Genomic DNA, 144,179 nt, shown 5'->3' with positions numbered 1-144,179 from the left:
TCAAATAATTTTCAGGCACTTAGCATTTACTATTATTAACTGGAGTGGCAAATTGTTTGACGATCCTTCCCATAGAACTGATTTTAGACTAACTAACTATTACATCATTGTCTCAGATTAATTTTAACAGCTAACCAGTTAACCATTTTAATTTTATATTTTTATATTTTTATATTTTTATATTTTTATATTTTTATATTTTTATATTTTTATATTTTTATATTTTTATATTTTTATATTTTTATATTTTTATATTTTTATATTTTTATATTTTTATATTTTTATATTTTTATATTTTTATATTTTTATATTTTTATATTTTTATATTTTTATATTTTTATATTTTTATATTTTTATATTTTTATATTTTTATATTTTTATATTTTTATATTTTTATATTTTTATATTTTTATATTTTTATATTTTTATATTTTTATATTTTTATATTTTTATATTTTTATATTTTTATATTTTTATATTTTTATATTTTTATATTTTTATATTTTTATATTTTTATATTTTTATATTTTTATATTTTTATATTTTTATATTTTTATATTTTTATATTTTTATATTTTTATATTTTTATATTTTTATATTTTTATATTTTTATATTTTTATATTTTTATATTTTTATATTTTTATATTTTTATATTTTTATATTTTTATATTTTTATATTTTTATATTTTTATATTTTTATATTTTTATATTTTTATATTTTTATATTTTTATATTTTTATATTTTTATATTTTTATATTTTTATATTTTTATATTTTTATATTTTTATATTTTTATATTTTTATATTTTTATATTTTTATATTTTTATATTTTTATATTTTTATATTTTTATATTTTTATATTTTTATATTTTTATATTTTTATATTTTTATATTTTTATATTTTTATATTTTTATATTTTTATATTTTTATATTTTTATATTTTTATATTTTTATATTTTTATATTTTTATATTTTTATATTTTTATATTTTTATATTTTTATATTTTTATATTTTTATATTTTTATATTTTTATATTTTTATATTTTTATATTTTTATATTTTTATATTTTTATATTTTTATATTTTCATATTTTTATATTTTTATATTTTTATATTATTTTTATATTTTTATATTATTTTTATATTTTTATATTTTTATATTTTTATATTTTTATATTTTTATATTATTTTTATATTTTTATATTATTTTTATATTTTTATATTATTTTTATATTTTTATATTTTTATATTTTTATATTTTTATATTTTTATATTTTTATATTTTTATATTTTTATATTTTTATATTTTTATATATTTTTATATTTTTATATTTTTATATTATTTTTATATTTTTATATTTTTTTTATATTTTTATATTTTTATATTATTTTTATATTTTTATATTTTTATATTTTTATATTTTTATATTTTTATATTTTTATATTTTTATATTTTTATATTTTTATATTATTTTTATATTTTTATATTATTTTTATATTTTTATATTATTTTTATATTTTTATATTTTTATATTTTTATATTTTTATATTTTTATATTTTTATATTTTTATATTTTTATATTTTTATATTTTTATATTTTTATATTTTTATATTTTTATATTTTTATATTTTTATATTTTTATATTTTTATATTTTTATATTTTTATATTTTTATATTTTTATATATTTTTATATTTTTATATTTTTATATTATTTTTATATTTTTATATTATTTTTATATTTTTATATTATTTTTATATTTTTATATTATTTTTATATTTTTATATTTTTATATTTTTATATTTTTATATTTTTATATTTTTATATTTTTATATTTTTATATTTTTATATTTTTATATTTTTATATTTTTATATTTTTATATTTTTATATTTTTATATTTTTATATTTTTATATTTTTATATTTTTATATTTTTATATTTTTATATTTTTATATTTTTATATTTTTATATTATTTTTATATTTTTATATTATTTTTATATTATTTTTATGTTTTTATGTTTTTATGTTTTTATGTTTTTATGTTTTTATGTTTTTATGTTTTTATGTTTTTATGTTTTTATGTTTTTATGTTTTTATGTTTTTATGTTTTTATGTTTTTATGTTTTTATGTTTTTATGTTTTTATGTTTTTATGTTTTTATGTTTTTATGTTTTTATGTTTTTATGTTTTTATGTTTTTATGTTTTTATGTTTTTATGTTTTTATGTTTTTATGTTTTTATGTTTTTATGTTTTTATGTTTTTATGTTTTTATGTTTTTATGTTTTTATGTTATTTTTATATTTTTATATTTTTATATTTTTATATTTTTATATTTTTATATTTTTATATTTTTATATTTTTATATTTTTATATTTTTATATTTTTATATTTTTATATTTTTATATTTTTATATATCTTATATTTTTAATTAATTCATTGGGGGGTAATTTTAGGGATGGATGTTTGGGATTGCATGGAAGGAATGTATGAACTGAATGGGAATGATACGCATGAATTTTTTGGTCCACCTGATGCTGGAGAGGCAGGAGGGGAGGGGGCACCCATCTCTGGGGTGGCAGAGGGTCAGAACATCCCGGTCCTGCTGGGGAGAGGCTGTTGGGGCCTGGATGGGTGTCAATAGACTCAAATTCAACCCGGATAAGACGGAGTGGCTGTGGATTTTGCCTCCCAAGGACAATCCCATCTGTCCGTCCATCACCATGGGGGCGGCCCTATCTGGACCGGGACTCACTGCTCACAGTCACTCATGCCCTCATCACCTCGAGGTTCAACTACTGTAATGCTCTCTACATGGGGCTACCTTTGAAAAGTGTTCGGAAACTTCAGATTGTGCAGAATGCAGCTGCGAGAGCAGTCATGGGCTTACCTAGGTATGCCCATGTTTCACCATCACTCCGCAGTCTGCATTGGTTGCCGATCAATTTCCGGTCACAATTCAAAGTATTGGTTATGACCTTTAAAGCCCTTCATGGCACTGGACCAGAATATCTCCGAGACCGCCTTCTGCCGCACAAATCCCAGCGACCGATTAGGTCCCACAGAGTGGGCCTTCTCCAGGTCCTGTCAACTAAACAATGTCGGTTGGCGGGCCCCAGGGGAAGAGCCTTCTCTGTGGCTGCCCCGACTCTCTGGAACCAACTCCCCCCAGAGATTAGAACTGCCCCTACTATCCTTGCCTTTCGTAAGCTCCTTAAAACCCACCTTTGTCGTCAGACATGGGGGAACTGAGACATCTCCCCCGGGCATATACAATATATGCATGGCATGTTTGTGTGTATGTTTGCTTAGTAAATGGGGTTTTTTAAAATATTTTAAACTATAATTTAGATTTGTCATGAATTGTTGTATTCTGTTGTGAGTCGCCCCGAGTCTGCGGAAAGGGGCGGCATACAAATCTAAATAATAAATAAATAATAAATAAATATGATGGGAGCCACGGAACTAGCCATTCCAGGGGAAGGAAGATCCCTTGTTCTGGTTCCGTGAGCTCAACCCAGGGTACTGGTGATGAGTGTAATTCTGGCCCTGGGCTCAGGTTGCTGCTACTCAATGCCAGGTCGGTGGTAAATAAAGCTCTCCTCATCCGGGATTTGATCCTGGATGAGGAGGCCGACCTGGCATGTGTGACAGAGACCTGGCTGGGCCCAGAGGGAGGAGTTCCTCTCTCTGAAATTTGTCCAGCTGGGTTTCAGGTATGGCATCAACCACAATTCTAGGGAAGGGAGGGAGGAGTGGCTATTATAGCCAGGGAGAGCGTGTGCCTGCGTAGATTTTTTTCTTGTTTGTAATTTTCATATTGAGATGGGGAGGTTATTTTTTTTTGTTTATGGTACATGTTAGAGGTACATAAAGTCTGATAATAATTTTCATTTCGAGTAGGAATGTGTTGTAGAGGTCATCAGTAGTGTAGCATTCAGAGAATAGAGTTTTCTAGTTTAATGTTGAGAGGTGGTCTTCAATGAGTTCGTAGTTTGCTTTTTTGAAATTGAATTTTGGTGTTGTATTATTTTGATGGATCATAGTGTGGCTTAGGTTGAGACTGAAGTTTGTCATGCTGCAGTCCCTGTTGGAAAATGGTTCTGTTATTTGTAAACCATATATTGCACTTTTGTTTTTGCAGAAGATGAGATCCAGACAGTTATCAAGTCTGGTATTGTTAGTGATTAGTTAGTCGAGTCCCAGATAGGTGATGGTATTATATATAGTAGAATGGATAGGTTCCGTGCTGCATTCATTTAAGGACCAGTTAATGTGTGATAGGTTGAGGTCTCTGAGGAAGATAATGGGGTATGGGCAGTTGGTTGCCCACGTTAATAATGTGGATAATTTTTTATTATTATTATTATTATTATTATTATTATTATTATTATTATTATTATTTATTATTATTATTATTATTATTATTATTATTATTATTATTATTATTATTATTTGGATTTGTATGCATTTTCGATGTCATAGTCCGGGGCTCTGTAGCAGAGTAAGAAGCGAATTGTGGTATTTAGGGATAAATCACAGACAATAGTTTCAGGTACCGATAAATCCTGTGCAACTTTGAGGATTTTTAGGTTCGGCGATTTTTTGTAGAATATTGCTACTCCGATTCCACAGCGGGATTCACAGTCTGAGCGGAAAACATGGTAGTTTTTTGATGTGATAATGGATTATAATAATCTTTTCAATTACTGTTTTAAAACCACTTTCAGACTCCATACAGTATGAGTTTCTATAATAATCAAAACCATCTGTAGGAAGACCAACAAGGTCAAGAGGACAGCCACAATAAGATGTTTTAATTCCCACCTGATTTTTACTTGTATCACACATGATAAAAAGAGGCAAGGCACTGATCATGGAGTCACAACTGTTATTTTGCTGTTTGATCCTCTTCCTTCCTATGGAAGCCCTAATAATTGCATTACTATAGTGATTGTTTTGTTTTCATGTTCATTCAGAAGGTTTTCAAGAAGATGTCTTCCCATCTCCTCCTCTTCCTAACTGACTCCTTTTAACTTGCTGTGAGACCTAAAAGATGTTTTGGTCATCTTTTAACAGCAGCATATAAATTTTATAAATAAATAAAATAAACTTCATCCAGCTGCTGCACATTTAATATTCATTCATTCATTCATTCATTCATTCATTCATTCACTTACTTACCTACTTACTTACTTACTTACTTACTTACTAATTTAATTATTTGATTGATATGCCACCCCTCTCCATGTCAAATGACACTAAGATCCCTTTTCTACATTAGTTACTGCCATCTTCAGATCCCATTAATTAATATCAGAAAGAGACCCAAACATGCAGAATTACTTGCTCACATCATTAAAAGAAGATAATTATATAAAATTACATCGCAACACAATAGAAGACCTAGAAAAATGGGGTAAAATACAATTATCACTCCTTGGCATAATTGCAGTTATAAAAACAAATATTCTTCCCTGATGGCTTTATCTATTCCAAACGGCTCCAATAAATTAGAAAAAAAATTCTTCAAAGAAATTAATAGAGTTATATCAAAGTTCATGTGGGCAGGGAGAAAGCCAAGAATTAAATATAAAAATCTGGTGGACAAACGAGAGGCGGTGGGCTTCAGCCTACCTGATTTTGAAACTTACTACTATTCAGCCAGCCTATTATGGATTAAGGATTGGATCACACTAAATAATCAAAGAATTCTCAAACTAGAAGGTTATAATCTACAAGAAGGATGGCATGCCCACCTTGGGGAAAAAAGAATATTAAACACACACAATTTTAACAATACACAATAAGAGGTACCTTACTATTCATTTAGAGGAAAATTAAAAATAAACACTTTATAGAAATACCAAGGTGGTTATCCACCATGGAAACCTTGATATACCCAAATGTCCTAGGAAATACTAAAGAGAGAACATATGATGAACTATTAGGTAAGGGCGGTAAGCTTAAATCTAGACAAACTTTAGAATCTGAAGGGAAATATATAGATTGGTTTCCACATGTACAACTTCAAAACAGATATAAAATTGATTCTGAAGAATATGGAATAAGCCCTAAATTAAATATAATAGACAAAATTTTATTAGGCCCACCCACAAAATTTATAACGAAAATGTATAATTATTTTAATAAAATTTGATAACTTAGAAGAAACAGTAAAAGACAGTATGTTGGCATGGATGAAGAATTTTGGGTAGAATGGACAAAACTGTGGAAAGAAAACTATAAATTAACATTATCGGTACCGTATAAGGAAAACCTCTATAAGATGTTTTACCGATGGCATTATGCTCCCGCCAGGTTGGCTAAGATCTATCCTAATATAGATCCCATATGCTGGAAATGTAAAAAAGATTTTGGAACTTACTACCATTTGTGGTGGCTGTGCCCCCAGGCACATAATTATTGGCTGAAAATCAAAGGATGAATAAAAGATATACTGCAATTTGATTTAGAATTGAAATCAGAGACCTAGCCTGATCTTCAGCTGTTGATCCCGCTCAGCCCTGTCAGTTCCTCCATTGCTCCACCACCGTGCTTCCTCCAGTCCAGTCCTCACCGGTCTGCTTCCCCACTGCTCCAACTCCTGCTTGGCTTTGCTTCGTTGGGCTGCTAGGCCGCCAGGCCTTTCAGAGGGGAGTTTTTCTGAGCGAGAAGCCATAAGAGATTGCAAAGAAACAATAAGGAATTGCAAAGATCCTAAGGGGAGAATTCCTAAGCAAAAAGCCACAAGGCTTGGAAAGCAGCGGAGCCCCAAATACCTGCAGTCATCAGACCTGGTGAGTTTTCTAGCATGCTACAAATATAGTAACGTGTACCCTTTTCCACTCACCTTCTTCCATCTGCTCCATAACAAAACAAAGAATCTCAGCAGCCCTTAACTCCAGAAAATCTCTTTCCCTCTTCCGAAGCTTAAACTCAAACCATAAACTCAGAGGCTTAAAACTAACCTCGAGCAAGCAAGAATATTTTAAGTATTTTAATATTTTTGATATTTCTTAATAATTTACTTATTATGAATTGTATATTTTTATATCTTATATATTTGTGACATATTTTATTAGCGTATTAATTATTGCTAATTTAATCAATTTTTAACTAATTGGGGGGGCTTTTTAACTAATGGATAACTGGGGTGGGTGTAATAATGTGTATTGGATGAATGATTGGTATGAGTGGGATGGTTGGGATGAGTGGGGTTATGGCATGGATGAGATGAATGGAAATAGTATGAATGATATATTTGGCCCGCCTGACGCTGGAGAGGCAGGGGGAGGGGGCACCGATCTCTGGGGTGGCAGAGGGTCGGAATATTCTAGTGTTGCTGGGGAGAGGCAGATATGGCGGGAGCCACGGAGTTAACCATTTCAGGGAAATGAGGGATTGCTGCTTAATAACGATCCCTTGTTCTGGCTCCATGAGCTCAACCCTGGGCACTGGTGATGAGTGTAATTCTGGCCCTGGGCTCAGGTTGCTGCTACTCAATGCCAGACTGGTGGTAAATAAAGCTCTCCTCATCCGGGATTTGATCCTGGAGGAGAAGGTCGACCTGGCATGTGTAACTGAAGCCTGGCTGGGCCCGGAGGGAGGAGTTCATCTCTCTGAAATTTGCCCAGCCAGGTTTCAGATATGGCATCAACCTCGACCCCAGGGAAGGGGGGGGGAGTGGCTATTATAGCCAGGGAGAGCCTTTGCCAATGTGGACTCATTGCTCCAGAGATTACGGGTTGCGAGTCCCTCTTGGTGAAGTCAGACTTAGGGGTTCAGGTGGGCTTTTTTCTCATGTATCTGCCTCCCAGCTGCGTGTCAAAAGCCCTGCCTGTGCTACTTGAGGAGGTAGCCGGGTTGGTGGTTCCACCCCAAATGCCTGATGGACCCAGAGGGCATTCAGAAGGCACTTGGGGTTATTCCAGATGCACTCATCCACAGTTCAGGCCTAGAACAAGGCTGCATCAGAGACTCTTGACTGGATTGCGCCATTGCGACTTCTCCACCGCACTAGACCCCGTAGAGCTCCATGGTTCAATGAGGAGCTCTGGGAGTTGAAACGTCAGAAGAGACATCTAGAGAAGTGATGGAGGAAGAGTAAGTCTGAATCCGATCAAACACTTGTAAGAGCTTGTATTAAAACTTACAAAGTGGCACTCAAGGCGGCAAGATGCGTGTATCATGCTGCCTTGATTGCATCAGCGGAATCCCGCCTGGCCGCTCTGTTTAGGGTGACTCGCTCCCTTCTTAACCAGGGGGGAGTTGGGGAGCCTTTACAGAGTAGTGCCGAGGATTTTAACATGTTTTTTGCTGATAAAATCACCCGGATCCGGGCAGACCTCAACTCCAATTGGATAACAGAGTCGACTGACAATGAGTCAGTTGAGGTGACTGGGGCCCGTACTTTTCTACTCAGTTCTGTTTTAATATTAAGATATTATTTTTGAATATATATAAAACATAATTTTACTGGCAATGACATTTCTTGCTCTCTCATTTGTTCATCATTTCTTGTCCTCAATATATTACAGAACAGCATTCATAGATTTAATTGTCTATACATTTGAGATTTTTGAGGTTTCTGAAATAATAGTTGGGAATGGTGCATAGCAAATCTCATTCTCCAATTCCTCCAGACAATTATAAATTTCTTTTGGCACATTTCTTTTCCTAGGATTATATGTTACCCAGAGATTTGATGCATGCTATTATTTATCATATACCTTTATCATAGACCTTTGCCCATAGTTCCAAATTTTGCTATCATAATCCCACAGATTCAAAATACACTCATTCATTTCTTACCTGGCAAAACCAACATCAGCACGAAGAAGAATCCTACAAGATGGCATATGATCTTCATGTTTGAAAATTGTCTGAAAACTGTTAATTGAGATAATTAATTCATGCTGCCCACTCATTAAAATCAGTTGAAAAAGAAATATCTGTTAAAGCTTCTAGCATTTAAATATTTAGTTAACTGGATGTGGATCAAGGCTACTGGTGAAATTTCTGTGGATGGTTCACAGAATGTTGCCTTGATAAAATGATATCTACATCTTTGCAGAAGAACAGAAATCAAATGACATGTCTTTTTTCTTCTAAAAATGCTTGATTTTATATTATGGAATGATTTAATGAAATAAAATGTACAAAAAAGGATTATTCTGTTAAAACCGAAGAAGCTTCTTGGATGAGAAGCAAAATGTCTTTAAGGAAATTACAAAATCCAGTTGCATTTTGAAAAAGCATCTCTGGCATATTATTCTGTTAGAAATCATAAATTGCTGATTAAATTTACAACACTTACCAAAGAGACTGAATATTTATGCTACTTCAATTTAGATACACTCACTCAGTATTTTAAACTAATGGTTAAATCTAAATTTGACTCATTATATCACACTGATCTGAGTTATTCTGTACTCTAGCAAGATAACTCCTTTATATGAGAGGAAGAGAACATGATGCTGACCTGTGATACTTCAGGTTCCTTAATTAGTAATATTGCTTTGAAAAGATTAAAGTTATCTAAAATGGTTTGTTGAAATGGTTTGTTGATTCCACAGATTTGAAAGACTAGTCAGCATTTAATCCCAGTCTCCAAATTCTTTTCTAGAACATTTTCTAGTAGGTGGGGGTTAGAGAGCTCTGTTTTAAATGAATAGAAAATTTAAAAATGAGCACATATTCATTTTTTTTACCTTTACTTATTGTTTCCTTTTTCATCTAGAATTATACATTGAGTATAAAAACTAAGCGTACAGGACAAATCTAATATATTTTAAAAAAGTACAATTAAAAACCCTATATAATATTCAGTCAAACAATCCAACCACACCATGCATCACATTTATTGGTCAAAGGGGCAAGGTCTAATTGCCCCAGGCCTGGCGGCACAGGTCAGTCTTAAGACTCTTGTGGAAGGCAAGGGAGGTGGGGGCAGTACAGATCTGGGGAACTGATTCCAGAGGGCCAGGGCCCCACAGAGAAGGCTCTTCCCCTAGATCCCACCAAATGACATTGTTTGGTTGATGGGACCTGGAGAAGGCCAACTCTGTGGGACCTAACCAGCTGCTGGCATTTATGCGGCAGAAGGTGGTACCGTAAGTAATCTGGTCTGATGCCATGTAGGGTTTTGTGGGTTATTACCAACACTTTGAATTGTGTCCGGAAACCAATCAGCAACCAGTGCAGCCCATGGAGTGTTGGAGAGACAGGGGTATATCCATGACCACTCACGTGGCTGGATTCTGCACGATTTGAAGTTTCTGAACACTCTTCAAAGGTTGCCCCATGTAGAGAGCATTGCAGTAGTAAAACCTCGAGGTGATAAGAGCATGAATGACCGTGAACAAGGACTCCCTGTCCAGTTAGGGCCGCAACTGGTGCACCAGGCGAACCTGGGCAATCTCCCCCTCGCCACAGCCAAAAGGTGATGTTCTAAAGTCAGCTGTGGATCAAAGAGGATGCCCAAGTTGTGGACATTCTCTGAGGGGGGGGGTCAGTGATCCCCCTCCAGGGTAATGGATAGACAGATAAAATTGTCCTTGGGAGGTAAAACCCACAGCTACTCGACTTGTCAGGGTTGAGTTTGAGCCTGTTGGCACCCATCCAGACCCTAACAGCCTGCAGGCACTGGCACATCACTTCCATTGCTTCGCCGAGTGAACACAGGGTGGAGATGTACAACTGGATGTCATCAGCATACTGATGACAACTCACCCCGTGTCCTTGGATGATCTCACCCAATGGTTTCATGTAGATATTAAATAGCAGGGGGAGAGGACCAACCCCCTGAGGAACTCCACAGGGGAGGAAACTATGGGTCAACCTCTGACCCTCCACTAACAGTGACTGCGACCGACCGGAGAGGTAGGAGGAGAACTACCGTAGAACAGTGCCTCCCACTCCCAGCCCCTCTATGTTCTGTGTGTTTCATGAGATTTAATTATACAAGGTCCTGAATGACTATGGAGAATTTCAGTCATCCAGAGCATGGTTGTACCAAAGGTGCTGTTTCAAGAGGCAACTGGATTTTCTGGTTTTCTTTTGAAAATGTTTTGCTTCTCATTCAAGAAGTTTTTTCAGCTCTTTATTGCTCTTCAATAAACCTTGTTTGCTTACTTCATCAGCCTCTGCTTCAACAGAAGATGTGTGCCTCAGTGGGTTGTTTGAAGTTTGTTTGTTTGTGTCAGAAGCATCACAATTAAAGTAAGGCACACTGTCTGACATAATAATAATAATAATAATAATAATAATAATAATAATAATTTATTAGATTTGTATGCCGCCCCTCTCCGAAGACTCGGGGCAGCTCACAACAATAACAAAAACAATATAATAGTAATACAAATCTAATATTTTTTTAAAAAGTATATATAAAACCCCAACAATTAAAACCATGCAACACATGCATACCAAACATAAAATATAAAAGCCTGGGGGAGGTGTCTCAGTTCCCCCATGCCTGCCGATATAGGTGGGTCTTTAAAATATAAAATGCAAGATTAAAATGTGTACAGTTTAAACATATCTTGCCAAGAAACTAGCAGCATTAATTGCAGGTATACATATTTGTTGTTATTGCATTCATAAAGGGAATAAGCTCCTGAACAAGTCTCATGTTCAGAGTGTCTCTGGATCTTGTTGTGCCCTTACACAGCCTATTCAGTTATTTTCATACTTCCCAGCTTTCGCTAGACCCAGATGCCAGCTCCTCCACAGATTCCATTCAGTGTTGGTTCTTTGTAGTTTTCCCCAGCCCAACTCTGTTTTCAAATTCTTTGAAGTCTTCTATCGACCAAAGGATGCTTTTCTTGGATTTTAATCTCTGATGAACTGATTGTAGGCCATAGGTACTTGGAATAAAAGTAAGTAAAGGAGTGAATAAATGAAATAAATGAGAGAATATAGATATAGACAGACAGTTAGGGGAGAGACAGAAAGAGAGAGAGGGGGGAGGGAGGGAGGGGAGGGGGAGAGATGAAAGATCAGTAGATTATAGATGATAGATAAATATAATTTTTATATCACAAGATTTGTCTGTTTTAGAGAAATAACATATACAGGGCATCTTCAACATTTCCCAAGATTTTTCCTTACGGTTTTGAATACTGTAGTGTACAAATTCTAAGACATTATTGTCAAAAGAAGATCAGGAGAAAGAAGTGGATGTGGCCAAAACAAAAATTTATTCTTAAATGCATTGTAACAATTAATCATTAAGTCCCAAAATTAAACAGAACATCAATGTTCAAAATGGTTCTGGACAGAGGTGGATTCCTCCCAATTCAGACTGGTTCGTCCAAGCTGGTGACATCATGATGACATCACAGAACCAGTTCTCTGGGTGCCAGTCCATGGATGCTGTAATCTTTTCTTCAAATTTTTTAGTTTTCTTTTTTGAGTTCTTTTATTTTTATAAATTTATTTTTCTTTTGAGTGTCTGACACTGCGCATGCATTGCAATCTTGTTTTTGGGGTTTTTTGGCTTAAAAATTGGCACTGTAACTATGCCTGATGGCAGAGGTGGGTTTTAAGGAGTTTACGAAAGGCAAGGAGGGTGGGGGCAATCCTAATATCCAGGGGGAGTTTGTTCCAGAGGGTCAGGGCCACCACAGAGAAGGATCTTCCCCTGGGTCCCACCAGATGACATTGTTTCGTCGATGGGACCAGGAGAAAGCCAACTCTGTGGGACCTAACTGGTTGCTGGATTCGTGCAGCAGAAGGCGGTCCCAGAGATATTCTGGTCTGATGCCATGAAGGGCTTTATAGGTCATAACCAACACTTTGAATTGTGACCTGAAACTGATCGGCAACTAATGCAGACTTTGGAGTGTTGGTGTGACATGAGCATACCTGGGGAAGCCCATGATTGCTCTTGCAGCTGCATTTTGCACGATATTAGGAGATAGTAGATGATTAATTGCATAACAATGATAACAATTCCTGCTCTGATAAGCTGATGGTATCTAATATTGCATGCTCCGGCATTTTAGCTGGAATATAGTGATACTTAATTTAATTACCCATCAAATTATTCTTTTTTTAAAATATAATTTATTAGTTTTATAAAAGGGGAATGGGGAGAAGGGAGTACAAAATCAAAAAGGGGGGGAGGGGAAGGAAGAGTAATAAGTTTAAGGTAAATTTACAGAGAGTTACAAAGGTCACTTATATTCCTTAGTATATATATTGTTACAATATTTCTATTCATATTTCAATCTTAGTTTATATTTCATTGACCGTATTTATTATCTTTACCATATATAACTTAATAAATGTAAAGAGGAGGTGGGGTAGGAAAAGAAATTGTCTGCTTCAATAGCAGACCTTGAAGTTAGTGACTTGTCGTTCTTATTATTCTAATAGAAGATTATTCAAGCACAAAATCACTAAAATCATGTAGGAGAGATATTCAATTATTGACATTTAGTTCTAATACACTTGTGCCTAATCCTAGAAATCATGTTAGCAGAGTAATCCTTTTTGACAGGAAGGAGAGAGATGAATACCTATAAATATGAAGATCCATGAGAATATTCACAGGCAATCTTGATGCAAATAGCTTTCATATGTTCATTCAGAATATATAATTTCAAACAGATCCATATTTTTATAGCCACTGGGAGCCCCTGACTAGATAATGTTCCTGGTATTGTCTTGGTTGTGAGTGCATGATCCCCATGTGGTGTGGTCCAAGAACTCCTTGTCGTTCGCAAGCTTGCAGTGTGTGGACCACCACCATCATGTCTGTGCTGCTCAGGGCCCTGGGTCCCCCGAGGTCTCCTTGCCAAGAAGGTCATCGGCATTCTCGAGCAGTATCTGTGGTGCTTTGTGTCGGACCGGCAGTCGGAATGGTCATGGTACCTCTCAGTGGCCGAGTTCGCATTTAATAATTCCCAGCACATGTCAATGCAGACCACCCCTTTTCATGGCAATTATGGATCTCATCCCCATTTCTTCCCGCTGACACTCTTGGATTCCCCAGTCCCGGCTGTGGAGGAGCTCCTGTCTGAGCTACATTCGGTGCACAAGATGGTCAAGAGATATCCCAACAAAACCAAGGAGGACTATGAGAGGTACGCCAACTGCTCCCATTGTGATGTCCCCCTGTTGGCTGTCGGATCCACATCTCATCTGAGTTGCCACGTCTGAAGTTGGATCAATGGTTCATGGGTCCTTTCCCCATCGAGCACATCATCAAACCTGTGGCCTACTATTTGACCCTGCCTGCCTACCTCAGGATTCACCCAGTGTTCCATTGTTCCCAGATAATTGTACTTGGATGGCAGCCCCCTTGGTGGATGCTCCTGAGCTCATTCATGTTTTCCATCTAACAAGACCTGTCCTCTGCACACTGGTCCCTGTCACCAGTTAGGGCACGCCAGCTAAGATAAGGCTTTGAAATGAAACAACCCTTTCCCCCTACTCCCACCCCCTCTCAACTCCTGAATCTATACATTCTTCTTATGGTGGGGCAAGGCACCCTTCTTGCTTTCCACAAGAGTTTTAAGATTCATGTATGCCGGAGGCCATTAGATCCTTGCCCCATGGCAAATGAATGTGTGTGAGAAAGTTTATCGAATGGGAATGATTGGGGTTTTAAAAAAGTTTTTTATTCAAAAATATAAAAACAATGAACAACTATTACAAATATATAAGAGAAAGAAAAGAAAGGACAGAGGAAAAACAGGGGAAAACATGGCAAAAGAAAAGAAAGAAAAATGAGAAAGAGGGACAGAGAGACAAAAAGAAAGAAAAAAATAGAAGAAAAAGAAAAAAATAAAATAGAGGAAGAAAGGAAAATGGTTACATAGTACGTCATTGTCATTTTGTTTGCATTCCTGGTGAATCTAGAAGCAAGCTCTATATATCTCCTTATTGCTTTATCTTCCTGGCCCCCTGGCAGATGAATATGTGTGAAAAAGTTGATTGAATGGGAATGATTGTTTTTATGGTTTGGGATTTTTTTAGATGTTTTAGATTCATATTTAATTAATTGGATTTAGATTTAATTGGATTTAGGATGTTATGCTTCTTTTTTTAAAATTTGTTGTGAGCCGCCCTGAGTCCTTGGAGAAGGGTGGCATAAAAGTCCAATTAATAATAAATAAATAAATAAATAAATAAATAAATAAATAAATAAATAAATAAATAAATAAATGGGAGAACAGAAAATTGAGTAAATTTGTGTATATTTACATGTGTATATAGTTGTAAGAAACATATAGGGCCTACACATCAGAACACTTTACTAGCTAATAAACTTATGAACCTTGGTTTCTGAGACAGCAGGCCTTGCCTGGAATGGATTGCAAAACAGTACAAGAGGAGAAAAACATGTTGATGTTTGGATATAAATTCTTAGGAAATGTGTTCATATTAAGTTAAGGCCAAAGTGACCCCAAACTCCAAGCCAGGAAACAATCACAGGAAAGGGGGGAAACAACATGATAAATGATTTAGAAAGTTCCTAAAAAAGATGGTGAAATAACAGAAAAACAAGTCCATATTTGGGGAAGTGGACAAAGGAGGCTGATATCATATCAAAAATTATATATACAGTGGTACCTCGGTATTCGACCATAATCCGTTCCAAAAGTGTGGTCGAGAACCGATTTGGTCGAGTACCGAATTAATTTATCCCATAGGAAATAATGGAAGTGGGTTTAATTGGTTTCCAGCCCCTATTTCCTTTATTTCCTATGGGATAAAGATCTGAGGAAGGGTGGGGGCAGCTGCAATACCGGCAGTTTCGGGGGCTCCTTATTCCCTTTAAGCAGCTACACCAACTTCCTCCTTCTCGGCGAGGGTGGCTTTCCTTCGAGCAGCAGCAGCGCCGGGAATGTCAGCAGCTTCCCTTTCTCGTGTGATGTTCCCGGTGCTGCTGCTGCTTGAAGGAAAGCCGCCCTCGCTGAGAAGGAGAAAGTTGGTGTAGTTGCTTAAAGGGGAGAAGGAGCCCCCGAAACTGCCGATATTGCAGCTGCCCCCACCCTTCCTACACCTTTCCGCTCCAAGCTGTAGGCAGTTTCGGGGGCTCCTTCTTCCCTTTAAGCAACTACACCAACTTTCTCCTTCTCAACGAGGGCGGCTTTCCTTCAAGCAGCAGCAGCGCCAGGAACGTCACATGAGAAAGGGAAGCTGATGACGTTCCCGGCGCTGCTGCTGCTCGAAGGAAAGCCACCCTCGCCGAGAAGGAGAAAGTTGTTGTAGCTGCTTAAAGGGAAGAAGGAGCCCCCGAAACTGCCTACAGCTTGGAGCGGAAAGGTGTAGGAAGGGTGGAGGCAGCTGCAATACCGGCAGTTTCGTGGGCTCCTTCTTCCCTTTAAGCAGATACACCAACTTTCTCCTTCTCAGCGAGGGCGGCTTTCCTTCAAGCAGCAGCAGCGCCGGGAACGTCACATGAGAAAGGGAAGCTGATGACGTTCCCGGCGCTGCTGAGTGCCCTCCACAAAAGGCTGGGAAACACAACTTTTTAGGAGTCGCGCATTCTGGGTCCCCCCACGAGGGAGGGGGGAGCGAGGGACGGACGTTTTGTTTCTTTCTGACTGACCAGCTACGAAGGAAAACATTCTACTCCCTCCCTCCCAAAACCCGCCGGCCCAACTGGGACCAAGTTATCTTGCCAAGCGGGCGGCAAGGGAACCCCGTCGTGTTGGGGATCCTGGAAGTGGACTTGGCGGAGGCTCCCCACGCCGGGGACGGCGCCCCAGAGACGGTTGGCGGTGCCCCTCAGCAGGCGGCCGCTCTTGCCCGTGAAGGTGGTGAGGTACTCCATGAGGAGCTGCCGGGATTACATTTCGGATAATGAACAAAATTTTCTCTGGCTGTTCGGTATCTGAAGTTTTGTTCAGATACCGAAGCAAATTTTTGCCGAAAATTTTGTTCGATATCCAAAATGTACGAGAAAGGAAGCGTTCGAGTACCGAGGTACCACTGTATATGCAGATCATTTGTAGTTCAGGTATCACAGTAATAGCTAGCCTGTTCCGTGATCCCTTTTATGCATAATCGGTTATATATATTGTCTGTATTGTGTACTACAAATACTTGACAATAAAGGATTTTTATTGTACAGAGCTCTGGGAATTTTTCTCACAATTTTTGGCGAGCCAGCCAGGAGACTAAGGACTTTTCCCTTGCAGACAGAGGGGAGGGGAAGGAGGGGGTTTTCCCCCATCGGCAGTGGCCGGGTTTTTTTCTCCCTTTTTTCTTTTTTCCCCCTGTTCCTCTGTCTGGGAAAGGCTCTGCGAATCTAGGCAATCTAGGTGATCCCGGGACGAAGCACAGGCAGCTGCTGGCACACATCGGGAGGTGGTGAGTATAAGCCATCTGGATATTTTTGTAATGAGATGATGTGTGTGTGGCTGAGGCATTACATTTAGGGATGCACGTTCTCTTTTTTCTGTGTTTTTTCCTTGTGTCTGTGTCTGTATGTTACTTTGATGCATCAAAGTATTATTTTACTGTTACATATGTTGTACAAATACCATATGTTATAAGATATAATATGGGTTCAAAGCTTACAACTATGTGTTAGAGGTTTGGGGAAATGGGGGAGGTTCCCACTATTTCATCAATATCTTCTTTGGGTGAATTGTTGGCACAGTGGGATGACACATGGTTGTCTCCCTATACTAAAAATCTGGATAAAGTTATGATAACATATTGTACCAGAGTGTGGCTCAAACATATATTGATTAAGCCAAATTATAGATGGAATAAATATGGAGATTCTGATCCATATTGGATTGCAGCTTTAAAAGGGGGGCTTGAAGCGAAGGAGTTAGTAGATCAAATTCCTTACGTGATCCCGTGGAATTATGTGAGCTGGGAGGCACCCCTTGTGGTGAGAGGGAGAAGTGCTTCTGTTTTATATGAAAAGGAGGAGGATAAAAAAAGCTGGGAGCCTTTGAGATATCCTCTTTGCCCATCCTCTCCCCTTGATTATGGTCAGGCTGCTGGTATAGATATGCAGGCTAGAACTGCTGGGTCTCCTGAGCAGGCAGATGTAAAACCTCGCATTAAGTTACCCTCTCCCTCAGATTGGGTCACTAGATCAAGGACCAGGATCTTACCTCTGAGAGAATTACCTAGTGTTCTGAACATGGCAGGAAATGCTATCATGACCTTTGTCAATGTTCCTTTGACCTCCTCTGATTTACATAATTACAAATTGGTAATGCCTAATTTGAATAGTGATCCTATTGGGACAGCAGACTCTTTAAATTTGTTCCTAGGGCCCAGTGTTTTTATTTATTTTTATTTATTTACTTATATTGTCCAATACACAATAATAGACAATGAATGTTATAGATGATATAGTAGAGAAGAAATACGAGATATAGGAGAGACTATAGGACAGTGTGCTTATTGTGTATACATTTGCAGAATTGCAGTACATTTTAAGTTATTTATTTACTGCAGAGGAAAGGACTCAAATCTGTACTGCTGCCATGCATTATTGAACTAAGTCACAGACTGGAATAGTGAATCCAGTAGCTACAGATGTAAAATATCCATTAGTGGATCCTGAGTGGGATGTAAACATGCAGGATGGCAGAAAACAATTAGAGGATTTGAAAAAGATTATAATAGAGGGGGTGAGAACTGCGGTGCCACAAGGAACTAATTTGAAAAGGGCTTTTGAGGTGGGACAGCATAAGGATGATATTTAATGTCCTTCTGTCTCATTTCTATTTTGAATCCATTTGTCCATATCTTGTTGTTTTTGTTGTCTTTTGTTTCCTTAATATCACTCATCATCTCATCCATCTCCATGCATCTATAAATTTTATTGATAATTTGGCTTTCTAGTGGGATATTTTGGTTTTTACATGTTTGGGCATAGGTTATTGTAGCTGCCATAATTATATGCATCACTAGGTGTAGTATTTGGTTAGGATATTTTTTTGTTCCAAATTCCAAGTAGGAAACCTTCAGGAGTAAATTCTATCTCCTCCTGCGTAATTTCTGACAACCATCTGTGTATAGTATTCCATAAGTTTTGACTTTAGGGTAGGTCCACCACATGTGGTAAAAGGTACCAATCTCTTTATTACACTTCCAACAGGTTGCTTTAATTTTTGGATATATTTTGGCAATTCTTGTGGGGGAGAGGTATCATCGGTAGAATAATTTATAAAGGTTTTCTTTATAGGCTATAGATAGTGTTATTTTACTAATTATATTCCATGATTTTTCCCAATCAGCTAGGTCAGACATGGGCAAGCCCGCTGTTTGTGACCAGTCCATGGAGGTTGGGTTACGCTCCAGTGTGAGGATGAAAGAGCTCACCACGTCTTCTGGGACTTCTCTGGTTCCTGTTTTTCTGATGAATCACACCTCCAACTCTGTGCTAAAACGGGTGGGTGTGGAGGTGTGGCATGATCTATACTGCTGCAAGCAGTCCAGTGACTGTGGTGCACCGTGTTGCCATAAAGCAAAAAATTAGGGGTCTGTAGAGTGGGTCTGGATGTTTAGGTCAGGCCAGGGTCTGGGTCTTTAGAGTGGTTAGCACCGAAAAAAATCCCGTAACTGTGACCAGTACAGGAGTGGTACACAGACATCATGTGCTTCCTCCCCTGTCCCCTGCAGAAGTCAGTCTTTAAAAAACTAACATGATTTTCAGTTAACAGTTTTCTAAAGTGAACAATCACAAGCTGGTTGCAGTTCATCATCTCATCATTAAATAATGATGTAATTAGGTCCTCCATATTTTCATTGTATTGTAAATCTTTGCATTATTTAACATACTGTTTGTTTATGTACAGTATTCTATATACAGTATTGGGTAGAATGGAGTTAATTATATGAGTCCGGCCCTCTAAAACCATCACAATTTCGCATGCGGCCCCATGACAAAATTAATTGCCCACCCCTGAGCTAGGTGGATGCTATGACCTAGATTTTTAGCCCATGCTACCATAGGGCCTTTTATTACTTCCTCTATTTTCTCATTTCCTAAAAGATAATTATATATCTTTGTTATATTTTTATCATCAGGTCCTGTAAGAATATTGTCTAGTGGGTTGATTGTAGTGTCTATACCTGCCCCTTCTATATCTTTTTTATATCTGGATCTAATTTGTGTATAGGTCCGTCAGTCCATCTTATGATTGTGGAGTTCTAAATCTTCCTTAGTTTTCAAGTGTCCGTTTGGGTGCAAAATATCTTTATAGCTCAGGGATTTTGGGTAAATAATGGTCTCCTTAGGTGATAGCCACCTAGGGGTTTTGATGTAATATTTCTTTTTAATTTTGTGCCCAGTTCTTAATAAGGATTTTCTAAACAGATGTTTATTAAATGTATTTGGTTTTTTAAATTCATGTCCTTCTAATGTCAGAATTCTTTTATTTGATAGATTAATTCATTCTTTAATCCAGGTTAGGGATGCAGCGTTTTAATAGAGTTTTAGATCAGGAAGACCTAGGCCTCCTCTCCGCTTACTATCTTGAACATGTGATAATTTAATTCTTGGTTTCCTTTTTAGATTAATAAATTTTGTAATATTTTTATTTAGTTCCCTAAAATATTTTTGGTCTATATAAATAGGGGCTATTTGAAATAAGTACAGATATTTTGGGAGGATACCCATTTTTGTTACAGCGATTCTTACTGAAAAAAGACAATTGTAAGTTCTCCCATTTTTCTAAATTTATTTTTGTTTCTTGAGCCAGTTTATCATAGTTATATTTTTTAATTGATGTCAATTTATTTGTTTAATCTCAAATATTTAATCTTTTTAGTTGTTTGCAAATTCAGTATTTTTTCTAGTTCTTCTTTGTTTTTGGGGCGTCATATTTTTCATCATTCTTCCCATGGTGGGGCAAATGGGAGGCTGCCATTTACATAGTCCTTGCAATGCCAGAGATGCTTTGAGGTTGGGGCATCAGCGACTTGAAACTGTTGCACAGCCATGTCTCTCCCTTCTCCTCCTCCCTTTTGCCTCTTCTTTCTGCCTTTTCGCCCAAGAGCTACCCGGGAGCTGCTGGGAGCCTTACCCTTGTGACTTTCCTCATTTGTGGTGGTATTATTTAACACAGAATGTTTTTAGTGCAAGCTACCAGTAAAAGGAGAAGAACAAGAAGGGATAGGAAGGTAGGGTGGGAGTGGGTTATACACCCCGTGGAGTGGCACTGCTCTGATAAGGAGAAGAGGGATCCGGTGTGGAGTTGCTGCTAAGAAAAGTGATGGTTTGCCAGGTGTGTGCTTACAAATGCAGCCTCCCTGAGTAATTGCAGCCTTGGAGCAACTCTCCAAAAACTTCACGCCAGTGCAAGAACTTAATTGCCTCAGATTCAAGAGTTTTTCTTTAGTTTGTAAGGACCAGAAGTTGCTCCAGGGCTCCAGTCACCCAAGGAGAGGGGGGGGGGGCACTGCCTGATTTCTCCCTTGATTTGATTCCTTCTGGAAAATTTATGCCTTTTCCACCCACTAAATCCTCAGGTGATCTATTTTTGGGAGTTTTTCCCCTCTCCATCCCCCTTCCTCTATCATAGTTTCAAAAATTTTCCCCACCATTGAAAATGGAGGGTCATGTGACTGAGTGTACGTAACTGAAGTCATGTTGGCAATGCCCACTCAGTCACATGCCCATTCAGTCACATGACCATCAAGCCATTCCTAACCAATCACATGATCAGCAAGCCACACCCACAAAATAACCCATACACACAGTGTGGTTTTAAACATTTTTGCAGTCCTTCACTGGTTACAATACATCATTTGTGTTATCAAATAATTTTTGTAAATACAAATATATTTATAAATGCTTGTTTTATTTACTCTAATATTGAACAAATAGGTGATGTATGTTTCTCAACCAATATATGGACTGCAAAAAGATTGGGAGTCTATCAGCTGTGCCGCAGAAAATGGCGGCCGCTGTTTAAGACTTGCTGACTCATTGACCCATGCTGCTTTAAGATTGATTGAGCAGATCGGCAGATCAAACGAATAAGAGGCCCCAGGTTTGGTGGATTGGACAGAGGCGACATCACCTATGGTATTCCAGCCCCCCCCGGGTAGACCTAGATGATGGAGCGCTGGCTGGTGGGGGCGCTTGATGCCAGAAAGTCTGCCGGATGATGAGCCTGTGAGAGAGACTGGGCCTGACCATGGTGGTGGAAGAGATGGCCACGAGAGAGGAGAGAAAGCCGAGGGCAATGTCAAGGCTGCACTGAGGCCACATGGGAGCATCCAGAAGCATTTGGAGGCATTTTGAGGGTGTTTGGAGGGGGGGGGTTGGAGGTGTTGGGAGCATCTGGAGGCTGTGCAACGCTGCTGGGTGAGTGGGAGCTGGAGATGTCACCCGAAAGCAGTGGTGTTACTAGGATCCAACTGGAGGCCTACCAGTGAAGAAAGGAGGTGCTACGAGAACCAGGACAGAAAGAAAGACCTGGGAGTGCTGACCGGTGGCAATGGCCGGCACCAAAGAGCCTGGAGGACAGGGTAATTAACAACTGGCATACCCAGGACTCAGACATCTCCCCTCCCCCCTCCGGACATCTCCTTACATGGTTCTTTTTGCCACACAATGTCTTTTCATCTCAGCTGCAAGTGGAATGAGCGCTTTGCAAAGGGAAAAAGACTGCAGCCCAGACCGCTTTGGCATGGTGCGGCTCGGCTCAGCTCTCCTTTTTTCCCTTTTCTGCTGCTGCTGCACACTCCTCACTTTTTTCCTCTTTTCTCCTTTCTAGCCTTGGGAGGTGGCTGTGTAAGGCTGGAGGGGAGCCGGGCAGGAAAAAGGGAAGCTCATCTGAGGCCAGGAATGAGGAAAGAGGAAAGCAACGTAAGAAAATATTATTTTACTGAAAGAGTAGTAGATGCTTGGAACAAACTTCCAGCAGAAGTGATTGGGAAATCCACAGTACCTGAATTTAAACATGGCTGAGATAAACATATATCCATCTTAAAATAAAATACAGGAAATAGTATAAGGGCAGACTAGATGGACCATGAGGTCTTTTTCTGTTGTCAGTCTTCTATGTTTCTATGTTTCTATATATCAGGCTGCTTGACTTCAATTCCTGCAGCATGTGAGAAAAAGATTACAACTTCCAATCGGGACATGGTGGGGCCGCCGGCAGTTGAATCTTAATCGGCACACTCCTCCAGCTTTAAAACATTGCCCTTTACTCCTAATTATTGTAGATACTCCTGTAAAAAAGAAAGGAAAATGAATTTGTGATCAAAGAGGAAAATAAAATAAAACTTGAGACTAGAACAGGCACATATGATTTATTTTTAATTTTATCACATTTCCAGGTCCTTCTTTCCATGGACAAAGTTTTTCATCATTCCTCATTGTATTTTCTCATAAGGGGAAGAGATTGTGTGTTTTCCTTGGAAAAATATCTGAGACTATGCTGAAAATATTAAAGAATTATTGTACTTCCTCTTGATTCTGTCTGAAAAGCTGTTTAAGGCTTTACTCATTTTGGATCAAGAATTCAATAGTTCAATTTTTGGATATAAAGAAAATAACAACCAACAATAAAATAATACTTAATATCTATTATAGGTCTAATTTTAACTTTATTTCAAAATTCTAAAGTCTAACACCTTAATATAGATTATTTACAGCTATTCTTTTTCCTGTTATCAACCCAGATGTAGAAGTCCTCCCAAGTGTCATAATAACAAATTGGTCAATGTTTTTAAGTTCTTATGTTAATTTGTCAGATTCTGCACAATCAAGTATTTTTCTAATCATATCCCTCTCCGTTGGTGTGTCTTCTTTCTTCCACTTCTGTGCGATACATATTCTAGTTGCTGTGACAAGGAATGAATTGTCTTGAGCTACAGTTTGGGAGGGGAGAGCTTTTGTACTACAAGACATAAATGCATTTAAAGATGCAATCATATGATAAAATTTTCAATGTTTTGTTTTAATATGTATATATACTCAATAAACTCTATTTTTTTAAAGAAAGAATTCAATAGTTCATTGCCTTCCGAGTAATTACTGAAAGAATGAGTACTTGGAAGTCCTCATTCTCTTGATTCTAAAGAAAAATAATTTTATTGAATAAAAAGAATGGTGAAAAAATGTACCCTGAAAATTAAGTGGTAGAGGCTTATAATTTCAAAGTGCCAGATGTATAGTAAAATAATAGAAGAATTTTTTTTAAAAAAACATCTGGCATAAGTGTTTCTTTCAGTTATTTTATATAATAAATTTCTGTTTACTTCATAAAAAAACAGAATATGTCTCTAGATTTCTTGCATATTAATAGAGTTGACTTGAAGATTCCAGTGACATAAAGCAGTGGTCTCCAATCTTTGTAGCTTGGCAGACTGGCGGAGGTGGTGGCACGGTAGGGGATGGGGAGAATAGACAGTTACAGAAAAGCAGATTCACACACATACACACAAAAATACACAAAGAGAAACACACACATTCCCACCACTTCTGCGACCCGGTTCTGAATGGGCCAGCAGTAGGCCCCCGCCTGGAGGTTGGGTACCCCCGGGGGTGGTCTACTGCCCGGATGGGGGGGGGAACGTAGTGGGGTAGTGAAATTGGAGCTCCACCCCAGAACACCCAATTTGCACTGAAAGATGTTGAAACAAAATGCATAAGCCACGCCCACAGTGTGGTAGTAAAAACTTTTGTAGCCCATCACTGGGTACCCCCCCCCCAACATAAAGCAGAGGATGCCTGTGAAACACAACATCCTTGTAATTTCAAAGAGTCTGATGCACTGTACAATTGTCCTGTAATAAAGAGGAAATTTAACATTCTGTATGTAGTCCAATATTCTGTATCATTAACAAAATTAGCATCAAGGAATTCCCAGACATGGATAGAATGGTGATAGGCTTCTTCTACAGCTCTAGAAACTAACATGTAAGGCATGCTGCTTATGATTCTGGTAGACATTAAGACTAATGGCCACTAATGGACTATTTTCTAATTTATTTTGTGTGTTTGTTAATCAAATGTATATAGTTCTCTATCTGGGTGGTGTACAACATTAATTTATTTACTTACTGATCCTGACCTTTATAATATTCAGTACAAAAACTCTGAGTTTTTTATAGCAACCAATAATAAAGATTGAGCCTAGAGGTGGAGTTCTCACCTCACAATCAGGAGAGTGTGAGTTTGATCCTAGGAAGCTGCAGATATTTCTCTCTCTGTGGACAATGAATTCTGCATTGACAACAGGAAGGGCAACCGACCAGTAAACAGTCAGCTTCATTCAGTTGCCCTGAATCCCAACCTAAGGGTTTATGGGGTCAAAGTAAAAAAAAAAAATAAAGATTAAAAATCATAAACAACAACAGAGCAGTAGGAACTGCAACCCATAATACTCAGTTACTGTTTCATGCTCTGGTGCCTTCCTAAAAAACCCCACATTATAACAGGTCTCAAAAAGTTTAGTGATAATAGGGATAATGACAATGGAGGGTCATCTCAAGAAGCCTGATTAATTCATGAATATTAATCTTCCCAAACCATTTTAAAATAAAAAATAACATAATTATCCCTATACTGAAGGTAGCAAATGTTTTTGTTTAGGTATGGGTTGTATAAAGGAGGGCAAAATTTCCTACTCTTGGTCCTAAATCTCTTTGAATTTAGTTGTAATATTGTACCCAAAATTCTAATATTGTGTGTGAGAGAAAAGTTATATGCATATCTTTCATTCTATGCATAATTTTACATACTCCATATCTTGCCTATTTGTTACTCCACTGTCCTCTCTCTTCATAGAAAAATTGCAGTAACTGGAATGGGACAACTCACCTCAGCCAACTCATCATGGTCAACTTGCCATGGCCAAGTCCATTATTTCTTCAATATTGGTGTACAGTGGTCCCCCGATTATCGCGAGGGTTCTGTTCCAGGACCCCTCGCGATGATCGGTTTTTCGCGAAGTAGCGGTGCGGAAGTAAAAACACCATCTGCGCATGTGCAGATGGTGTTTTTACTTCCGCCGCAGCAGCGAGGAGCCGAAGATTGGGGTTTCCCTGCCGCCCACGCAAACTCCTCGCTGCTGCCGCGCCCGCCGCTTGTCCACCCGCCGCTTGTCCGCCGCCTGCCTGCCCACGTGCCCGCTCTTCGCCCGCCCACGCCATTCACTCACGCCGCTTCCCAGCTGAGTCCTGAAGCGAACTTCCGCGTTTGGCTTCAGGACTCAGCTGGGAAGCGGCGCTGGGGTTTCCCCGCTGCCCACGCAAACTCCTCGCTGATGCCCGCCGCTCGCCCTCCCGCCAGCAAGAGGGGGAAGACCCAGGGAAGCCGCCCAGAAGCTGATCTGCTCGGCGCCATCTACCGCATGCGTGGCCATAGAAAAAAGGGCACGCATGCGCAGATGGTGTTTTTACTTCCAGGTTGAAAAATCGCAATATAGCGTTTCACAATGATCGAGATCGCGAAACTCGGGGGACCACTGTAATCATTGTCCCACAGCAAGTTGTCCTGTAGTGAGTTGACCATGGTGAATTGTTCTGTGGAAAGTTGGCCATAGCAAGTTGGCCACAGAGCGTTGTCATAGATCTTAATCTTTTCAATTACTGTTTGAAAACCCTTTTCAGCCTACATACAGTATAAGTTTCAATAATAATCAAAAACATCTGTAGGAAGATCAACAAGGTCAAGAGGACAGCCACAATAAGATGGTTAAAGTCCCACCTGATTTTTACTTGTATCACACGTGATAAAAATGAGCAAGGCACTGATCAGGGGTCACAACTGTTATTTTGGTGTTTGATCCTCTTCCTTCCTATGGAAGCCCTAATAATGGCATTACTATAGTGATTTTTTTTGCTCTCATGTTCATGCAGAAAGTTTTCAAAAAGATATCTTCCCATTTCTCCTCCTCTCCTTAACTGACTCGTTTTAACTTGCTTTGATACCTAAAATATGTTTTGGGCATCTTTTAAGGGCAGCATATAAATTTTATAAATAAATAAAATAAACTTCTTCCAATCGCTGCACATTTAATATTTACTTACTTACTTACTTACTTACTTACTTACTTACTTACTTACTTACTTACTTACTTCCATCAATTGCTTCTTGTTTAGGTGCTTTGGAGAATAGGTTGACTCCTTCTGTGTGGCAACCCCTGAGATACTAGAAGACTGCTATCATGTCTCCCCTGGTCCTTCTTTGCATTAAACTAGCCATGCCCAGTTCCTGCAACCATTCTTCATATGTTTTAGCCTCCAGTCCCCTAATCATCTTTGTTGCTCATCTCTGCACTTTTTCTAGAGTCTCAATATCTTTTTTGAATCATGTGACCAAAATTGAATGCAGAAAAATTCCTGGCGTGTCCAATCACACTTGGCCAATAAAGAATTCTATTCTATTCTACTCTATTCTGTTCTGTTGTGTTCTGTTCTGTTCTGTTCTACTCTACTCTACTCTACTCTACTCTACTCTATTCCATTCCATATATTTAATCTATAGACTATAGATAAAATTCAAGAATTACAAGTAGTTTCCATTTTAAACTTTTATTCAACATAAAGGAATTAGGAATGATTGCATGAGATCAGATAGAATGATAAAGTCTAGGTCCATGGCTTCCATTAATTGAGCTAACTCCTTTAAAAAAAAAAAAAACAATCAAGCTCGTATCCAGTGCTATATCTTATGGGGTGTATTCATTTTTTTAAAATTCATTTTATTGTGTGATAATAATGCTGGATGGAAAACAAACCAGCAAAGTCACAGAATGTTTAAAACGTCTTTAGAACTGTAGTAGAGATAGAAAATTTTCTAATTTTCAAATGAAAAAGGAAGGAAGGAGAAGGGAGGGGGAGAGGGAAAGTCACCAAATTCATGTGTGATGCTAACTACGTATGATAGTAATAATCTAGAGATGAATGTAGTTCTCCATAAGAATCAGCAGTGGGCTACGAGCCGGAACGTTAAGTTGCGCATGCCGCGGTGGCTAATAAGTGCTTGTGGGACCAGCATGGTTTTGCTTCTGCACGTGTGGAGGCAGCAAAATCGCGCCGGGAGCCACAGGTGCACCCGTGTTTCAGCATGTGTGAAGCAAAAATAACTCACCAAAACACGGGCGCACCTGCGGGTCTATGCACAATTTGCTATCTCCACAGGTGCAGAAGCAAAATCACACTGGCCCCGCAAGCACTTACAAGCGCTGCGAATAGCACAATTTAGCGTTTTGGCTTGTAGCCCACCGCTAATAAAAATACATAATATGTAGGTCATCGTGAAGGAGAAAAGGAAAAAAAGTAACTACATGACTGAGATCCTCTTGCATTTTAATGATGTATCAAGTCTGGTTTTTGGCTAGAATGATAGACAGTTTTGCAAATTGAAGAATAATGCCTACATACAGTATTTCTTAACTACAAACCTGAACAGCAATTTTAAAATGAATGGTTGTAGAGGTTCATTATTTATTCTGTTGTAGCTGCTGGCATAAAGATTACCAAGTCTTTGCATAGCCCCAGAAATGCTTTATTGTAAAAGTTAGCCTCACCAAACCATTAAGCTAGTACTAGTCCTGTACTAAATACTACTATTATAGAATGATTATTGCACAGTAGCAGAAGATGCTTCATTTCACAAGTGGGGTTCCTATCTCAATTCTCTTCTCACAATAACTGACCATTGCAAAATGCCATTCTTATATCCATTCCTTCTTTTCCCCAGAAAACTTTTAATTTCTCCATTAAGATACCGTTAACATTTTTTGCCACATTAAGAAAGTGGAGGATATATTTACATTTCAGTTGGAATTTATTTTGAGGGTAAAATTCAATGATATATAAAATTGATTCTGTTCCAGCCATGCAGCACATGCTGTCATAATTCAACTTGATACTTTTATGTGATATAATTTTATTCACACTTTTATTTTGTTTTGAAGTGCATCTGGATGCTCCAAATGTTTTGAATGTTAAATTTGTAGAATATTTTGGAATTTTGATGTACATCACAATCCAGAAGAGCTTAAAAGATTCTACTCAGTTCTGTTTTAATATTAAGATATTATTTTTGAATATATATAACATAATTTTACTGGCAACATGACTTCTTGCTCTTTCATTTATTTATCTTTTCTTGCCCTCAGCATATTACAAAACAGCATACATAGATTTAATTGTATATACATTTGAGGCACATTTCTTTTGCTAGGATTATAAATTACCCAGAGGTTTAATGCATGCTATTTATCCTTTATCATAGACCTTTGCCCATAGTTCCAAATTTTACTCTCATAAACCCACAGATTCCAAATACACTCATTCATTTCTTACCTGGCAAAAACAACATCAGCACAAAGAAGAATCTTAAAAGATGGCGCATGATCTTCATGTTTGAAAATTGTCTGAAAACTGTTAATTAAGATAATTAATTCATGCTGCCCACTCACTAAAATCAATTTAAAAAAAGAAATATCTGTTGAAGCTTCTAGCATTTAAGTGTTTCATTAACTGGATAGGGATCAAGGCTACTGGCGAACAATTGAAATATCAGTGGATGGTTCACAGAATATTTCCTTGATAAAATGATATCTACATCTTTGCAGAAGAACAGAAATCAAATGTCATCTTTTTTTCTTCTAAAATGCTTGATTTTATGTTATGGAATGATTTGATGAAATAAAATATACATAAAAAGATTATTCTGTTAAAACTGAAGAAGCTTTTTGGATGAAAAGCGAAATGTCTTCAAGGAAATTACAAAATCCAGTTGCCTTTTGAAAAAGCATCTCTGGGATATTATTCTGTTAGAAATCATAAATTGCTGATTAAATTTACAACACTTACCAAAGAGATTGAATATTTATGCTACTTCAATTTAGCTTTTCTTAAACACTCATTCAGTGTTTTAAACTAATGGTTAAATCAAAATTTGACTCATTATATCACACTAATCTGAGTTATTCTGTACTCTAGCAAGATAACTCCTTTATATGAGAGGAAGAGAACATGATGCTGACCTGAGATACTTCAGGTTCCTTAATTAGAAAAATTGCTTTGAAAAGATTAAAGTTATCTTAAATGGGTTTTTTGATTCCACAGATTTAAAAGACTTGTCAGCATTTAATCCCAGTCTCCAAATTCCTTTCTAGAACATTTTCTAGCAGCTGGGGGGTTAGAGAGTTCTGTTATAAATGAATAGAAAATTTAAAAATGAGCACATATTCATTTTTTGACCTTTACTTATTGTTTCCTTTTTCATCTAGAATTATACATTGAGTATCTATTATTTCAATAGAAATTTTAAGAAAATTGTGTAGCTAGTTTAATTACTGAATTTATTTTCAAGATTCAGGCTTTCAAGACATTAAGCCTTTATGAGCATAAATTTTTACTTCACAATTTGATGAGAATGGTATCATATACACAATGGTAAAAGCAATAATATATTGCCCTTATTCAGTTAACTAAACTCAACATGTTATGACTGACCTAATAATAAATATAATGGTCAATGAATGGACAGATGAGATGATATACTGTATGATGGAATGCAACTGGTAAAAAACCAAAAGCAAACCTGTTAAGTCTGTAAAAAGAAATTCTGTAAAAATACTGTCTCTGTCGATTTAAAATGTGAATAAACCAAGGTCGCGTCTGATTGGTTAAGACGCGCGGCCGTTTCTTTTAGGCGTGAGCCTTTAAAGTATAAATAGGGCTGTTTTTGACACTGACAGCCAGACGCGTTCCTTGCTGAAGTCACTTGCAAGAGAGCTGAATAAACGGAACCGTCTTTGAGAATTCCTGTGTGGTCTGCTTCATTTCACTGGCGACGAGAGAACGACGAATCCACGTGTCAAGCATGAATAACCTCCAGATCGGCCGGGCTCCCGACTACTTCGACCCCGAAAAGTCATCATGGGACGCCTACATGGCAAAATTCGAGATTTTCCTCGAAGCTGCAGGAATGGGAGAAGCCGAAGCCGACAGGAAGAGGGCGATTTTTCTCAATTATTGCGGTACAGAAATCTTCGACCTCGTCCAAACGCTGACCGACCCGCTCCCGGCTAAAGCTGTTCCGTGGGACGACCTTCAAGAAAGACTCGCCAATCACTTTAAGCCAACAAAACCTGCCGTGGTCTACAGACACCAATTTTCAAGAATGACACAACGTGAGTCGGAATCCATAAACCAATTCGCCACGCGACTTCGTACGGTGCTGTCAAAGTGCAAATTTGACAGCCCGGAAGCTCGCCTCACCGACGCTCTGATTTTTGGAATGAAAAACGCCGCAGTCCGCAATAAAATCCTAACTGAAGACGAGCCAACGCTTCAATCTGTTATTAAGCTGGCTCAAACTGCCGAAGTAGCTGACGCGGCCGCAAAAGAACTCAAAGAACACGAGAAAAAAGAAACCGTTTCTAAAATCTCCGTTGCTGTCTCCCACGCCGAGGCACCAGATGACCTCAGCCCAGCTGCTCCGGACGACGACACCTGTCTCCTGCTGCCATCTGACCAACCCAGACAGCCCAGATACCAACGACCATCCAACCCTTGCCCCGGATGCCGAGGGAACCACTCACGACAACGTTGCCCGTTCCGAGACGCCATTTGCCGCCGTTGCAACCGGCGCGGGCACATCGCCGAGGCATGCAGAGCGCCCCTTCCCGAGGAGTCCTTCTCTGCACCCCGCCAACAAAGATTTAACAACCAGGCACAACAACCGCGAGACAACAAATTTTCCAGAGGCTTCAACCGAAGAAACTACTCCACCGCTAACCGTGACTACTCACGAGGTAACGCACAAACTTACATAAATTGCGCAAATACAAAAAAAGGGAGCAAAATTGTCATTTCGTTACTTTTAAATGGCAAACCTTGTAATTTCGAATTGGACACAGGGTCAAAGTATTCTATTATGCCTTGGGACAAATTTAAAATGTATATGCCTAATTTTTTGAAAACTGATTTGCTGCAGACAACTCTGGTCATAAGGGATTTTCAGGGAAATGTTATACCTGTATTAGGGAAAGTGGATGTGCCTGTCCAATTTAAGCAATGTAAATGTTCTCTTCCATTGGTTGTGGTTGAGGGAGCTAAACACTCCCTCCTTGGGTTAACATGGATGTCTCCTCTGGGCATTGAAATATTGGGCATTTGTAAAATTAATGCTGATAATGATATTCCTGATTTTGTGCATGAGTTCCCTGAGGTTTTCAGCCCTACATTGGGCACGTATAATGGGGCCCCTATTTCTTTTTCTCTAGACCCCAAGGTTCCCCCTGTCACACTCAAGCCTCGCAGGGTTCCTTTACCGCTCCTCCCTAAATTGGACATCCAACTGGATAAACTAATAGCTCAGGGCATCTTAGTCCCGGTGGAGCAAGGGCCATGGGAAACCCCTATAGTAACACCGCTTAAACCTGATGGTTCGTTAAGGGTCTGTGCAGACTACAAAGCAACCATTAACAAAGCCCTCCAACACCACCCTTATCCAATTCCAGTAGTCCAACAGCTCCTGCATTCATTAGGGGAAGGAAGGGTCTTCTCTAAAATCGACCTTGCGCAAGCATACCAACAGCTTCCGGTCGATGAGGCCACATCTCTGGCACAGACCATAGTAACTCACAGGGGTGCTTTCAGATGCACCTGCTTACAATTTGGGGTTAGCATAGCCCCAGGCATTTTCCAAAGCCTCATGGAGCGCTTACTAGCAGGCATCAAAGGAACCACCCCATATTTTGATGATATCCTTATCTCAGGGGAAAACCAATCGCAATTAAATGAAAGAATTAGGGAAGTATTGTCCAGGCTACAATCTAGGGGTTTAAGAGTAAAAGCAGACAAATGTGTATGGGGGGCCAACAGCATCGAATTCCTGGGTTACAGAATAGACGGTGAGGGAATCCACCCCACAACAGAAAAATTAAAAGCCATAACAGAAGCACCCCGAGCCAAATAATAAGACAGAACTCCAAGCATTTCTGGGCCTTCTTAATTTTTATTCTGTTTTTCTAAAACAGAAGGCAACGGCAGCAGAACCTCTACACCGACTGCTGCAGAAGGGAATTCCCTGGACCTGGGGCACACCTGAGCGCGAAGCTTTTCGCAAAATAAAACAACTGTTAACATCTAAAAGCGTAGTGGTTCAATACAGCTCAATATTGCCCATAAGGCTTACATGTGACGCTTCGGCTTATGGGTAGGCGGAGTATTGGCCCATATAATGCCTAACAAAACAGAAGCCCCAATCGCTTTTTTTTCCAGGACATTGTCCATGGCCGAAAGGAATTATAGCCAACTGGACAAAGAGGCACTGGCCCTAGTATCTAGCGTGAAGAAATTTCATAACTACCTGTGTGGGAGGAAATTTGAACTAGTCACAGATCACAAACCCCTTTTAGGTCTTCTAGCGTCTAACAAGCCAACTCCTCCTTTCATGTCCCCCAGATTAATTAGGTGGGCACTATTTTTATCAGGTTATCAATACGAATTAACCCACAAAGGTGGAAAAGCAATAAACCATGCAGATGGTTTAAGCAGATGCCCCATGGCAGACTTAGTTAAAGACCCAACCCCGTCAGAGGACATATTACTTCTAGACTTCGAGGAAAACCCTTTAACCACAGCCAAAGAGGTAGCTGAATACACCAGGAAGGACCCAACATTACTACAAGTAATCAATTGTATTCAAAGGGGTTGGTTGGGAGGCCCTGAGGAAGCAGGACTAACAGATTTTAAATCAAAAAGGTTGGAATTGTCCTACATGAAGGGTTGTGTGTTATGGGGTGACAGGGTGGTCATTCCCAACAGTCTAAAACAGAAAGTGTTATGTATGCTGCATGAGGGCCACCCAGGCATTGTCAGAATGAAGGGTTTGGCCAGGGGACACTTGTGGTGGCCAGGCCTAGACACTGACATCGAGCAGTGGGTAGCAAACTGTGACCCATGCCAGGAGTCACGTCCAAATCCCCCTAAGACAACACCGGTTGAATGGGAGAAACCCACTGGGCCATGGTCACGCATACACATCGATTTTGCGGGCCCTATTGGATCTCAGAATTTTTTGATTGTAGTGGATGCTTTCTCTAGATGGGTAGAAATAATAGCCATGCAAAACATCACTACTTGCGCCACTATAAAGGCTCTGTACCATTTGTTTGCCACGCATGGGTGCCCAGACATCCTGGTTTCTGATAACAGGCCACAATTGACTGCCAGACAATTTGAATGCTTTTTAAGTAATTTGGGGGTCAGACACGCCCTCACATCTCCGTATTCCCCATGGGTTAATGGTCTGGCAGAACGTTATGTTCGGGTAGCCAAGGAAGCATTGCGCAGGGCAGGCCCAGGAGAAATACAACACAATTTAGATAAATTCTTATTAATGCAGCACATAACCCCAAATTCCATCACGAACAAAAGTCCTGCAGAAATTTTATTGGGTCGAAAAATAAGGTCCCCTCTGGACAGGTTGCACCCCCGTTATTGTACAAAAAATTATAATGATATAATCTGTGTAAATCCTGAAAGAAGTTTGTTCCTAGGGCAAAATGTATTTGCAAAAAATTTTGATGGGGGTTTAAATTGGCTCAAAGGAAAAATAATCCAGCAAACAGCTCCTAAAACATATATCATTCTACTAGAGGATGGCCGCACATGGAAGCGGCACATTGATAACTTGCGGGGGCGTTTAACTCCTAACAACGAACAGGCCGCTAACAACAATTCTTCCCCCCAAGCAGACTCTCACACGCAGCCTGAACTTTTTGATTATCAAATGGACTCACCACGGCCAGAAGTATCCTCAAACGACTCCGAGCCAACCTCCTAATCTGAAATCGGTGCAACGCCAACATATCCGCGATCGCAGGCCGGAGCCCCAACTCGGGCCCAGCCGCAAGCGAGAGAACACAACGAGCCATCCTCCTCTGTGGAAATCCCAGACGCGAATGATCTGCGCAGGTCTGATCGGACTTCACGCAGGCCAAGCAGACTGGAGGATTACATCACATGGCTCACTGATTGACAGTTGTTCTCAACCAATGAGGGAGGGGTGTTAAGTCTGTAAAAAGAAATTCTGTAAAAATACTGTCTCTGTCGATTTAAAATGTGAATAAACCAAGGTCGCGTCTGATTGGTTAAGACGCGCGGCCGTTTCTTTTAGGCGCGAGCCTTTAAAGTATAAATAGGGCTGTTTTTGACACTGACAGCCAGACGCGTTCCTTGCTGAAGTCACTTGCAAGAGAGCTGAATAAACGGAACCGTCTTTGAGAATTCCTGTGTGGTCTGCTTCATTTCAAAACCTATATAGGATCTTGTTGGCCATCAACACCCACTGGGCATACCTCTCTTTTCATATTACCATACATCAGTAGGAAAAGGAACAACTTTGTAATTCAGGCTAATAAGAAAGGAAAGCTATCAAAATCCTATTCCCATATGTATCCCATCCCATCCCATTCCATCTCATCTTCTTCCTCTTCCCATTCATAATCTCCTATTTTCATTCCATTCTATTCACATTATGGTGGTCTTAATCCACTTTTGGAATCTCGCTGGTTGTCTGGGAGTTCCTCTGCCTGTGTTGAATGTGTGCAACTTGAGCAGGGGCTTCACGCATCTGGCAGACAGGATCGAACTAGGCAGGCATCACTCAGAATGGTTTTTCTGAGGAAGCCCCAAGGCAGGGGCTCAGTGACCACTGAGATGTGAGCGAGCTGGGGAGATGGCACTGCAACAGCTGCCCCACCTTCTTCCCCCCACCACTGCTGCTTGGATGCCCTTCCTGCCTCCCTCTCCGGGGCAGAGACAGCTTCCTCCTTCATGGGCAGGCAACCTCACCAGCCACTACCCTGGAGCTCTGAGTGCCAAATGAGAGAAGGATGGGCAAGCAAGCAGCAGTGGCAGGGGGAAGAAGGCAACAGGGCAGCTTTTGCAGCACCCACTCTCTAGTTTGCTCATGTCTCCCCAACTCTGCTTCTCCATGGGCCATCCAGCTCTCCTCATGAGTGAAGGGCTGTGCCTTTTGCTGACCAAAGAAAGTGTTCAAAGATTTCCCACCATTACTTTTCTGGGGAGGAGGGGTGAGAGCCAAAGGGTCACTACTGGAGAGGCTTTACCTGCTGTGTAATTAAGCATTGCTTCCCAGAGTTGTGCTTAGTGCAAATGTGGCGCTCTCCACTGAAGTCCACCTGCTCACTTTCCCCTGATCTTGGACCCTGCATCCAGCCCATGACTGGGGGATCCACTGCTTATGACTAGTATAGCCAGCATAGCATAATGCTGTGTCCAAGCAAAAGCAGAAAGAATTAGGAGACGCATGCTCACAGGCCTCCCACTCTTCTCTATCTCTGCTCTGCTTTGCCCAGGATTAATGGAAAGTGCACAGGTACCGGGCATTAAGGGAAACTCTTGGAAATGATGCATAATTACACTGCAGGTGCAACCTCTCCCATTGGGACTCTTTGGTTCCCACCCACCCACCCAATGCAGCAATGGGGGACTGAAGTCCCTTGCAAACCTTTGTGTTCTTTCTTCAGCTGGCAAAAGCACAGCCAATTTTTGGCTTCCCCCACCCTTCAGAAGCACTTGTTCAGGCAAAACAGGGCATCTGGACACTTCCCGGGGCTTCTGCCCATCCCATAAGCAGTCTGCCAGCCAAAATCATTGTGCTTACCTTCCAGGTCCAGCTCGTGGGGCTTGCAAAGGTGAATCCTGCACTTTGCCAAATTGTGGGGCCAGCGGGTAGGTGGATGATGTGGGTGGGGCATCATTGTGGCCCTGTGTGCATGACTGCATTCCCACTCATGCTAGTAATACTATTATTAAATTTGCAGATGATACAACAGTGGCGGGACTCATATTTGTGGGGGGATGAGGCTGTGAATAGAGATGAGTGGATCAGTTGCTTTAATGATGTGGAGACAATAACCTGGCCCTTGACACCAATAAAACCAAGGTTCTTACAGTGGACTATAGAAGGAATAGATCTTACATCCAGACCTTGTTTATCAATGGGGCCCAGCAGAAATTATACTACCTGAGATTTCTCAGGAAAAAAAACAACTGAATGAAAAACTGCTAGTGCTGTATCATAGATATTTTTTTGACTTACTGCAACTGCCTATGGTTTTCCAATTGCACAGTGTCAGACAGGACAGCACTCCACAAAATTAATGTAATTGTCCAGAGGATCATTGGTTTACCTCTCTCCTCTTTGGAAGAGCTTTATAGCTTCCACTGATTAAGAAAGTTCAAAACATTGTTAAGGATCCATTTCATAGTGGGCACCCTCCTTTTGAACCTGGCAGATGGTACAGGATAATAAAAACAAGGACAAATAGGCTGAAAAACAGCTTCTAGTCCAGGGCAGTAATGATAACTAATATCTGGTTTTCAATTGAATTATACAGAATCTGTTTGTGTTTTATTTTTATAGTTTAATCTGCACCGAAGATGGCATTTAATTTCATTATATTAGGTACAATGACAATAAAGCAAATTAAACATGGTATATATTTTTTTATTGTATCGTGAGTCACCAACCACCAAACAAATAAAATAAATACTGGAGTGTATGTAGAATGCTTTAGTTATTGTTAGCCATAATGATTTTTGTATTTATTAAGCTTACAACAATTATTTTTGTACAATAGGAAAAATTCTTTGTGCTCTGTGTGTCTCATGAGATTTAATTAATTAATTTATTTATTATTTAGATTTGTATGCCGCCCCTCTAATGGGACTTATTGACAATCAGATGTTCCTCATCACTGTTGATGCCTTTTCTAAATCGTTAGAGATAAGCCTCCTACCATAATTGGCATCTTCCACTGTTATAATCTGCGTTGAAGCTTTATTCACCACATAAGGACATCCCAACCTTATTATATGTAATAATGGTCCTCACTTTTGATTGTTTTTTGACAGAGTTGGGAATCCGCCATGACCTAATTGCACCTTGTCATCCAGCCAGCAATGGCATGGTAGAGCGGATGGTCTGCACAACCAAGAAATCATTAAGTAGGCACGTGGAAACAAAGAGTGTCAGAATTGTTGTTAGCTCAACATCCGGCACCCAGCACAGCGACTCACAAAATGCCAGCTGAGTTACTAATGGGGTATAAATTATGAACAACACTTGATCACTTGCACCCGTTGTATGCCGTGTCTTCAGCACTTCCAGAAAACCCCATTCGTGTGTTCCAAGTGGGTGATCCAGTGTTTGCCTGCTATTATTCGGAGAAGACTTAGTTGTTAGGAAAAATTTCTAGCTTGAAGGGACCTCGATCTTACATGGTAACTCTTGAGGATGATCGTGAGTTGCATCATCACATTGATCAATGGCATCAAAGTGTCCTTCTGATTATAACAAAAGATAACCACCCAGTCGCTAGTCCAAACTTGGAGTTATATGACAAAGAAACTGATGATGTTTCTTTACCTGATCCCAATAGATGATTACCAATCAGTTGGGAATGAAGAATCATCCCTTTGATCACCGCTAGCAATGGTGGATCCGGCGGTGGTTGACCTGCCTCCTGCATGATGTTCTGAGCAAATTCAAAAGTGGCCAGCATATTTAGAAGATTTTTGTACGCACCAGTTAAAGGGGGAAGAGGTGTGATGTATTATGGCCATTTCAGGGTCATTTGTGGGTGGCGTGAAAATAGTGGATTGCCCAATTGGATCATTATTTTTAACTTGATACTATATACAGTATATGTGCCATTGTGGGACACCCTTAGATCTTAGTTTAGATGTGTATTGCTAATCAATAAACCTTGTTTTGCCTACTTCATCGGCCTCTGATTCAACAGACGATATGTGCTTCAGTGGGTTGCTTGAATTTTGTTTATTTATGTCAGAAGCATCACAATTAAGTTAAGACACACTGTATGACATACAATTTAAAATATAAAATATAAGATTAAAATGTGTACAAGTTAAACATATCTTGCCCAGAAACTAGCAACATTAATTGAAGGTATACATATTTGTTGTTTTTGCATGTTACCACATTCATAAAGGGCAGAAGATCCTGGATAGTCTCATTTTCAGAGTGATTCTGGATCATTTTGTGCACTTGCACAGCCTATTCAATTATTTCCATACTTCCCAGCTTTCACTAGACCCAGATGCCAGCTCCTCCACCAACTGCATTCAGTGTTGGTTCTTTATAGCTTTCCCCAGGCCAACTCTGTTTTTAAATTCTTCGAAGTCTTCCATCCACCAAAGGAAACTTTTCCTGGATTTTAATCTCTGATGAACTGTTTGTAGGATATATATACTTAAAGTAAAAGTGAATAAAAGAGTGAATAAAAGAGATAGAATATAGATAGATATAGAGAGATAGCTGGGGGTGGGGAGAGAGAGTGAGAGTGAGAGAGATTAAAGATAGGTAGATTATAGATAGAATTTTATATCACAAGATTTGCATGTTTTAGAGAAATACAAGGCATCTTCAACATTTCCCAAGACATTTCCTTCTGGTTTTTGAATAGTGTGCAAATTTAAAGGCATTGTCAAAAGAAGATCAGGACAAAGTTTCTGGTATTGCATATGTGTCACACCACTTTGTTTTCGAGGTGTTTTTTTTTTTTAATTGGCACTGTAAATGTGCCCGCGCGCCCAGGCAGTGTGTGAGGAAACAACCCAGCAATGAGGTCAGTTAGAACCCATCCCTGGTTGTGGATAACTACAATGAAATTATGATATCAATTAATGGTAGCTCACTACTGAGTATCTGGTACTGAGACTTGCCACTTTTCTATCAGATATTTAGGAGATAGTAGATGATTAATTGCTACAACAATGATAATTCCTGTTCTGATATGCTTGATGGTATCCCATATTGCATGCCACTGAATTATTACTCCAGCATTTTGGCTGGAATATAGTGATACTTAATTTTATTACCCATCAAATTATTCTAGTAGGAGGTTATTCAAGCATAAAACCACCCTCATATAGGAGAGATATTCAGTTATTGACATTTAGTTCTAATGCACTTGTGTCTAATCCTAGAAATCATGTTAGCAGAGTAATTTTTTACAGGAAGGAGAGGGATGAATACTATAAATATGAATATCCATGAGAAAATTCACAATCTTGATGCAAATAGCTTTCATATTCACCCAGAATACATAATTTCAAATAGATCCATATTTTTATAGCCACTAGGAGTCCTGACTAGATAATGCAGTATCAAAACATACAACAATTTGAAAATACACTGCCACATTTTCCAACAAGACTTTGAAAAGGCCAAAAGCATATGGCATAGCATTCCCCACCAGCCTTAATACATGCATCAACAGTCTGAATAGGATCAGAGAAACCTGTAAAAAAGATGTTAAATTCCATTAAGATTTAAAACAACCATCTCATCAATTCAGGGTTATTTAAAAACTATACTTGTCCAGTATATTTCCTCCACCATGTCTATGTAGAATATCCAAGAGATTTATTATAATATTAATAAATAATGTAATATTATTTCTTTACCACAAATGATATTGTCTCTGCATGCAACAGCTGTCTTTCTAGTCTTTGCTTAATGTAAATATCCATTCACTAATTCCATTTTTAATCTGCTCTAGGTGTCCCTTTATTGTAATACTTGCAAATTAAATTATATAATCTTTCAATACTTCTAACCACAAAATATCACATGAACATCTTACTTGGATCAAGCAGAAAAATCACCAACAAAAGGAGAACTAAGTGATGTCTGATGGTCTTCATAGGTGAAAATCAGGTGCAAATTCTGTAATAGCTAACGGTATGCAGTTGATTTAAATTATGTTCCAGGGATGGCACCTTTTTAATTAATACAATTTTTTAAAGAAACCCCCCCCCCCCGAAACAAGTCAATTAAACTAGATGGTAGCCTTAACTTCTTTATAGTTAATATAGTTTAGGATATAATCTTGGATATATTCCAGAAGATAAATGATATTAAATTTAAATTAACTAATGCTTAAATCTAAGTTAGTTAGTTAATTAGTTAGTTAGTCAGTCAGTCTATCTATCTATCTATCTATCTATCTATCTATCTATCTATCTATCTATCTATCTATCATCTATCTATCTATCTATCTATCTATCTATCTATCTATCTATCTATCTATCTATCTATTAGAGTTGAAAGGGACCTTACAGGTCATCAAGTCCAACCCCTACTAAAAGCGGGAAACTCTACACCTCCCCAGTTATGTTGGATTAGAATTTAAATAATCTATAGATATAAGAAGGATCTGGATGAAATTTATTAACATCACATTATCCAAATCAGTATACAAATCAAAAAGTGATCTAATTATTTAATCAAAAAATAATTGTTATGTTAGGTAAACGTATACATTTATTTTATATTGCTTGAATGATACCATTTTTCACCTGATATTAACAAAATTTGCAGGAAAATGAATTCATCGCGTTAATGAAGTATACCACATCCATGAAAAAAAATGCAGATATATTGTGATACATTTATTTGAAATATAATCTTTTTAAAAAGAAAAATGTTTTCCTTTTCTAATTTGCATGGAATGGGATTTAAATCTTATTAGTCTTTTTTGCATAAAACACCAGTTAATGTTAATATAACTAACACAACGGTCAGAAATCGTACATCAACTACTCAAGATGAGGTCCTGTCAACAATATAGTAGAATAATGGTTTCACTTTTTTTTTGCACTTTTATTTCCCTTGGGAAATAAACTAGAATTGGATTTATATCAGAGCCTTCTATGAAAAAATCAATCCTCTTACTCCGCCACAGGTAAATGACAAACTAACCTGAATTATCTTACTTTTCCTCAGTCTTTCACTTTCACCAAATATGATCTTCCCTATATACAAAAGTGGCTGTTATCTAAGTTATTTATAGAAAATATGGGAAGCCTCAATTGCTTCAATGTAATTTCCATCTTCTGCTTTTCAGCTTTATAAACAGCTGTTATTCTACGTTCCTCTTTCATGGAACTATTTATAGAGTTAATCATTCATTTTGATAGCCTGTCTGGATAGCTACATCATGTGATGTTCAGTTGAGTTTTCTCACATTTCTTAAATTATTATTTTAAATCTTTTTAGTATGTCAGATTTGAATACCAAGTCCCAGAATTCTTATCCTCCTATCTTAAAAGTAAAACAATGTGCCTTCTTTTTATAATTTACTTTTAGTTGGGATTAAATTTTAATATGTTTCCTTTTGAAGTCTCAGCATCTGTTATGTTTCCCCATCATGATTGCTGCCAATACTGGTTATCTGTTACCATCATACATTTCCAGAATACACTATCGCCTACATTAAAATATTGAACTCTAATTAAACTTTGAACATCCACCAAATGGGAAGGAATATAGAGCAGAAGTTTAATTATACAGAAAGAAGATGAAGAAATAAGTCTTCAGTTTTGTACAATGTACCTATGTGGCTAAAATCCAGTTTTGGAAGAATACACTTTTAGCCAGCAAAACAGATAGATTTTCTTCATTCCATTACCTACGTGTATATTTTTTACTGGTTTTTAGGTAACTAAGTAGCAGTAGTAAACAAAAAATATATAAAATAAGAGAAATAGAAATAAGAAAAGGAAAATGTAAAAAGCCAAGTAGGTTAATAAAGAAACAAGATAATATACAGAACTTTCCACCTTATTTTCAATAACTATAAACAAACTTATTATCCTCTTTTTCAGTTATCAGAATCATAAATCAACATTTTACTTTTTTCCATTTTCAACAAAAAGTCCATAAAAGGTTTCTAGAATTACCCGATGAAACAAGTCAACACAGTAAAAAAATATTTTTTAAATGCAAAATAACAAAATGAGCCAAATTCTGGTTTTAGCTGTTGCATTTTTTATGACAAGACAGGGAATATTAAATAGCATTGTTTATTGAGTTAATAGTAATTAAAATATATACATATAAAATATATAAGTGACCTGTTAATTTTAGGACTGTCAAATTATTTTGTAAAACGAAAGAGCTTTGAAAATTAATAGTTTATCCTACAATGAACCCGATATCTCATTGCTTGCAAAGCCTAGTGCTGAAACAAAAAACTTGTTGAATAAAGGGATGGTAAAACCTGTTTACAATACCAAAGTTCTATAAATTTCTGATATTTTTGTGCATTAAAATCTAATCAGAGAGGAAAGGTCAAACCTGTTTGAAGATAATAAGAAAAACCCAATTCATTCATTTTTCCTATTACAGCAATGGTTGTATCAATATCAATATGCCTGATGACTGATTCAATATAAATATGATTTGAACATCTAATTTATAAGCAGAAGAATTTGGTCTTTTTGAAAACGTTTTTCACTGGGAAACTAGTTTGAACATTTCTGAACATAATGATATGAAAATTGAACTGAAACAAAATTGATGCTTATATTTTTATTTTGATCAAATAGCCCCCCACTCCATTGTTTGAGCATTTCATGTTAGTTTATATTTTTTTAGGCTACAAATCTCTAAGGAATTTCCCCCCAAAGTTTTGATATACTACATTGAACATTCCTGATCATAAGAAAAATAGAAATGAACTGAAAAAAATGATGCTTATTTATTTATTTTGGTCACAAAAGAGCCACCCCCCTCGGCCTTGCTGTGTGCCATTAATTTCACTTTTTATATAGATTTGGGAATATCCTTTTGAAAAGCAAGCACATGATAGCCAGACAACTAATTTTATGAAAGAAATCAATTTTACTAAAAACAAGTATGTAATTTTGAAATTAACAGCATGATTTGTATATAAATTGAAATAATTGTACACATCGGGGGGGGGGCTTTTATGTGCAAAATAAACAAATAAGCATCAATGTTTTCTGTTCAATTTTCATTTTTATGTTCAGAAATGTTCAAACTGGTAATTCAATGCCAAAGTTATTGAAAATATTTGGAATTAGGGGCCTAGAAAAATGTATAAAGTGAAATGCTTGAAAAAAATGGGGCATGGCCCTTTTATGAGCAAAATAAACAAATAAGCATCTTTTTTTCAGTTCAATTTTCATATCATTATGTTCAGAAATGTTCAAACTAGTAATTCCACACCAAATTTAATAAAATTGTACGTTGTTTGAAGGCAAAACTATCTATAAATTGGAAAAAAAAATACAAAAATGGGGGGGGCAGGATTTTATGAGCAAAATAAACCAATAAGCATTATTTTAATTTCAATTTTCATTTCATTGTGTGCTGAAATGTTCAACCTAGTTTCCAAGGGAAATAAGTTTTCAAATTGACCAAGTATAAGCACTTAAAATAAAAAAATTTCGGTGCGAGTCACACAGACTCGTAAACAGTACAAGTGTATAGTGGTTTTGAACAGAGCAGCAGGATTTTAAGAAGAGACTAGATGGTCACTTGTCTGAAATAGAAACATAGAAACATAGAAGACTGACAGCAGAAAAAGACCTCATGATCCATCTAGTCTGCCCTTATACTATTTCCTATATTTTATCTTAGGATGGACATATGTTTATCCCATGCATGTTTAAATTCAGTTACTGTGGATTTACCAACCACGTGTGCTGAAAGTTTGTTCCAAGGATCTACCACTCTTCCAGTAAAATAATATTTTCTCATGTTGTTTTTGATCTTTCCCCCAACTAACTTCAGATTGTGTCCCCTTGTTCTTGTGTTCACTTTCATATTAAAAACACTTCCCTCCTGAACCTTATTTAACCCTTTAACATATTTAAATGTTTCGATCATGTCCCCGCTTTTCCTTCTGTCCTCCAGACTATACAGATTGAGTTCATTAAGTCTTTCCTGATACGTTTTATGCTTAAGACCTGGTCTCCTGCTTGAACAGGGGCTGGATTCGAATCATTCTGATTCTGGAGAAGTTTTTTTTTTCATTCAGCACTATCACAACTTTGAATGTTCACTAAACAAATGATTGTAAGTCAAGGAGCTGCAATTAATACTAGAAACATAGAAACACAGAAACACAGAGGCACAGAAGCACAGAAGCACAGAAGCACAGAAGCACAGAAGCACAGAAGCACAGAAGCACAGAAGCACAGAAGCACAGAAGCACAGAAGCACAGAAGCACAGAAGCACAGAAGCACAGAAGCACAGAAGCACAGAAGCACAGAAGCACAGAAGCACAGAAGCACAGAAGCACAGAAGCACAGAAGCACAGAAGCACAGAAGCACAGAAGCACAGAAGCACAGAAGCACAGAAGCACAGAAACATAGAAGATTGACGGCAGAAAAAGACCTCATGGTCCATCTAGTCTGCCCTTAAACTATTTCCGGTATTTTATCTTAGGATGGATATGTGTTTATCCCAGGATGTTTAAATTCAGTTACTGTGGATTTACAAACCACATCTGCTGGAAGTTTGTTCCAAGGATCTACTACTCTTTCAGTAAAATATCGCCGGCTGACTTACCGGCCCCACGGCGCTGTTGCTGAAGGGCCGGGCAGACTCGGACCCTTCTGATGGCGGCCGCCATCTTGTTTTCGGCCGAAATCTCGCGAGGCGAGATTTCGGCCGAGAATGCCCAGCCCACGTGGCTGGGCATGACGTCGGGTCCGGGCGGGGCCTGCTGGCCCTATTTAAGGGACAGCAGGCCGGGAAGAAAGCCTTTTCGCCCGGACCTGTGCAGAAGAGCAGACACCCACCCGCCCTTCCCTATTTTGCAGTGTGCCTAGTGGGTCGCCTTCGGGGGCCGAATGGGAATTTTTTGCAGCCTCGCCCATTAGGCCAGGCTGTTTTTTCGCCCATTCCACACTGGGGAGATGGATGTGCGGTTAGGGGGTGCTTGCATTTAAGTAGGTTAATTGGCTTACCTCTGGTCATTGGGTAGGCAGGTTAGGGGCGGAAATCTGGGTGGTGGTTCAGCAACTGCGCGTTCTCCCTTGGGCATCTTTGGGGATGATTGACAGGTTCTCTCCAAGCCCATGGTGGGTGCTACCTGCGCACTTGGGGGGAACCTGTCTTTGGGTCCCGCTATTGAAGTCCCAGGGTAGGGGTGAGCCGGCGGGACCCCCCTCATGCGAGTGCATGGCAGGGTCTCAGGTGAGGAAGAGGTCCCTCACCTGGACCAGCATCGACTACGCCCTTAGTTGCCCAGGAATGTTGACCTTTTACGTCATTTCCGCCCCGGAAGTGTTTGTTTGACCCTGCAGGTCCACTGTTTCCGGGTCATAGTTGAGTATGTTGATTTATGCAAATTTATGCTAATTCATGCTAATTTGATTAATACATTATGCAAATTTATTATAATAAAAATGACCCAATTTTAAATCCAGCTCTGGTGTCCGAGTCGTTACTCCGTCTCTTCTGCAATAATATTTTCTCATGTTGCTTCTGATCTTTCCACCAACTAACCTCAGATTGTGCCTCCTTGTTCTTGCGTTCATTTTCCTATTAAAAACACTTCCCTCCTGAACTTTATTTAACCCTTTAACATATTTAAATGTTTCAATCATGTCCCCCCTTTTCCTTCTGTCCTCCAGACTATACAGATTGAGTTCATTAAGTCTTTCCTGATAAGTTTTATGCTTAAGACCGTCCACCATTCTTGTAGCCTGTCTTTGGACTCATTCAATTTTGTCAATATCTTCCTGTAGGTGAGGTCCCCAGAACTGAACATAGTATTCTAAATGTGGTCTTACCAGCATTCTATATAGTGGGATCACAATCTCCGTCTTCCTGCTTGTTATACCTCTAGCTATGCAGCTAAGCATTCTACTTGCTTTTCCTACCACCTGACTGCACTGTTCACCCATTTTGAGACTGTCAGAAATCACTACCCTAAATCCTTCTCTTCTGAAGTTTTTGCTAACACAGAACTGCCAATATAATACTCAGATTGAGGATTCCTTTCCCCCAAGTGCATTATTTTACATTTGGAAACATTAAACTGCAGTTTTCATTGCTTTGACCATTTATCTAGTAAAGCTAAATCATTTGCCATATTACAGATGCCTCTAGGAATATCAACCCTATTGCACACTTTAGAGTCATCAGCAAATAGGCAAAGCTTCCCTGCCAAACCTTCCCCTATGTCACTCACAAATATATTAAAAATAATAGGACCCAGAAGAGACCTTTGTGGCACACCGCTTGTAACCAGTCTCTGCTCAGAATACTCACCATTAACAACAACCCTCTGATGTCTACGCTTCAGCCAGCTGCAATACTGTCTCCTTCCTTTTCTACTATGATTGCAATTTTGTTTATTGTTTTGCTTTTGGCTTTTCATTATGTATAATTTCAGTATTTTCTTTACTGGATCTTTCTTTTTCTAAACTATTACAAAAGTTATTTCCAAATTAAAAAATGAGTATTGATGTTGTGAGTGGTCGATGTCTGGTTCAACAGGTCACGGATTTCAAGGACCAGGAGACGAAGGAGTACTGGCATTGCAGGCCAGTGTTCTTGCCATCTGAGTCTGAGAGGGAGAGTGAAGGGGAATTGGAGACTGAGGAACCACTAGAAACCAGTTATGGGACTTAATGAGTCAGAGGATGGTGGGGAATTGAATCAGAAGTGCAAGCCCCCCCCCCCTGTTAGATGCAAGAGTCAGGAGAATGTGGACTAGGCAGTAATATCTGAAAAGACGGAGTTCTTAGTGTTAATTGATCTATGGGACTTGGCCATGTCTTGCCAGTATATAAGGAGAAGGAGGCATGGCGAATAACAATCCTCATCATGGTTGCTGGAGAATCTAAACTGAGAGGACTTTCTGGGTTTAAATCCTTTTCCTTCATGCCTGTGTTATGCTTTGCACAGTTTTGCTCGAACAGTAAGTTTTGTCCAAGCTGCCAGAAACACTCCAAGGACTAGATTTATATCTCTCTGTCTCACAGCCCGGGCTTTTCTTATCTTCAGCTCATTAGAAAGAAATGGAATACGTTGGCGTTAACCAGTGGATTGCATGATTTTTTTTTACCAATAGATTATGCTTATAATCAAAGTTTGAATCAGCATGTGTAACTCTTTATTTCTGATCTGTGCTGGGTCCAGACAGAACAACTGGTAAATGTTTTAATGTTCCAACCAGGGGTGAGTAGCAATGTTCCCTGCAAGCTGCACGGCCACGTGGCCATTCAAGCAACAGGAAATCTTAGTGCAGGAGAGTAGGAGGAGTGGGGTGGACATCTTGCCCTTCTTGCCGCCTCAGCCAGCACTCTGCCAGCACCTCCTGCAGTGCCTCCATGGCCCACCAGCCCCGGGACAGAAGGGGCCCGAAGGTCCATCCCCTGGGAGAGTCTAGACAGAGGCACTTCCAGCCCACTTTGCTTGACCGCCTGTCCACCCGCTGAAGTTTAGCTGAGTTTTCGCCCCACATTTTGGGGTCCACGAGGCACAGACACACAAGCGGGGACCCTCCGGGGCTTCCTGCCCCATCCCCTGCTCACCTGACTCTTTGCTTGCAGAACCTCAGGGTCTCATTGGCTGCCTAGCAGGTCCAGGGCCGCCCTCACATTTCAATGACCCCACATTGAAGACGAGGCTCCACAGAGCATCTGCTAAACTTTCTTCTCCCAAACCCCTTTTCCCACTTTTAAAAAGGATGCTGGACCGCAAAAGGGCTTTTGTGGGGTTCGTTTATTGGCTGTTAAAATTGACACATTTTCTACTCCAGATTGTTCAGTGGTAGGGGAGAGAGAAGGGTTGGAAGAAAGAGAGAGAGGGAGGGAAGGAGGGAGAGAGATATATAAAGAAGGAGGAAGGGAGGGGAGGGAGAGGGAGACAAATAGAGAAAAAGAGAGTGGAAGGAAGGAAAGAGAGAAAGAAGGAGAAAGAGAAAAAAGAGGGTGGGAGAGAGAGCAAGACAGAGAGAGAGAAAACAAGAGAGCATGAGAGAGAGAGAGAGAAAGAGAGAGAGAGAAGGAAAGGAAGGAAGGAGGGAGGGAGGGAAGGAAGGATATCAATCATCAAAAAAGTTGGAAAAGTTTTTCTTCTAATGTTGTCATCCAGGTACATACTTTTCTTTTAATTAAATTCTCTCCTTAATGTTCCTTCAAAAAATACAACACCAATTATATTTCTAACTTATTAACCATTATGCCAAAATGCTTCCTTCTTTCTTTATACACCCTATGTTTATACACCATGTGTTATAGAGGTCATCAGTAGTGTAGCATTCAGAGAATAGAGTTTTCCATTTTAATGTTGAGAGGTGGGCTTCAATGAGTTCGTAGTTCGCTTTTTTGAAATTGAATTTTGGTGTTGTATTATTTTGGTGGTTCATAGTGTGGCTTAAGTTGAGACTGAAGTTTATCATGCTGGGGTGCCTGATTTCAATCTCACGAAGCAACCTTGGAAGTTCAATGCTTCAATTCATTCTGGAAAATTTATGTTTTTTTCACACCCTAAATCCGCAGGTGATATATTTTGGGGAGTTTTTCCCCTCTCTTCCCCACCCCCTTCCTCCATCAGAGTTAAAAAAATTTACACCATTTTTGAAAATGGGGAGTCATGTGACTGAGTATATGTAACTGATGTCAAGTCACATGGCCATGAAGCCAATCCTACCCGGTCACATGACAAGCAAGCCACACCCACAAAATAAGCCACACCCACTGTGTGATAATAATTTTTTTTGCAGCCCTTCGCTGGTTACAACACATCATATGTGTTATCAAATGATTTTTATACATACAAATATATTTATAAACACTTTTTATTTACTCTAATATTGAACAAATAGGTGATGTATATTTTTAAACCTCTATAAACCAATATTCTAAACCTATAGGCAACTTACAATATAATCCTATGGATGGATATAGCATTGCTTCCACCTGTAGCAATTTAGCTCCACTTATATCAGATGCCGATGTCTTAGAAGAACATGACTGATTAAAGATAAATAAGGCAATGGAACCAGAAGGCATCCACCCCAGAGGTCTTAAAGAACTCAGATCTGTGATTGCTACCACCTGACTGATTTGTTGAACCAATACCTTTTAAGAGGAGAGATTCCTGATAATTGGAGAATGTCCAATGTTGTGCCTATCCACAAGAAGGGCGGTAGAGAAGAAGCTGGTAACTGCAGGCCAGTTAGCTTGACATCAGTTATAGCTAAAATGATGGAGACTCTACTCAAAAAGAGGATAAATCAGCAACTAAAAATAATTTATTGGACCCAAACCAGCATGGCCTTACTGAGGGCAAATCATATCAGATTAATCTCATTGATTTCTTTCAATATGTCAGAAAGGTTTGGGATGAAGGTAGTGCCGTGAATATAGCCTATCTGGACTTCAGCAAAGCCTTTGATATGGTTCAACATAAAGAGCTGATAGATAAATTAGTGAAGATTGGATTTAATCCCTGGATAGTTCAGTGGATTTGCAGCTGGCTGAAGCGTAGATAACCGAGGGTGGTTGTTAATGGTGAGTATTCTGAGCAGAGACAGGTTACAAGTGGTGTGCCACAAGGGTCTGTTCTGGGTCCTATTCTTTTTAACATGTTTGTGAGTGACAGAGGGGAAGGTTTGGTAGGGAAGGTTTGCATATTTGCTAATGACTCTAAAATGTGCAATAGGGTTGACATTCCTGGAGGCATCTGTAATATGGCAAATTACTTAGCTATACTTGATAAGTAGTCAAAGCAATGGAAACTGCAGTTTAATATTTCCAAATGTAAAATAATGCAAGGAATCCTCAATCTGAGTATTGTATTGGCAGTTCTGTACTAGCAAAAACCTCAGAAGCATTTAGGAGTAGTGATTTCTGACAGTCTCAAAATGGGTGAACAGTGTAGTCAGGTGGTAGGGAAAGTGAGTAGAATGCTTGGCTGCATAGCTAGAGGTATAACAAGCAGGAAGAGGGAGATTGTGATCCTGCTCTATACTGTGTTCAGTTCTGGAAACCTCACCTATAAAAATATTATTGATAAAATTGAATGGGTCCAAAGATGGGCTACAAAAATGGGGGAGGGCCTCAAGCATAAAACATATCGGGAAAGACTTAATGAACTGTATAGTCTGGTGGAGAGAAGGAAAAGGGGGGACGTGATGGAAACATTTAAATATGTTAAAGGGTTAAAAAAGGTTCAGGAGGGAAGTGTTTTTAATAGGAAAGTAAACAAAGAACAAGGGGGCACAATCTGAGGTTAGTTGGGGGAAAGATCAGAAGCAACGTGAGAAAATATTATTTTACTGAAAAAGTAGTAGATGCTTGGAACAAACTTCCAGCAGGCCTGATTGGCAAATCCACACTACCTGAATTTAAACATGCCTGGGGTAAACATATATCCATCCTAAGATAAAATACAGGAAATAGTATAAGGGCAGAGTAGATGAACTATGAGGTCTTTTTCTGTCATCAATCTTCTATGTTTCTATGTATCAGTTATCCTTGCAGCATACGAGAAAATAAGAACAGATTCCAATCTTGAAACGACGAGGCCGCCAGCAGTTGAATCTTAATCGGCACGTTCCCATTTCTTCTTGACATTGCTTTCTATTCCTAACTAATGTGGATACTCCTGTAAAAAGAAAGGAAAATGAATTTGTGATAAAAGAGGAAAATAAAATAAAACTTGAGACTGGAACAGGCACATATGATTTATTTTTAATTTTACCACATTTCCAGGTCCTTCTTTCCATGGACAAAGTTTTTCATCATTCCTCATTGTATTTTCTCATGAGGGGAAGAGATTGTGTGTTTTCCTTGGAAAAATATCTGAGACTATGCTGAAAATATTAAAGAATTATTGTACTTCCTCTTGTCCTTGTTCTTGATTCTGTCTGAAAAGCCATTTAAGGCTTTACTCGTTTTGGGATCAAGAATTGAATAGTTCATTGCCTTCTGAGTAATTACTGAAAGAATGAGTACTTGGAAGTCCTCATTCTCTTGATTCTAAAGAAAAATAATTTTATTGAATAAAAAGAATGGTGAAAAAATGTACCCTGAAAATTAAGTGGTGGAGGCTTCTAATTTCAAAGTGCCAGATGTATAGTAAAATAATAAAAGAATTTTTTTAAAAAAATCTGGCATAAGTGTTTCTTTCAGTTATTTTATATAATAAACTTCTGTTTACTTCATAAGAAAACAGAATATGTCTCTAGATTTCTTGCATATTAGTAGAGTTGACTTGAAGATTCCAGTGACATAAAGCAGTGCTCTCTAATCTTTGTAGCTTGGCAGACTGGCGGAGGTGGTGGCAGGGTAGGGGATGGGGAGAATGGACAGTTACAGAAAAGCAGATTCACACACATACACACAAAAATACACAAAGAGAAACACACACATTCCCACCACTTCTGCCACCCGGTTCTGAATGGGCCAGCAGTAGGCCCCCGCCTGGAGGTTGGGTACCCCCAGGGGTGGTTTACTGCCCAGATGGGGGGGAACGTAGTGGGTTAGCGAAATTGGAGCTCCACCCCAGAACACCCAATTTGCACTGAAAGATGTTGAAACAAAATGCATAAGCCACGCCCACAGTGTGGTAGTAAAAACTTTTGTAGCCCATCACTGGGTACCCCCCCCCAACATAAAGCAGAGGATGCCTGTGAAACACAACATCCTTGTAGTTTCAAAGAGTCTGATGCACTGTACAATTGTCCTGTAAAAAAGAAGAAATTTAACATTCTGTATGTAGTCCAATATTCTGTATCATTAACAAAATTAGCATCAAGGAATTCCCAGACATGGATAGAATGATGATAGGCTTCTTCTACAGCTCTAGAAACTTAACATGTAAGGCATGCTGCTTATGATTCTGGTAGACATTAAGACTAAGGGCCACTAATTGACTATTTTCTAATTTATTTTGTGTGTTTGTTAATCAAATGTATATAGTTGTCTATCTGGGTGGTGTACAACATTAATTTATTTACTTACTGATCCTGACCTTTATAATATTCAGTAGAAAAACTCTGAGTGGTTTACAGCAACCAGTAATAAAGATTGGAGACTGTGAGTTTGATCCTAGGAAGCTGCAGATATTTCTCTCTCTGGGCACAATGGATTCTACATTGACAACAGGAAGGGCAACCAGCCAGTAAACAGTCAGCTTCATCCAGTTGCCCTGAAACCCAATCTAAGGGCTTAAGGGGTCATTAAAAGTAAAAAAATAAAATAAAGATTAAAAATCATAAACAGCAACAGAGCAGTAGGAACAGCAACCCATAATAAGCAGTTACTCCAGTATAATATGTCTCATGCTCTGGTGCCTTCCTAAAAAAAACCCTCGTATTATAACAGGTCTGAAAAAGCTAATGACAATATGCAAATCTTTCTGTTTAAGTATGAGTTGTATAAAGGAAGGAAACTTTTCCATCTCTTGGTCCTAAATCTCTTTGAATTTAATTGTAATATTGTACCCAAAATTCTAATATTGTGTGTGAGAGAAAAATTATATGCATATCTTTCATATTTCCCATAATTTTACATACTCCATGTCTTGCGTATTTGTTACTTCAGTCTCCTCTCTCTTCATAGAAAAATTGCAGTAACTGGAATGGGACAACTCACCTGAGCCAACTTATCATGGTCAACTTGCCATGGCCAATTCCATTATTTCTTCAATATTAGTGTAACTCTTGGCCCACAGCAAATTGTCCTTTACGAGTTGACCATGGTGAATTGTTCTGTGGAAATTTGGCCATAGCAAGTTGGCCAGAGAGAGTTCTCATAGAACTTAATCTTTTCAATTACTGTTTTGGAACCCTTTTCAGCCTACATACAGTATGAGTTTCTATAATAATCAGAAACCTCTGTAAGAAGATCAACAAGATCAAGAGGACAGCCAAAATAAGATGGTTAAAGTCCCACCTGATTTTTACTTGTATCACACGTGATAAAAAATGAGCAAGGCACTGATCATGGGGTCACAACTGTTATTTTGATGTTTGATCCTCTTCCTTCCTATGGAAACCCTAACAATGGCATTACTATAGTGATTTTTTTGTCTTCATGTTCATGCAGAAAGCTTTCAAAAAAATATCTTCCCATTTCTCTTCCTCTCCTTAACTGACTCTTTTTAACTTGCTTTGAGACCTAAAAGATGTTTGGGCATCTGTTAATGACAGCATAAATTTTTTATAAATAAATAAAATATACTTCTCCCAGCTGCTGCATCGTAAGCCAGTATGGCTTACGAATGAGGTAAAGGAGGTTATTGGAAAGAAGAAAAACTCATTTAAGAAATGGAAGGCTGTTCCTACCAAGGAGAACAGGAAGGATCACAAACTTTGGCAGACCAAATGCAAGGCGATAGTCAGGAAAGCCAAGAGAGATTTTGAGGAGCATATAGCAGATAATATTAAAAATAATAAGAAAATGTTTTTAAGTACATCAGAAGCAGGAACCCAACCAGAAAAACAGTTGGGCCACTCGATGACAATGGTCAGAAGGGGATAATCAGAGAAGACAAGGAGATTGCTGAGAGACTAAATGACTTCTTTGCCTCCGTTTTCACAGAGGAGGATAGAGAGCATATGCCTGCCACTGAATTATTTTCCCCAGCGAGGGAATTAGAAGAATTAAACCCAATAGAGATAAACAAGGATGATGTTCTTGCATGCCTCTCTAAACTAAATGTCAACAAATAGCCAGGTCCAGATGGCATCCACTCTAGAGTTCTCAAGGAACTCAAGTGTGAATTTGTTGAACTTCTAGCTAAAATATATAATCTTTCTCTAACATCAGGCACTGTACCTGAGGATTAGAGGGTGGCAACTGTAACCCCTATCTTCAAGAAAGGATCCAGATCTGATCCTGGAAACTATAGACCAGTCAGTTTAACCTCAGTTGCAGGTAAAGTGATGGAAACCATTATTAAAGATAAAATTATTGGGCACATAGAAAAATAGGCATTGCTGAAAGAAAATCAGCATGGTTTCTGCAAAGGCAAATCATGTATTACTAACTTGTTAGAATTCTTTGAGGGTGTAAATAAACACATAGTTAAAGGGGATCCAGTTGATATTGTATATCTTTACTTTCAAAAAGTTTTTGACAAAGTCCCTCACCAAAGGCTCCTAAAAAAGCTCTTCAGCCACAGAATTAGAGGACAGGTCTTGTCCTGGATTGGTAACTGGCTAAATTGTAGGAAGCAAAGGGTGGCAATAAATGGAGAATTCTCTGGATTGAAAGAAGTGAGAAGTGGTGTACCCTAAGGTTTAGTTTTGGGACCTTTACTTTTTAATTTATTCATTAATGATCTGGATGTAGAAGTAAATAGTGAGGTAGCAAAGTTTGCTGATGACACTAAATTGTTCCAGGTAGTAAAAAGTGAAACTGATTGTTGGGACCTCCAGAAGGATCTCTCAAAATTGAGTGAGTGGGCAACAAAGTGGCAAATGCATTTTTACCTAAACAAGTGCAAAGTTATGCACATCGGGGCAAAGAACCCCAATTATACCTACCAACTGATGGGGACCAAACTTTCTGAGACAACCCAAGAAAGGAATCTTGGGGTTTTGGTAGACAGCTAAATGAAGATGTCAACCCAGTTCGCAGCAGCAGTTTAAAAAAAAAAAATTCCATGCTTGGCATGATTGGGAAGGGAATCGAAAATAAGTCTGTAAGTGTTGTATTGCCTCTGTACAAATCGATGGTGAGCCCACACTTGAAGTACTGTGTACAGTTCTGGTCACCGCACCTCAAGAAGGATATAATGGAATTGGAAAAGGAGCAAAAAAGGGCAACAAGAATGATCAAGGGAATGGAGGATCTCCCTTATGAAACTAGGTTGCAATGCCTTGGTCTCCTCAGCCTTGAAAGATGGCGTTTTAGGGGTGACTTGATTGAAGTGTATAAAATCATACATGGGATAGAAAAGATGGATAGAGAAAAAATCTTTTTGTGTAATAGAGAAAAAATCTTTTCTTTATCACACAATCCTAGGACAAGGGGGCACTCCCTAAAGCTCACAGGTAAGAAAGTGAGGACAAATATTTCTTCACCCAGAGGGTCGTTGGTTTATGGAATTCACTTTCAGAAGAGGTTGTGACAGCAGTCATCCTTGATAGCTTCAACGCAGGATTAGACAGATTCATGGATGCCAAGTGTATCGGTGGTTATTGAAATGGATGTCCTTGTGCTGCCTCTGTTTTAATTGAGGTAGGCAGGATTCCCTTGAGTACCATTTGTTGGGGGTCAGGGGAAAAGGAGGGTCTTGTCTTCTCTTTCTGCTTAAGATCCCCATGGACAATTGGTGGGCCATTGTGTGACACAAAATGCTGGGCTCGATGACCATGCTGATTCAGCATGGCTCTTATGTTCTTATGTTCTTATTTAATATTTATTTATAATCCAAAAACATCCCTCTGGTGAAAAAACAAAACAAAAACCACTATAAAAATATATGCCACCAAATAAAGATGGAATGCTTCAACTACTCTCCAAAAAGACCGTGACTTTGTGTCAGAATGGTCAAATATATGGCAACTCCAAATCTCAACCAACAAATGCTCTGTCCTGCGTATTGGCAAAAAGAATCAGAACACCAAATACAAGCTGAATAGACAATACCTTGTAGACAAACCCTCACTCTTTAAAAGACATTCAAATACTCATATCAAATTTATTTATTATTTATTTATTATTTGGATTTGAATGCTGCCACGCTCCGAGGACTCATGGTGGCTCACAACATCATAAGAAAACAGTATACAATATCAAAGTCTAAAATCCAATTACTATAATTAACTCCTGTAAAAACCCTGGAACATTAAAGACCATTCATTCACATTCAACAATAAGCATATATCACACTCATCGGCAAGAAGCTAGGGTCTAGTGACCCCAAGCCTGGTGGCATAGATGGGTTTTTAAGTTCTTACGGAAGGTGAGGAGGATGTGAGCAGTACAAATCTCTGGGGGGAGATGATTCCAGAGGGCTGGGCACCCCATAGAAAAGGTTCTGCCCCTAGGCCCCACCAAGCAACATTGTCAGGTTGATAGGACCTGGGGAAGGCTGACTCTGTGGGACCTGACCAGTCGCTGGGAGTCCTGTCGCTGGGAACGCTGCAAGTAAGCTATAGACTATAGATAAAATTCAAGATTTACAAGTAATTTCCATTTAAAATTTTTATTCAACATAAAAGAATTAGGAATGATTGCATGAGAAAACCATTCAAGCTCATAGTCAGTGCTACATCTTATGGGCTGTATTCATTTTTTAAAAATTATTGTGTGATAGTAATGCTGGATTGAAAACAAACAAGCCAAGTCACAGAATGTTTAAAATGTCTTTAGAACTGTAGTACAGATAGAAAATTTTCTAATTTGCAAATGAAAAGGGAAAAAAGGGGAAGGGAGGGGGAGAGGTAAAGTCACCAAATGCGTGTGTGATGCTAACTACATATGATAGTAATAATCTAGAGATGAATGCAGTTCTCCATAAGAATATATAATATGCAGGTCATTGTGAAGGAGAAAAGGAAAAAAAGTAACTACATGACTGAGATCATCTTGCATTTTAATGATGTAATAAGTCTGTCTTTTAGCTACCATGATAGACTGTTTTGCAAACTGAAGAATAATGCCTACATACAGTATTTCTTAACTACAAACCTGATCTGGTAGGTTACCTGAACAGCAATTTTAAAATGAATGGTTGTAGAGGTTCATTATTTATTCTGTTGTAGCTGCTGGCATAAAGATTACCATGTCTTTGTATAGCCCCACAAATGCTTTATTGTAAAAGTTAGCATCACCAAGCCATTAAGCTAGTACAAACTAAATCAAGTACAAATTACTACTATTACAGCATGATTATTGCATGATAGGCGAAGATGCTTCAGGTCACAAGTGGGGTTCCCATCTCAATTCTCCCAATAACTGACCATTGCAAAATGCCATTCTTATATCCATTCCTTCCTTTCCCCTGAAAACTTTTAATTTCTCCATTAAGATACTGTAAACATGATATGCCACATTAGGAAAGTGGAGGATATATTTGTATTTCAGTTGGAATTTATTTTGAGGGTAAAATTCAATGATATATAAAACAAATACAAAGAATTTTCAAAAAAAGAATTAGATATCTTTCTAGAAAAAAGCTGGAATGAAGACACAACCATACAAAACATATGGGACACAACCAAAGCATATATAAGGGGGATAACCATTGCATACACTAGTAAAAAAAATAAGGATAAAAATAGGGAGATGAGAGAAAATCAAAAAGAATTAGAACAAATAGAAGCCGAATGGATAAAAGATCCAAAAAAAATCGAACTAAAAGAAAAAAGAGATGTAATTAAACACAAGATTAACTTGATAGCACAGGAAGAAATAGCCCAAAAAATCAAAAGTGTAAAACAAAACTACTTCGAACATGCGAACAAACCGGGAAGGTGGCTTGCCTATAAAATTAAAAAACAGAAAGAGAAGAAATATATCCAACAACTGGAAGATGAAAAGGGAAAAAAACAAATTGATATAGAAGAAAAAAAAAAGATAATACAAAACTATTTTGAACAGCTATATAGGAAAGATGATATAAAAGAGGAAGAAATAGATCAATATTTGAACGAGATTGAACTACCCCAAATATCGGAGACTAACATTGATAGAATGGATAAAACCATAACTATGACAGAATTAGAGCTAGCAATTAAAAAACAAAACAATAACAAAACTCCAGGAGTAGATGGAATACCAGCCGAATATTACAAAGAAATATATGAACCAGTCAAAAAATTATTACTACAGATGTTGAATGAGGTGTTAGATAAAGGAGCAATGCCTGAATCCTGGAAGGAAGGGTTAATAACACTAATACCAAAAGATTTGGAACAAAGATATTTAATAAAACAATACAGACCAATTGCATTACTAAACTCAGATTACAAAATCTTTACAACAATATTAGCTGAAAGGTTTAAAGGGATAATTAACGAAATCATACATCCGGACCAGAACGGCTTTTTACCAAACAGAAATATAAAAAATAATTTGAGAAACATTATAAATATTTTAGAATACTATGAGGTAAACCAAGGAAAGAATTTGGCATTAATATTTTTAGATGCGGAAAAAGCATTCGATAATTTGAATTGGAACTTCTTCATTAAACAACTGACCAAAATGAAATTTAAAGAAAAAATTATAAAAGCAATCAAGACAATATACTCTACACAATCGGCAAAAGTTATAATAAACGACCAATTAACGCAAAATATAAAAATAGAAAAGGGAGTACGGCAAGGATGCCCCCTTTCCCCATTAATATTTATTTTGGCCATAGAAATCTTATTAAATCAGATAAGGTTAAATAAAAATGTTAAAGGATTAAATTTGAAAGGACAAGAATACAAAATTCAGGCATTTGCCGATGATCTAGTATTCAATATAGAAGATCCAATTGAATCAGGGGAAATTTTATTAAAGGAGATTACTGAATTCGGAAAAGTAGCAGGACTTAAAATTAATAAACAAAAAACCAAAATACTGACAAAAAATTTAACAAATACAGAGAAGAAAATATTAGAAGACAGATTAGGCCTACAAATAGTAAAAACAGTTAAGTATTTGGGAATAAAATTAACAGCAAAAGCGATCACAATAAAGGAAGATAATTACACGGTTTTAATAAAAGAAATAAAAAAGAAATTAGAAAAATGGAACAAATTGCCTATCTCGCTCATAGGTAGAATCTCAACAATAAAAATGTCCATCTTACCCAAGATTCTATATCTATTTAGGACGATTCCAATTATATTAAGAAAAGACTTTTTTCAAAAATTAAATAGAATGATTACAAAATTCGTCTGGGCCGGAAAAAAACCTAGAATTAGAATACAATATTTGCAAGATAATATCAAACAAGGAGGATTTGCACTACCAGATTTCGAATTATATTATAATGCAGCAATTATGGATTGGTTGAAAGATTGGTTTAAATTGGAAAATAAAAGACTACTAATACTGGAAGGACACGATATGAGAATAGGGTGGCATGCTATCCTGTGGGAAAATAAAGAACAAACACATAGTTATTTCAAACAACATATAATAAGAAACTCGTTATACACAACTTGGAAAAAAATCAAAAAAATGTACTATCACCAAACTCCCAAATGGTACTCGAGCTTAGAGGCGACGGTATATCCAAACTCAAGAGAACTAAACAAAATGTTAAATTATTATCAAACATTAGAAAAAAATGGGGAATTAAAAACTAGGGAACAATTAGAAGAAATTGGAATCAAAATCGACTGGTGGGCGTATAACGTAATTAAATCAAAATATCAAGAAGGGAAAAAGAAGGAAATACAAATAAAAGAGATAGAATTAGATAAGATAATTTTAGGCCAAGAAAAAAAAATGATTTCCAAAATATATAAATATATGCTACACTATAAAATGGAGGAACACATCGTTACAAATAGTATACATAGTTGGGGCAAAAATTTTGGTTATAGCATAAATTTAGATAAGTGGGAATCAATTTGGACCAAAAACTATAAATTAACAAAATCTACAGCTTATAAGGAAAACATATACAAAATGTATTATAGGTGGCGCCTTCCACCGGCAACGTTAGCCAAAATGTATAAAGGAACAAGCCCAAAATGTTGGAGGTGTAAAAAAATGGGGACATACTACCACATTTGGTGGACCTGCTCAAAAATGAAAAAATTCTGGAACAAAATGCAGAATTGGATAGAAGAGATTTTACAAATGAAGATAAATAAAAAACCTGAAGCCTTTCTCCTGGGAATTATAGATCAAAAAATTGAAAAAAACAAACACTACTTATTAATTCATATATTGACAGCAATTAGAATAACAATAGCCCAAAATTGGAAGCAACCCGAACCACCTGAAGACGATTTGATAATTAAAAAAATATTAGACTGTGCTGAATTTGACGCACTAACAATTAAATTAAAAAATAAAGAGGATTCCGAACACGATAAAACCTGGATACATCTTTATAACTGGTTTAAGAAAAGAAATAAAATTCAAAAGAAAAAATCAAATTAACAATACTTTATATCCTTTTCATTACATAGAAAAAAAATACAAAAGACATATATACAAAAAACCTTTTTATAAAAAAAGATCTGTATGACATTAAAGAAATTGAATATGAATAAAAGAAGGCGGATAAGAAAGAATTAAATGATTTAAAGAACAGTGACAACCTACAAGAGAAAATGGTATACGCTGAGGACACAACATGCTTCACCAGAAAATAATTTAAAATCAAAAATCATTCAAAACTTACCTCCTGAAGGGAATACAAGTACAAATATTATAAAATATACTAAGTGAATAGTTATTGTTATTAATGTACTTAAATAAGCAATTAGATCTTTTTTTAAGAATATTTTCTTTTTGTTTGTTTGTTTGTTTGTCATGTTTGTTTGTTCGTTTATTTGTTATGCGTTGATTTAGCATTGTATTAATATAAAACATATAAATGTAAATGTAAATGTGTATATATTTGTAATAAAATTTTATAAAATAAAAAATAAAAAAATAAAAAAAAATTGATCCTGTTCCAGCCATGCAGCACATGCTTTCATAATTCAACTTGATACTTTTATGTGATATGATTTTATTCACACATTTATTTTGGTTTTGAAGTGCATATGAATGCTCCAAATGTTTTGAATTTTACATTTATAGAATATATTTGGAATTTCCATGTACATCACAATCCAAAAGAGCTTAAAAGATTCTACTCTGTTCTGTTTTGATATTAAGATATTATTTTTGAATATATATATAACATAATTTTACTGGCAGTGTAATTTCTAGCTCTCTCATTTGTTTATCTTTTCTTGCGTTCAGTATATTACAGACCAGCATACATAGATTTAATTGTCTATACATTTGAGGCTTTTAAGCTTTCTGAAATGATAGTTGGGGAATAGTGCATAGCAGATTCCATTCCCCAATTCCTTCAGAACATTGAAAATTCCTTTTGGCACATTTATTTTGCTAGGATTATATATTACCCAGAGGTTTGATGCATGCTACTTGTCCTTTTTGATAGACCTTTGCCCATAGTTCCAAATTTTACTCTCATAAACCCACAGATTCCAAATACACTCATTCATTTCTTACCTGGCAAAACCAACATCAGCACAAAGAAGAATCCTACAAGATGGCACATGATCTTCATGTTTGAAAATTGTCTGAAAACTGTTAATTGAGATTATTAATTCATGCTGCCCACTCACTAAAATCAGTTGAAAAATAAATTTCTGTGCATGATTCACAGAATATTGTCGTGATAAAATGATATCTACATCTCTGTCATGTCTTTTTTTCTTCTAAAAATACTTGATTTTAAAAATAAATCATTTTATGGAATGATTTAATGAAATAAAATATACATAAAAAGATTATTCTGTTAAAACTGAAGAAGCTTCTTGGATGAGAAGCAAAATGTTTTTAAGGAAATTACAAAATCCATTTGCCTTTTGAAAAAGCATCTCTGGGATATTATTCTGTTAGAAATCATAAATTGCTGATTAAATTTACAACACTTACCAAAGAGATTGAATATTTATGCTACATCAATTTAAATTTCCTTAAACACTCATCCAGTGTTTTAAATTAATGGTTAAGTCTGAAATTTGACTCGTTATATCTCACTGATCTGAGTTATTCTGTACTCTAGCAAGATAACTCCTTTATATGAGAGGACGAGAACATGATGCTGACCTGAGATACTTCAGGTTCCTTAATTAGTAATATTGCTTTGAAAAGATTAAAGTTATCTAAAATGGTTTTTTGATTCCACAGATTTAAAAGACTTGTCAGCATTTAATCCCAGTCTCCAAATTCCTTTCTAGAACATTTTCTAGCTGGTGGGGGTTAGAGAGTTCTGTTATAAATGAATAGAAAATTTAAAAATGAGCACATTTTTTGACCTTTACTTATTGTTTCCTTTTTCATCTAGAATTATACATTGAGTATCTATTATTTCAATAGAAATTTTAAGAAAATTGTGTAGCTAGTTTAATTAATGAATTTATTTTCAAGATTCAGGCTTTCAAGACATTAAGCCTTTGTGAGCATAATTCTTTACTTCACAATTTGATGAGAATGGTATCATGTACACAAAGGTAAAAGCAATAATATATTGCCCTTATTCAGTTAACTAAACTCAGCATGTTATGATTGACCTAATAATAAATATAATGGTCAATGAATGGACAGATGAGATGATACACTGTATGATGGAATGCAACTGGTAAAAAACCAAAAGCAAACCTATATAGGATCTTGTTGGCCATCAACACCCACTGGGCATACCTCTCTTTTCATATTACCATACATCAGTAGGAAAAGGAACAACTTTGTAATTCAGGCTAATAAGAAAGGAAAGCTATCAAAATCCTATTCCCATATGTATCCCATCCCATCCTATTCCATCTCATCTTCTTCCTCTTCCCATTCATAATCTCCTATTTTCATTCCATTCTATTCACATTATGGTGGTCTTAATCCACCTTTGGAATCTTGCTGGTTGTCCCGGAGTTCCTCTGCCTATGTTGAATGTGTGCAACTTGAGCAAGGGCTCCACACATCTGGCAGACAGGATCGAACTAGGCAGGCATCACTCAGAATGGATTTGGTGAGGAAGCCCCAAGGCAGGGGCTCAGCGACCACTGAAATGTGAGCGAGCTGGGGAGGTGCCACTGCAACAGCTGTCCCACCTTCTTCCCCCCCACCACTGCTGCTTGGATGCCCTTCCTGCCTCCCTCCCCGGGGAAGAGACAGTTTCCTCCTTCATGGGCAGGCAACCTCACCAGCCACTACCCTGGAGGTCTGAGTGCCAAATGAGAGAAGGATGGGCAAGCAAGCAGGAGTGGCAGGGGGAAGAAGGCAACAGGGCAGCTGTTGCAGCACCCACTCTCTAGTTTGCTCATGTCTCCCCAACTCTGCTTCTCCGTGGGCCATCCATCTCTCCTCATGAGTGAAGGGCTGTGCCTTTCGCTGACCAAAGAAAGTGTTCAAAGATTTGCCACCATTACTTTGCTGGCGTCCACCTGCTCACTCTCCCCTGATCTTGGACCCTGCATCCAGCCCATGACTGGGGGATACACTGCTTATGACCAGTACAGCCAGCATAGCATAATGCTGTGTCCTAGCAAAAGCAGAAAGGATTAGGAGATGCATGCTCACAGGCCTCCCACTCTTCTCTATCTCTGCTCTGCTTTGCCCAGGATTAATGGAAAGTGCACAGGTAACGGGCATTAAGGGAAACTCTTGGAAATGATGCATAATTACACTGTAGATGCAACCTCTCCCATTGGGACTCTTTGGTTCCCCCCCACCCACCCACTCAATGCAGCAATGGGGGACTGAAATGCCTTGCAAACCTTTGAGTTTTTTCTTCAGCTGGCAAAACCACAGCCAATTTTTGGCCTCCCCCACCCTTCAGAAACACTTGTTCAGGCAAAACAGGGCATCTGGACACTTCCCGGGGCTTTCGACCATCCCATGAGCACTCTGCCAGCCAAAATCATTGTGCCTACCTTCCAGGTCTAGCTCATGAGGCTTGCAAAGGTAAATCCTGCACTTTGCCAAAGTGTGGGGCCAGCGGGTAGGTGGACGATGTGGGTGGGGCATCATTGTGGCCCCATGTAGACTGGATTAATGGCTTTGGTAGGTCCAAGAGATTGTCAATGCCTCCTTGGGGAGGGGGTCCTTTCTGGCCCTTTATAAGGAGGCACTCGTGCGCCCCCTCCTCAAGAGCCTGGATCCAGTCGTGCTTAATAACTACCGTCCAGTCTCCAACCTTCCCTTTATGGGGAAGGTTGTTGAGAAGGTGGTGGCACTTCAACTCCAGCGGTCCTTGGAAGAAGCCAATTATCTAGGTCCTCAACAGTCTGGATTCAGGCCCGGCTACAGCACGGAAACTGCTTTGGTCGTGTTGATGGATGATCTCTGGCGGGCCCGGGACAGGGGCTTGTCCTCTGTCCTGGTGCTCCTTGACTTCTCAGCGGCTTTTGATACCATCGACCATGGTATCCTTCTGCACCGGCTGGAGGGGTTGGGAGTGGGAGGCACTGTTCTCCAGTGGTTCTCCTCCTACCTCTCCAAACAGTCACAGTCGGTGTTAGTGGGGGGTCAGAGGTCCACCTCGAGGTCTCTCCCTTGTGGTGGGCCTCAGGGGTCAGTCCTCTCCCCCCTGCTATTTAATATCTACATGAAACCGCTGGGCGAGATCATCCAAGGGCATGGGGTGAGGTATCATCAATACGCCGATGATACCCAGTTATACATCTCCACCCCATGTCCAGTCAACGAAGCAGTGGAAGTGATGTGCCGGTGCATGGAGGCTGTTGGGGCCTGGATGGGTGTCAACAAACTCAAACTCAATCCAGACAAGACGGAGTGGCTGTGGGTCTTGCCTCCCAAGGACAATTCTATCTGTCCATCCATTACCCTGGGGGGGGGAATTATTGACCTCCTCAGAGAGGGTCCGCAACTTGGGCGTCCTCCTCAATCCACAGCTCACATTAGAGAAACATCTTTCAGCTGTGGTGAGGAGGGCGTTTGCCCAGGTTCTCCTGGTGCGCCAGTTGCGGCCCTATCTGGATTGGGAGTCATTGCTCACAGTCACTCATGCCCTCATCACATCGAGGTTCGACTAATGTAACGCTCTCTACATGGGGCTACCTTTGAAAAGTGTTCGGAAACTTCAGATCGTGCAGAATGCAGCTGCGAGAGCAATTATGAGCTTCTCTAAGTATGCCCATATTACTCCAACACTCTGCAGTCTGCATTGGTTGCCGATCAGTTTCCGGTCACAATTCAAAGTGTTGTTTATGACCTATAAAGCCCTTCACGGCACCGGACCAGAATACCTTCGGGACCGCCTTCTGCCGCACGAATCCCAGCGACCGCTTCAGTCCCACAGAGTTGGCCTTCTTCGGGTACCATCGACTAAACAATGTCGTCTGGCGGGATCCAGGGGAAGAGCCTTCTCTGTGGTGGCTCTGACCCTCTGGAACCAGCTCCCCGCTGAGATTAGGATTGCCCCCACCCTCCTTGCCTTTCGCAAACTCCTTAAAACCCACCTCTGCCGTCAGGCATGGGGGAACTGAAACATCTCACCCTTGCCCTTGTTGTTTTGGTGTTGGATTGATTGTGTGCTTGTTTTTTAATATTGTTGGGTTGTTTTTATGAATTTTTTAGCTTAAAATTGTAATTGGATTGGTGGGTATTGTATTTGTTACTATGTACTGTTTTGTCATTGTTGTGAGCTGCCCCGAGTCTGCAGAGAGTGACGGCATATAAATCCAATAAATCTAATCTAGATTAGATTAGATTAGATTTATTTGATTTATATGCCGCCCCTCTCCGCAAACTAATCTAATCTGTATGCATCCTGCAGACTGTAGTATGAAGGTGCCTTTGCTATACACTTTATGTGCATGACTGCATTCCCACTCATGCTAGTAATACTATTATTAAATTTGCAGATGATACAACAATTTGCAGGGACTCATATCTGTGGGGGGATGAGTCTGTGAATAGAGATGAGTAGACCGGTTGCTTTAATGATGTGGAGACAATAACCTAGCCCTTGACACCAATAAAACCAAGGTTTTTATAGTGGACTATAGAGGGAATAGATCTTACATCCAGACCTTTTTTATCAATGGGGCTCACAAGAAATTATACTACCTGAGATTTCTCAGGAAACAACAACTGAATTTAAAACTGCTGGTGACCTTCTACTGCTGTACCATAGATATTATTTTGACTTACTTAAACTGTGTATGGTTTTCCAATTGCACTGTGCAGACTGAACAGCACCCCAAAGAAGATCATTGGTTTACCTCTCTCCTCTTTGGAAGAGCTTTATAACTTCCACTGCTTAAGAAAGTTCAAAACATTGTTAAGGATCCATCTCATAGTGGGCACCCTCCTTTTGAACTTTTACCACCTGGCAGATGGTACAGGATAATAAAAACAAGGACAAATAGGCTGAAAAACAGCTTCTAGCCCAGGGCAGTAATGATAATTAATATCTGGTTTTCAATTGAATTATACAGAATGTGAAGGATATCTGTTTGTGTTTTATTTTTATAGTTTAATCTACACCGAAGATGGCATTTAATTTCATTGTATTAGGTACAATGACAATAAAACAAATTGAACATGGTATAATTTTTTTTATTGTATTGTGAGTCAACAACCACCAAACAAATAAAATAAATAGTGGAGTGTATGTGTAATGCTTTAGTTATTGTTAGTCATAATGATTTTTGTATTCATTAAGCTTACAACAATTATTTTTGTACAATAGGAAAAATTCTTTGTGCTCTGTGTGTCTCATGAGATTTAATTAATGGGACTAATTGACAATCAGATGTTCCTCATCACTGTTGATGCTTTTTCTAAATGGTTAGAGATAAGCCTCCTACCATCAACAACATCTTCCACTGTTATAACCTGCCTCAAAGCTGTATCCACCACATAAGGACACCCTAACCTTATCCTATCTGATAACGGTCCTGAATTTACCTCAGTCACTTTTGAGTCTTTTTTGGCAGAGTTGGGAATCCGCCATGGCCTAACAACACCTTGTCATCCAGCCAGCAATGGCATGGTAGAGTGGATGGTCTGCACAACCAAGAAATCATTAAGTAGGCTTACCCAGGGCACATGGATACAAAGAGTGTCAGAATTGTTGTTAGCTCAACATCCGGCACCCAGCACAGTGACTCACAAAACTCCAGCTGAGTTACTAATGGGGTGTAAATTTTGAACAACACTTGATCACTTGCACCCGTTGTATGCCTTGTCTTCAGTGCTTCCAGAAAACCCCATTTGTGTGTTCCAAGTGGGTGATCCAGTGTTTGCCTGCTATTATTTGGAGAAGACTTAGTTGTTAGGAAAAAATTCTAGCTTGAAGGGACCTCGATCTTACATGGTAACTCTTGAGGATGATCATGAGTGGCATCATCAAATTGACCGATAGCATCAACGTGTCCTTCTGATTATAACAAAAGATAACCACGCAGTTGTTAGTCCAAACTTGGAGTTATATGACGAAGAAACTAATGATGTTTCTTTACTTGTTCCCAATAGATGATTACCAATCAGTTGGGAATGAAGAGTCACCCCTTTGATCGCCGCTAACAGTGGTGGATCCGGTGGTGGTTGACCTGCCTTCTGCATCATGTTCTGAGCAAATTCAAAAGTGGCCAGCATATTTAAAAGATTTTTGTACACACCAGTTAAAGGGGGAAGAGGTGTGATGTATTATGGCCATTTCAGGGTCATGTGTGGGTGGCGTGAGAATAGTGGATTGCCTAATTGGATCATTATTTTTAACTTGATACTATATACAGTATATGTGCCATTGTGGGGCACCATTAGATCTTAGTTTAGATGTGTATTGCTAATCAATAAACCTTGTTTTGCCTACTTCATCGGCCTCTGATTCAACAGACGATATGTGCTTCAGTGGGTTGCTTGAATTTTGTTTATTTATGTCAGAAGCATCACAATTAAATTAAGGCACACTGTATGACATACAATTTAAAATATAAAATACAAGATTAAAATGTGTACAAGTTAAACATATCTTGCCCAGAAACTAGCAACATTAATTGAAGGTATACATATTTGTTGTTTCTGCATGTTACCACATTCAAAAAGGGCAGAAGATCCTGGATAGTCTCATTTTCAGGGTGTCTCTGGATCATTTTGTGCCCTTGCACAGCCTATTCAATTATTTCCATACTTCCCAACTTTCACTAGACCCAGATGCCAGCTCCTCCACCAACTGCATTCAGTGTTGGTTCTTTGTAGCTTTCCCCAGGCCAACTCTGTTTTTAAATTCTTCGAAGTCTTCCATCCACCAAAGGAAACTTTTCCTGGATTTTAATCTGTGATGAACTGTTTGTAGGCTATATATACTTGAAGTAAAAGTGAATAAATGAGATAAATGAGATAGAATATAGATAGATATAGACAGATAGCTGGGGGTGGGGAGAGAGAGTGAGAGTGAGAGAGATTAAAGATAGGTAGATGATAGATGATAGATAGAATTTTATATCACAAGATTTGCATGTTTTAGAGAAATACAAGGCATCTTCAACATTTCCCAAGACATTTCCTTCTGGTTTTTGAATAGTGTGCAAATTTAAAGGCATTGTCAAAAGAAGATGAGGACAAACTTTCTGGTATTGCATATGTGTCACACCACTTTGTTTTCCAGGTTTTTTTAAAAAAAATTGGCACTGTAAATGTGCCCGCACGCCCAGGCAGCGTGTGAGGAAACAACCCAGCAATGAGGTAAGTTAGAACCCACCCCTGATTGTGGATAACTGCAATGAAATTATGATATCTATTAATGGCAGTTCACTACTGAGTATCTGTTACTGAGACCTGCCACTTTTCTATCAGATATTTAGGAGATAGTAGATTATTAATTGCTACAACAATGATAATTCCTGTTCTGATATGCTTGATGGTATCCCATATTGCATGCCACTGAATTATTACTCCAGCATTTTGGCTGGAATATAGTGATACTTAATTTTATTACCCATCAAATTATTCTAGTAGGAGGTTATTCAAGCATAAAACCACCCTCATATAGGAGAGATATTCAGTTATTGACATTTAGTTCTAATGCACTTGTGCCTAATCCTAGAAATCATATTAGCAGAGTAATTTTTTACAGGAAGGAGAGGGATGAATACTATAAATATGAAGATCCATGAGAAAATTCACAATCTTGATGCAAATAGCTTTCATATTCACCCAGAATACATAATTTCAAATAGATCCATATTTTTATAGCCACTGGGAGTCCTGACCAGATAATGCAGTATCAAAACATACAACAATTTGAAAATACACTGCCACATTTTCCAACAAGACTTTGAAAAGGCCAAAAGCATATGGCATAGCATTCCCCACCAGCCTTAATACATGCATCAACAGTCTGAATAGGATCAGAGAAACCTGTAAAAAGATGTTAAATTCCATTAAGATTTAAAACAATCATCTCATCAATTCAGGGTTATTTAAAAACTATACTTGTCCAGTATATTTCCTCTACCATGTCTATAGAATATCCAAGAGATTTACAAACTGGATGTAATATTATTTCTTTACCACAAATGATATTGTCTCTGCATGCAACAGCTGTCTTTCTAGTCTTTGCTTAATGTAAATATCCATTCACTAATTCCATTTTTAATGTGCTCTAGGTGTCCCTTTATTGTAATACTTGCAAATTAAATTATATAATCTTTCAATACTTCTAACCACAAAATATCACATGAACATCTTACTTGGATCAAGCAGAAAAATCACCAACAAAAGGAGAACTAAGTGATGTCTGATGGTCTTCATAGGTGAAAATCAGGTGCAAATTCTATAATAACTAAAGTTATGCAGTTGATTTAAATTATGTTCCAGGGATGGCACCTTTTTAATTAATGCAAATTTTTAAAGAACCCCCCCCCCTCCAGAAACAAGTCAATTAAACTAGATGGTAGCCTTAACTTCTTTATAGTTAATATAGTTTAGGATATAATCTTGGATATATTCCAGAAGATAAATGATATTAAATTTAACTTAACTAATGCTTAAATCTAAGTTAGTTAGTTAGTTAGTCAGTCAGTCTGTCTGTCTGTCTGTCTGTCTGTCTGTCTGTCTGTCTGTCTGTCTATCTATCTATCTATCTATCTATCTATCTATCTATCTATCTATCTATTTATTTATTAGAGTTGAAAGGGACCTTACAGGTCATCAAGTCCAACCCCTACTCAAGCAGGAAACCCTACACCTCCCCAGTTATGTTGGATTAGAATTTAAATAATCTATAGATATAAGAAGGTTCTGGATGAAATTTATTAACATCAGTTGAGTCTTCTCACATTTCTTAAATTATTATTTTAAATCTTTTTAGTATGTCAGATTTGAATACCAAGTCCCAGCATTCTTATCCTCCTATCTTAAAAGTAAAACAATGTGCCTTGTTTTTATAATTTACTTTTAGTTGGGATTAAATTTTAATATGTTTCCTTTTGAAGTCTCAGCATCTCTTATGTTTCCCCATCATGATCGCTGCCAATACTGGTTATCTGTTACCATCATACATTTCCAGAATACACTATCGCCTACATTAAAATATTGAACTCTAATTAAACTTTGAACATCCACCAAACGGGAAGGAATATAGAGCAGAAGTTTAATTATACAGAAAGAAGATGAAGAAATAAGTCTTCAGTTTCGTACAATGTACCTATGTGGCAAAAATCCAGTTTTGGAAGAATACACTTTTAGCCAGCAAAACAGATAGATTTTCTTCATTCCATTACCTATGTGTATATTTTTTACTGATTTTTAGGTAACTAAGTAGCAGTAGTAAACAAAAAATATATAAAATAAGAGAAATAGAAATAAGAAAAGGAAAATGTAAAAAGCCAAGTAGGATAATAAAGAAACAAGATAATATACAGAACTTTCCACCTTATTTTCAATAACTATAAACAAACTTATTATCCTCTTTTTCAGTTATAAGAATCATAAATCAACATTTTACTTTTTTGCATTTTCAACAAAAAGTCCATAAAAGGTTTCTAGAATTACCCGATGAAACAAGTCAACACAGTAAAAAATATTTTTTAAATGCAAAATAACAAAATGAGCCAAATTCTGGTTTTAGCTGTTGCATTTTTTATGACAAGACAGGGAATATTAAATAGCATTGTTTATTGAGTTAATAGTAATTAAAATATATACATATAAAATATATAAGTGACCTGTTAATTTTAGGACTGTCAAATTATTTTGTAAAACGAAAGAGCTTTGAAAATTAATAGTTTATCCTACAATGAACCTGATATCTCATTGCTTGCAAAGCCTAGCGCTGAAACAAAAAACTTGTTGAATAAAGGGATGGTAAAACCTGTTTACAATACCAAAGTTCTATAAATTTCTGATATTTTTGTGCATTAAAATCTAATCAGAGAGGAAAGGTCAAACCTGTTTGAAGATAATAAGAGAAACCTAATTCATTCATTTTTCCTATTACAGCAATGGTTGTATTCAGAATTTACACCAATATCAATATGCCTGATGACTGATTCAATATAAATATGATTTGAACATCTAATTTATAAGCAGAAGAATTTGGTCTTTTTGAAAACGTTTTTCACTGGGAAACTAGTCTGAACATTTCTGAACATAATGATATGAAATTTGAACTGAAAAAAATTGATGCTTATATTTTTATTTTAGTCGCCTACCCCATTTTTTGAGCATTTCATGTTAGTTTATATCTTTTTAGGCTACAAATCTCTAAGGAATTTCCCCCCCAAAGTTTTGATATACTAAATTGAACATTCCTGATTATAAGAAAAATAGAAATGAACTGAAAAAAATGATGCTTATTTGTTTATTTTGGTCACAAAAGAGCCACCCCCCTCGGCCTTGCTGTGTGCCATTAATTTCACTTTTTATATAGATTTGGGAATATCCTTTTGAAAAGCAAGCACATGATAGCCAGACAACTAATTTTATGAAAGAAATCAATTTTACTAAAAATAAGTATGTAATTTTGAAATTAACAGCATGATTTGTATATAAATTGAAATAATTGAACCCAGCGGGGGGGGGGCTTTTATGTGCAAAATAAACAAATAAGCATCAACGTTTTCAGTTCAATTTTCATTTTTATGTTCAGAAATGTTCAAACTGGTAATTCAATGCCAAAGTTATTGAAAATATTTGGAATCAGGGGCCTAGAAAAGTTTATAAAGTGAAATGCTTGAAAAAATAATTAAAGTTAAAAAAGAGCAAACAAAACAATACTCCAAGCTTAATCAACCCTTCCCAAACTCCAATTTCTTTAATCTTTTGGGATCTTCTGACAAGCAACTGCAGGGATTCACTTAATGACTGTAGCAAGAAAGGTGGTAAAGTGAGGCAGAACTCACTTAATAATCATCTTACTCAGGAAATAGAAATGTTGGCCTCCATTGGGGTCAGAACACAGAAGTCGAGGACTATCTGTCTGACCAGAGCACTTTTTTAGAAGCAGATCAGCAGATCAGGAGTCCATTTTGAAGCTGCTCAGAAAAAAATCTAGGGGGAAAGGCAGGTTGTCCTCGACTTACAATGGTTCATTTACTGACGGTTCAAAGTCACAACAGCCATGAAAAAAGTGACTTATGCACCCTTTTCACACTCCGCAGCAGCCCAATGATCGCAGGATCAATACTTTGCTGACATTTCATACTTATGACCGTTGCTGAAGTAAACCCAGAGACAGGGTTAGGTGAGAACGGTTCCTTTATTTCAGCTCAGCAAGATAAGTGACTTCAGAGGATACCGTCTGCCCTACCTGGGAGAAACCGCTCCTTTTATACATTTGCGGTTCCCACCAAAGAGAGAGCAGCCGTGTCTGAGCCAATCAGGAGCGACTTCCTGATTCTCGCTCAGACAGCGTTTCCACACGGAACCAAACTATTTACAAGGATACAACAGTTGCTGTGTGCCCTTTTGTTTCTAACCGATCCACGCCCAGGCATGAAAATGTGCCATTCAGACCTTATACTTTTCCACCCACACCGGAAAAAAAAATTAGAGGGATCATTGGTGGGCAGCAGGCAGCATGGGCAGCTCCCACTGGCTTTCGGGACCTTGTCTTTTTTAAAACAAATTTTAATTATTTTTAAATTTATTTTAAATTTATTTTTTAAAAATCATCTGCATTTGTGTTGTTGTACTAGCTGGCAGGCTAGCTGGGATGAGGAAAGGGAAGGGCAAGGAGAAGGCTGTGTGGCTTGGAGAGAATCAAACAGACAGGCTGTAGGGGCCAATCAGTACCACTTTCCCAAGCTTCAAAAAGCGAACCAGCAGCTAAGGAGATTTTTTGCTCTGGAGGTAACCCAGAGTTTAGGATCCAGTGCGCCTCCTGATTGTCCTCTCTCCCTGGACTGGGAGCAGCTTTGCAAGTTACCTTCTTTTTTCTCATCAGCCCACACTCCTCCATTTCTCCTTTATTTTATTCCTCTCTGCCCCACTCCCTGTCACCAGTTAGGGCACAACAGCTAAGATAAGGCTTTGAAATGAAACAACCCTTTCCCCCTACTTCTACCCCATCTCAACCCCCAAATCTATGCATTTTTCCCGCAGTGGTGCAAATGGGAGACTGATGTTTACAGAGTCCTTGCAGTGCCGCTATCCTCCTTGGGTTAGGGTTAATAGAATTTAAATACTAACACCCCCCTCCCAACTTCTGAGGTTGCTTTAGAAGGGTAGAAATCAAGCCGCATTTTGCCCCCCTCCCTGGGCAACTGCAGCCATGGAGCCTTGGAGCAACTCTCCAAAAACTTCACTCTAGTGGAAGAACTTAATTGCCTCACACGCATGAGTTTTTCTTTACTTTGTTGCTGCAAGGCTTCAGTTGCCCAGGGAGGTGGGTGGGAGGGCACTGCCTGATTTCTCTCCTCCCAAAGCAACCTCGGAAATTGGGGGGTTATTTTTGATATTTAAGTTATATTAATTAGTACAGTGATGAATGACAAATACTATATATCTTATCATTACAAACATTGTCCAGTCAGTGAATCAGTGGAAGTGATGTGCTGGTGTCTGGAGGCTGTTGGGGTCTGGATGGGTGTCAACAGACTCAAACTCAACCCTGATAAGACAGAGTGGCTGTGGGTTTTGCCTCCCAAGGACAATTCCATCTGTCCATCCATTACCCTGGGGGAGGGAATTACTAACCCCCTCAGAGAGGGTCCGCAACTTGGGCGTCCTCCTCGATCCACAGCTCACATTAGAGAAATATCTTTCAGCTGTGGTGAGGGGGGGTTTTGCCCAGGTTCGCCTGGTGCACCAGTTGCAGCCCTATTTGGATCAGGAGTCACTGCTCACAGTCACTCATGCCCTCATCACCTCGAGGCTTGACTACTGTAACGCTCTCTACATGGGGCTACCTTTCAAAAGTTTTCAGAAACTTCAGATCGTGCAGAATGCAGCTGCAAGACCAATCATGGGCTTCCCTAAATATGCCCATGTCACACCAACACTCTGCAGTCTGCACTGGTTGCCGATCAGTTTCCGGTCACAATTCAAAGTGTTGGTTATGACCTATAAAGCCCTTCATGGCACTGGGCCAGGTTATCTCCTGGACGGCCTTCTGCCGCACGAATCCCAGCGACCAATTAGGTCCCACAGAGTGGGCCTTCTGCGGGTCCTGTCAACTAAACAATGTTGTTTGGCGGGACCCAGGAGAAGAGCCTTCTCTGTGGCGGCACCAGCCCTCTGGAACCAACTCCCCCCAGAGATTAAAACTGCCCCCACCCTTCTTGCCTTTTGTAAGCTTTATAAAACCCACCTCTGTTGTCAGGCATGGGGGAACTGAGATATTCTTTCCCCCTAGGCTTCTACAATTTATGTATGGTATGTTTGCATGTATGATTGGTTTTAAAATAAGGGTTTTTAGCTGCTTTAGTATTGGATTGTCACATGTTGTTTTTACCACTGTTGTTAGCCGCCCTGAGTCGACGGAGAGGAGCGGCATACAAATCAAATAAATAAATAAATTTTAGCCCAATTATCAATTGCCATTTGCCATGTCAGAATTCTAAAATCAAATCCATATTTGGAGGTAGTCCAGTGATCTGTCCCTGGATTGGGAGCAGCTGCGATAAAATTGCCTTCTCTTGTCTCATCAATCCCCATTCCAATCCTGTTTTTTTCCTCTCTCTCTCTCTCTCTTTATTCCCCCTTCTTTTATTGCTCTTAAAGTTCCCTGTTACACCAGTTAAGTTAAGGCCTTGAAATTAGCAACCCCTCCTACTCCCACCCCCTCTCAAGTCTCAACCCATGAATATATGCATTCTTCCCACGGTGGGGCAAATGGAAGGCTGCCTTTTACACAGTCCTTGCAATGCCAGAGAGATGCTTTGAGGTTGAGGCAGCAGCAACTTGAAAATTTTGCACAGCTGTGCTATCACCATCTCCTCCCCCCTTTTGCCTCTTCTTTCTGCCTTTATGCCCAAGAGCTGTTGGGAGCCTTACCCTTGTGACTTCCTCAGTTGCGGTGGTTTTGCTGAACATTTTTGTTTTAGTACAAGCTACCAGTAAAAGACAAAGAGCAAGAAGGGATAGGAAGGTGGAGTGGGGATGGGTTCTGCACCCCACGTAGTGGTGCTGCCACTGCCACAGATCTGATAAGGAGAAGAAATATCAGGTGTGGAATTGGCACTAGGAAAATTGACGTTTTTCCCAGTGTGTGCATACAAATGCAGCCTCCCTGGGCAGCCTTGGAGCAACTCTCCAAAAACTTCATACCAGTGCAAGAATTGCCTCAGACTCAAGAATTTTTCTTTACTTTGTAAGGGCTAGAACTTCTTCCGGGACTCCAGTCACCCAAGGAAGGGGAGAACGCTGCCTGATTTTAATCTTACGAAGCAACCTTGGAAGTTGAATGCTTCAATTCCTTCTGGAAAATTTATGGTTTTTTCACACCCTAAATCCTCAGGTGATCTATTTTGGGGAGTTTTCCCCCTCTCTTGCCTTCGTCCATCAGAGTTTAAAAAATTTACACCACCATTGAAAATGGGGAGTCATGTGACTGAGTATATGTAACTGATGTCAAGTTGGCAACACCCACTCAGTCACATGACGATGAAACCGGTCACATGACAAGCAAGCCACACCCACAAAATAAGCCACACCCACAGTGTGATAATAAAATTTTTGCAGCCCTTCACTGGTTACAACACATCATATGTGTTATCAAATGATTTTTTGTACATACAAATATATTTATAAACACTTTTTATTTACTCTAATATTGAACAAATAGGTGATGTATATTTTTAAACCTCTATAAAGCTATATTCTAAGCCTATATAAACCTATATTCTAAACCTATAGGCAACTTACAATATAATCCTATGGATGGATATAGCATTGCTATACATGGTATGCTTGTGTGTGTGTCTGTTAGTATATGGGGTTCTTTTAAATCTTTAAATATTTTAAAGTTATTTGGATTATTTATGATTTGTTCTAGCTTGTTGTGAGCCGCCCCGAGTCTTCGGAGAGGGGCGGCATACAAATCTAAATAATAAATAAATAATAAATAATGAATAAATTGCTTCCACCTGTAGCAATTTAGCTCCACTTATATCAGATGTCAATGTCTTAGAAGAACTTGACTGATTAAAGATAAATAAGGCAATGGAACCAGAAGGCATCCACCCCAGAGGTCTTAAAGAACTCAGATCTGTGATTGCTACCCCTGACTGATTTGTTGAACCAATCCCTTTTAACCCTGCTGTTCTGTTCGGGTCGTATGTGACCCGAAGCCAAGTTTGAGTCCCTGTAAAAAATTTTCCCTGCATATCTGAAACTTGAAATTTCATGACTTTTCATCATTTCAGGGGTTCTCTCTATGAGAATTTTTTTGGGGGGGTGGGGGGCTTAGTTTTTGCTGAGCAAAAAAAGTTCCTAATGTTATGTTCGGGTCACATACGACCCGGACCGAAAACACTTCATTTGAAGTGCTTATGTTTGGTCAATTTGAAAACTTTTTTCACTTGGAAAGTAGTCTGAACATTTCTGCACACAATGATATGAAAATTGAAATGAAAAAATTAATCCTTATTGGTTTATTTTGCACATAAATGTGCCGCCCCCCCGTTTTTGTGATTTTTTTTCAATTTATGGATAGTTTTGCTTGCAAAATCCATTCTATTTTACTGGAGTTGGTGTGGGATTGGTATCTTGAACATTTCTGAATATAAGAAAAATATAAAGGAACTGAAAAAAATGATTCTTACTGGTTTTTTAACATCAGAAATAAGGCCTCCCCCCCCCTCGGCTGCTTGCAATCATTTTCACTTTTTATTTTTTTATGCTCCAAATCCGAAATATTCTTTAAAATCTTAGGCATTCATTTACTCAATTTAACAATGCTGGTCATCAAAAAATATTTTTGGGGTGGTGGCTAATTGTTTTCTGGGCCAAAAAAAATCATAACTTCAAATCTGTTTCTGTTCGTATATGACAGGACCAAAAATATTTTTTTTAGGTACTTGAATTTAATCTTTTTGAAAACTTTTTCAACTGGAAAACTAGTTTGAACATTTATGAACATAATGATATGAAAATTGAACTGGAAAAATTGAGACTTATATTTTTATTTTGATCAAAAAGCCCCTCCCCCCATCCTTTTTGAATTTCGTGTCAATTTATATTTTTTAAGGCTACAAATCCCTAAGGAATTTTCCCCCAAAAGGTTAGATATACTAAATTGAACAATCCTGAACATAAGAAAAATATAAATGAACTGAAAAAAATGACTCTTATTGGTTTATTGTTTTATACTCGAGTATAAGCCTACTCGAGTATAAGCCTATTTGAGTATAAGCATGGGGGCCCATTTATGAGCAAAATAAACCAATAAGGATCATTTTTTCAGTTTAATTTTCATATCATTATGTTCAGAAAGGTTCAAGCTACCAATCCCACACCAAAATAGAATAGTAAAATAGAATGCATTTTGCAGGCAAAATTATCAATAAACTCAAAAGTTTTGATATACTAAATTGAACAATCCTAAACATAAGAAAAATAGAAATGAACTGAAAAAAAATGATTCTTATTGGTTTATTTTTGAATATAAGACCATATCATTTTATACTCGAGTATAAGCCTACTCGAGTATAAGCCTATTTGAGTATAAGCATGGGGGCCCATTTATGAGCAAAATAAACCAATAAGGATTAATTTTCTCAGTTCAATTTTCATATCATTGTGTGCAGAAATGTTCAAGCTACCAATCCCACACCAACTTTAGTAAAATAGAATGGATTTTGCAAGCAAAACTATCCATAAATTGAAAAAACTTTCACAAAAACGGGGGGGGAGGCACATTTATGTGCAAAATAAACCAATAAGGATTAATTTTTTCAGTTCAATTTTCATTCCATTGTGTGCAGAAATGTTCAAACATGTTTCCAGGTGAAAAAAGCTTTCAAAAAGACCAAACATAAGCACTGCAAATGAAGAGTTTTCGGTCCGGGTCAGGGTGACCCGGGAACATAACATTAGGAACTTTTTTCGAACAGAACAGCAGGGTTAAGAGGAGAGGTTCCTGATAATTGGAGAATAGCCAATGTTGTGCCTATCCACAAGAAGGGCAGTAGAGAAGAAGCTGGTAACTGCAGGCCAGTTAGCTTGACATCAGTTATAGCTAAAATGATGGAGACTCTACTCAAAAAGAGGATAAATCAGCAACTAAAAATAATTTATTGGACCCAAACCAGCATGGCTTTACTGAAGGCAAATCATATCAGACTAATCTCATTGATTTCTCTGACTATGTCAGAAAGGTTTGGGATGAAGGTAGTGCCATGGATATTGCCTATCTGGACTTCAGCAAAGCCTTTGATGTGGTTCAACATAAAGAGCTGATAGATAAATTAGTGAAGATTGGATTTAATCCCTGGATAGTTCAGCGGATTTGCAGCTGGCTGAAACGTAGATAACTGAGGGTGGTTGTTAATGGTGAGTATTCTGAGCAGAGACTGGTTACAAGTGGTGTGCCACAAGGGTCTGTTCTGGGTCCTATTCTTTTTAACATGTTTGTGAGTGACAGAGGGGAAGGTTTGGTAGGGAAGGTTTGCATATTTGCTAATGACTCTAAAGTGTGCAATAGGGTTGACATTCCTGGAGGCATCTGTAATATGGCAAATGATTTAGCTATACTTGATAAGTAGTCAAAGCAATGGAAACTGCAGTTCCCCCTACCCCATCATCTTCCTAGGTGACCTGAACCTACCACACATCAACTGGACACTAAACGAATGCTCCACCGAACCTATACATACCGCCATCTACAACACCGTCACCAGCCTGGGACTGGAACAATTAGTTTTAAACAACACCAGACTCAACAGCTGCCTCGACCTCATCTTCTGCAATAGTAAAAGTGCTATTTATGGACTGCATATCATAGAACCCTTCTCCAACAGCGACCATAGTATGATCAACTTCAACCTCAACCTACGCCATCATAACATTCAACAGAACAACGTGTCACCTAAGTACAATTTCAGGAAAGCTAACTACGAAATCATAGACATCAGTCTCTCATTTATTAATTGGCAATCCCTCTTCTCCAACTGCATCTCCATCGATGACCTCTACAACACGTTCTTACTCCAAATCAATAGACTTATAGATCTGTATGTTCCAATTACTCCTCCTAGAAGAAAACAGAAAAACAACATTCCCATCTCATTAAAGAAACTACAAACCAAAAAAAGATCCCTCTGGCGTAGAAACAAAAAAGGTCCTGTAAACAACTTTAAAAACCGCTACAGAAGAATATGCCAACAAATAAAAGTAGAATGTCTGAACTACCGTAGTAAACAAGAGGAAAACCTCCTACGCTCCAAATCTAACCGTGCCTTCTACAACTTCGTCAACAACAAACTTAACAACTCCAGACCTATTCCACCTCTCATTGGACCACACAACAAAGAGTACCATGACGACCCATCCAAAGCAAATCTTTTCAACTCCTTCTTTGGCTCCATTTTTGTTAACAGTAATAACTCATCCCCCCTCTTCGCAAATCGCACTCCTAACTCATTAAATAACCTAAGCCAAATCATCTTCACCACAGACTACGTTGAAAAAGCAATCCGTGATCTCAAACCTTCCCTATCTGTCGGTCCAGATGGTCTTTGTGCATACTTCCTAAGAAAACTCTCATCTGCCATAGCTGAACCTCTAAGCATTATCTTCCAAAATTCCTTCATGACCAGCACTCTCCCCAAACTGTGGTCAAAAGCAGTAGTCATCCCCATCTTCAAAAAAGGAGACCCATCACTAGTTGACAACTACAGACCCATATCACTATGCTGTGTACCTTGTAAAATCATGGAATCAATTATAAATCGTTCAATCACTCTCTACTTAGAATCTAACAACCTACTATCAAAAAAACAATTTGGATTCCTTAAGAAACTATCCTGCAACCTACAACTACTCCACTGCAAAAACATCTGGACTACACACCTTGATCAAGGAAAATTCATCGATGCAATTTATATCGACTTCTCCAAAGCCTTTGACTCAGTGGTTCACGACAAACTTCTCCTAAAACTCAAATCCTACGGCATCTCAGGACTCCTCCACAACTGGATTACCGCATTCTTGTCAAACAGACAACAAGTTGTCAAAATCGGAAGCGCCATTTCCTCCCCTGTCCCTGTCAAAAGCGGCGTTCCCCAAGGCAGCGTACTAGGTCCTACTCTTTTCATCCTATACATCAATGACCTCTGCGATAATATCGTAAGCAACTGTGTACTTTTTCCCGACGATGTGAAACTCTTCAACACCACCGACAACACACTCACTCTTCAAAAAGACCTTGACTTCATTTCAGATTGGTCCAACACCTGGCAACTTCAAATATCAACCAACAAATGCTCTACCCTCCACATCGGCAAAAAGACTCCAAACCACATATATGAACTGAATAAACAAATCCTCACTACCAACCAACACTCAGTAAAAGACCTCGGAATACTCATTTCAAATGACCTAAATGCTAAAGCCCACTGCAACAATATCGCCAAAAAAGCCTCCAGAGTTGTTAACCTGATCCTACGCAGCTTCTGCTCCGGCAATCTCACACTACTCACAAGAGCCTACAAAACCTATGCCAGACCCATTCTCGAATACAGCTCATCTGCCTGGAACCCACACCGCATCTCAGACATCAACACTCTCGAAAACGTCCAAAGATACTTCACCAGAAGAGCCCTCCACTCCTCCACTCGAAACAGAACACCCTACGAAAATAGACTAACCATCCTGGGCCTTGAAAGCCTAGAACTACGGCGTCTAAAACACGATCTAAGTATTGCCCACAAGATCATACGCTGCAACGTCCTTCCGGTCAACGACTACTTCAGCTTCAACAGCAACAACACAAGAGCACACAACAGATTCAAACTTAATATCAATCGCTCCAAACTTGACTGCAAAAAATATGACTTTAACAATCGAGTTGTCGAAGCGTGGAACTCATTACCGGACTCAATAGTGTCAACCCCCAATCCCCTACACTTCTCCATTAAACTCTCCACGATTGACCTCTCCCGATTCCTCAGAGGCCAGTAAGGGGCGTATATAAGTGCACTGATGTGCCTATCGTCCCCTGTCCAATTCTCTTTTCTTACTTCTTTTATCTTATATATTCTCTCCTCTATATATATTCTCTTCCTATCCACTTCCCTTCTTTTTACTTCCTATCTTTATATATATATTCCTAATGTATATTCTCTCTCATATGTATTGTATATTGGACAAAGAATAAATAAATAAATAAATAAAAAAGTTTAATATTTCCAAATGTAAAATAATGCAAGGAATCCTCAATCTGAGTATTGTATTGGTAGTTCTGTACTAGCAAAAACTTCAGACGGATTTAGGAGTAGTGATTTCTGACAGTCTCAAAATGGGTGAACAGTGTGGTCAGGTGGTAGGGAAAGTGAGAAGAAGGCTGGGCTGTATAGCTAGAGGTATAACAAGCAGGAAGAGGGAGATTGTGATCCTGCTGCATACTGTGTTCAGTTCTGGAAACCTCACCTATAAAAATATTATTGATAAAATTGAATGGGTTCAAAGATGGGCTACAAAAATGGGGGAAGGTCTCAAGCATAAAACATATCGGGAAAGACTTAATGAACTGCATAGTCTGGTGGAAGGAAAAGGGGGGACGTGATGGAAACATTTAAATATGTTAAAGGGTTAAAAAAGGTTCAGGAGGGAAGTGTTTTTAATAGGAAAGTAAACAAAGAACAAGGGGGCACAATCTGAGGTTAGTTGGGGGAAAGATCAGAAGCAACGTGAGAAAATATTATTTTACTGAAAAAGTAGTAGATGCTTGGAACAAACTTCCAGCAGGCCTGATTGGCAAATCCACACTACCTGAATTTAAACATGCCTGGGGTACACATATATCCATCCTAAGATAAAATACAGGAAATAGTATAAGGGCAGAGTAGATGAACCATGAGGTCTTTTTCTGTCGTCAATCTTCTATGTTTCTATGTATCAGATACCCCTGCAGCATTTGAGAAAAAAACCACAGCGTCCAATCGGGAGACGTTGAGGCCGCCAGCAGTAGAAGGTCATCCGGCATATTCCTCCAGCTTCTTGACATTGCCTTTTATTCCTAATTACTCTGGATACTCCTGTAAAAAGAAAGGAAAATGAATTTGTGATCAAAGAGGAAAATAAAATAAAAGTTGAGACTGGAACAGGCACATATGATTTATTTTTAATTTTACCACATTTCCAGGTCCTTCTTTCCATGGACAAAGTTTTTCATCATTCCTCATTGTATTTTCTCATGAGGGGAAGAGATTGTGTGTTTTCCTTGGAAAAATATCTGAGACTATGCTGAAAATATTAAAGAATTATTGTACTTCCTCTTGTCCTTGTTCTTGATTCTGTCTGAAAAGCCATTTAAGGCTTTACTCATTTTGGGATCAAGAATTGAATAGTTCATTGCCTTCTGAGTAATTACTGAAAGAATGAGTACTTGGAAGTCCTCATTCTCTTGATTCTAAAGAAAAATAATTTTATTGAATAAATAGAATGGTGAAAAAATGTACCCTAAAAATTAAGTGGTAGAGGCTTCTAATTTCAAAGTGCCAGATGTATAGTAAAATAATAGAAGAATTTTTTTAAAAAAAACATCTGGCATAAGTGTTTCTTTCAGTTATTTTATATAATAAACTTCTGTTTACTTCATAAGAAAACAGAATATGTCTCTAGATTTCTTGCATATTAGTAGAGTTGACTTGAAGATTCCAGTGACATAAAGCAGTGCTCTCTAATCTTTGTAGCTTGGCAGACTGGCGGAGGTGGTGGCAGGGTAGGGGATGGGGAGAATGGACAGTTACAGAAAAGCAGATTCACACACATACACACAAAAATACACAAAGAGAAACACACACATTCCCACCACTTCTGCCACCCGGTTCTGAATGGGCCATGACCCAGCAGTAGGCCCCTGCCTGGAGGTTGGGTACCCCCAGGGGTGGTCTACTGTCCGGATGGGGGGGGAACGTAGTGGGGTAGTGAAATTGGAGCTCCACCCCAGAACACCCAATTTGCACTGAAAGATGTTGAAACAAAATGCATAAGCCATGCCCACAGTGTGGTAGTAAAAAATTTTGTAGCCCATCACTGGGTACCCCCAACATAAAGCAGAGGATGCCTGTGAAACACAACATCCTTGTAGTTTCAAGGAGTCTGAGGCACTGTACAATTGTCCTTTAATAAAGAAGAAATTTAACATTCTGTATGTAGTCCAATATTCTGTATCATTAACAAAATTAGCATCAAGGAATTTACAGACAGGGCCGCCGATAGTGCGGGTACTACTGGGAGTGGTGTCACGGGCCTGGCCATGAGGGGGGGCCCGGTTTTGCCCGCCGGCCTCCTGGCGCCTACAGTAATTTGTGCCCAGTGAGCAGCTCCTCGCACATGCGCAGTACCAGCCCTCTCTTGCCGGCTGCCTGCCTCACCAACGAAAAAGGCGGGCCCTTTGGCCCTCGCGAGGCAGGACTCGAAGCCCCGATGGAGCCTTTGGCAGCGCGGTCCTCCAGTCCCAGAATAAAGAGTGCGGCGAAGGTAGGAGCCCCTTCGGGGTGGCGGTTGCGCTTGTGTTAGTTGCGCTTGTGTTAAATTTTGTTTCTTTCCTAAGCAGCCTTCTGTGTAAAAAAATCCATTTGGGAACGAGTCGTTACGAAATGGATTTTTTTACACAAAAGGCTGCTTAGGAAAGAAACAAAATTGAACACAAGCGCAAGTTGTAGGCTTCGCACGCGTGCACCAGCGTCCCCCAAAAGGCCCCCCGCGCACCCTTTTCCAAGGGCGCACACGAAGCCGCCACCGCCCCTGCCCCCCGGTGCCTCTAGGCCCCTAGCGCCCCCATGGCTACTCGCCACTAGCCTCGCCCGCCCGCCCGCTCCGCCTCTCTTCTCTGCAGGCATTCTCACAGCGGGGGCCACCGGCCGGCGAAGGCGATTTTCTATGTCGGGCATGCGGGCTGACGCGCACTCTCTCCATCTCCCTGCTAGCCTGCCCGGAGCATTCAAAGTAAGAGCAAAGGTTTTTCTTACTTTGAATTTTCCGGGGTCGGCTGGCAGCAGGGGATGGGGTGAGAGCGCGTCAGACCGCGCGCCCGACATTCCAGGCGCCGTCCCAGTGCGACGCCCCAAAGACCTATGACCCCGGTTTCCTGGATTCCTGGTGGCGGCGACCAAGCCCTGACCAGCGGGCTCCCGACCGAACCCTGCCGCGGGAACAAAGTGAGTGGGGTGCTCCCCGCCCGGCTGCGGCTCTGGTAACTCGGCCCGGGATGGGTGTGACTCTATCGGCTGCCCTCGTCAGGGAAAGGGAGGAGAGGGGAAGAGAGGGCCGGGAGGACACAGAAGGGAAGGAAGGAAGGAAAAATAGGGAGGGAAGGAAGGGAAAGACGGAGTGGAAGGAAGGGGAAAATTACTTTCGCCAGCCTCCGAAGAACGAGAGAGAGTGAGAGCAATGACAGAACAAGATAGAGAGAAAGTGAGAGAGAGAGGCAGAGAGAGAGAGAGAGAAATAGGGGGAGAGAAAGAGATAGCAAGAGAAAGAGAACAAGAGAGAGAGAGAAAGAGTGTGAGAGAGAAAGCAAGAGAGAGAGAGAGAAAGAAAACAAGAGAGGACAAGTGAGAAAAAGAGAGAGAGAGAAAGAGGGGGAGAGATAGAGAAAGAGAGAGAAAGAAAAGAGAGAGAGATGAGAGAGAAAGGAAGAGTGGGAGAGAGGGAGAAAGCATGATAGAGAAAGAGAGAGAGAAAGAAAGTAAGAGATGAGAGAGGAAGGAAGAGAGAGAGAGGAAGAAAGCAAGATAGAGAAAGAGAGAGAGAGAAAGAGAGAGAGAGAGAGATGAGAGAGGAAGGAAGTGAGTGAGAGAGAGGAAGAAAGCAAGATAGAGAAAGAGAGAGAGAGAAGGAAAGAAAGAAAGAAAGAGATGAGAGAGGAAATAAGAGAGGAAGAGAGAGGAAGAAAGCAAGATAGAGAAAGAAAGAAAGAGATGAGAGAGGAAGGAAGAGAGTGAGAGAAAGAGAAAGAAAGCAAGAGAGAGAAAGAGAAAGAAAGAAAGAGATGAGAGAGGAAGGAAGAGAATGAAAGAGAGGAAGAAAGAGAGAGAGAGAAGAGTGGAAGGAAGAGAGAGAAATGATAGAAAAAAGGGGAGAAAAAAAAGAGAAATGAGAAAATGATTGAGGCAGAGAATGACAGAAAAGAGAGAGAAACAGAGAGAGAAGTGATTCTTGATTTAAAGCATATGGTAAAAGCACTTAAATAATAACAGAGAAAAAAACCCAGCCCTCACCTGTTTTTATTAATAGTTTTGCTGGTTGTTTTAGTTTCAATAGTAATGGATTTTGGCTTTTTTAAATTATTATTGACAAAATTCTACAGGTCCAAAGACGGGCTACAAGAATGGTGGAAGGTCTTAAGCATAAAACGTATCAGGAAAGACTTCATGAACTCAATCTGTATAGTCTGGAGGACAGAAGGAAAAGGGGGGACGTGATTGAAACATTTAAATATGTTAAAGGGTTAAATAAGGTCCAGGAGAGAAGTGTTTTTAATAGGAAAGTGAACACAAGGACAAGGGGACACAATCTGAAGTTAGTTGGGGGAAAGATAAAAAACAACCTGAGAAAACATTATTTCACTGAAAGAGTAGTAGATGCTTGGAACAAACTTCCAGCAGACGTGGTTGGTAAATCCACAGTAACTGAATTTAAACATGCCTGGGATAAACATATATCCATCCTAAGATAAAATACAGGAAATAGTATAAGGGCAGACTAGATGGACCATGAGGTCTTTTTCTGCCATCAGTCTTCTATGTTTCTATGTTTCTATTAATTTCTTTTAATAAAAAAGAAGGGATTTATTTATTTATTTATTTATTTATTTATTTATTTATTTATTTATTTATTTATTTATTTATTTATTTATTTATTTATTTATTTATTTATTTATTTATTTATTTATTTATTTATTTATTTATTTATTTATTTATTTATTTATTTATTTATTTATTTATTTATTTATTTATTTATTTATTTATTTATTTATTTATTTATTTATTTATTTATTTATTTATTTATTTATTTATTTATTTATTTATTTATTTATTTATTTATTTATTTATTTATTTATTTATTTATTTATTTATTTATTTATTTATATGCCGCCCAGTCCCAAGTTTTTCCTTATTTCCAGATTGCATTTCTTCTTGGTGAGGTTCCGCCCATTGCTTCTTGTACTACCTTCAGGTGGTATGGAGAATAAATAGATGCCATCTGCTCTGTGGCAGCCCTTTAAGGATTGGGAAACTACTATTATATTCCCCCTCAGTTTTCTATTTATTGAGCTAAACATACTCATTTTAATAATGTAACAAGTCTGTTTTTTGGCTAGAATGATAGTTTGGCAAATTGAACAATAATGCCTACATACAGTATTTCTTAACTACAAACCTGAACAGCAATTTTAAAATGAATGGTTGTAGAGGTTCATTATTTATTCTGTTGTAGCTGCTGGCATAAAGATTACCAAGTCTTTGCATAGCCCCAGAAATGCTTTATTGTAAAAGTTAGCATCACCAAACCATTAAGCTAGTATACATTAAATCCTGTACTAAATACTACTATTATAGAATGATTAATGCATGGTAGCAGAAGATGCTTCATTTCACAAGTGGGGTTCCTATCTCAATTCTCTTCTCACAATAACTGACCATTGCAAAATGCCATTCTTATATCTATTCCTTATTTTCCCCAGAAAACTTTTAATTTCTCCATTAAGATACCGTTAACATTTTATGCCACATTAAGAAAGTGGAGGATATATTTGTATTTCAGTTGGAATTTATTTTGAGGGTAAAATTCAATGATATATAAAATTGATCCTGTTCCAGCCATGCAGCACATGCTGTCATAATTCAACTTGATACTTTTATGTGATATGATTTTATTCACACTTTTATTTTGGTTTTGAAGTGCATCTGGATGCTCCAAATGTTTTGAATGTTACATTTGTAGAATATTTTGGAATTTTGATGTACAATCCAGAAGAGCTTAAAAGATTCTACTCAGTTCTGTTTTAATATTAAGATATTATTTTTGAATATATATAACATAATTTTACTGGCAACGTGACTTCTTGCTCTTTCATTTATTTATCTTTTCTTGCCCTCAGGATATTACAGAACAGCATACATAGATTTAATCGTATATACATTTGAGGCACATTTCTTTTGCTAGGATTATATTTTACCCAGAAGGTCAATGCATGCTATTTATCCTTTATCATAGACCTTTGCCAATAGTTCCAAATTTTACTCTCATAAACCCACAGATTCCAAATACACTAATTCATTTCTTACCTGGCAAAACCAACATCAGCACAAAGAAGAATCTTACAAGATGGCACATGATCTTCATGTTTGAAAATTGTCTGAAAACTGTTAATTAAGATCATTAATTCATGCTGCCCACTCACTAAAATTAGTTGAAAAAGAAATATCTGTTGAAGCTTCTAGCATTTAAGTGTTTCAAGGCTACTGGCGAACAATTGAAATTTCTGTGGATGGTTCACAGAATATTTCCTTGATAAAATGATATCTACATCTTTGCAGAAGAACAGAAATCAAATGTCATCTTTGTTTCTTCTAAAATGCTTGATTTTATGTTATGGAATGATTTGATGAAATAAAATATACATAAAAAGATTATTCTGTTAAAACTGAAGAAGCTTTTTGGATGAGAAGCGAAATGTCTTCAAGGAAATTAGAAAATCCAGTTGCCTTTTGAAAAAGCATCTCTGGGATATTATTCTGTTAGAAATCATAAATTGCTGATTAAATTTACAACACTTACCAAAGAGATTGAATATTTATGCTACTTCAATTTAGCTTTTCTTAAACACTCATTCAGTGTTTTAAACTAATGGTTAAATCAAAATTTGACTCATTATATCACACTGATCTGAGTTATTCTGTACTCTAGCAAGATAACTCCTTTATATGAGAGGAAGAGAACATGATGCTGACCTGAGATACTTCAGGTTCCTTAATTAGAAAAATTGCTTTGAAAAGATTAAAGGGATCTAAAATGGGTTTTTTGATTCCACAGATTTAAAAGACTTGTCAGCATTTAATCCCAGTCTCCAAATTCCTTTCTAGAACATTTTCTAGCTGGTGGGGGTGAGAGAGTTCTGTTATAAATGAATAGAAAATTTAAAAATGAGCACATTTTTTGACCTTTACTTATTGTTTCCTTTTTCATCTAGAATTATACATTGAGTATCTATTATTTCAATAGAAATTTTAAGAAAATTGTGTAGCTAGTTTAATTACTGAATTTATTTTCAAGATTCAGGCTTTCAAGACCTTAAGCCTTTATGGGCATAATTTTTTATTTCACAATTTGATGAGAATGGTATCATATACACAATGGTAAAAGCAATAATATATTGCCCTTATTCAGTTAACTAAACTCAACATGTTATGACTGACCTAATAATAAATATAATGGTCAATGAATGGACAGATGAGATGATATACTGTATGATGGAATGCAACTGGTAAAAAAACCAAAAGCAAACCTATATAGGATCTTTTTGGCCATCAACACCCACTGGGCATACCTCTCTTTTCATATTACCATACATCAGTAGGAAAAGGAACAACTTTGTAATTCAGGCTAATAAGGAAGGAAAGCTATCAAAATCCTATTCCCATATGTATCCCATCCCATTCCATTCCATCTCATCTTCCATCTCATCTTCTTCCTCTTCCCATTCATAATCTCCTATTTTCATTCCATTGTATTCACATTATGGGGGTCTTAATCCACTTTTGGAAGCTCGCTGGTTGTCTGGGAGTTCCTCTGCTTGTGTTGAATGTGTGCAACTTGAGCAGGGGCTTCACTCATCTGGCAGACAGGATCAAACTAGGCAGGCATCACTCAGAATGGATTTGGTGAGGAAGCCCCAATGCAGGGGCTCAGTGACCCCTGAGATGTGAGTGAGCTGGGGAGATGGCACTGCAACAGCTGCCCCACCTTCTTCCCCCCACCACTGCTGCTTGGATGCCTTTCCTGCCTCCCTCTCCGGGGCAGAGACAGCTTCCTCCTTCATGGGCAGGCAACCTCACCAGCCACTACCCTGGAGGTCTCAGTGCCAAATGAGAGAAGGATGGGCAAGCAAGCAGGAGTGGCAGGGGGAAGAAGGCAACAGGGCAGCTGTTGCAGCAACCACTCTCTAGTTTGCTCATGTCTCCCCAACTCTGCTTCTCCATGGGCCATCCAGCTCTCCTCATGAGTGAAGGGCTGTGCCTTTTGCTAACCAAAGAAAGTGTTCAAAGATTTCCCACCATTACTTTGCTGGGGAAAGGGGGTGAGAGCCAAAGGGTCACTACTGGAGATGCTTTACCTGCTGTGTAATTAAGCATTGCTTCCCAGAGGATCCACTGGGGGGATCCACTGGGGGATCCACTGCTTATGACTAGTACAGCCAGCATAGCATAATGCTGTGTCCAAGCAAAAGCAGAAAGGATTAGGAGACGCATGCTCACAGGCCTCCCACTCTTCTCTATCTCTGCTCTGCTTTGCCCAGGATTAATGGAAAGTGCACAGGTACCGGGCATTAAGGGAAACTCTTGGAAATGATGCATAATTACACTGCAGGTGCAACCTTTCCCATTGGGACTCTTTGGTTCCCCCCCACCCAACCACCCAATGCAGCAATGGGGGTCTGAAGTCCCTTGCAAACCTTTGTGTTCTTTCTTCAGCTGGCAAAAGCACAGCCAATTTTTGGCTTCCCCCACTCTTCAGAAGCACTTGTTCAGACAATACAGGGCATCTGGACACTTCCCGGGGCTTCCGCCCATCCCATAAGCAGTCTGCCAGCCAAAATCATTGTGCTTACCTTCCAGGTCCAGCTCGTGGGGCTTGCAAAGGTGAATCCTGCACTTTGCCAAAGTGTGGGGCCAGCGGGCAGGTGGATGATGTGGGTGGGGCATCATTGTGGCCCCATGTGCATGACTGCAGTCCCACTCATGCTAGTAATACTATTATTAAATTTGCAGATGATACAACAGTGGCGGGACTCATATCTGTGGGGGGATGAGTCTGTGAATAGAGATGAGTGGATCGGTTGCTTTAATGATGTGGAGACAATAACCTGGTCCTTGACACCAATAAAACCAAGGTTCTTAGAGTGGACTATAGAAGGAATAGATCTTACATCCAGACCTTGTTTATGAATGGGGCCCAGCAGAAATTATACTACCTGAGATTTCTCAGGAAACAACAACTGAATGAAAAACTGCTAGTGCTGTATCATAGATATTATTTTGACTTACTGCAACTGCCTATGGTTTTCCAATTGTACAGTGGCAGAACAGGACAGCACTCCAAAAAATTAATGTAATTGTCCAGAGGATCATTGGTTTACCTCGCTCCTCTTTGGAAGAGCTTTATAGCTTCCACTGATTAGGAAAGTTCAAAACATTGTTAAGGATCCATTTCATAGTGGGCACCCTCCTTTTGAACTTTTACCACCTGGCAGATGGTACAGGATAATAAAAACAAGGACAAATAGGCTGAAAAACAGCTTCTAGTCCAGGGCAGTAATGATAACTAATATCTGATTTTCAATTGAATTATACAGAATGTGAAGGATATCTGTTTGTGTTTTATTTTTATAGTTTAATCTGCACCGAAGATGGCATTTAATTTCATTGTATTAGGTACAATGACAATAAAGCAAATTAAACATGGTATATATTTTTTATTGTATCGTGAGTCACCAACCACCAAACAAATAAAATAAATAGTGGAGTGTGTTGTTATTCAGCCTGAGGCTCCTCAGGGACCGGCTGGATCTCTGCCGGATCCATGCCCAGAGGTGGAGAACAGTGAACAGGAGGGGGAGGACCAGGCAGACAGGGGAGAGGAACGTCAGGAAGAGGAGGAGGGTTAGCAGCCTGAGACCCCCGGGGGGGGCTCTCCCCAGCTAGTAGCCTGGACTCATTGGATGAAGACGCACAGGCTATAATAGACATGAGGCAGTGACGTGCAGCTCAAAGACGGGACCAATTAGAAAGGTATTTACATCCCTGAATTGGCAACAGCTGGGTTTGGGTGTGGTTCTCCTCAGCAGGGTTGAAAAGGCAGGCCCGCCCATAAAGTCTTGTGGAGCGTTATCAACTGGGAGTCCTGTGACCTTGCTTCGATTCTCGGCGTCTCTGATCTTGGCTTGTGGCCTAGAAGTCTGGAAGACTTGGGGGAGGCATGGGTTTTATTATCTCCAGCGTTGTTTTTGCCAGCAAGAATCCTGTTTTATTGCCTGGCCATCGTGAAACCTCTGTGAAGCTTCAGAGTGTTCCTGTCTCTAAGAACAGTTTTTGTTACCTGTGTTTGCTTTGAATTATATAAACTGCCTTTGCTTATTACCAGTGTGTCTGGCTACTCTTTTTGGTTGGTGTTGGCATCTGGGGGGACCCAGACAGAACAGGAGTGTATGTATAATGCTTGAGTTATTGTTAGCCATAATGATTTTTGTATTTAGTAAGCTTACAACAATTATTTTTGTACAATAGCAAAAATTCTTTGTGCTCTGTGTATCTCATGAGATTTAATTAATGGGACTTGTTGACAATCAGATGTTCCTCATCACTGTTGATGCCTTTTCTAAATGGTTAGAGATAAGCCTCCTACCAGTTGGGGGAAAGATCAAAAGCAACATGAGAAAATATTATTTTACTGAAAGAGTAGTAGATCCTTGGAACAAACTTCCAGCAGACGTGGTAGATAAATCCACAGTAACTGAATTTAAACATGCCTGGGATAAACATATATCCATCCTAAGATAAAATACAGAAAATAGTATAAGGGCAGACTAGATGGACCATGAGGTCTTTTTCTGCCGTCAGACTTCTATGTTTCTATGTTTCTATAATTGGCATCTTCCACTGTTATAATCTGCCTTGAAGCTTTATTCACCACATAAGGACATCCCAACCTTATTATATGTAATAATGGTCCTCAATTTACCTCAGTCACTTTTGAGTGTTTTTTGACAGAGTTGGGAATCCGCCATGGCCTAATAGCACCTTGGCATCCAGCCAGCAATGGCATGGTAGAGCAGATGGTCTGCACAACCAAGAAATCATTAAGTAGGCACGTGGAAACAAAGAGTGTCAGAATTGTTGTTAGCTCAACATCCGGCACCCAGCACAGTGACTCACAAAATGCCAGCTGAGTTACTAATGTGGTATAAATTATGAACAACACTTGATCACTTGCACCCGTTGTATGCTGTGTCTTTAGCACTTCCAGAAAACCCCATTCGTGTGTTCCAAGAGGGTGATCCAGTGTTTGCCTGCTATTATTCGGAGAAGACTTAGTTGTTAGGAAAAATTTCTAGCTTGAAGGGACCTCGATCTTACATGGTAACTCTTGAGGATGATCGTGAGTGGCATCATCACATTGATCAATGGCATCAAAGTGTCCTTCTGATTATAACAAAAGATAACCACCCAGTCGCTAGTCCAAACTTGGAGTTATATGACAAAGAAACTGATGATGTTTCTTTACCTGTTCCCAATAGATGATTACCAATCAGTTGGGAATGAAGAATCATCCCTTTGATCACCGCTAGCAATGGTGGATCCGGCGGTGGTTGACTTGCCTCCTGCATGACGTTCTGAGCAAATTCAAAAGTGGCCAGCATATTTAGAAGATTTTTGTACGCACCAGTTAAAGGGGGAAGAGGTGTGATGTATTATGGCCATTTCAGGGTCATTTGTGGGTGGCGTGAAAATAGTGGATTGCCTAATTGGATCATTATTTTTAACTTGATACTATATACAGTATATGTGCCATTGTGGGGCACCCTTAGATCTTAGTTTAGATGTGTATTGCTAATCAATAAACCTTGTTTTGCCTACTTCATCGGCCTCTGATTCAACAGACGATATGTGCTTCAGTGGGTTGCTTGAATTTTGTTTATTTATGTCAGAAGCATCACAATTAAGTTAAGGCACACTGTATGACATACAATTTAACCCTGCTGTTCTGTTTAAGAAAAGTAACCAATCTTCTGTTCCGGACCCGGACCGAAAACTCTTCATTTGCAGTGCTTATGTTTGGTCAATTTGAATACTTTTTTCACTTGTAAAGTAGTCTGAACATTTCTGCACACAATGATATGAAAATTGAACTGAAGAAATTAATCCTTATTGGTTTATTTTGCACATAAATATGCCTCCCCCCCCGTTTTTGTGAATTTTCTTTAGGTTTATTGATAATTATGCCTGCAAAATACATTCTATTTTACTAAAGTTGGTATGGTATTGGTAGCCTGAACATTTCTGAACATAATGATATGAAAATTGAACTGGAAAAATTAATGCATATTGGTTTATTTTGTTGATGAAATGCACGCCCCCCCTGTTTTTTTTAAATAGTCTTCACTTTATGGATAGTTTTGCTAGCAAAATACATTCTATTTTACTAAAGTTGGTGTGGGATTGGTAGCTTGAACATTTCTGAACATAATGATATGAAAATTGAACTGGAAAAATTGATGCATATTGGTTTATTTTGCATATTGGTTTATTTTGCCTCCCCCCGTGTTCAATTATTTCAATTTATATAAAAATTATGCTGTTAATTTCAAACTTACATACTTTTTTTTAGTAAAATGGATTTGTTTCATAAAATTAGTTCTCTGGCTACAATGTGGTTGATTTTCAAAAGGATATTCCAAATATTTCTAGACAAATATGTATAAACAGTGACAATAATGGCACATAGCAAGGCCGGGGGGGTGGGGGGTGGCCCTTTTGTGGCAAAAATAAACCAATAAGAACCATTTTTTTCAGTTCATTTATATTTTTCTTATATTCAGAAATGTTCAATTTAGTATATCAAACCTTTTGGGGGAAAATTCCTTAGGGATTTGTAGCCTTAAAAAATAGAAATTGACACGAAATTTAAAAAGGATGGGGGGAGGGGCTTTTTGATCAAAATAAAAATATAAGTCTCAATTTTTCCAGTTCAATTTTCATATCATTATGTTCATAAATGTTCAAACTAGTTTTCCAGTTGAAAAAGTTTTCAAAAAGATCAAATTCAAGTACCTAAAAAAATTATTTTTGGTCCGGTCATATACGAACAGAAACAGACTCGAAGTTATGATTTTTTTTTGCCCAGAAAACAATTAGCCACCACCCCAAAAATATTTTTTGATGATCAGCATTGTTAAATTGAGTAAATGAATGCCTAAGATTTTAAAGAATATTTCGGATTTGGAGCATAAAAAAATAAAAAGTGAAAATGGTTGCAAGCAGCCGAGGGGGGGGGGGCTTATTTCTGATATTAAAAAAACAATAAGAATCATATTTTTCAGTTCCTTTATATTTTTCTTATATTCAGAAATGTTCAAGCTACCAATCCCACACCAACTTTAGTAAAATAGAATGCATTTTGCAAGCAAAACTATCCATAAATTGAAAAAAATTTCACAAAAACGGGGGGGGGGCGTGCATTATATCCGCAAAATAAACCAATAAGATTTACTTTTTTCATTTCAATGTTCATATCATTGTGTGCAGAAATGTTCAGACTACTTTCCAAGTGAAAAAAGCTTTCAAAAAGACCAAACATAAGCACTGCAAATGAAGAGTTTTCGGTCCGGGTCAGGGTGACCCGGGAACAGAAGATTTGTAACTTTTTTTGCCCAGCAAAAACTAAGCCCCCCACCCCCCAAAAAAATTTCTCATAGAGAGAACCCCTGAAATGATGAAAAGTCATGAAATTTCAAGTTTCAGATATGCAGGGAAATTTTTTTTTACAGGGACTCAAACTTGGCTTCGGGTCGCATACGACCCGAACAGAACAGCAGGGTTAAAATATAAAATATAAGATTAAAATGTGTACAAGTTAAACATATCTTGCCCAGAAACTAGCAACATTAATTGAAGGTATACATATTTGTTGTTTTTGCATGTTACCACATTCATAAAGGGCAGAAGATCCTGGATAGTCTCATTTTCAGAGTGATTCTGGATCATTTTGTGCCCTTGCACAGCCTATTCAATTATTTCCATACTTCCCAGCTTTCACTAGACCCAGATGCCAGCTCCTCCACCAACTGCATTCAGTGTTGGTTCTTTGTAGCTTTCCCCAGGCCAACTCTGTTTTTAAATTCTTCTAAGTCTTCCATCGACCAAAGGAAACTTTTCCTGGATCTGATGAACTGTTTGTAGGATATATATACTTGAAGCAAAAGTGAATAAAAGAGTGAATAAAAGAGATAGAATATAGAAAGATATAGACAGATAGCTGGGGGTGGGGAGAGAGAGTGAGAGTGAGAGAGGTTAAAGATAGGTAGATGATAGATAGAATTTTATATCACAAGATTTGCATGTTTTAGAGAAATATTGTATACAAAGCATCTTCAACATTTCCCGAGATATTTCCTTCTGGTTTTTGAATAGTGTGCAAATTTAAAGGCATTGTCAAAAGAAGATCAGGACAAAGTTTCGGGTATTGCATATGTGTCACACCACTTTGTTTTCCAGGGTTTTTTTTTGTTTTTTTGTTTTAAATTGGCACTGTAAATGTGCCCTCGCGCCCAGGCAGTGTGTGAGGAAACAACCCAGCAATGAGGTAAGTTAGAACCCACCCCTGGTTGTGGATAAATGCAATGAAATTATTATATCAATTAATGGCAGTTCACTACTGAGTATCTGGTACTGAGACCTTCCACTTTTCTATCAGACATTTGGGAGATAGTAGATGATTAATTGCTACAACAATTATAATTCCTGTTCTGATATGCTTGATGGTATCCCATATTGCAAGTCACTGAATTATTACTCCATCATTTTGGCTGGAATATAGTGATACTTAATTACCCATCAAATTATTCTAGTAGGAGGTTATTCAAGCATAAAACCACCCTCATATAGGAGAGATATTCAGTTATTGACATTTAGTTCTAATTCACTTGTGCCTAATCCTAGAAATCATGTTAGCAGAGTAATTTTTTACAGGAAGGAGAGGGATGAATACTATAAATATGAATATCCATGAGAAAATTCACAATCTTGATGCAAATAGCTTTCATATTCACCCAGAATACATAATTTCAAATAGATCCATATTTTTATAGCCACTAGGAGTCCTGACTAGATAATGCAGTATCAAAACATACAACAATTTGAAAATACACTGCCACATTTTCCAACAAGACTTTGAAAAGGCCAAAAGCATATGGCATAGCATTCCCCACCAGCCTTAATACATGCATCAACAGTCTGAATAGGATCAGAGAAACCTGTAAAAAAGATGTTAAATTCCATTAAGATTTAAAACAACCATCTCATCAATTCAGGGTTATTTAAAAACTATACTTGTCCAGTATATTTCCTCCACCATGTCTATGTAGAATATCCAAGAGATTTATTATAATATTAATAAATAATGTAATATTATTTCTTTACCACAAATGATATTGTCTCTGCATGCAACAGCTGTCTTTCTAGTCTTTGCTTAATGTAAATATCCATTCACTAATTCCATTTTTAATCTGCTCTAGGTGTCCCTTTATTGTAATACTTGCAAATTAAATTATATAATCTTTCAATACTTCTAACCACAAAATATCACATGAACATCTTACTTGGATCAAGCAGAAAAATCACCAACAAAAGGAGAACTAAGTGATGTCTGATGGTCTTCATAGGTGAAAATCAGGTGCAAATTCTGTAATAGCTAACGGTATGCAGTTGATTTAAATTATGTTCCAGGGATGGCACCTTTTTAATTAATACAATTTTTTAAAGAACACCCCCCCCCCCCCCGAAACAAGTCAATTAAACTAGATGGTAGCCTTAACTTCTTTATAGTTAATATAGTTTAGGATATAATCTTGGATATATTCCAGAAGATAAATGATATTAAATTTAAATTAACTAATGCTTAAATCTAAGTTAGTTAGTTAATTAGTTAGTTAGTTAGTCAGTCTATCTATCTATCTATCTATCTATCTATCTATCTATCTATCTATCTATCTATCTATTAGAGTTGAAAGGGACCTTAAAGGTCATCAAGTCCAACCCCTACTCAAGCAGGAAACTCTACACCTCCCCAGTTATGTTGGATTAGAATTTAAATAATCTATAGATATAAGAAGGATCTGGATGAAATTTATTAACATCACATTATCCAAATCAGTATACAAATCAAAAAGTGATCTAATTATTTAATCAAAAAATAAGTGTTATGTTAGGTAAACGTATACATTTATTTTATATTGCTTGAATGATACCATTTTTCACCTGATATTAACAAAATTTGCAGGAAAATGAGTTCATCGCGTTAATGAAGTATACCACATCCATGAAAAAAATGCAGATATATACATTTATTTGAAATATAATCTTTTTTTAAAAAAATGTTTTCCTGTTCTAATTTGCATAGAATGGGATTTAAATCTTATTAGTCTTTTTTGCATAAAACACCAGTTAATGTTAATATAACTAACACAACGGTCAGAAATCATACATCAACTACTCAAGATGACGTCCTGTCAACAATATAGTAGAATAATGGTTTCACTTTTTTTTGCACTTTTATTTCCCTTGAGAAATAAACTAGAATTGGATTTATATCAGAGCCTTCTATGAAAAAATCAATCCTCTTATTCCGCCACAGGTAAATGACAAACTAACCTGAATTATCTTACTTTTCCTCAGTCTTTCACTTTCACCAAATATGATCTTCCCTATATACAAAAGTGGCTGTTATCTAAGTTATTTATAGAAAATATGGGAAGCCTCAATTGCTTCAACGTAATTTCCATCTTCTGCTTTTCAGCTTTATACACAGCTGTTATTCTACGTTCCTCTTTCATGGAACTATTTATAGTGAGTTAATCATTCATTTTGATAGCCTGTCTGGATAGCTACATCATGTGATGTTCAGTTGAGTCTTCTCACATTTCTTAAATTATTATTTTAAATCTTTTTAGTATGTCAGATTTGAATACCAAGTCCCAGCATTCTTATCTTCCTATCTTAAAAATAAAACAATGTGCCTTCTTTTTATAATTTATTTTAGTTGGGATTAAATTTTAATATGTTTCCTTTTGAAGTCTCAGCATCTGTTATGTTTCCGCATCGTGATCTCTGCCAATACTGGTTATCTGTTACCATCATACATTTCCAGAATACCCTATCTTCTACATTAAAATATTGAACTCTAATTAAACTTTAAACATCCACCAAACAGGAAGGAATATAGAGCAGAAGTTTAATTATACAGAAAGAAGATGAAGAAATAAGTCTTCAGTTTTGTACAATGTACCTATGTGGCAAAAATCCAGTTTTGGAAGAATACACTTTTAGCCAGCAAAACAGATAGATTTTCTTCATTCCATTACCTACGTGTATATTTTTTACTGGTTTTTAGGTAACTAAGTAGCAGTAGTAAACAAAAAATATATAAAATAAGAGAAATAGAAATAAGAAAAGGAAAATGTAAAAAGCCAAGTAGGATAATAAAGAAACAAGATAATATACAGAACTTTCCATCTTATTTTCAATAACTATAAACAAACTTATTATCCTCTTTTTCAGTTATCAGAATCATAAATCATCATTTTACTTTTTTCCATTTTCAACAAAAAGTCCATTAAAGGTTTCTAGAAGTACCCGATGAAACAAGTCAACACAGTAAAAAATATTTTTTTAAATGCAAAATAACAAAATGAGACAAATTCTGTTTTTAGCTGTTGCATTTTTTATGACAAGACAGGGAATATTAAATAGCATTGTTTATTAAGTTAATAGTAATTAAAATATATACATATAAAATATATAAGTGACCTGTTAATTTTAGGACTGTCAAATTATTTTGTAAAACAAAAGAGCTTTGAAAATTAATAGTTTATCCTACAATGAACCTGATATCTCATTGCTTGTTTGATGTCTCATTGCCTGTTTGAAGATAATAAGAAAAACCTAATTCATTCATTTTTCCTATTACAGCAATGGTTGTATTCAGAATTTACACCAATATCAATATGCCTGATGACTGATTCAATATAAATATGATTTGAACATCTAATTTATAAGCAGAAGAATTTGGTCTTTTTGAAAACGTTTATCACTGGGAAACTAGTTTGAACATTTCTGAACATAATGATATGAAAATTGAACTGAAAAAAATTGATGATTATATTTTTATTTTGATCAAATAGCCCCCACCCCATTTTTTGAGCATTTCATGTTAGTTTATATTTTTTTAGGCTAGAAATCTCTAAGGAATTTCCCCCCAAAAGTTTTGATATACTAAATTGAACATTCCTGATCATAAGAAAAATAGAAATGAACTGAAAAAAATGATGCTTATTTGTTTATTTTCGTCACAAAAGAGCCACCCCCCTCGGCCTTGCTGTGTGCCATTAATTTCACTTTTTATATAGATTTGGGAATATCCTTTTGAAAAGCAAGCACATGATAGCCAGACAACTAATTTTATGAAAGAAATCAATTTTACTAAAAACAAGTATGTAATTTTGAAATTAACAGCATGATTTGTATATAAATTGAAATAATTGAACCCAGCGGGGGGGGGACTTTTATGTGCAAAATAAACAAATAAGCATCAACGTTTTCAGTTCAATTTTCATTTTTATGTTCAGAAATGTTCAAACTGGTAATTCAATGCCAAAGTTATTGAAAATATTTGGAATTAGGGGCCTAGAAAAGTTTATAAAGTGAAATGCTTGAAAAAATGGGGGGTGGCCCTTTTATGAGCAAAATAAACAAATAAGCATCTTTTTTCAGTTCAATTTTCATATCATTATGTTCAGAAATGTTCAAACTAGTAATTCCACACCAAATTTAGTAAAATTGTACGTTGTTTGAAGGCAAAATGCGATATTTTGTTAATAACTAATATCAATCATCAAAAAAGTTGCAAAAGTTTTTTTCTTCTAATGTTGTCATCCAGGTACATACTTTTCTTTTAATTAAACTCTATCCTTAATGTTCCTTCAAAAAATACAACACCAATTATATTTCTAACTTATTAACCATTATGCCAAAATGCTTCCTTCTTTCTTTATACATTTTTCTGTAAACCAAGAAAACCTTGTACAGTATAGCCAATCAGGTGTTAACAAAAGAAAATTAAAATCAAAACATAAACATATACAAATTTCAGACTTCTTCCCTCCTCTAAATAGTACATTTACCTAATCCCAAATTAAAAAATTATTTCAGCCCATCTAACATTTAGCCAATTAATACTTATCTACATTACTTACTTAATTGTTAATCTTAAATTTCAGTCAATTTGAGAAAAGAAAAAAGGGGAAAAATTCTAAATATTCTCTATTTTCAATCAATTAAAAAACTTTAATATTTTTCTCCCCAACAATTCTAAATTTAATTCCATTTATGCATTAATCCAAATCAGTATCACTTACTACATATCTTATTATAATCAATACTTCTAACTTTATTAAAACAGATCAGAAATTCCTAAATTCATACATCTAAATAGAAAAAATAATTAAAGTTAAAAAAGAGCAAACAAAACAATACTCCAAGCTTAATCAACCCTTCCCAAACTCCAATTTCTTTAATCTAAGCAGAATTTTGAACTGAACCCTTTTCTTTTTTATTATTTTTATATCCCCTTTTAATCCCCCATTCCATTTTATTCTTTCTATTCTTCCTTCTAGGAAGGAAGGACTTTGTTAGAAAAATAAAGGGGTCATTGGATCAAACTTTGGACACTTGACAACATAGTTATGATGGTGGCCATGTCCCAGGGTTATGTGAACGTCTTTTGGGATCTTCTGACAAGCAACTGCAGGGATTCACTTAATGACTGTAGCAAGAAAGGTGGTAAAGTGAGGCAGAACTCACTTAATAATCATCTTACTCAGGAAATAGAAATGTTGGCCTCCATTGGGGTCAGAACACAGAAGTCGAGGACTATCTGTCTGACCAGAGCACTTTTTTAGAAGCAGATCAGCAGATCAGGAGTCCATTTTGAAGCTCCTCAGAAAGAAATCTAGGGGGAAAGGCAGGTTGTCCTCGACTTACAATGGTTCATTTACTGACCGTTCAAAGTAACAACAGCCATGAAAAAAGTGACCCTTTTCACACTCTGCAGCAGCCCAATGATCGCAGGATCAATATTTTGCTGACGTTTCATACTTATGACCGTTGCTGTGTGGCCTTTTGTTTCAAACCGATCCATGCCCAGGCATGAAAATGCTATTCAGACCTTATACTTTCCCACCCACACCGAAAAAAAAATTAGAGGGAACATTGGTGGGCAGCAGGCAGCATGTGCAGCTCCCACTGGCTTTCGGGACCTTGTCTTTTTTAAAACAAATTTTAATTTTTTTTAAATTTATTTTAAATTTATTTTTTAAAAATCATCTGCATTTGTGTTGTTGTACTAGCTGGCAGGCTAGCTGGGATGAGGAAAGGGAAGGGCAAGGAGAAGGCTGTGTGGCTTGGAGAGAATCAAACAGACAGGCTGTAGGGGCCAATCAGTACCACTTTCCCAAGCTTCAAAAAGCGAACCAGCAGCTAAGGAGATTTTTTGCTCTGGAGGTAACCCAGAGTTTAGGATCCAGTGCACCTCCTGATTGTCCTCTCTCCCTGGACTGGGAGCAGCTTTGCAAGTTACCTTCTTTTTTCTCATCAGCCCACACTCCTCCATTTCTCCTTTATTTTATTCCTCTCTGCCCCACTCCCTGTCACCAGTTAGGGCACACCAGCTAAGATAAGGCTTTGAAATAAAACAACCCTTTCCCCCTACTTCTACCCCATCTCAACCCCCAAATCTATGCATTTTTCCCGCAGGGGTGCAAATGGGAGACTGATGTTTACAGAGTCCTTGCAGTGCCGCTCTCCTCCTTGGGTTAGGGTTAATAGAACTTAAATACTAACACCCCCCTCCCAACTTCTGAGGTTGCTTTAGAAGGGTAGAAATCAAGCCGCATTTTGCCCCCCTCCCTGGGCAACTGCAGCCATGGAGCCTTGGAGCAACTCTCCAAAAACTTCACTCTAGTGGAAGAACTTAATTGCCTCACACGCATGACTTTTTCTTTACTTTGTAAGGGCCAGAAGTTGCTGCAAGGCTTCAGTTGCCCAGGGAGGTGGGTGGGAGGGCACTGCCTGATTTCTCTCTTAAGTAGACCCGGAGACAGGGTTTTGAGCAATCGGTACTTTTATTCAGCTCAGAGAATAAGTGACAGCTCAGCAAGGTAAAGTGACAATTCAGCGAGTACCGACTGACTCTGCCTGGAGAAACCGCTCCTTTTATATATTTGCGGTTCCCGCCAAAGCTAGAGCCGGCCGCGTCTGAGCCAATCAGGAGCGACTTCCTGCTTGGGCTCAGACAGCGCTGAAAGAGGAACAAACTATTTACAGAGTTACAAGGTAGCCATTACAGGATACAACACCCCTCCCCTCATAGTTGGACACATCCATCAAGAAAGCCATGTGACAAAGTCGTCCAATCGGTGGGGCCTCTGAGGAGCTCGCGCTGACCTGCGCAGTTCAATTTCTCCTTCGCCACCGACTGTGGAGGATGGCTCGCCGCTGTTCTCCCGGTGTGGCGGACTTGGCCTGGCGGGCCCAACGAAGGCTTCGGAGGACGAGGATGGTTCGGCGTCGCTGGATGGTTCCCCCTGGCCCGATAAGTCTCTTTGCGTGTCTCTTATTTCGGGCAATGTACTAAAGTCTGTTGAAGGGGGAGAGTCCATGTCAGCGGTTTGTGGCAATTGATTTTCTGTTCGCTTCCGAATGTGGTCTATGTGTCGTTTCCACAAACGACCATCCTCTAGTTTAACAACATAGGTCTTAGGTGCATTTTGCTTAACAATAATTCCCTTCATCCAGTTTACATTTCCATCAAAACTTTTTACATATACATTTTGTCCCAAATACATTTCTCTTTCAGGTTTTGTACACATTTGGTTATTATTAACACAGAATCTTGGGTTTAACCTGTCTAGTGGTGACCTCAACTTCCTTCCCATCAATAACTCTGCAGGGCTTACATGTGTGTGCGAGTTAGGGGTAATGTGTTGGGTGAGTAAGAATTGGTCCAAGTTCTGTTGCACATCCCCAGGGCCTGACCTGCGCAATGCCTCCTTTGCCACCCGTACGTAACGTTCTGCCAATCCGTTAGCCCAGGGCGAATAAGGCGAGATGAGGGCATGCCTGACCCCTAGGCCATCTAGGAACAATTCGAATTGCCTGGCTGTTAGCTGTGGCCCATTGTCAGACACTACGAGATCTGGGCAACCATGGGATGCAAACAGTCTGCTCAATACCTTGATAGTGGCACTTGTGGTTATGTTGTTCATTGCTATTATTTCCAACCATTTGGAGAAGGCATCAACCACTATTAAAAAATACTGAGACCCCACTGGGCCAGCAAAATCAATGTGGATTCTAGACCAAGGACCAGCAGGCTGTTCCCACTCAGCCGGAGTTGTTTTGGGGGGACTGGGCCGTGACTCTTGGCACGGATCACACTTTGAAACCCAACTTTCAATATCAGCATCCAGCCCTGGCCACCATAAATGCCCCCTTGCCAGGCTCTTCATCCTGACAATCCCAGGATGGCCCACATGTAACATTTTGAGTACCTTTCCCCTTAGGCTTTTGGGGATGATCACTCTATCCCCCCACAGCAAACAACCTTTTACATACGATAACTCAAGTCTTTTGTTTTTAAAATCACACAATTCAGGTTTCACAACATCATTTTGCCATCCCTTTAGAACACAGTTCACCACTTGTTTAAGGATTTGATCTTGCTGCGTGTGTGCAGCTACCTCTTTTGCTGTGGTTAGTGGGTTTTCCTCGAGTTCTATCATTAACACATCTGTGGAAGGAACAGGGTCTTCCACTAAGTCTGTTATGGGGCATCTGCTGAGACCGTCTGCATGATTGATTTCCTTCCCCCCCTTGTGGGTGAGCTCATACTGATACCCTGAGAGGAAAAGAGCCCATCTGATTAGTCTTGGAGACATAAAAGGTGGAGTGGGCTTGTTGGGGGCTAGCAGGCCTAGTAGGGGTTTGTGGTCAGTGACTAGCTCAAAGCTTCTTCCAAAAATGTAATTGTGAAACTTCTTTACCCCTGCCACTAATGCTAGAGCCTCCTTGTCTAACTGGCTATAATTCCTTTCTGTGCTGGTCATGGTTCTTGAAAAAAATGCTATTGGGGCCTCTGTCTTATTAGGTAGAACGTGAGCTAGGACTCGTCCTATGCCGTACGGCGAAGCGTCGCACGTGAGCCTAATGGGTAGTGAAGCACTATATTGGACTACTACACTTTTAGAAGTTAATAAATTTTTTATTTGAGAAAAAGCTTCACGTTCAGTTTTCCCCCATGTCCAGCGGGCTTCCTTCTGGAGTAAACGATGGAGAGGCTCTGCTACTGTTGCCTTCTGCTTTAAAAAAACGGAATAAAAATTAAGGAGGCCCAAAAATGCCTGTAACTCATTCTTATCTCGTGGCTCTGGGGCTTCTCTAATTGCTCTCAGTTTCTCTGTTGTGGGGTGGATACCTTCCTTATCTATTTTATATCCTAGGAATTCTATACTGTTGGTTCCCCAGACACATTTATCAGGCTTGATTCTTAAACCTTTGTCCTGTAACCTCTTAAGTACTTCCCTTATTCTTTTGTTTACTTGTTCCTGGTTTTCCCCTGCAATTAAGATGTCATCAAAGTATGGGATGGCCCCATTTACCCCTGACAATAGGCGTTCCATAATGCTCTGGAATATTCCTGGGGCTATGCTTACCCCAAACTGTAACCTCGTGCATTTGAAAGCCCCCCTGTGTGTTACAATTGTTTGAGCGTTTGCTGTTTGTTCATCGACCGGAAGTTGCTGGTAAGCTTGCGCCAGGTCGATCTTTGCGAACCTTTTTCCCTCCCCCAGGGAGTGTAGCAGTTGTTGCACAACCGGGATGGGGTAGGGGTGGTGTTGGAGTGCCTTGTTTAGGGTCGATTTGTAATCAGCGCAAACTCTTAAAGAGCCATCTGGCTTCAGAGGGGTAACTATGGGAGTTTCCCATGGCCCCTGCTCCACAGGGACCAAAATACCTTGGCTAATGAGTTTGTCCAGCTGTATGTCTAGTTTGGGGAGGAGCGGCAGGGGGACCCTGCGAGGTTTTAGTCTGATCGGTGGGACCTTGGGGTCAATAGAGAAAGATATAGGGGGCCCCTTATACAATCCCAGTGTGGGGCTGAACACTTCAGGGAACTCTTTCACAAAGTTAGGCATATCATAACAGTTTACATTACACACACCCGAAATCTCGATCCCCAGTGGTTCCATCCATGCTAAACCCAGAAGAGAGTGCTTGGCCCCTGTTACAATAAGCATGGGAAGGGTACATTTAACATTCTTGAATGCGATAGGTACATTTGCTGTTCCCAAGACCGAGATTACCCCCCCCCCTGAAAGTCTCTAATCACCAAAGAGGTTTGATTTAGGTCAGCCTTAGATACATTAGGCATATACAGTTTAAATTTTTCCCAGGGCATGATGGTATATCTAGAGCCCGTATCCAGCTCCATTGAGCAAGGTTGGTTATTGAGTAACAGTGATATAACAATTTTAGCCCCTTTTTTGGTTGCCGTGTTATTCACGGAAAATTGAGAGTTACCTCTATAGTAGTCGCGGTTAGCGGTTGAGTAGTTCCTTTGACCCGCGTTGCGGAATGGTCTCCTTTCTCGCGCTTGGGGGGTCTGGTTTTGAGGTTGCTGGTATTGCGGTGTGGCAAATGTTTCCTCTGGCGCTGTTGCTCTGCATGCGATGGCGATGTGGCCTCTCCGGTTGCAACGGCGGCATGTAGCGTCTCGGAAGGGGCATCGATGGCGCTGGTGATTTCCCCGGCAGCCCGCGCAGGGGGCTGGGTGAGTAGCTCTCAGGTGTCTCGGCTGGTCTTGCACCAGGAGGCAGTTGTCTCCGCTGGGAATTTGTTGGCTGTTGTCTGTTTCCCCGGCGCTGGGAGACGCGGAGTCGATTTTTGCAATGAGTTCTCGCCTTCCGTGCTCTTTCAATTCTCTCGCCGCTGCGTCGGCTGCTTCTGCGGTTTGCGCCAGTTTAATCACGGTTTGTAGGCTCGGCTCTTCTTCGATGAGGAGTTTATTTCTCACCGTGCTGCTTTTCATGCCGAAAACCAAGGCGTCGGTGAGGCGAGCTTCCGGGTCTTTAAACTTGCATTGAGCAAGTACCGTTCGAAGCCGCGTTGTAAACTGGCTGATCGACTCGGTTTCCCTCTGAGCCATCATGTGGAATTGATGCCGAAAAACCATGGCTGGTTTGGTCGGCTTGAAATGGCTCGCCAGTTTTTGTTGTAGGACGTCCCACGCTGTGGCTCTTGCTTGTTCCGGTTCGGTGAGAGTTTGGGCAAGTCTACGGATTTCTGCGCCGCAGTAGTTGAGGAAAATAGCCCGTCTGCGATCGGCTTCGGCGTCCTGCATTCCCGCCGCTTCGAGGAAGATCTCGAAGGTGGCCATGTACTCGTCCCATGTCGATTTCTCGGGATCGAAGAGTTCCGGAGCCTGGCCGATCTGGATTTTGTCCATGTTGCACGCGAAGTTTCTTCCGTCCGTTCGTCGCCAGTGAAGTAGACCCGGAGACAGGGTTTTGAGCAATCGGTACTTTTATTCAGCTCAGAGAATAAGTGACAGCTCAGCAAGGTAAAGTGACAATTCAGCGAGTACCGACTGACTCTGCCTGGAGAAACCGCTCCTTTTATATATTTGCGGTTCCCGCCAAAGCTAGAGCCGGCCGCGTCTGAGCCAATCAGGAGCGACTTCCTGCTTGGGCTCAGACAGCGCTGAAAGAGGAACAAACTATTTACAGAGTTACAAGGTAGCCATTACAGGATACAACACTCTCCTCCCAAAGCAACCTCGGAAATTGGAGGGTTATTTTTGATATTTAAGTTATATTAATTAGTACAGTGATGAATGACAAATACTATATATCTTATCATTACAAACATTGTCCAGTCAGTGAATCACTGGAAGTGATGTGCTGGTGTCTGGAGGCTGTTGGGGTCTGGATGGGTGTCAACAGACTCAAACTCAACCCTGATAAGACAGAGTGGCTGTGGGTTTTGCCTCCCAAGGACAATTCCATCTGTCCATCCATTACCCTGGGGGAGGGAATTACTAACCCCCTCAGAGAGGGTCTGCAACTTGGGCGTCCTCCTTGATCCACAGGTCACATTAGAGAAATATCTTTCAGCTGTGGTGAGGGGGGTGTTTGCCCAGGTTCGCCTGGTGCACCAGTTGCGACCCTATTTGGATCAGGAGTCACTGCTCACAGTCACTCATGCCCTCATCACCTCGAGGCTTGACTACTGTAACGCTCTCTACATGGGGCTACCTTTCAAAAGTTTTCGGAAACTTCAGATCGTGCAGAATGCAGCTGCAAGACCAATCATGGGCTTCCCTAAATATGCCCATGTCACACCAACACTCTGCAGTCTGCACTGGTTGCCGATCAGTTTCCGGTCACAATTCAAAGTGTTGGTTATGACCTATAAAGCCCTTCATGGCACTGGGCCAGGTTATCTCCTGGACCGCCTTCTGCCGCACGAATCCCAGCGACCAATTAGGTCCCACAGAGTGGGCCTTCTGCGGGTCCTGTCAACTAAACAATGTTGTTTGGCGGGACCCAGGAGAAGAGCCTTCTCTGTGGCGGCACCAGCCCTCTGGAACAAACTCCCCCCAGAGATTAAAACTGCCCCCACCCTTCTTGCCTTTTGTAAGCTTTATAAAACCCACCTCTGTTGTCAGGCATGGGGGAACTGAGATATTCTTTCCCCCTAGGCTTCTACAATTTATGTATGGTATGTTTGCATGTATGATTGGTTTTAAAATAAGGGTTTTTAGCTGCTTTAGTATTGGATTGTCACATGTTGTTTTTACCACTGTTGTTAGCCGCCCTGAGTCGACGGAGAGGAGCGGCATACAAATCAAATAAATAAATAAATTTTAGCCCAATTATCAATTGCCATTTGCCATGTCAGAATTCTAAAATCAAATCCATATTTGGAGGTAGTCCAGTGATCTGTCCCTGGATTGGGAGCAGCTGCGATAAAATTGCCTTCTTTTGTCTTATCAATCCCCATTCCAATCCTGTTTTTTTTCTCTCTCTCTCTCTCTTTATTCCCCCTTCTTTTATTGCTCTTAAAGTTCTCTGTTACACCAGTTAAGTTAAGGCCTTGAAATTAACAACCCCTCCTACTCCCAACCCTCTCAAGTCTCAACCCATGAATATATGCATTCTTCCCACGGTGGGGCAAATGGAAGGCTGCCTTTTACACAGTCCTTGCAATGCCAGAGAGATGCTTTGAGGTTGGGGCAGCAGCAACTTGAAACTTTTGCACAGCTGTGCTATCACCATCTCCTCCCCCCTTTTGCCTCTTCTTTCTGCCTTTATGCCCAAGAGCTGTTGGGAGCCTTACCCTTGTGACTTCCTCAGTTGCGGTGGTTTTGCTGAACATTTTTGTTTTAGTACAAGCTACCAGTAAAAGACAAAGAGCAAGAAGGGATAGGAAGGTGGAGTGGGGATGGGTTCTGCACCCCACGTAGTGGTGCTGCCACTGCCACAGATCTGATAAGGAGAAGAAATATCAGGTGTGGAATTGGCACTAGGAAAATTGACGTTTTTCCCAGTGTGTGCATACAAATGCAGCCTCCCTGACCGATTGCAGCCTTGGAGCAACTCTCCAAAAATTTCATACCTGTGCAAGAATTGCCTCGGACTCAAGAATTTTTCTTTACTTTGTAAGGGCTAGAACTTCTTCCGGGACTCCAGTCACCCAAGGAAGGGGAGAACGCTGCCTGATTTCAATCTTACGAAGCAACCTTGGAAGTTGAATGCTTCAATTCCTTCTGGAAAATTTATGGTTTTTTCACACCCTAAATCCTCAGGTGATCTATTTTGGGGAGTTTTCCCCCTCTCTTGCCCACCCCCTTCCTCCATCAGAGTTTTAAAAATTTACACCACCATTGAAAATGGGGAGTCATGTGACTGAGTATATGTAACTGATGTCAAGTTGGCAACACCCACTCAGTCACATGACGATGAACCCGGTCACATGACAAGCAAGCCACACCCACAAAATAAGCCACACCACAGTGTGATAATAAAATTTTTGCAGCCCTTCACTGGTTACAACACATCATATGTGTTATCAAATGATTTTTTGTACATACAAATATATTTATAAACACTTTTTATTTACTCTAATATTGAACAAATAGGTGATGTATATTTTTAAACCTCTATAAAGCTATATTCTAAGCCTCTATAAACCTATATTCTAAACCTATAGGCAACTTACAATATAATCCTATGGATGGATATAGCATTGCTATACATGGTATGCTTGTGTGTGTGTCTGTTAGTATATGGGGTTCTTTTAAATCTTTAAATATTTTAAAGTTATTTGGATTATTTATGATTTGTTCTAGCTTGTTGTGAGCCGCCCCGAATCTTCGGAGAGGGGCGGCATACAAATCTAAATAATAAATAAATAATAAATAATGAATAAATTGCTTCCACCTGTAGCAATTTAGCTCCACTTATATCAGATGCCGATGTCTTAGAAGAACTTGACTGATTAAAGATAAATAAGGTAATGGAACCAGAAGGCATCCACCCCAGAGGTCTTAAAGAACTCAGATCTGTGATTGCTACCCCCTGACTGATTTGTTGAACCAATCCCTTTTAAGAGGAGAGGTTCCTGATAATTGGAGAATGGCCAATGTTGTGCCTATCCACAAGAAGGGCAGTAGAGAAGAAGCTGGTAACTGCAGTTAGCTTGACATCAGTTATAGCTAAAATGATGGAGACTCTACTCAAAAAGAGGATAAATCAGCAACTAAAAATAATTTATTGGACCCAAACTAGCATGGCTTTACTGAAGGCAAATCATATCAGACTAATCTCATTGATTTCTATGACTATGTCAGAAAGGTTTGTGATGAAGGTAGTGCCGTGGATACTGCCTATCTGGACTTCAGCAAAGCCTTTGATGTGGTTCAACATAAAGAGCTGATAGATAAATTAGTGAAGATTGGATTTAATCCCTGGATAGTTCAGCGGATTTGCAGCTGGCTGAAACGTAGATAACTGAGGGTGGTTGTTAATGGTGAGTATTCTGAGCAGACACTGGTTACAAGTGGTGTGCCACAAGGGTCTGTTCTGGGTCCTATTCTTTTTAACATGTTTGTGAGTGACATAGGGGAAGGTTTGGTAGGGAAGGTTTGCATATTTGCTAATGACTCTAAAGTGTGCAATAGGGTTGACATTCCTGGAGGCATCTGTAATATGGCAAATGATTTAGCTATACTTCATAAGTAGTCAAAGCAATGGAAACTGCAGTTTAATATTTCCAAATGTAAAATAATGCAAGGAATCCTCAATCTGAGTATTGTATTGGTAGTTCTGTACTAGCAAAAACTTCAGACGGATTTAGGAGTAGTGATTTCTGACAGTCTCAAAATGGGTGAACAGTGTGGTCAGGTGGTAGGGAAAGTGAGTAGAAGGCTTGGCTGTATAGCTAGAGGTATAACAAGCAGGAAGACGGAGATTGTGATCCTGCTGTATACTGTGTTCAGTTCTGGAAACCTCACCTATAAAAATATTATTGATAAAATTGAATGGGTCCAAAGATGGGCTTCATAAATGGGGGAAGGCCACAAGCATAAAACATATCGGGAAAGACTTAATGAACTGTATAGTCTGGTGGAAGGAAAAGGGGGGACGTGATGGAAACATTTAAATATGTTAAAGGGTTAAAAAAGGTTCAGGAGGGAAGTGTTTTTAATAGGAAAGTAAACAAAGAACAAGGGGGCACAATCTGAGGTTAGTTGGGGGAAAGATCAGAAGCAACGTGAGAAAATATTATTTTACTGAAAAAGTAGTAGATGCTTGGAACAAACTTCCAGCAGGCCTGATTGGCAAATCCACACTACCTGAATTTAAACATGCCTGGGGTAAACATATATCCATCCTTATATAAAATACAGGAAATAGTATAAGGGCAGAGTAGATGAACCATGAGGTCTTTTTCTGTCGTCAATCTTCTATGTTTCTATGTATCAGATACAGCATTTGAGAAAAAAAGTACAGCGTCCAATCAGGATACGTTGATGCCGCCAGCAGTAGAAGTTAATCCAGCACATTCCTCCAGCTTCTTGACATTGCTTTCTATTCCTAACTACTGTGGATACTCCTGTAAAAAGAAAGGAAAATGAATTTGTGATCAAAGAGGAAAATTAAATAAAACTTGAGACTGGAACAGGCACATATGATTTATTTTTAATTTTACCACATTTCCAGGTCCTTCTTTCCATGGACAAAGTTTTTCATCATTCCTCATTGTATTTCCTCATGAGGGGAAGAGATTGTGTGTTTTCCTTGGAAAAATACCTGAGACTATGCTGAAAATATTAAAGAATTATTGTACTTCCTCTTGTCCTGGTTCTTGATTTTGTCTGAAAAGCCGTTTAAGGCTTTATTCATTTTGGGATCAAGAATTCAATAGTTCAATGCCTTCCGCGTAATTACTGAAAGAATGAGTACTTGGAAGTCCTCATTCTCTTGATTCTAAAGAAAAATAATTTTATTGAATAAAAAGAATGGTGAAAAAATGTACCCTGAAAATTAAGTGGTAGAGGCTTCTAATTTCAAAGTGCCAGATGTATAGTAAAATAATAGAAGAATTTTTTTTTAAAAAAACATCTGGCATAAGTGTTTCTTTCAGTTATTTTATATAATAAACTTCTGTTTACTTCATAAGAAAACAGAATATCACCGGCTCGACTTACCGGCCCACGGCGCTTTTGCAGAAGGGCCGGGCAGACTCGGACCCTTCGATGGCGTCCGCCATCTTGTTTTCGGCCGAAATCTCGCGAGACGAGATTTCGGCCGGGAAAGCCTGGCCCACGTGGCCGGGCATGACGTGGGGACCGGGCGGGGCTTGCTGGCCCTATTTAAGGGCGGCAGGCCTCGGGTCAAGCCTTTTCGCCCGGACCCAGCACAGGAGCAGACACTCGGCTGAGAGCTGCTCCGGTCGCCATTTTGGGTGGCCTCGTGCGCGGCCGCCATTTTGTGGCTGGCAGCGTGGGCGAAAAGTTGTCGGTGGTGCCCAGCAGTGTCGGAGGACTCGACTGGAGCTACTATTTCTTCGTGGAGATCCCCCTCGGGCCCGAGGGGGACTGGTAACCTTGCTCCCGGCTGGGAGGAGGGCGCGGTTGGGCCCCGCCTGAACTTGGGGTGGGGCTGCTTGGCCTCTGGGGGGGTACCCGGTCTCGTGGTGTTCTTGGGGGCCAGCTTTAGGGCCGTTAATCGGCCTGCACGTGGGGGGAGCTTATTCTTTCTGGGCCTTTGAGAAGGGGGTCTGGGGGTTTGGACGGGCTTCTCCCTTTGCATTACTTTGTGATTTAGGTATGGCTCCAAAGAAGAGGCCTGCCACGGCCCCTATGGCTCCGCCGGCTGCGCGACCCAGGAGGGCCCTTAGGCCTTCTGCCCGGGCTCGGGCCAGTAGGGAAGGGCCTACGGGGGTGGTTCCTGTGCAAGGGGGGGTGGTTTCGTTGCCTCCTGCCCCTCAACCTGATCCTTCTCCTGCCATGTCTTGGGCCAGGGTTTTGGAGAGGCTCGACGAGCTCGAGCAGTGGAGAAGTGGATCGGGCCCCGGAAGGTCCCTCGAGCAGGTTCCTGCGGCGTTGGGAAGAGATCCGGTTGCGGCCCAGGCTGGGCAGATGGCTCCTGCTGGACGACTGGCCCCGGCAGGGCCGATGGCGGCTTTCCCGGGCCCCGCAACGATGGGCCCCCCGTGGATGTCATCAACCCCATACGGGGCAGGTGAGGCTGCACCACACACTACACCGCTGTCCTTTCTTCCTTCACCCACCTCGGGTTTCCCCCCGTCGGGGGTTGGGAGTGGGTCCAGTTTTTTGGGGTCTTCCACGGGCACCTGCGGGCAGGTCTGGGCACCGCCGGTTCCTCCTTCGGGGCCGCTGGCGGCTGGCCCTGCTCCGCTGCCCGGGCCAGGTCCTACGGGGGTACTGCGGTGCCCAGGGTAGGGGGGTGGGTCCCTCCAGCCCCTGCTGTTATGCCCCCGCTCCCTGTCTTGCCCTACCCCCAGGGTGCGGGAGTTTTCGGTGTTGCGGCCAACACGGTATGGGACCCGTTCGCTTGCATTAAAGCAGGGGCCATCCCGTGCGGGTTGCCGTCCACCCCTCTCGGATGCCACCTTCACCCTTCGGTGAAGGAGGCTATATGGCGGGGTGAATATGTTGATCTTTTTTCGCTTTTGAACCGAGAGGTTCCCAAGCAGGAGAAAGAGATTGTCCCGGGGGAGAAAACAAAGAAAGCAAAAGTAACAAAATGCTTCAGCTCCTGGCTGTATGCTTTTCTTACTTATGGGTCTGTGGTGATTCAGAGGCAGCCGGCTATGGCCTCTGCCATGTTTAAATATATAGATTTGATTGCCAGGGCCCACTTCGAGTATAAGGGCACCATATGGCGCCATTATGATAAAGGCTTTCGTATGAGGATGGCGGTAGAGCCTAACTTGCCTTGGGATATGGTGGTTCCGGACCTTTGGTTCCGGGCCACGCATATGTCTGGAAAGGAAGGGTGTGAGCGTACGGATAGTGGGCACTTCATGGAGGAGGAGCCTGGCGCGGCTTCGCCGGCCAAGGCGACTCCTGGTGTGGCTGGCAAGGGGGCCTCGCCCGCTTGTCACGAGTTTGCTGCAAAAGGGGCGTGTTTTCGTCCCTTTTCTAAGTACAAGCATGCCTGCGGGAATTGTGGGGGGTCCCATGCAGCTTCAGTATGTCCCCGCCCCAAGAAAGGGGCGGAGAAGAAGGGCGGGGGTCCAGGAAAACCTCCCCCACCAGCTGGGGGAAAAGGGGCCCAGCCCAATTGATGTTTCTGTGCTTGAGGGTTGGTTGGTTGACTACCACCCTCGCCTGAGAGCCGAGTTGCTCTTGAGGGTTTCTCCGAAGGATTTAGGATCCCTTACGTGGGTGTTAGGAAGGCTTTCATGTCGGACAACCTCAGGTCGGTTGTCGGACATGAGGACATTGTTCGGGCTAAGATTCGAAAGGAGGTGGCTGAGGGCAGGGTCCTTGGGCCTTTCCCGGAGCCGCCCTTTTCGAATCTTAGAGTGTCCCCCCTGGGGGTGGTCCCCAAAAAGGCGAGTGGTGAATTTCGGTTGATTCACCATTTGTCTTTTCCAAAAGGGGAGTCAGTGAATGACTTCATTCCTGACGAACTTTGTTCAGTCCGGTACGCATCCTTTGATGCGGCCGTGGCCATGGTTAGGGAGTGTGGGGTGGGAGCCCTTATGGGTAAATGCGACATTAAGTCGGCATTCCGGCTCCTCCCCATTCACCCAGGCGACTTCGAGCTTCTGGGCTTCCATTTTGAAGGTGGTTTTTATGTGGACAGGGCATTGCCAATGGGCTGCTCTGTTTCCTGCTCCCTTTTTGAGAGCTTTAGTACCTTCCTGGAGTGGGTGCTCAGGAGGCGTAGTGGCCTGGGTTCGGTCGTTCATTACCTTGATGATTTCTTGATGGCCGGGCCGGCGCACTCGGAGCAATGCTTTGCTTTGATGCGGGACTTCGAAGCCCTTTGTGCTCAATTGGGGGTGCCTCTAGCCCCTGAGAAGACCGAAGGCCCTGCCACCAGGATTACCTTCCTCGGTATTGAATTGGACTCAGAGGAGCAATCTTCCAGATTGCCCCTGGATAAGTTGATTAAAATCAGGAGCAAGCTCGAGGCGGTCTTGGGCTGCAGGAAGGTTACTCTTCGGCAGCTCCAGGAATTGGCCGGGATCCTTAATTTTGCCTGTCGGGTAGTGGTGCCAGGCAGGGCTTTTTCTCGCCGGTTGTATGATGCGATGAAAGGGCTACGTCTGCCCCACCATCGTACCCGCTTATGCGCTGGGGTCAGGGCTGACCTCTGCGTGTGGCGGGAGTTTTTGGAACATTTTAACGGGTTGTCTTTCTGGCGGCACGAGCTTCTTTTGGAAGCGGAGCTGCAGCTTTGCTCCGACGCCGCAGGGACTTGTGGTTTTGGGGTGGTGCTGGTCGGCATGGCCTCCGGAATGGAGTGCCTGTTCATTGGTTAAGGATTTGACCTTTTTGGAGCTTTTCCCCTTGATAGTGGCCTTAGAGCTCTGGGGAGAGCAGTTTAGGGACAAGACTGTGCATTTTTGGTGTGACAACGTAGTGGTTGTCCATGTTGTGAACGCCCTGTCCTCTAAGAGTGACAGGGTAATGCGGCTTGTCCGCCATTTTGTGCACAGGTCCTTGTCTCTAAACGCATTGTTTTTGGCTAGGCACGTCCCGGGGGTAGATAACGGGGTGGCTGACGCCTTGTCCCGTGGTCAGTTGTCCAGGTTTCGGACCCTGGCCCCGTGGGCCCGAGAGTCGCCAGAGGTGTTTCCAGCCCACCTGTGGAGCCTGGGCGGGCTCCCGAGAGCTGGAGAGACGAGGCCTCAAGGGCGATCGCCTTGTCCGTAGCACCTGGCACCCTGCGAGCTTACCAGCGTGCAGGTAAGGAGTTTGGGGATTTCAGGCAGGGTAAGGGTTACCCCCATAGCTGGCCTGCCCCGGTTGAGCACCTAGCTGAATTTTGTGTCCTGCTGAAGGGGCGTGGCCTTTCAGTTAGGACTATCAGGTCTAGGTTAGCCGGCCTCGCCTTTCTGTCCAAGGCGGGGGGGTTTAGTGATTTTTCGGGTGATTTTCGCATCCGGAGGATGCTGGAAGGCTGGGTGAGGGAGCGACAGGGGTTCCCTTCTGACACTCGTCAGGCCCTGACGGTTCAGCAGCTGTCTTTGATTAATCAGGCATTCGACAGTCTGTGCGCCTCTCTGTACGAGGCCCATCTTTTTAGGGCAGCGACTTGCGTTATGTTTTTTGGGGCCCTCAGGGTCAGCGAGGCAATGGCCTCCTCGCAGTCTGACTTGTCGCTCCGCGCTTTCCAGCTTACTGATCTGACCTTTAGGCAGGGGGGTGTCTCCCTTTTGGTGAGACATTCCAAGACAGATCAGTTACACAGAGGGGTTAGAATTGAGCTTAGTGCAGCCACCGATCAGTCTGTGTGCCCGGTGGCTGCTTTGCAGCATTTTTGTGGCTTGCGGGGGTCAGGGCGGGGGTACCTCTTTAAACACCAGGACGGCACCCCCCTGACTCGGTATCAATTCTGGGCGTTAGTGTCGAAGGCAATGGCTCAGGTAGGCATGGATCCCGCCGGCTACGGAACGCATTCGTTCCGTATCGGCGCCGCCACTAGCGCGGCACTTTCTGGTTTCCCGGCCCAACGGATTCAGGAGATCGGCCGCTGGCGGTCAGCGGCATATTTGGGTTATGTTACGCCCGCTGAGGATTCTGGGCAGGGTTTAGGCTAGGTAACCTCTCTGTGTGTGTCCTCTTCCAGGTTCCCAGTCCAGGCAGAAACCGACGGCGCTGCTGTGTGGCCACAGCATGGTCTTTTGGGCCGGCCGCTCAGCAGCCAGAAGCGCCATTGGGACCCAGTTGTCATTGGGACGGTGGGTCAATGTTGTTTGGATGGGCCGGAGAGGTATGCGGTGGGAGGGGCTCCTACCGACGTTGCTGGGTAATCAGCATCTCAGGGCTGTACCCGGCGCTGCTGGGCGGGCGGCTACCCAGGGTCGCGCCCAGATGGGACTGGGTGGTCGGCAACCCATAGCCGCACCCAGATGGCTGGTCTTGCACCTCAGTGGCAATGACCTGTGCCTGCTTGGTGGTCTACCATTGATCATCCAGGCGCGCGAAGACCTGCGGTGGCTTCGCACGGTGTGGCCCACCACGCAAGTGGTGTGGTCAGAGATCCTCCCAAGGATCGTTTGGAGGGACGCCATTTCCCTTAGGGCCATACACCGGGTCAGGCGTAGGGTGAATAAGGCCTTGGGAAAAACAGTCAGGGAATTAGGTGGGGTTGTAGTGGCCCATCCCCTCATCACCGTAGATCGGCCATGGCTTTACCGGGCCGATGGCGTTCACCTGTCAGAGCAGGGGAACGCCATTTTCTTACAGGACCTGCAGCGGTCTCTGCATGAGCTGGCGCAGATAGAGGGGGGAGTCGGGGGGCCAAGATAGAGATCTGACCCCCGCTCCGTGGCAGGTTAGGGGCGGAAATCTGGGTGGTGGTTCAGCAACTGCGCGTTCTCCCTTGGGCATCTTTGGGGATGATTGACAGGTTCTCTCCAAGCTCATGGTGGGGTGCTACCTGCGCACTTGGGGGGAACCTGTCTTTGGGTCCCGCTATTGAAGTCCCAGGGTAGGGGTGAGCCGGCGGGACCCCCCTCATGCGAGTACATGGCAGGGTCTCAGGTGAGGGAGAGGTCCCTCACCTGGACCAGCATCGACTACGCCCTTAGTTGCCCAGGAATGTTGACCTTTTACGTCATTTCCGCCCCGGAAGTGTTTGTTTAACCCTGCAGGTCCACTGTTTCCGGGTCACAGTTGAATATGTTGATTTATGCAAATTTATGCTAATTCATGCTAATTTAATCAATAAATTATGCAAATTTATTTTAATAAAAATGACCCAAGTTTAAATCCAGCTCTGGTGTCCGTGTCGTTACTCCGTCTCTTCTGCAATATGTCTCTAGATTTCTTGCATATTAGTAGAGTTGACTTGAAGATTCCAGTGACATAAAGCAGTGGTCTCCAATCTTTGTAGCTTGGCAGACTGGCGGAGGTGGTGGCAGGGTAGGGGATGGGGAGAATGGACAGTTACAGAAAAGCAGATTCACACACATACACACAAAAATACACAAAGAGAAACACACACATTCCCACCACTTCTGCCACCCGGTTCTGAATGGGCCAGCAGTAGGCCCCCGCCTGGAGTTTGGGTACCCCCAGGGGTGGTCTACTGCCCGAATTGGGGGGGGAACATAGTGGGGTAGTGAAATTGGAGCTCCACCCCAGAACACCCAATTTGCACTGAAAGACGTTGAAACAAAATGCATAAGACATGCCCACAGTGTGGTAGTAAAAATTTTTGTAGCCCATCACTGGGTACCCCCTAACATAAAGCAGAGGATGCCTGTGAAACACAACATCCTTGTAGTTTCAAGTAGTCTGATGCACTGTACAATTGTCCTTTAATAAAGAAGAAATTTAACATTCTGTATGTAGTCCAATATTTTGTATCATTAACAAAATTAGCATCAAGGAATTCACAGACAGGGCCGCCGATAGTGTGGTACTACTGGGAGTGGTGTCACGGGCCTGGCCATGAGGGGGGCCCAGTTTTGCCCGCCGGCCTCCTGGCGCCTACAGTAATTTGTGCCCAGTGAGCAGCTCCTCGCACATGCGCAGTACCGGCCCTCTCTTGCTGGCTGCCTGCCTCACCAACGAAAAAGGCAGGCCCTTTGGCCCTCGCGAGGCAGGACTCGAAGCCCCGATGGAGCCTTTGGCAGCGCGGTCCTCCAGTCCCAGAATAAAGCGTGCGGCGAAGGTAGGAGCCCCTTCGGGGTGGCGGTTGCACTTGTGTTAGTTGCGCTTGTGTTAAATTTTGTTTCTTTCCTAAGCAGCCTTCTGTGTAAAAAAATCCGTTTGGGAACGAGTCGTTACCAAATGGATTTTTTTACACAAAAGGCTGCTTAGGAAAGAAACAAAATTTAACACAAGCGCAAGTTGTAGGCTTCGCACGCGTGCACCAGTGTCCCCCAAAAGGCCCGCCCGCGCACCCTTTTCCAAGGGCGCGCACGAAGTCACCCCCGCCCCCGCCCCCCGTGCCTCTAGGCCCCTCGCGCCCCCATGGCTACTCGCCGCTGCCCTCGCCCACCCGCCCGCTCCGCCTCTCTTCTCTGCAGGCATTCTCACAGCAGGGGCCACCGGCCGGTGAAGGTGATTTTCGATGTCGGGCATGTGGGCTGACGCGCACTCTCTCCATCTCCCTGCTAGCCTGCCCAGAGCATTCAAAGTAAGAGCGAAGGTTTTTCTTACTTTGAATTTTCCGGGTTGGGCTGGCAGCAGGGGATGGGGAGAGAGCGCGTCAGCCCGCGCGCCCGACATTCCAGGCACCGTCCTGGTGCGACGCCCCAGAGACCTCTGACCCCGGTTTCCTGGATTCCTGGTGGCGGCGACCAAGCCCTGACCAGCGGGCTCCCGGCCGAACCCTGCCGCGGGAACGAAGTGAGTGGGGCGCTCCCCGCCTGGCTGCGGCTCTTGTAACTCGGCCCGGGATGGGTGTGACTCTATGGGCTGCCCTCGTCAGGGAAAGGGAGAGGAGGGGAAGAGAGGGCCGGGAGGACACAGAAGGGAAGGAAGGAAGGAAAAATAGGGAGGGAAGGAAGGGAAAGACGGAGTGGAAGGAAGGGGAAAATTACTTTCGCCAGCCTCCGGAGAACAAGAGAGAGTGAGAGCAATGACAGAACAAGATAGAGAGAAAGTGAGAGAGAGAGGGAGAGATAGAGAGAGAGAAATAGGGGGAGAGAAAGAGATAGCAAGAGAAAGAGAATGAGAGAGAGAGAGAAAGAGTGTGAGAGAGAAAGCAAGAAAGAGAGAAAGAAAACAAGAGAGGACAAGTGAGAAAAAGAGAGAGAGAGAAAGAGGGGGAGAGATAGAGAAAGAGAGAGAAAGAAAAGAGAGAGAGATGAGAGAGAAAGGAAGAGTGAGAGAGAGGGAGAAAGCATGATAGAGAAAGAGAGAGAGAAAGAAAGTAAGAGATGAGAGAGGAAGGAAGAGAGAGAGAGAGGAAGAAAGCAAGATAGAGAAAGAGAGAGAGAGAGAGAAAGAGAGAGAGAGAGAGATGAGAGAGGAAGGAAGTGAGTGAGAGAGAGGAAGAAAGCAAGATAGAGAAAGAGAGAGAGAGAAGGAAAGAAAGAAAGAAAGAGATGAGAGAGGAAGGAAGAGTGGAAGAGAGAGGAAGAAAGAAAGATAGAGAAAGAAAGAGATGAGAGAGGAAGGAAGAGAGTGAGAGAAAGAGAAAGAAAGCAAGAGAGAGAAAGAGAAAGAAAGAAAGAGATGAGAGAGGAAGGAAGAGAGTGAAAGAGAGGAAGAAAGAGAGAGAGAGAAGAGTGGAAGGAAGAGATAGAAATGATAGAAAAAAGGGGAGAGAAAAAAAGAGAAATGAGAAAATGATTGAGGCAGAGAATGACAGAAAAGAGAGAGAAACAGAGAGAGAAGTGATTCTTGATTTAAAGCATATGGTAAAAGCACTTAAATAATAACAGAGAAAAAAACCCAGCCCTCACCTGTTTTTATTAATAGTTTTGCTGGTTGTTTTAGTTTTAATAGTAATGGATTTTGGCTTTTTTAAATTATTATTGACAAAATTGAACGGGTCCAAAGACGGGCTACAAGAATGGTGGAAGGTCTTAAGCATAAAACGTATCAGGAAAGACTTCATGAACTCAATCTGTATAGTCTGGAGGACAGAAGGAAAAGGGGGGACGTGATTGAAACATTTAAATATGTTAAAGGGTTAAATAAGGTCCAGGAGAGAAGTGTTTTTAATAGGAAAGTGAACACAAGGACAAGGGGACACAATCTGAAGTTAGTTGGGGGAAAGATCAAAAGCAACCTGAGAAAACATTATTTCACTGAAAGAGTAGTAGATGCTTGGAACAAACTTCCAGCAGACGTGGTTGGTAAATCCACAGTAACTGAATTTAAACATGCCTGGGATAAACATATATCCATCCTAAGATAAAATACAGGAAATAGTATAAGGGCAGACTAGATGGACCATGAGGTCTTTTTCTGCCATCAGTCTTCTATGTTTCTATGTTTCTATTAATTTCTTTTAATAAAAAGAAGGGATTTATTGATTTATTGATTTATTTATTTATTTTTTATTTATTTCTATGCCGCCCAGTCCCAAGTTTTTCCTTATTTCCAGATTGCATTTCTTCTTGGTGAGGTTCCGCCCATTGCTTCTTGTACTACCTTCAGGTGGCATGGAGAATAAATAGATGCCATCTGCTCTGTGGCAGCCCTTTAAGGATTGGGAAACTACTATTATATTCCCCCTCAGTTTTCTATTTATTGAGCTAAACATACTCATTCTCTTAGCCCTTGTTCATAGGATTTAGCCTCTAGGCCAGGGGTGTCAAACTCAATTTCATTGAGGGCCACATCAGGGCTGTGTTTGACCTCAGAGGGCCGGGGGAGGGCTTGCCCAGGGTGTGTGGCCATGGTGGGCATGGCACAGGATTTGGGGGGCAGTAGTTTTAAAATGGCCGGGGGGGGGCCCAGACACTTAGGCTGTATGGGGCCCCAAAATTCCTGATGGTGGCCCTGTTCACAGATATGGATAGAATGGTGATAGGCTTCTTCTACAGCTCTAAAAACTAACATCTAAGGCATGCTGCTTATGATTCTGGTAGACATTAAGACTAATGGCCACTAATTGACTATTTTCTAATTTATTTTATTTATTTTTGTAATCAAATGTATATAGTTGTCTATCTGGGTGGTGTACAACATTAATTTATTTACTTACTGATCCTCACCTTTATAATATTCAGTCCAAAAACTCTGAGTGGTTTGAGCCTAGAGGTGGACTTCTCACCTCACAATCAGGAGACTGTGAGTTTGATCCTAGGAAGCTGCAGATATTTCTCTCTCTGTGAACAATGAATTCTGCATTGACAACAGGAAGGGCAACCGACCAATAAACAGTCAGCTTCATTCAGTTGCCCTGAATCCTAATCTAAGGGTTTATGGGGTCAAAGTAAAAAATAAAAAATAAAGATTAAAAATCATAAACAACAACAGAGCAGTAGGAACTGCTACCCATAATAAGCAGTTACTGTCTCATGCTCTGGAGCCTTCCTAAAAAAACCCACATTATAACAGGTCTCAAACAGCTTAGTGATAATAGGGATAATGACAATATGCAGAGATAGGTTATTTCTGGAGGGTCATCTCAAGAAGCCTGATTAATTCATGAAGCCTGATTAATTCATCTTCCCAAACCATTTTAAAATAAAAAATAACATATTTATCCCTATACTGAAGGTAGCAAATGTTTCTGTTTAGGTATGAGTTGTATAAAGGAGGGCAAAATTTCCTACTCTTGGTCCTAAATCTCTTTGAATTTAGTAGTAATATTGTACCCAAAATTATAATATTGTATACCAATTGCTTCTTGTTTAGGTGCTTTGGAGAATAGGTTGACTCCTTCTTTGTGGCAACCCCTGAGATACTAGAAGACTGCTATCATGTCTGCCCTGGTCCTTCTTGTCATTAAACTAGCCATGCCCAGTTCCTGCAACCATTCTTCATATGTTTTAGCCTCCAGTCCCCTAATCATCTTTGTTGCTCATCTCTGCACTTTTTCTAGCATCTCAATATCTTTTTTGAATCATGTGACCAAAATTGAATGGAGAAAAATTCCTTGCGTGTCCAATCACACTTGGCCAATAAAGAATTCTATTCTATTCTATCCTACTCTACTCTACTCTACTCTACTCTACTCTGTTCTGTTCTGTTCTGTTCTGTTCTATTCTATTCTATTCTATTCTATTCTACTATACTATACTCTACTATACTATACTCTATTCTATTCTATTCCATATATTTAATCTATAGGCTATAGATAAAATTCAAGAATTACAAGTAGTTTCCATTTTAAACTTTTATTCAACATAAAGGAATTAGGAATGATTGCATGAGATCAGATAGAATGATAAAGTCTAGGGCCATGGCTTCCATTAATTGAGCTAACTCCTTTAAAAAAAAAAAAAAAATCAAGCTCGTATCCAGTGCTACATCTTATGGGGTGTATTCATTTTTTAAAATCTCATTTTATTGTGTGATAATAATGCTGGATGGAAAACAAACCAGCAAAGTCACAGAATGTTTAAAATGTCTTTAGAACTGTAGTAGAGATAGAAAATTTTCTAATTTTCAAATGAAAAAGGAAGGAAGGGGAAGGGAGGGGGAGAGGGAAAGTCACCGAATGCGTGTGTGATGCTAACTACATATGATAGTAATAATCTAGAGATGAATGTAGTTCTCCATAAGAATCAGCAGTGGGCTACGAGCCGGAACGTTAAGTTGCGCATGCCGCGGTGGCTAATAAGTGCTTGTGGGACTAGCGTGATTTTGCTTCTGCATGTGTGGAGGCAGCAAAATCGCGCCGGGAGCCGCAGGTGCACCCGTGTTTCAGCATGTGTGAAGCAAAAATAACTCACCAAAACACGGGCGCACCTGCGGGTCTATGCACAATTTGCTATCTCCACAGGTGCAGAAGCAAAATCATTACGAGCGCAGCAGATAGCACAATTTAGCGTTTCGGCTTGTAGCCCACCGCTAATAAAAATATATAATATGTAGGTCATCGTGAAGGAGAAAAGGAAAAAAAGTAACTACATGAATGAGATCCTCTTGCATTTTAATAATGTAACAAGTCTGTTTTTTGGCTAGAATGATAGACAGTTTGGCAAATTGAAGAATAATGCCTACATACAGTATTTCTTAACTACAAACCTGAACAGCAATTTTAAAATGAATGGTTGTAGAGGTTCATTATTTATTCTGTTGTAGCTGCTGGCATAAAGATTACCAAGTCTTTGCATAGCCCCACAAATGCTTTATTGTAAAAGTTAGCATCACCAAACCATTAAGCTAGTATACAGTAAATCCTGTACTAAATACTACTATTATAGAATGATTAATGCACGGTAGCAGAAGATGCTTAATTTCAAAAGTGGGGTTCCTATCTCAATTCTCTTCTCACAATAACTGACCATTGCAAAATGCCATTCTTATATCCATTCCTTCTTTTCCCCAGAAAACTTTTAATTTCTCCATTAAGATACCGTTAACATTTTACGCCACATTAAGAAAGTGGAGGATATATTTGTATTTCAGTTGGAATTTATTTTGAGGGTAAAATAAATGATATATAAAATTGATCCTGTTCCAGACATGCAGCACATGCTGTCATAATTCAACTTGATACTTTTATGTGATATGATTTTATTCACACTTTTATTTTGGTTTTGAAGTGCATCTGGATGCTCCAAATGTTTTGAATGTTACATTTGTAGAATATTTTGGAATTTTGATGTACAATCCAGAAGAGTTTAAAAGATTCTACTCAGTTCTGTTTTAATATTAAGATATTATTTTTGAATATATATAAATAATTTTACTGGCAACGTGACTTCTTGCTCTTTCATTTATTTATCTTTTCTTGCCCTCAGCATATTACAGAACAGCATACATAGATTTAATCGTATATACATTTGAGGCACGTTTCTTTTGCTAGGATTATATTTTACCCAGAAGGTCAATGCATGCTATTTATCCTTTATCATAGACCTTTGCCAATAGTTCCAAATTTTACTCTCATAAACCCACAGATTCAAAATACACTCATTCATTTCTTACCTGGCAAAACCAACATCAGCACAAAGAAGAATCTTACAAGATGGCACATGATCTTCATGTTTGAAAATTGTCTGAAAACTGTTAATTAAGATCATTAATTCATGCTGCCCACTCACTAAAATTAGTTGAAAAAGAAATATCCGTTGAAGCTTCTAGCATTTAAGTGTTTCATTAACTGGTTAGGGATTAAGGCTACTGGCGAACAATTGAAATTTCTGTGGATGGTTCACAGAATATTTCCTTGATAAAATGATATCTACATCTTTGCAGAAGAACAGAAATCAAATGTCATCTTTGTTTCTTCTAAAATGCTTGATTTTATGTTATGGAATGATTTGATGAAATAAAATATACATAAAAAGATTATTCTGTTAAAACTGAAGAAGCTTTTTGGATGAGAAGCGAAATGTCTTCAAGGAAATTACAAAATCCAGTTGCCTTTTGAAAAAGCATCTCTGGGATATTATTCTGTTACAAATCATAAATTACTGATTAAATTTACAACACTTACCAAAGAGATTGAATATTTATGGTACTTCAATTTAGCTTTTCTTAAACACTCATTCAGTGTTTTAAACTAATGGTTAAATCTAAATTTGACTCATTATATCACACTGATCTGAGTTATTCTGTACTCTAGCAAGATAACTCCTTTATATGAGAGGACGAGAACATGATGCTGACCTGAGATACTTCAGGTTCCTTAATTAGAAAAATTGCTTTGAAAAGATTAAAGGGATCTAAAATGGGTTTTTTTATTCCACAGATTTAAAAGACTTGTCAGCATTTAATCCCAGTCTCCAAATTCCTTTCTAGAACATTTTCTAGCTGGTGGGGGTTAGAGAGTTCTGTTATAAATGAATAGAAAATTTAAAAATGAGCACATTTTTTGACCTTTACTTATTGTTTCCTTTTTCATCTAGAATTATACATTGAGTATCTATTATTTCAATAGAAATTTTAAGAAAATTGTGTAGCTAGTTTAATTACTGAATTTATTTTCAAGATTCAGGCTTTCAAGACATTAAGCCTTTATGGGCATAATTTTTTATTTCACAATTTGATGAGAATGGTATCATATACACAATGGTAAAAGCAATAATATATTGCCCTTATTCAGTTAACTAAACTCAACATGTTATGACTGACCTAATAATAAATATAATGGTCAATGAATGGACAGATGAGATGATATACTGTATGATGGAATGCAACTGGTAAAAAAACCAAAAGCAAACCTATATAGGATCTTGTTGGCCATCAACACCCACTGGGCATACCTCTCTTTTCATATTACCATACATCAGTAGGAAAAGGAACAACTTTGTAATTCAGGCTAATAAGGAAGGAAAGCTATCAAAATCCTATTCCCATATGTATCCCATCCCATTCCATCTCATCTTCTTCCTCTTCCCATTCATAATCTCCTATTTTCATTCCATTCTATTCACATTATGGTGGTCTTAATCCACTTTTGGAAGCTCGCTGGTTGTCTGGGAGTTCCTCTGCTTGTGTTGAATGTGTGCAACTTGAGCAGGGGCTTCACTCATCTGGCAGACAGGATCGAACTAGGCAGGCATCACTCAGAATGGATTTGGTGAGGAAGCCCCAATGCAGGGGCTCAGTGACCCCTGAGATGTGAGTGAGCTTGAAAAAATGGGGGGTGGCCCTTTTATGAGCAAAATAAACAAATAAGCATCTTTTTTTCAGTTCAATTTTGAAATCATTATGTTCAGAAATGTTCAAACTAGTAATTCCACACCAAATTTAGTAAAATTGTATGTTGTTTGAAGGCAAAATGCGGTATTTTGTTAATAACTAATATCAATCATCAAAAAAGTTGTAAAAGTTTTTTTCTTCTAATGTTGTCATCCAGGTACATACTTTTTTAAAATTAAACTCTATCCTTAATGTTCCTTCAAAAAATACAACACCAATTATATTTCTAACTTATTAACCATTATGCCAAAATGCTTCCTTCTTTCTTTATACATTTTTCTGTAAACCAAGAAAACCTTGTATAGCCAATCAGATGTTAACAAAAGAAAATTAAAATCAAAACATAAACATATACAAATTTCAGACTTCTTCCCTCCTCTAAATAGTACATTTACCTAATCCCAAATTTAAAAATTATTTCAGCCCATCTAACATTTAGCCAATTAATACTTATCTACATTACTTACTTAATTGTTAATCTTAAATTTCAGTCAATTTGAGAAAAGAAAAAAGGGGAAAAATTCTAAATATTCTCTATTTCCAATCAATTAAAAAACTTTAATATTTATCTCCCCAACAATTCTAAATTTAATTCCATTTATGCATTAATCCAAATCAGTATCACTTGCTACATATCTTATTATAATCAATACTTCTAACTTTATTAAAACAGATCAGCAATTCCTAAATTCATACATCTAAATAGAAAAAATAATTAAAGTTAAAAAAGAGCAAACAAAACAATACTCCAAGCTTAATCAACCCTTCCCAAACTCCAATTTCTTTAATCTAAGCAGAATTTTGAACTGAACCCTTTTCTTTTTTATTATTTTTATATAACCCTTTTAATCCCCCATTCCATTTTATTCTTTCTATTCTTCCTTCGAGGAAGGAAGGACTTTGTTAGAAAAATAAAGGGGTCATTGGATCAAACTTTGGACACTTGACAACATAGTTATGATGGTGGCCATGTCCCAGGGTTATGTGAACGTCTTTTGGGATCTTCTGACAAGCAACTGCAGGGATTCACTTAATGACTGTAGCAAGAAAGGTGATAAAGTGAGGCAGAACTCACTTAATAATCATCTTACTCAGGAAATAGAAACGTTGGCCTCCATTGGGGTCAGAACACAGAAGTCGAGGACTATCTGTCTGACCAGAGCACTTTTTTAGAAGCAGATCAGCAGATCAGGAGTCCATTTTGAAGCTCCTCAGAAAAAAATCTAGGGGGAAAGGCAGGTTGTCCTCGACTTACAATGGTTCATTTACTGACCGTTCAAAGTCACAACGGCCATGAAAAAAATGACTTATGCACCCTTTTCACACTCCGCAGCAGCCCAATGATCGCAGGATCAATACTTTGCTGACGTTTCATACTTATGACCGTTGCTGTGTGCCCTTTTGTTTCTAACCGATCCACGCCCAGGCATGAAAATGTGCCGTTCAGACATTATACTTTTCCGTCCACACCGAAACAAAATTAGAGGGATCATTGGTGGGCAGCAGGCAGCATGGGCAGCTCCCACTGGCTATCGGGACCTTGTCTTTTTTAAAACAAATTTTAATTTTTTAAAATTTATTTAAAATTTATTTTTTAAAAATCATCTGCATTTGTGTTGTTGTACTAGCTGGCAGGCTAGCTGGGATGAGGAAAGGGAAGGGCAAGGAGAAGGCTGTGTGGCTTGGAGAGAATCAAACAGACAGGCTGTATGAGCAAATCAGTACCACTTTCCCAAGCTTCAAAAAGCGAACCAGCAGCTAAGGAGATTTTTTGCTCTGGAGGTAACCCAGAGTTTAGGATCCAGGGCGCCTCCTGATTGTCCTCTCTCCCTGGACTGGGAGCAGCTTTGCAAGTTACCTTCTTTTTTCTCATCAGCCCACCCACACTCCTCCATTTCTCCTTTATTTTATTCCTCTCTGCCCCACTCCCTGTCACCAGTTAGGGCACACCAGCTAAGATAAGGCTTTGAAATGAAACAACCCTTTCCCACTACTCCTACCCCATCTCAACCCCCAAATCTATGCATTTTTCCCGCAGTGGTGCAAATGGAGACTGATGTTTACAGAGTCCTTGCAGTGCCGCTCTCCTCCTTGGGTTAGGGTTAATAGAACTTAAATACTAACACCCCCCTCCCAACTTCTGAGGTTGCTTTAGAAGGGTAGAAATCAAGCCGCATTTTGCCCCCCTCCCTGGGCAACTGCAGCCACAGAACCTTGGAGCAACTCTCCAAAAACTTCACTTCAGTGGAAGAACTTAATTGCCTCACACGCATGAGTTTTTCTTTACTTTGTAAGGGCCAGAAGTTGCTGCAAGGCTTCAGTTGCCCAGGGAGGTGGGTGGGAGGACACTGCCTGATTTCTCTCCTCCCAAAGCAACCTCGGAAATTGGGGGGTTATTTTTGATATTTAAGTTATATTAATTAGTACAGTGATGAATGACAAATACTATATATCTTATCATTACAAACATTGTCCAGTCAGTGAATCAGTGGAAGTGATGTGCTGGTGTCTGGAGGCTGTTGGGGTCTGGATGGGTGTCAACAGACTCAAACTCAACCCTGATAAGACAGAGTGGCTGTGGGTTTTGCCTCCCAAGGACAATTCCATCTGTCCATCCATTACCCTGGGGGAGGGAATTACTAACCCCCTCAGAGAGGGTCCGCAACTTGGGCGTCCTCCTCGATCCACAGCTCACATTAGAGAAATATCTTTCAGCTGTGGTGAGGGGGGTGTTTGCCCAGGTTCGCCTGGTGCACCAGTTGCAGCCCTATTTGGATCAGGAGTCACTGCTCACAGTCACTCATGTCCTCATCACCTCAAGGCTTGACTACTGTAACGCTCTCTACATGGGGCTACCTTTGAAAAGTTTTCGGAAACTTCAGATCGTGCAGAATGCAGCTGCAAGACCAATCATGGGCTTCCCTAAATATGCCCATGTCACACCAACACTCCGCAGTCTGCACTGGTTGCCGATCAGTTTCCAGTCACAATTCAAAGTGTTGGTTATGACCTATAAAGCCCTTCATGGCACTGGGCCAGGTTATCTCCTGTACCGCCTTCTGCCGCACGAATCCCAGCGAGCAATTAGGTCCCACAGAGTGGGCCTTCTGCGGGTCCTGTCAACTAAACAATGTTGTTTGGCGGGACCCAGGGGAAGAGCCTTCTCTGTGGCGGCACCAGCCCTCTGGAACCAACTCCCCCCAGAGATTAAAACTGCCCCCACCCTTCTTGCCTTTCCTAAGCTTCTTAAAACCCACCCCTGTTGTCAGGCATGGGGGAACTGAGATATTATTCCCCCCTAGGCTTCTACAATTTATGTATGGTATGTTTGCATGTATGATTGGTTTTAAAATAAGGGTTTTTAGCTGCTTTAGTATTGGATTGTCACATGTTGTTTTTACCACTGTTGTTAGCCGCCCTGAGTCTACGGAGAGGAGCGGCATACAAATCAAATAAATAAATAAATTTTAGCCCAATTATCAATTGCCATTTGCCATGTCAGAATTCTAAAATCAAATCCATATTTGGAGGTAGTCCAGTGATCTGTCCCTGGATTGGGAGCAGCTGCGATAAAATTGCCTTCTCTTGTCTCATCAATCCCCATTCCAATCCTGTTTTTTCTCTCTCTCTCTCTCTCTCTTTATTCCCCCTTCTTTTATTGCTCTTAAAGTTCCCTGTTACACCAGTTAAGTTAAGGCCTTGAAATTAACAACCCCTCCTACTCCCAACCCTCTCAAGTCTCAACCCATGAATATATGCATTCTTCCCACGATGGGGCAAATGGAAGGCTGCCTTTTACACAGTCCTTGCAATGCCAGAGAGATGCTTTGAGGTTGAGGCAGCAGCAACTTGAAACTTTTGCACAGCTGTGCTATCACCATCTCCTCCCCCCTTTTGCCTCTTCTTTCTGCCTTTATGCCCAAGAGCTGTTGGGAGCCTTACCCTTGTGACTTCCTCAGTTGCGGTGGTTTTGCTGAACATTTTTGTTTTAGTACAAGCTACCAGTAAAAGACAAAGAGCAAGAAGGGATAGGAAGGTGGAGTGGGGATGGGTTCTGCACCCCACGTAGTGGTGCTGCCAGTCAGATCTGATAAGGAGAAGAAATATCAGGTGTGGAATTGGCACTAGGAAAATTGACGTTTTTCCCAGTGTGTGCATACAAATGCAGCCTCCCTGGGCGATTGCAGCCTTGGAGCAACTCTCCAAAAACTTCATACCAGTGCAAGAATTGCCTCGGACTCAAGAATTTTTCTTTACTTTGTAAGGGCTAGAACTTCTTCCGGGACTCCAGTCACCCAAGGAAGGGGAGAACGCTGCCTGATTTCAATCTTACAAAGCAACCTTGGAAGTTGAATGCTTCAATTCCTTCTGGAAAATTTATGGTTTTTTCACACCCTAAATCCTCAGGTGATCTATTTTGGGGAGTTTTCCCCCTCTCTTGCCTTCGTCCATCAGAGTTTAAAAAATTTACACCACCATTGAAAATGGGGAGTCATGTGACTGAGTATATGTAACTGATGTCAAGTTGGCAACACCCACTCAGTCACATGACGATGAACCCGGTCACATGACAAGCAAGCCACACCCACAAAATAAGCCACACCCACAGTGTGATAATAAAATTTTTGCAGCCCTTCACTGGTTACAACACATCATATGTGTTATCAAATGATTTTTTGTACATACAAATATATTTATAAACACTTTTTATTTACTCTAATATTGAACAAATAGGTGATGTATATTTTTAAACCTCTATAAAGCTATATTCTAAGCCTCTATAAACCTATATTCTAAACCTATAGGCAACTTACAATATAATCCTATGGATGGATATAGCATTGCTATACATGGTATGCTTGTGTGTGTGTCTGTTAGTATATGGGGTTCTTTTAAATCTTTAAATATTTTAAAGTTATTTGGATTATTTATGATTTGTTCTAGCTTGTTGTGAGCCGCCCCGAATCTTCGGAGAGGGGCGGCATACAAATCTAAATAATAAATAAATAATAAATAATGAATAAATTGCTTCCACCTGTAGCAATTTAGCTCCACTTATATCAGATGCCGATGTCTTAGAAGAACTTGACTGATTAAAGATAAATAAGGCAATGGAACCAGAAGGCATCCACCCCAGAGGTCTTAAAGAACTCAGATCTGTGATTGCTACCCCCTGACTGATTTGTTGAACCAATCCCTTTTAAGAGGAGAGGTTCCTGATAATTGGAGAATGGCCAATGTTGTGCCTATCCACAAGAAGGGCAGTAGAGAAGAAGCTGGTAACTGCAGGCCAGTTAGCTTGACATCAGTTATAGCTAAAATGATGGAGACTCTACTCAAAAAGAGGATAAATCAGCAACTAAAAATAATTTATTGGACCCAAACCAGCATGGCTTTACTGAAGGCAAATCATATCAGACTAATCTCATTGATTTCTCTGACTATGTCAGAAAGGTTTGGGATGAAGGTAGTGCCGTGGATATTGCCTATCTGGACTTCAGCAAAGCCTTTGATGTGGTTCAACATAAAGAGCTGATAGATAAATTAGTGAAGATTGGATTTAATCCCTGGATAGTTCAGCGGATTTGCAGCTGGCTGAAACGTAGATAACCGAGGGTGGTTGTTAATGGTGAGTATTCTGAGCAGAGACTGGTTACAAGTGGTGTGCCACAAGGGTCTGTTCTGGGTCCTATTCTTTTTAACATGTTTGTGAGTGACATAGGGGAAGGTTTGGTAGGGAAGGTTTGCATATTTGCTAATGACTCTAAAGTGTGCAATAGGGTTGACATTCCTGGAGGCATCTGTAATATGGCAAATGATTTAGCTATACTTGATAAGTAGTCAAAGCAATGGAAACTGCAGTTTAATATTTCCAAATGTAAAATAATGCAAGGAATCCTCAATCTGAGTATTGTATTGGTAGTTCTGTACTAGCAAAAACTTCAGACGGATTTAGGAGTAGTGATTTCTGACAGTCTCAAAATGGGTGAACAGTGTGGTCAGCTGGTAGGGAAAGTGAGTGGAAGGCTTGGCTGTATAGCTAGAGGTATAACAAGCAGGAAGACGGAGATTGTGATCCTGCTGTATACTGTGTTCAGTTCTGGAAACCTCACCTATAAAAATATTATTGATAAAATTGAATGGGTCCAAAGATGGGCTTCAAAAATGGGGGAAGGCCTCAAGCATAAAACATATCGGGAAAGACTTAATGAACTGTATAGTCTGGTGGAAGGAAAAGGTGGGACGTGATGGAAACATTTAAATATGTTAAAGGGTTAAAAAAGGTTCAGGAGGGAAGTGTTTTTAATAGGAAAGTAAACAAAGAACAAGGGGGCACAATCTGAGGTTAGTTGCGGGAAAGATCAGAAGCAACGTGAGAAAATATTATTTTACTGAAAAAGTAGTAGATGCTTGGAACAAACTTCCAGCAGGCCTGATTGGCAAATCCACACTACCTGAATTTAAACATGCCTGGGGTAAACATATATCCATCCTAAGATAAAATACAGGAAATAGTATAAGGGCAGAGTAGATGAACCATGAGGTCTTTTTCTGTCGTCAATCTTCTATGTTTCTATGTATCAGATACAGCATTTGAGAAAAAAAGTACAGCGTCCAATCAGGGTACGTCGATGCCGCCAGCAGTAGAAGTTAATCCGGCATATTCCTCCAGCTTCTTGACATTGCTTTCTATTCCTAACTACTGTGGATACTCCTGTAAAAAGAAAGGAAAATGAATTTGTGATCAAAGAGGAAAATAAAATAAAAGTTGAGACTGGAACAGGCACATATGGTTTATTTTTAATTTTACCACATTTCCAGGTCCTTCTTTCCATGGACAAAGTTTTTCATCATTCCTCATTGTATTTCCTCATGAGGGGAAGAGATTGTGTGTTTTCCTTGGAAAAATATCTGAGACTATGCTGAAAATATTAAAGAATTATTGTACTTCCTCTTGTCCTGGTTCTTGATTCTGTCTGAAAAGCCATTTAAGGCTTTACTCATTTTGGGATCAAGAATTGAATAGTTCATTGCCTTCCGAGTAATTACTGAAAGAATGAGTACTTGGAAGTCCTCATTCTCTTGATTCTAAAGAAAAATAATTTTATTGAATAAAAAGAATGGTGAAAAAATGTACCCTAAAAATTAAGTGGTAGAGGCTTATAATTTCAAAGTGCCAGATGTATAGTAAAATAATAGAAGAATTTTTTTAAAAAAAAAACATCTGGCATAAGTGTTTCTTTCAGTTATTTTATATAATAAACTTCTGTTTACTTCATAAGAAAACAGAATATGTCTCTAGATTTCTTGCATATTAGTAGAGTTGACTTGAAGATTCCAGTGACATAAAGCAGTGGTCTCCAATCTTTGTAGCTTGGCAGACTGGCGGAGGTGGTGGCAGGGTAGGGGATGGGGAGAATGGACAGTTACAGAAAAGCAGATTCACACACATACACACAAAAATACACAAAGAGAAACACACACATTCCCACCACTTCTGCCACCCGGTTCTGAATGGGCCAGCAGTAGGCCCCCACCTGGAGGTTGGGTACCCCCAGGGGTGGTCTACTGCCCGGATGGGGGGGGAACGTAGTGGGGTAGTGAAATTGGAGCTCCACCCCAGAACACCCAATTTGCACTGAAAGATGTTGAAACAAAATGCATAAGCCACGCCCACAGTGTGGTAGTAAAAACTTTTGTAGCCCATCACTAGGTACCCCCCCCAACATAAAGCAGAGGATGCCTGTGAAACACAACATCCTTGTAATTTCAAAGAGTCTGATGCACTGTACAATTGTCCTGTAATAAAGAGGAAATTTAACATTCTGTATGTAGTCCAATATTCTGTATCATTAATAAAATTAGCATCAAGGAATTCACAGACATGGATAGAATGGTGATAGGCTTCTTCTACAGCTCTAGAAACTAACATGTAAGGCATGCTGCTTATGATTCTGGTAGACATTAAGACTAATGGCCATTAATGGACTATATTCTAATTTATTTTATTTATGTTTGTAATCAAATGTATATAGTTGTCTATCTGGGTGGTGTACAACATTAATTTATTTACTTACTGATCCTGACCTTTTTAATATTCAGTACAAAAACTCTGAGTGGTTTACAGCAACCAGTAATAAAGATTGGAGACTGTGAGTTTGATCCTAGGAAGCTGCAGATATTTCTCTCTCTGGGCACAATGGATTCTACATTGACAACAGGAAGGGCAACCAGCCAGTAAACAGTCAGCTTCATCCAGTTGCCCTGAAACCCAATCTAAGGGCTTTAGGGGTCATTAAAAGTAAAAAAATAAAATAAAGATTAAAAATCATAAACAGCAACAGAGCAGTAGGAACAGCAACCCACAATAAGCAGTTACTCCAGTATAATATGTCTCATGCTCTGGTGCCTTCCTAAAAAAAACCCTCGTATTATAACAGGTCTGAAAAAGCTAATGACAATATGCAAATCTTTCTGTTTAAGTATGAGTTGTATAAAGGAAGGAAACTTTTCCTTCTCTTGGCCCTAAATCTCTTTGAATTTAATTATAATATTGTACCCAAAATTCTAATATTGTGTGTGACAGAAAAATTATATGCATATCTTTCATATTTCCCATAATTTTACATACTCCATGTCTTGCCTATTTGTTACTCCACTCTCCTCTCTCTTCATAGAAAAATTGCAGTAACTGGAATGGGACAACTCACTTCAGCCAACTTATCATGGTCAACTTGCCATGGCCAATTCCATTATTTCTTCAATATTAGTGTAACTCTTGGCCCACAGCAAATTGTCCTGTAGCGAGTTGACCATGGGGAATTGTTCTGTGGAAAGTTGGCCTTAGCAAGTTGGCCAGAGAGAGTTCTCATAGATCTTAATTTTTCAATTACTGTTTTAAAACCCTTTTCAGCCTACATACAGTATGAGTTTCTATAATAATCAGAAACCTCTGTAAGAAGATCAACAAGGTCAAGAGGACAGCCAAAATAAGATGCTTAAAGTCACACCTGATTTTTCCTTGTATCACACATGATAAAAATGAGCAAGGCACTGATCATGGAGTCACAACTGTTATTTTGATGTTTGATCCTCTTCCTTCCTATGGAAACCCTAATAATGGCATTACTATAGTGATTTTTTTGTTTTCATGTTCATGCAGAAATCTTTCAAAAACAATATCTTCCCCTTTCTCTTCCTCTCCTTAACTGACTCGTTTTAACTTGCTTTGAGACCTAAAAGATGTTTTGGACATCTGTTAATGGCAGCATAAAAATTTTATAAATAAATAAAATAAACTTCTTCCAGCTGCTGTATCGTAAGCCAGTATGGCTTACAAATGAGGTAAAGGAGGTTATTGGAAAGAAGAAAAACTCATTTAAGAAATGGAAGGCTATTCCTACCAAGGAGAGCAGGAAGGATCACAAACTTTGGCAGACCAAATGCAAGGCGATAGTTAGGAAAGCCAAGAGAGATTTTGAGGAGCATATAGCAAATAATATTAAAAATAATAAGAAAATCTTTTTAAGTACATCAGAAGTAGGAACCCAACCAGAAAAACAGTTGGGCCACTAACAATAGTCAGAAGGGGATAATCAGAGAAGACAAGGAGATTGCTGAGAGACTAAATGACTTCTTTGCCTCCGTTTTCACAGAGGAGGATAGAGAGCATTTGCCTGCCACTGAATTAGTTTTCCCAGCGAGGGAATTAGAAGACTTAAACCCCATAGAGATAAACAAGGATGATGTTCTTGTATGCCTCTCTAAACTAAATGTCAACAAATAGCCAGGTCCAGATGGCATCCACTCTAGAGTTCTCAAGGAACTCAAGTGTGAATTTGTTGAACTTCTAGCTAAAATATATAATCTTTCTCTAATATCAGGCAGTGTACCTGAGGATTGGAGGGAGGCAAATTGAAAATAAGTCGGTAAGTGTTGTATTGCCTCTGTACAAATCGATGGTGAGCCCACGCTTGAAGTACTGTGTACAGTTCTGGTCACCCACCTCAAGAAAGATATAATGGAACTGGAAAAGGAGCAAAAAAGGGCAACAAGAATGATCAAGGGAATGGAGCATCTCCCTTATGAAACTAGGTTGCAATGCCTTGGTCTCTTCAGCCTTGAAAGATGGCGTTTAAGGGGTGACTTGATTGAAGTGTATAAAATCATGCATGGGATAGAAAAGATGGATAGAGAAAAATTCTTTTTGTGTAATAGAGAAAAAATCTTTTCTTTATCACACAATACTAGGACAAGGGGACACTCCTTAAAGCTCATAGGTAAGAAAGTGAGGACAAATATTTCTTCACCCAGAGGGTCGTTGGTTTATGGAATTCACTTTCAGAAGAGGTTGTGACAGCAGTCATCCTTGATAGCTTCAACGCAGGATTAGACAGATTCATGGATGCCAAGTGTATTGTGGTTATTGGAATGGATGTCCATGTGCTGCCTCTGTGTTAATTGAGGTAGGCAGGATTCCCTTGAGTACCATTTGTTGGGGGTCAGGGGAAAGGGAGGGTCTTGCCTTCTCTTTCTGCTTAAGATCCCCATGGTCAACTGGTGGGCCATTGTGTGACACAGAATGCTGGGCTCGATGGGCTTTGGCCTGATTCAGCATGGCTCTTATGGTCTTATGTTCTTATTTAATATTTATTTATAATCCAAAAACATCCCTCTGGTGAAAAAACAAAACAAAAACAACTATAAAAATATATGCCACCAAATAAAGATGGAATGCTTCAACTACTCTGCAAAAAGACCGTGACTTTGTGTCAGAATGGTCAAACATCTGGCAACTCCAAATCTGAACCAACAAATGCTCTGTCCTGCATATTGGCAAAAAAGAATCAGAACACCAAATACAAGCTGAATAGACAATACCTTGTAGACAACCCTGACTCTTTAAAAGACATTTGAATACTCATATCAAATTTATTTATTATTTATTTATTATTTGGATTTGTATGCTGCCACGCTCCGAGGACTCATGGTGGCTCACAACATCATAAAAACCAGTATACAATATCAAAGTCTAAAATCCAATTACTATAATTAACTCCTGCAAAAACCCTGGAACATTAAAAACAATTCATCCATATTCAACAATAAGCATATATCACACTCATCGGCAAGAAGCTAGGGTCTAGTGACCCCAAGCCTGGTGGCATAGATGGGTTTTTAAGTTCTTACGGAAGGTGAGGAGGATGCGAGCAGTACAAATCTCTGGGGGGAGATGATTCCAGAGGGCTGGGCACCCCATAGAAAAGGTTCTTCCCCTAGGCCCCACCAAGCAACATTGTCAGGTTGATAGGACCTGGGGAAGGCTGACTCTGTGGGACCTGACCAGTCGCTGGGAGTCCTGTCGCTGGGAACGCTGCAAGTAATCTATAGACTATAGATAAAATTCAAGATTTACAAGTAATTTCCATTTAAAATTTTTATTCAACATAAAAGAATTAGGAATGATTGCATGAGAAAACCATCCAAGCTCATAGTCAGTGCTACATCTTATGGGCTGTATTCATTTTTTAAAAATTCATTTTATTGTGTGATAGTAATGCTGGATTGAAAACAAACAAGCCAAGTCACAGAATGTTTAAAATGTCTTTAGAACTGTAGTAGAGATAGAAAATTTTATAATTTGCAAATGAAAAAGGAAAAAGGGGGAAGGGAGGGGGAGAGGGAAAGTCACCAAATGCATGTGTGATGCTAACTACATATGATAGTAATAATCTAGAGATGAATGCAGTTCTCCATAAGAATATATAATATGCAGGTCATTGTGAAGGAGAAAAGGAAAAAAAGTAACTACATGACTGAGATCATCTTGCATTTTAATGATGTAATAAGTCTGTCTTTTAGCTACCATGATAGACTGTTTTGCAAACTGAAGAATAATGCCTACATTTCTTAAGTACAAACCTGATCTGGTGGGTTACCTGAACATCAGTTTTAAAATGAATGGTTGCAGAGGTTCATTATTTATTCTGTTGTAGCTGCTGGTATAAAGATTACCAAGTCTTTGTATAGCCTCACAAATGCTTTATTGTAAAAGTTAGCATCACCAAGTCATTAAGCTAGTACAAAGTAAATCATGTACAAATTACTACTATTACGGCATGATTATTGCATGATAGCCGAAGATGCTTCAGGTCACAAGTGGGGTTCAAATCTCAATTCTCTTCTCCCAATAACTGACCATTGCAAAATGCCATTCTTATATCCATTCCTTCCTTTCCCCTGAAAACTTTTAATTTCTCCATTAAGATACTGTAAACATGATGTCACATTAAGAAAGTGGAGGATATATTTGTATTTCAGTTGGAATTTATTTTGAGGGTAAAATTCAATTATATATAAAATTGATCCGGTTCCAGCACATGGTTTCATAATTCAACTTGATACTTTTATGTGATATGATTTTATTCACACATTTATTTTGGTTTTGAAGTGCATATGAATGCTCCAAATGTTTTGAATTTTACATTTATAGAATATTTTGGAATTTCCATGTACATCACAATCCAAAAGAGCTTAAAAGATTCTACTCAGTTCTGTTTTGATATTAAGATATTATTTTTGAATATATATATAACATAATTTTACTGGCAGTGTAATTTCTAGCTCTCTCATTTGTTTATCTTTTCTTGCGTTCAGTATATTACAGACCAGCATACATTGATTTAATTGTCTATACATTTGAGGCTTTTAAGCTTTCTGAAATGATAGTTGGGGAATAGTGCATAGCAGATTTCATTCCCCAATTCCTTCAGAACATTGAAAATTCCTTTTGGCACATTTATTTTGCTAGGATTACATATTACCCAGAGGTTTGATGCATGCTACTTGTCCTTTATGATAGACCTTTGCCCATAGTTCCAAATTTTACTCTCATAAACCCACAGATTCCAAATACACTCATTCATTTCTTACCTGGCAAAACCAACATCAGCACAAAGAAGAATCCTACAAGATGGCACATGATCTTCATGTTTGAAAATTGTCTGAAAACTGTTAATTGAGATTATTAATTCATGCTGCCCACTCACTAAAATCAGTTGAAAAAGAAATTTCTGTGGATGGTTCAAAAAATATTGCCTTGATAGAATGATATCTAAATCTTTGTAGAAGAACAGAATTTCAAAAGTCATGTCTTTTTTTCTTCTAAAAATGCTTGATTTTATGTTATGGAATGATTTAATGAAATAAAATATACATAAAAAGATTATTCTGTTAAAACTGAAGAAGCTTCTTGGATGAGAAGCAAAATGTTTTTAAGGAAATTACAAAATCCAGTTGCCTTTTGAAAAAGCATCTCTGGGATATTATTCTGTTAGAAATCATAAATTGCTGATTAAATTTACAACACTTACCAAAGAGATTGAATATTTATGCTACATCAATTTAAATTTCCTTAAACACTCATCCAGTGTTTTAAATTAATGGTTAAGTCTGAAATTTGACTCGTTATATCTCACTGATCTGAGTTATTCTGTACTCTAGCAAGATAACTCCTTTATATGAGAGGACGAGAACATGATGCTGACCTGAGATACTTCAGGTTCCTTAATTAGTAATATTGCTTTGAAAAGATTAAAGTTATCTAAAATGGTTTTTTGATTCCACAGATTTAAAAGACTTGTCAGCATTTAATCCCAGTCTCCAAATTCCTTTCTAGAACATTTTCTAGCTGGTGGGGGTTAGAGAGTTCTGTTATAAATGAATAGAAAATTTAAAAATGAGCACATTTTTTGACCTTTACTTATTGTTTCCTTTTTCATCTAGAATTATACATTGAGTATCTATTATTTCAATAGAAATTTTAAGAAAATTGTGTAGCTAGTTTAATTACTGAATTTATTTTCAAGATTCAGGCTTTCAAGACATTAAGCCTTTATGGGCATAATTTTTTATTTCACAATTTGATGAGAATGGTATCATATACACAATGGTAAAAGCAATAATATATTGCCCTTATTCAGTTAACTAAACTCAGCATGTTATGACTGACCTAATAATAAATATAATGGTCAATGAATGGACAGATGAGATGATGTACTGTATGATGGAATGCAACTGGTAAAAAAACCAAAAGCAAACCTATATAGGATCTTGTTGGCCATCAACACCCACTGGGCATACCTCTCTTTTCATATTACCATACATCAGTAGGAAAAGGAACAACTTTGTAATTCAGGCTAATAAGGAAGGAAAGCTATCAAAATCCTATTCCCGTATGTATCCCATCTCATCCCATTCCATCTCATCTTCTTCCTCTCCCCATTCATAATCTCCTATTTTCATTCCATTCTATTCACATTATGGTGGTCTTAATCCACTTTTGGAATCTCGCTGGTTGTCTGGGAGTTCCTCTGCCTGTGTTGAATGTGTGCAACTTGAGCAGGGGCTTCACGCATCTGGCAGACAGGATAGAACTAGGCAGGCATCACTCAGAATGGATTTGGTGAGGAAGCCCCAAGGCAGGGGCTCAGTGACCACTGAGATGTGAGCGAGCTGGGCAGATGGCACTGCAGGTTTAGGTTTAGGTTTATTGGATTTATATGCCGCCCCTCTCCGCAAACTCGGGGCGGCTCACAGCAATAATAAAAGACAGTACAGTACACAATACCAAATCCAATGCCCACCCATCCAGTTCCAATTTAAATTAATAATTTCATACAAAACAGTATATATAAAAAACAGGCACACAGTCAATCAATCAACAAAACAACATGGGCAAGGGGCAGGTGTTTTAGTTCCCCCATGCCTGACAGCAAAGGTGGGTCTTAAGGAGTTTACGAAAGGCAGGGAGGGTGGGGGCAATCCTAATCTCAGGGGGGAGCTGGTTCCAGAGGGTCGGGGCCCCCACAGAGAAGGCTCTTCCCCTGGGTCCTGCCAGATGACATTGTTTAGTCGACGGGACCCGGAGAAGGCCAACTCTGTGGGACCTAACCGGTCGCTGGGATTCATGCGGCAGGAGGCGGTCCCGAAGATATTCTGGTCCGGTGCCATGAAGGGCTTTATAGGTCATAACCAAGACTTTGAATTGTGACCGGAAACTGATTGGCAGCCAATGCAGACTGCTGAGTGTTGGAGTGATATGGGCATACTTGGAGAAGCCCATAATTGCTCTCACAGCTGCATTCTGCACGATCTGAAGTTTCTGAACACTTTTCAAAGGTAGCCCCATGTAGACAGCGTTACAGTAGTCGAGCCTCGAGGTGATGAGGGCATGAGTGACTGTGAGCAATGACTCCCGGTCCAAATAGGGCCGCAACTGGCTCACCAGGCGAACCTGGGCAAACGCCCCCCTCGCCACAGCTGAAAGGTGTTTTTCTAATGTGAGCTGTGGATCGAGGAGGACGCCCAAGTTGCGGACCCTCTCTGAGGGGGTCAATAATTCCCCCCCCCCCAGGGTAATGGACGGACAGATAGAATTGTCCTTGGGAGGCAAAACCCACAGCCACTCCGTCTTGTCTGGGTTGAGTTTGAGTTTGTTGACACCCATCCAGGCCCCAACAGCCTCCAGGCACCGGCACATCACTTCCACTGCTTCGTTGACTGCAACAGCTGCCCCACCTTCTCCCCCCCCCACCACTGCTGCTTGGATGCCCTTCCTGCCTCCCTCTCCGGGGCAGAGATAGCTTCCTCCTTCATGGGCAGGCAACCTCACCAGCCACTACCCTGGATCTCTGAGTGCCAAATGAGAGAAGGATGGACAAGCAAGCAGCAGTGGCAGGGGGAAGAAGGCAACAGGGCAGCTGTTACAGCACCCACTCTCTAGTTTGCTCATGTCTCCCCAACTCTGCTTCTCCGTGGGACATCCAGCTCTCCTCATGAGTGAAGGGCTGTGCCTTTTGCTGACCAAAGAAAGTGTTCAAAGATTTGCCACCATTACTTTGCTGGGGAGGGGGGGTGAGAGCCAAAGGGTCACTACTGGAGAGGCTTTACCTGCTGTGTAATTAAGCATTGCTTCCCAGAGTTGTGCTTAGTGCAAATGTGGCACTCTCCACTGACGTCCACCTGCTCACTCTCCCCTGATCTTGGACCCTGCATTCAGCCCATGACTGGAGGAGACACTGCTTATGACTAGTACAGCCAGCATAGCATAATGCTGTGCCCTAGCAAAAGCAGAAAGGATTAGGAGATGCATGCTCACAGGCCTCCCACTCTTCTCTATCTCTGCTCTGCTTTGCCCAGGATTAATGGAAAGTGCACAGGTACCGGGCATTAAGGGAAACTCTTGGAAATGATGCATAATTACACTGCAGGTACAACCTCTCCCATTGGGACTCTTTGGTTCCCCACCACCACCCAATGCAGCAATGGGGGACTGAAGTCCCTTGCAAACCTTTGAGTTCTTTCTTCAGCTGGCAAAAGCACAGCCAATTTTTGGCTTCCCCCACCCTTCAGAAGCACTTGTTCAGGCAAAACAGGGCATCTGGACACTTCCCAGGGCTTCCGCCCATCCCATAAGCAGTCTGCCAGCCAAAATCATTGTGCTTACCTTCCAGGTCCAGCTCGTGGGGCTTGCAAAGGTAAGTCTCGCACTTTGCCAAAGTGTGGGGCCAGCGGGTAGGTGGATGATGTGGGTGGGGCATCATTGTGGCCCCATGTGCATGACTGCAGTCCCATTCATGCTAGTAATACTATTATTAAATTTGCAGATGATACAACAGTGGGGGGACTCATATCTGTGGGGGGATGAGTCTGTGAATAGAGATGAGTGGACCGGTTGCTTTAATGATGTGGAGACAATAACCTGGCCCTTGACACCAATAAAACCAAGGTTCTTATAGTTGACTATAGAAGGAATATATCTTACATCCAGACCTTGTTTGTCAATGGGGCCCAGCAGAAATTATACTACCTGAGATTTCTCAGGAAACAACAACTGAATGAAAAACTGCTAGTGCTGTACCATAGATATTATTTTGACTTACTGCAACTGCGTATGGTTTTCCAATTGCACAGTGGCAGACAGG

Source organism: Erythrolamprus reginae, chromosome 1 (genome assembly GCF_031021105.1).
Source record: "Erythrolamprus reginae isolate rEryReg1 chromosome 1, rEryReg1.hap1, whole genome shotgun sequence".
NCBI classification, from domain to species: domain Eukaryota; kingdom Metazoa; phylum Chordata; class Lepidosauria; order Squamata; family Dipsadidae; genus Erythrolamprus; species Erythrolamprus reginae.
Note: the sequence above shows the minus strand (reverse complement) of the source record.